Below are 144,179 nucleotides of genomic sequence, written 5' to 3' on the forward strand. Positions count from 1 at the left end.
AGGTAGTGTATATGTGTTCTGTTACCATATCAAGCCACTTAGAGGATGCTGACCTTTCTGGGCTGAGGTTTTCAAGCCTCTAGGATTGGAGATGGGGCAGTGGGGTTAGGTAGTATGATATTAAACAAGGTTAGGGTCCATGTTACTTCCATCCTAGTGCAGGACACAGACTTGGTCAGGTGCTGTGGGGGTCCCAGGTGCAGGGGGCCATGGAAACTAGTGCAAGGGTGTGGAGTGCGTGAACCACCCAGGCTGTTGAAGGAGGATGGGAGTGAAACCAGCAGATGTGCTCAAGGTTCTGTTTTCAGTTCCCCAAAAGATCTTCTCCTTGACCAAAGCACTGTGACTGTTGCTATGACAGTTGCTATCTTGGTCCTTGGGCTTCTCCCTTGTTAAGATTTCATTACTTTTTTGGTCTTAGGCCAGTCACCATGAAACTCAGTAACCAGTCTGGGGTTGGGGTGGTTTGGGTATGGTTGGGGCCTGAGTACTGTGATGGTGGAAAACACTGGGGATCCAAAGAGGGACCTCTGGTTAATGAGTTATCTTTCCAAACTAGACCAACACTCCTAGTTGTCTTGGGCTTGGATGACTCTCCATTTTTGCTGAGGGTCATGAATTCCTCCCTTGAGAAGTCTTTAATTAGTTCATTGCTGCATCTGGTAAAAACAAAACAGGTAGAAAGAATACTGACTTCAAATCTTGATTCTGTCTCTGAGTGACCATGTCATGCCATACTTTTTAGTCTCTAAATCTGTTAAAGAGAGATTCAATTTCTAGCTCCTCTCATATAAAGTTCAGTGATTCTTTGCCCCTGAAAATTGCAACCATGAATAGTAGTTATCAAGGGACTGCATTTTAGAATTTGGGCTCTTGATCAGGCTGCCTGAGTTTGAAAACTGATTTTAGTATTTCCTGACTTAGGAAATGACCCTGGATGTAGTATGTACTATAAGTCTTAGTTTGCTTGTAATACAAACTGCAAATGGGTTGTTGGTGGATTCAGTGACATGATTTCTGTCAGTGTTGAGACATTACTATGCATTACTCTATCAGTGTACAAATCTGTTACAACTTGGTATGTGTTGAGCCACCAACAGTATTGCAGAAGGTCTTCTCTGTGTAATTTTTGTATCCCACCTTGACCATCAGTATTTTGTTACTGTGTCATAGGTTGGAGGTTGTTTTGAGCCTGCAATGAAATAAAAACTTGTGTTTTTTCCAGACAAAATTACTTACCAAAAAAAAAAAAAAAAACCACCAAAAAAAACCAGACTCACCAACTTAGAGAGCGACCTTGTGGTTGCCAGGAAGGAAGAGACTGTAAGGGAATTCAGGATGGACATGTACATTCTGCTATATTTAAAATGGGTAACCAACAAGGCCCTACTGTGTAGCACATGGAACTCTGCTCAATGTTATGTGGCAGCCTGGATGGGAGGGAAATTTAGGGGAGAATGGAGACATGTTTATGTATGGCTGAGTCCCTTTGCTGTCCACCTGAAGCTATTATAAAATTGTTAATCGGCTATAGCCCAAGATAAAATAAAAAGTTTAAAAATATATATATATATATATATAAATATATTTTTCTGAGAAGGACTAATAGAGAGAAAAGATCCATATTCAACTGTTTTGTTAGTATTGAAAAGTGAAAGTAAAGTCACTCAGTCCTGTTGACTCTTTGTGACCCCATGGAATGTAGCCTACCAGACTCCTCCGTCCATGGAATTTTCCAGGCAAGAGTACTGGAGTGGGTTGCTATTTCCTTCTCCAGGGGATCTTCCCAACTCAGGGATCAAACTCTGGTCTCCTGCATTGCAAACAGATGCTTTACCATCTGAGCCACCAGGGAAGCCCTTTGTTAGTATTAGAGAAGTTAACTGAGGCTTAACTAGTACTGTTACAGACTAGTAACACTGAAAACTTACACAGAACCTGCCATGTGCAAAACTATGAGAAAAACTGATGTTTTGGGCTTAGTAATCATGGTTTAAGTCGTAGTTCTACCTCATATGAACTCTGTAATCTTAAGCACATTACATAACCTTCTTAGCAACAGTTTGCGCATCCACAAGGCAAGGTTACTGTCATCAGTGCCCGTGGACACCCCTTTCTCTTCTGTTACTGGGTGAGCTGTCTGTGTTCCTGGTAAGGGTAACATCTCCACTTGTGCTCCAACTTTCCCACCTCACATATTCGATATGCCTCGGCAATTTTTCCTTCTCTCTCTTACAGCACCGATCTTTCTCTGCTAGATGATTCTCATAAGCCTTTGTCAGGAAGGAATACATTTTCTTCTACTCTTTTAGATTCTTCTGGCTAGTCTGACAATTAAATTGACCTGAGACACATTAACAGCAGAAAACATAGTTTAATCACATGGGTAAGTGGGAGAGATCTAGAAAAACTGAGTAACTTGCCCAAATGGCTGAGACCGTCATCTTAAATATCATCTTCAGCTAAAGACAAAAGAGGATGTTGGAGGTAGTGATTTAACACTTCAAAGGAGAGGAAGGCAATTCATATGAAGATGGAAAAGTAATGTTTAGTATCACTTCATGGCAAATAGATGGGGAAAAAGTGGAAACAGTGACAGATTTTATTTTCTTGGGCTCCAAAATCAATGCAGATGGTGAACGCAGCCATGAAATTAAAAGACGCTCCTTGGAAAAAAAGCTATGACAAACCTAGACAGCTTATTAAAAAGCAGAAACGTCACTTTGCTGTCAAAAGTCTGTATAGTCAAAGCTATGGTTTTTCCAGTAGTTATGTATGGATGTGAGAGTTGGACCATAAAGAATATTGAGTGTCTGGAGAATTCCCATGGACAAGGAGCCTGGTGGGCTATAGTCCATAGGGTCACAAAGAGTCGGACACTACTGAGTGATTAACACTTTTTCTTTCACTTTTATGGTTAACTGTTTTTCAACAAATGTGCCAAAGTAATCCAACAGAAAAAATTAAAATCTTTAAAAATAAATGGTGCTGGGGCAACTGGATATCTGCATAAAAAAATAATATTTATGTTGACTCTCACACCTCATACTCTATGCAAAAGTTAATTCTGCTGCTGCTGCTAAGTTGCTTCAGTCGTGTCCAACTCTGTGCGACCCCATAGATGGCAGCCCACCAGGCTCTGCTGTCCCTGGGATTGTCCAGACAAGAACATTGGAGTGGGTTGCCATTTCCTTCTCCAATGCATGAAAGTGAAAAGGGAAAGTGAAGTCACTTAGTCATGTCTGACTCTTAGCCACCCCATGGACTGCAGCCTACCAGGCTCCTCCGTTCATGGGATTTTCCAGGCAAGAGTACTGGACTGGGGTGCCATTGCCTTCTCTGATGCAAAAGTTAATTCCAGATGGATCAAATTGAGCACCTGTCCTTTCTCCCAGACCTGCAACTTCTGTAAGCTTCCTCATTTCATTAAAGCAACTCTATCCCAATTCCTCAGGCAGAAAATCCTGGATGCAACCTTGTCTCCTCTGTCTTTTTCTGCACCCACACTGTCAGCGTGTCCTGTTAGTCCTGCTTTCAAAGCAGTATGACCTCTCGCCTTAGGTTATTTTAGTAAACTTCTAGTGAGGGGTCCTAGCCCAGCCCTGACAGTGTACTCTCATCAGAGCACTCAGGAAAGTCCTGTTATGTATAAGTCATGTGAAATTATTTTGCTCAAAATCCACCAATGTTTGTCTTACTTGGAGTATCAAAGATTTTCCTGTACCCAACGGGTGCCTGTAGGACCTGCCTCTCCCCACTGTGACTCTGTGCCAATAATCTGGTTACACACCTACTTTAGGACTTTTCATCCATTGCTCTTCCCACTGCCTAAGATGATCTTATCCACTTACTACCATTCACTTCCTCACTTCATTTAGGTCTTTAAATCTAAATGTTACCTTATTAGTGACAACATTCCTCATGACTGATCTGAGCTGTATAACCTCACTCTAACAATCACTTCCCTCTTTCTCTGCTATAAATTTCTATTTAATACATATCATTATTTAAGATATGATTTATGTATTAATCTTATTTATCATTTATCTCTACAGCTAGACTATAATCCTCACGAGGGCAGGGAATTTTACCTGTGTTGTACCTCCAGCATCTAAAACAGTGCCGGCAATAGTTTAGGCATTCAATCAATACTGAATAAAAAAATGAGAAAAGGAAGTCTCTCAAGGAAACTTGGAGGGCCCTACACTGGCGTACCCCCACCTTCAGCCAGGTTGGTAATCTTTTCCTGGGCAGAGACAGCGTTTCAACAGTGTTCAAGACTTACCAAGCATGAAATATCAATCATTTGTGAGAGAAAAGAGGTCCACATCTATGGCATGGAGCTGGGCATCACCTATTTGGGAATAAAAATAATTGGACATCTTGAAAGCAGCATGTGGATTGCATATACACTAAGACACAGTTAAAAGAACCAAAACTTCCTGGTAGTTGGGAGTGGGTTTAGAATAATAATGAATATTTAGTGTCATAAGATTGGGATAGTCCAATGGCTAACCCACTACTTCCACCCACCACTCCTAAGCCACCAGTTCCACCCACCGCACCACCCCAAGTACGCTTGGATGCATCATTTCCCCTCTGGGTTTGCATGATAAAAGACATTTGCATTATATTAAGACAAAGCTATGGATTGTGGATCCTGGAGTCTTTTTTTCCAGCTCTAATGTCTATATTAGAGTACATTAGAGTAGCTTCAAAACTGTGCTGTACCTTTCTATTAACTTTTTTTTTTTTAATAAGAAAAGACTTTTCCAGAATTAACCATGGGTCTTAGATCTGGTGCTAACACATCCCCATAGGTTCTTAAGCAAGTTGATAATTAAATGTATCATTTGGATAAAATGAAAGAGAGAAAAGAGGATGAGTCAAGAAATAGTAACAAAAAAACAATCAAGAAATGGATGGTGGAGAGAAAGAATGGGGGACCAAAAGGGAGATAGAGGAGGAGGAAGCAGCAGCAAATGCTGATCTACAGAGGATAAGAAATGAAAGAGGAAAGGGAAAGAGGAAGTGAAGATAGATGCTTGTCTGTTTGTTTTTTTACACTGTACCTGGTCCAAGCACCAACAATTCCAAGACCTAGCTCTTTCATTGTATCCCCCAACCTAGTAAGTCTCTTTGTATTTTCTTGAGACCCTGGACTTTAGTGAGCCCACATGGCTGCCAGGCATTTTCTTCCCATAGAAGGTGCCACAGATCTATAGACTTTTGGTTTTTTCAATTCCCCTAAGCCATTTCCCTTTCTGGTGCTGTCATTTCATGGGGCTGACTCAGCTTCCTTGTCCTATTAAACAGTAAAAGCAGTAATGATTTTCTGATGCTGACTCACTCATCTGTACAGGTGGAAGTTTGTTGAGAACTGAACTCTCATCCCTGTTATCACCATTATGTTAGTTTGCTTGGGCTGCCGTGACAAAGCATTTGTTGTTGTTCTTCAGTTGCTAAGTCTTGCCCAACCCCATGGACTGTAACCTGCCAGACTCCTCTGTCCATGGGCTTCCCTAGGCAAGAATACAGGAATGGGTTGCCATTTCCTCCTCCGGGGAATCCTCCCGACTCAGGGACCAGACCCATGTCTCCTGCATTGGCTGGTGGATTCTTTACCGTTGAGCCACCAGGAAGCCCAACAAAGTATTAGGTTGGCTAAATAGTTTCATAAGATGGTATGGGCAAACCAGAATGAACTTTTTGGCCAACCAGATACATGAACTTGGTGACTTGAAACGACAAAAATTTATTCAGTTCTGGAGGCCAGAAGTCTGAAATTAAAGTGGTTCCTGCTTGAAGCTCTGAGGCAGAAGCCACCAGAGGCCTCCTTGCTAGTTTTTCTTGGTGGCTCAGTGGTAAAGAAACCACCTGCAATGCAGGAGACGTGGGTTGGATCCCTGGGTTGGGAAGATCCCCTGGAGGAGGGCACAGCAACCCATTCTAGTATTCTTGCCTGGAGAATCTTATGTACTGAGGAGCCTGGTGGGCTTCAGTCCGTAGGATTGAGAAGAGTGTGGCGCAGCTGAAGCGACTGAGCACACAGGCATGCGCAGTGATCCTTGGTGTGAATTACCTTGCAGTTGCTTTATTCCAGTCTCTGCTTTCATCACCACATGACCTTCTCCCTGTGTGTTGCTGCATCTCTAATCTCTTTATAGAAGGACACTGGGCATTGGATTTAGGGACCACCCTAATTCAAAATGACCTCACTTAAAAAGAAATTATATTGAAAAAACTAGAGATTAACAGGAAGCTGCAATGAAGGAACATAGATGTCTGGTGTGCTCTTCACCCATTTCCCCCAGTGGTTACTTCTTACATAATTACAGCACAATATCAACCTCAGCAATGTGACATTGCTGCAATGTGTATGGATCATGCTATGTCATTTAATCATATGTCTGAAAATGGAACTGTTAGTCACTCAGTTGTGCCTGACTCTTTGAGACCCCATGGACTATAGCCCACCAGGCTCCTCTGTCCATGGGATTCTCCAGGCAAGAATACTGGAGTGGGTTGCCATTCCCTTTTCCAGGCCCAAGCCAGGGATCCAACCCATGTCTGCTGCATTGCAGGCAGATTCTTTACTGTCTGAGCCACCAGAGAAGCCCTATCACATTTCTAGATGTATGTAACCACTACTGCAATCCAGAAATAGGATTATTCCCTTATCACCAATTTCTCCCCATATTTAAAAAATTTTAAATTAATTAATTAACTATTGATGCACTGGGTCTTGGTTGCTGCGCTGGGGCCTTCTCTAGTTGCAGCTGTGGTGAACCTGGCTGTGCTGGAGCTACTCTTGAGTTGCGGTATGCAGGCTTCTTACAGTGGTGCTTCTCTTGCTGCAGAGCACAGGCTCTGTAGAGTGAGCTCAGGCTCTGTAGAGTGAGCTCGGGCTCTGTAGAGTGAGCTCGGGCTCTGTAGAGTGAGCTCGGGCTCTGTAGTTGTAGTGCACAGGCTTCGTTGCCTCACGGCATGTGGAAAACTCCAGAGAAAGGATTGAACCTGAGTCCCCTGCATTGGCAGGTGGATTTTTAACCCCTAGACCACCAGGGATGCCCACCAAAGTTTCCCTTTATAGTTACATTCAGTCTTCTTTTCCCCCACCATCCCTCACCCCTGGCAACCAGTAATCTGCTTTTCACCTCGATAATATAATTTCAAGAGGGCTGAGTGCAGAAGAATTGATGCTTTTGAACTGTGGTGTTGGAGAAGACTCTTGAGAGTCCCTTGGACTGCAAGGAAATCCAACCAGTCAATCCTAAAGGAAATCAACCATGAATATTCATTGGAAGGACTGATTCTGAAGCTCCAATATTTAGGCAACCTGATGCGAATAACTGACTCATTAGGGAAGACCCTGATGCTGGGAAAGATTGATGGCAGGAGAAGGGGATGACAGAGGATGAGATGGTTGAATGGCATCACTGACTCGATGGACATGAGTTTGAGCAAGCTTTGGGAGGTGGTAAAGGACAGGGAAGCCTGGCGTGCTGCAGTCCATGGGGTCACAAAGAGTCAGACATGACTGAGTGACTGAACAACAACAACAATAATATTATGTAAAAAGAATCTTGTACTATGTGACCTGTTGAGACTGGCTTTTTTTTCCCCACTCTCCACCTCATGCGAAGAGTTGACTCATTGGAAAAGACTCTGATGCTGGGAGGGATTGGGGGCAGGAGGAGAAGGGGACAACAGAGGATGAGATGGCTGGATGGCATCACTGACATGATGGACATGAGTCTGAGTGAACTCCGGGAGATGGTGATGGACAGGGAGGCCTGGTGTGCTGCAGTTCTTGGGGTCGCAAAGAGTCGGACAGAACTGAGCGACTGAACTGAACTGATAGTACACTTCAGGATCATCCTAGTTGTTGCATATATATCAGTAATTTGTTTCTTTTTATTGCTACATGGTATCCATGAAATGGATATATCACAATTTGTTCAGCTTATTGAGAGGGATGTTGAGGGATCTGCAGAGTCACCTTTCGAGTCATGTATAGGGGGCCATGTTAGTGGTTTTCAGTTATTACATACAAAACTGTCATGAATAACTACGAACAGGTTTTTGTGTATGCGTACTTTCTCATTTCTTGTGAATAAATGATATGGAATGCAATTACTGGTATATTTTGTTTAGTTTTTCAGGAAACCAGCAAGCTATTTTCTAGCATTGCCTGTATCATCTTACATTTCCACCAGCAATGGATGAAAGATCCAGTTTCACTTTACCAGCATTTTAGTATAATCTCACTTTAATTTGATTACATCTGCAAGAACCCTATTCCCAAATGAGGTCACTTTTATAGGAATGGGAGCTGGAATTTGAACATATCTTTTTGTAGGATACAATTCAACCCATAATACCTGTTTCTACTTCCTTGAGTCATAGCAGGTCTGTCATCAAAGTTTTGCTTTATGAAAAGACCCTTGCATGGGATCAGAGATGCTATTGACTGTTGAGTTTTGCCTCCAGAGATGGATGAGAAAGTTTATGTCTTTTGAAGGGACCTTGCTGAGTCTTTCTGAACTCTGTTCAGACCTCCAAAAATTCAGAGACTTGATAATAATAAATATTCTCAAGATGTACAATGTCATTGTTGTCTCCTTACCCTCTTTTCCCATGAGAGTCTTTTCCCACTTGCTCCAGTACTGACAAAGGAAAGGAAAAAAATGGAAGAAAAACTTGATTATAAAGTTCTTGAGGGAAAGGACACCATCTTAGTTACTTGTGTACCTTTCAGGGTATCAGTTGAAAAAGGTGCTCAGTAAATGTTTGTTGGATGGATAAGTAGATGAGATGGGAGAGGCTAGGATGCCTGCACAGAAGTTGGGGAAGAGAGTCAAGGTTGGCTTTACATGTGGCCTTCTCCTGACCTCCCCGCTTTCCAAACACATAACCTTTCATTCATGGGATCCTAATATCTGGATCAGGTTAACTACATTCTTTTGCCCATAGTTGAACATCTGTTCCGTTCCATTGCTACTTATGTATGTATGCCTCTGATTTCCAAATGGAGAAGTCTCTGAGGAGGTAGCATTTGACCTTCTGTTCTGTGCAGCACCCTAAGCTCCGGAAGGCAGAATTGTATAGGTGTCAAGAGAGCAGAATTAGGCAGGAGGGAATTTGATCCTTGGCCCACCATTTACCATCTGTGTGGCTTTGACCTATTACTTATTCCTCTTAGCCTCTCTTACCTGTAAATTGGGTATAAGATATTTATGTGAGCTTATCTTGAAGTAGAATGCATATACAGAATTGTGCACAGATTATAATTTCACAGCTCCATACATTTTCACAAAATGGCATGCTTCACATTACCAAGAATACAAGAAGCCCCGTCTTATATAGTCATGTCCAACACTCTGTACAGTCCATGGAATTCTCAGGCCAGAATATTGGAGTGGGTAGCCTTTCCCTTCTCCAGGGGATCTTTCCCACCCAGGGATCGAACCCAGGTCTCCCACACTGCAGGCAGATTCTTTACCAGCTGAGCCACAAGGGAAGCCCTCTTAGGCACTGTCTCAGCCCAAAGTAATTCCTATCCCAATTTCTAATTTTATTTTTCCTGGTTTTGAACTCTTCATAGATGAAAATATAGGGCATATCTTTTGTGTTTGGTTTCTTTTGCTGATTGTCATGCTTATGAGAGTTATCTATATTGTTTGGTATAGTTATTGTTTAATATACAAACATGCTATAATTTAATGACTCATTCCACTGTTGGTGGACATTTGGGTTGTTTCTAGTTTGGGGCTTTTATGAATGAAAATGCTCTGAAAAATTCTTACTTAAGTTTTTACATGGGCAGGGACATGTTCATTCAAGGGCAGGATTGGTAGGTATTAGGGTATGAATATATCTCAGCTATATAGAACCTGACTTACACTTTAATAAACATTTTGTGTTTTAACTGTGTTTTCTGGTAGCTCAGCTGGTAAAGAATCCGCCTGCAATGCAGAAGACCCCGATTGGATTTCTGGGTCAGGAAGATCCACTGGAGAAGGGATAGGCTACCCACTCCTATATTCTTGGGCTTCCCTGGTGGCTCAGTGATAAAGAAACCACCTGCAATGCGGCAGGCCTGGATTCTATGCTTGGGTTGGGAAGATCTCCTTGAGAAGGGAACGGCTATCCACTCCAGTATTCTGGCCTGGAGAATTCCATGGACTGTAATGGGGTCACAAAGAATTGGACACAACTGAGCAACTTTCACATTCTTTCATTTTAACTCTGTAGTGTAGTAAGAATTAAATTAGGTGAAGTAAGAATTTAATTAGAAACATTTAATGTGGTCTTTGGTAGATAGAAGGCCCTCAATATGTATTGTATTTAAAATGTAATGGAGGCTTCGTATTCCCTTAAGTCAAAGTGCCATAATGGACTTAAATATTTCCCTATTGCTTCTTCACCTACATTATTATCATTGTTTTGTCACAATGAATGACTCTGTTTCTAGCCATTACATTCTTTTGAAAGATTTTCTGTTGGTAAATTGGATTCAACTGGATGAAAGACTATGTGATCATAAGAACCGTCACCCTGAAAAGGGCTCTGAAGCCTGCTGAGAAGGAGAAATCAAAGAGGCAAGAGTCTCAACTCAATCCCAATGACATATATAACTAAGGAAAACTTACTGTATAGTCCAGGAAACTGTACTCTATACCCTATGACGACCTGAATGGGAAAAACATCTAAAAAAGAGTGCATAAATGTATATGGACAAGTGAATCACTTTGCTGTACACCTGAAACTAACACAACATTGTAAATCAACTATATTTCAATAGTAAAAAAAAAAAAAAAAAAAAGAGAAAAGAAGCAAGTCTCTCATACTATGGCCCAGGGGAGGGCTATGAATATAGATGGCTTATGGGTTTCATGAAAGAGTGTCTTGTAGCTAAAGTAGGGTAGGCTAGAATGGAGGCTGATGATTTTTATAAACGATGGTATGGTTTTTATCAACTCAATACTTAATTCCTTAGAAGATAAACTGGGTCATTAGAAAAACAGTGTTTAAAAACCTTTAATCAAGGAACTTCCCTGGTGCTCCAGTGGTTGAGAATCTGCCTGCCAAAGCAGGGGACTTGGGTTTCATCCTTGGTCCAGGAAGATTCCACCTGCTGTGGCTGGGCTCCTACTGAGCCCATGTGCCGCAACAACTGAGGCTCGCATGCTCTAGAACCCATGCTCCGCAACAAGAGAAATCGCCTCGGCGAGAAGCCCCTTCACTGCAACTAGAGAGTAGCCTCTGCTCTTTGCAACTAGAGAAACTCATGCAGCAACAAAGACCCAGTGCATGCATGTGTGCTAAGTCCTTTCAGTTGAGTCCAACTCTTTGTAACCCTATGGACTATTGCTTACCAGCCTCCACTGTCCATGGGATTCTCCAGGCAAGTACACTGGAGCGGGTAGACCCAGTGCAGCAGCTCCTCATCCCCCAAAAAAGTTAAAAAACAAAACAAAACCCTGAAATCAGAAAGGAGAGAGAAATCACAGGTGCAAAGATTTACTTTATTTATTCATTGTTCCCCCAACATTAGCATGATTAAAGCCAAAGAGGGGGAAGGGGATGAGGTGGGGAGATGGGTCAGAGGATTGCAATAGGGGTTGATCTGTGGAAACAGGGCCTGAGGAGGGGTGAGGGGCTGGGACCGAATCAGCACAGGTGACTGGGGAGCCTGCAGACCTCTCGCTCTAACATTCATTCTTATTGAAGCTCTTGACGAGGGTGGTGGGCAGGCTCTTGTGGCTGACCTCACACGCATAGGCGTTATGGCTCTGGTACTCTGAGCTGGACAGTGTCAGGGTGCTGCTGAGGCTGTAGGTGCTTTTCTTGCTGTCCTGGTCTGTGAAGCTGTTCTGGAAGTTGCTGTTCTGGGTAACCCCATCCACTTTCCACTTGACATTGATATCTTTGGGGTAGAAATCATTCACCAAGCACACGACAGAGACAGTTCCGGTCCTCAGCTGTTCCTCAGATGGTTTGAAGAGGAAGACGGATGGCTGAGCATCAGACCCTGAGGAAGTAAGAACAGAGAAGGGTGTTTAAGTAACAGTGAAGTTCTCTACTGGGGTGCACTGTCTGGGGGTGACCTTGGAAATGCAAGAGACAGATGTGCAGAGAGCCGCACGCTCTTTTTGTAGTATCCAGAGGCCACCCAGGGAAGTCAGGAAGCAAACTCACAATTGCCATGATTTTGAGTTTTTCTGTGGCCCCCTACTCCTTAAGAAAGCTCTGAATTTTTTGTACTCTTTGCAGCCATTCTAAGGCTGCAAAGTAATATGAATTTTAGAAAAAAATGAAGTGAAATATCCCATGAAGATACTCCTCTTTTGGTCAACCCTTGATATCTTTAAACATTCTCTCCTGCATTAAGATATTAAATAATTAGCATATTTGATATAGAAATTCTTGTAAGTTCTTATACCCTCCAGGGGATCGTCCCAACCTAGGGATCAAACCCAGGTCTCCCACATTGCAGGCAGATTCTTTACTGGCTAAGCCATCAGGGAAGCCCTATCAACTTTTTAATGGAATTTAAAAATTCATTAAAAGATTTTTTTAAAGCCCTAAACAATTTTAGAACAGTTTAAAATACTTAAATAGTTTGAGAAGTTTGAAAAGAGTTTTAAGTTTTCTGACCTTTTGCTTTCTTTCCTTCATCTGTGTTCCCTGCCTCCTACAAGGGAACCCAGTGCAAGAGGCCAAGAAACAAAACCACTTCATCAGACCCTCTTGGAGTTTAGAAGTGAGAAGAGATCTAACAAGATCACTTCCCCCTTGCCTTTTCTAGTCCTGAGCAGTGAGGTCAGGCTGTCTTTCACTTCCTGGGCTTCCTTTGGCCGTGTTGGGGTCAGACCCACCCTTCATGGGTGAGCCCTAAACTCTTTGTCTGGGTCCAAGCGTGTGCGTGTGAACCGCTTCACCCTCTGTGATCAGGCCAGCAACTCTCCCACTCCTTGCAAAAGGCCTCAAAGGGAGACCCCCAGCCCTGGCCTTATGACTGTCTCCATATGGGGCAAGTCTCAGGCAGACTCGTAGGGTCAACTGTAATTTCAGCCACCTGCCAAGGAGAAACTGACGCGCTTCACTTCTGAGCAGCTGTCAGATGGCCTGCTAGAAATCCCCTTGGTGGGCCTTTGAGTTCTTAAATGGGAGAGCGTGAATTAAATAACAAATAAAGAATTTTTTGCTGGGAGAAGTCACAGATCCGTGAACAGATTTTATAAAGCTATAAACCTCCATGTTAACCAAGCAGTTCAATATCAGATACTGAATTTTTAATGTTTTGATATTCTCCTTTCTTTTTATCCTTCATATTAATTTTTTTCAGAGAATTTTATAAAATAGCCTATGTAGTAAAATAAGATGAATTCTAGAAAAAAGGGAGATGAAATATTCTATGAAGATACTCCTATTTGGGTCAATTCTTAATGGCTTTAAACATTCTATCCTGCATTAAAATATTAAACAATTATCATATTTGACATGGAAATTCTTGTAAGACCTTGTATTAACTTTTTAATAGAGTTTAAAATTAATTGAAAGATTTTTAAAAGGCTCTAAATTATTTTAGAACAGTTTAAAATACTTACATAGTTTAAACAGTTTGAAAAGAGTTTTAAAAAGTCCCTAAAATAGTCCTGTCAGGTTGTCTGCAAACCAAAAATAATCTTTTTCAAGTATCACTTTTGAAATTAGCCAGAGTAAACAACAACGACAATAACAAATTTTAAAATAATTTTAAAGGGTAAAACACCCAGATTAAAAATTTTCTATCATGGAATGAGGGGGTTGGAAAATACTTTTCTATTTTTTATAAAAGATGCCATTGAGTTTTTATAATGGCATTTATATACATTTAGATATTTTGAACACCTGAAATATAATCTTACTGAAGCCATTACATTTCTGAAAATTAAAAACATCACAAATTTATCTAATTTTTTTCCAGCAAATACCTATAATGATATTTACTTTGAACTTTTAACTTAGTAAGTTAACTGATCAAAACCTGAATGGCTAGTCTTCAGTTAGATTTTTGCTGGTGTGAGTTTTGCCCTAAAAGAGTTATATGTATATACAGAGATTTACATATATATATATATAAATATATAATGTTAACTTTTATATATATTTCATTCTGATCGAACATTTATTACATAAATATATTTGATGAGAGGATATTGAAATAATTATCAGTTCGGTTCAGTTCAGTTCAGTCAGTCGCTCAGTGGTGTCCGACTCTTTGTGACCCCATGAATAGATCACTGAAAAAATAACTACGTTCTTTATAGCCCCCACTGGAAATTTTTATTAAGCAGATACAATAATATAAAATTTATTTTTGTAATTGCTGTAAAAATCAAGCTTCTCTCTATTTTCCCCATGTTAGCTCGCATCCATCACATTTCTGTTCTTTACTGTTAGCGACATGATTCGTATCACTGTGTCAGGAAAGCGGGCCATAACACAGCTGAATGGGCGATCACAGGGTTGGCCATGCCTTTCGCAGCCTTTAGCGGCCAGATGCGCGGCCACTGGAGCCCAGGGGCCTGGCCGCCAATGTCTTTCAATTACCAAAGAAGACCGCCCCGAAGTTTAAAGACAACCGCGAGGTCTGCAGACCACGGTAGCAGGGCCACGGCCTCCATAGCGGTACAAAGACACAACCAAGTAATAACAAAAACCATACGCATTAAAATATCTCCTATCTTTTTAACATCCGTGAGCATCTAAAAAGTGCAATTATTTTATTTTCCTTCACTTAAACAAATTTCTTCAAAGCTGAGCTTTTAGGAACAACCCTCTTTCCTTCATTTATAAGAGGAGATGTATTTATACATTTTCACTATAGTCTACTACAGAAATTTGTTTTTTTTTTAAAGAGTAATCTGTCAAGGTATAGAACCCCTATAGCATTTCTGAATATTGACAGTTTATCACTCATTTTAGACTCTAAAAATAACACAGCTGCTGATTCTTGATCAAGCAGAAACTTTAACATAGATAAGTATGTTTTTCTAATGTCTTACTGATTTTTTAGTGCATTCTGTTAATTTTTATTGGTATAAAATAATTTATCAGACAGAGAAAGAAGACAAACACATTTCTCTATTTTTCTGTTTTGTACATCTAGCAAAAATCAGTACAATATTTGGCAAATCTCAATGAAAATTAATTCACTTTGGCTCTTTAGAGCTGCAAAGATTCCTTTTTAAGGCGATATTTGAAAAATTTTTAATATCCTATCCCACGGACATTCTACAAATCTTAAGATGTAAAAAATTTAAGTCTCTGTTATGATTTTTAAAAGCTGAACATCTTTATCTTTGAAAAAGTGTCCTTTTTCATCGACACTTATTTTTTTCCCCTTTGAGTCATTTGGTTTAGATTAAATTAATCTTTTGTGTCTACAAATCCAGTTTGGAGCTGAGTTTAACTTTTCAAACTAATAATAAATCTGAAATACTCTCATTTACCCATCTCCACAAAACTCATACTTAAGCCTCTAAAAGTTCATACTGGCATTTAGACCCACATCTCAGAAGGTAATAGAGAAAAAATTATTTACGTCTAATCTCCAGATGTGTCCCTTGGCCAAAGATGATCCACAGATTTAACTTACTTTGCTCTCAACAAAAACTGCTTTTTGCTGCTAATCTCTTTCAATGGTCAAATACAGAGAAAATCTGGCCATTTAGGTGCCACATCAACTAACTAGCTCTTTGCTCTTCCTTGAGACAAACTGATTTCCAGCCCCTGACTCATCTGATTTTTCAGAAGAATCCCATTCTCTTCAAAACTGACCTCAACTCGTATCCCAAGCATTAAAACCCCCAAATTTCACAGCTCTATAAGAAAAAGGAATTGAAAAGTGCGCTTACGTTTGATTTCCACCTTGGTCCCACCGCCGAATGCATATCACAGTGACGTCCCTGACATATCCCCCTTAACGAAAACCTCCTTCTGAAGCCAATTACAGGAAAAAGCCCAATCCACAGAAAAATCCGGTCATTTCTCCCTCTTTCTGTCCACAAACCTACTCTCCTTACAAATTCAATGATTTGGCTGTCTGTTCAGCTTAAAAATTGACTATCTTCTGATTTTCTGTCTTTCGCTTTTTGGGACACCAGGCATGGCTCATGTAACCAAAATGTCACAAACTTGTGCAACTGATACAACAGGACAAAAGTCTCACAACCTATTGAACAAAAATTTACTCACGTTTGATCTCCACTCTGGTCCCTGGGCCGAAAGTGAACCATGGTGATTCCCCCTTTCTGCTTGTACAAATACCTACCCTGAAGGGGCATCAAGCCCCCTTCCCCAATCACATTAAAATTAATCTTAAATTTACCATCAGCTAGCCTCCTATGGAAGAATTTCCCTTTCCCTCCTCTGTACCTAACCTGGGAATGAAATTTGTTTTAGCCCTGACACCGAATTAATGAAAACAGGCAAAAAGGAACAAAAAGTAAACCAATTAGACAGAAACAGCAAAGGATCGGCTGAAAACAATACTTACTTTTGATCTCTAGCTTGGTTCCTTGGCCGAAACTATTAACACAACAGTTCTTCTTAACCTTGTCCCTATACAAAAACCCTTTCACTTCCTGACCATTGAGCAAAGCTCTGTTTCAGAACTGACCACTCCCCAATACATTTCTGAGACTATCACTCAGGCAAGTTATTCTCACCCAGACACTGACTGGTTCTTCATAGAAAATGTGCAATCAGTTTTCCTGTTTGATTATGGATGGATTGTAGCTTTGTCTTCTAAAATTGATTACAGTGGTGTGTTGTTGTGGAAGAAAGGGGAGCAATGTCTTTTCCTTCTACTGTACTATTGTAGATTATTTGATTTTAAAAAATTATGGGAATATATTCATTTTTTGATTTTCAGAAACACTAAGGCTGTACCAATTTTGATAGTTTGATATCATCAAGTAGAATTCTCCATTCTCCAGTCATGTGCAATTGTAAATATAATTTTTAAATGATATATACATGTTTAATTTTTCTTTGTCATTCAAATACTGTTTTAATAATCTTTAAATTAAGAGTGCAAAAAAGGTAGTTTCCCATTGTGTATAGAAGATATTGTTTTATCAATGTAGGACATGTGGGCGTGATGTGGGGGCTGAAAAATGTATATTCCTAAGTGAGTAAATAGGAGATTGAAAGTGAAGCATGTAAGTAAATGACTATTAAAAGCAGAATTTGCTACTAATAAGAGATGCTTATTATAAGAACTGTTGTGCAAAAGCTAGTTTTTTTTGACCACACACAGTAGGATCAATGGGAATGGTTATTGTGATGTTTGCTGTAACATCACATGGATCACTGAAAAGTGGCTGAGAACCTTAATGCGCACGTGGTTTATCATTTGAAGGCAAAGGATGTCTTAGAAGCATCTGTGAGGACCTACCATTCTACAGAGTGTCCAGGATGGGCCTTGATAAGATTGATTTACTAAGGAAAAATAGAGTCAATAAACCAGTCTGAGGGGCTCTTAGATTTATGCATGAGTGATGGAAACAGAAAATTTAGGCGAGCGTTCCAAAAAACTCATCACTAAAGTTGCTTCATGGGGTTGCAAAGAGTCGGAAAGGACTGAGTGACTGAACTGAACTGAACTGAAAGCTGCTTTCCATGTGGCTGACAACAAAGTCAGATTCTTAGAATAAATTCTCAACTGCTCATGGTGTGTGTGTGTGCTCAGCTGCTCAGTCGTGTTTGACTCTTTGCAGCCCTATAGACTGTAGCCCACCAGGCTCCTCTGTCCTAGGGAGATAAAGAAAAAACGAAAAAGAGAAAGATGAAATACACGTGTATAAGTCATCCTGAAAACTGTTGAGAAGCTTTCTGATCAGTGTTCTCAGTTCTAGCATTTCAAGAAACACCTTTTTTTTTGTTGTTGTTAAAATTTGACACAGTAACCAGCCTATCTCCCATCAGTACCATACAGAAAATCACCCAACATGTCAGAGACACAGTGACAAAATTTTGCAAAGTTTGAGAACTGAGGGCTTCCCTACCTGGCTCCTGAATGTTTGAGTCTGATAATCCATGCAGAAGTCTGTGGTTCACAATTTTTTCCAGCTCATCATTCACAGTAAAGTCCAAAGTAGGTGTGGTTCTTTTGGCTTCAGCTTGATTCCTTCCTCCTTAGTATCATACTGTCTGTCCTCTGTACTTGACTTAAGCTGATATTTCAAAAGGTGAGAAGGAAATTCTTGAGCCACATTCAGTGGTGATCAGAACCTGATTAACTGCTGTTCTCCGGGCTAGAGTGCCATAAATGGACATCTGACTTGAATCCCCAAGGGGCAAGGATGACCCCCTCATTTGGCCGGAAGGAGGGAGACAGAGGCGGTCACATGAGAACTCACTGCTTCTTTGCTACTTTGGGGCTGTGTCTATTTCCATCCATTTCTGAAGAAAGACATGCTGAGAAAAGCAAAGTCCTTTGCCCAACCACGTGCAAACACGTAAACTGTACTCCTGACCCGAAAGTCTGGTCCCGCTCTGGAAAATGTAGACACTCATCTTGTTTCCAGGGCTTTTCAGGTGGCGCTAGTGGTAAAGGATCTGACTGCTGGTGCAGGAGATGCAAGAGACTCAGGTTCAGTCCCTGGGGCAGGAAGATGCCCTGAAAGAGGAAATGACAACCCACTCCAGTATCCTTGCCTGGGAAATTCAATGGACGAGGAGCCAGGCAGGCCACAGCCCGTAGAGTTGCAAAGAGTCAGACACCACTGAGTGCCTGAACGTGCACACAAACACACATATCTTGTTTCCACGAAGATATGAAGGCTGCAGGTGTTTTTTTCTTTTTTACTTTCTAGAGTGAAAAAGAAAACAGTAGCAACATACCAGGGCTTATGAACCCTTGGAGAAGCTCTGACAATGAGATTTACATATTGAATGTTGTGGTTTCCAGTTGGTTTTACACTAGTGATGAACCTTTCAAGCTCTACCCTGGAGTTCCCCAGGCCCTTGTCTGTCTACTTGGCACGCAACCCTGTGTCCCCCTCAATCTACTGCACAGAAACCCATCGCGGACAACTACTGTGATTGAGCCAGCTCTGCGTGCAGCCATGGAGTCCCTGAATTCAGGTGTGGTTCCTCACATTTTTGCCTTTGTTGTCAAAATCCTCAAATCCTTCATGAACACTCTACTCTGCTTTCTGCTGACTCAGGACCACTCGTGAGAGGCCCCTCCCACCCCTCTGACCACTCTCCGCTTCTTCCTCTTCCCAGTCTTGCTCATCTTGACTAAGAACCTGGGCTCTGGATCTTTTCTACCCACCCACCCACATTACCCCCTTCCCTTGATATGTATGTCGTGCTTCCAATTCAAAGGGATTTCAATCTCACTCTACTTTCCAATTCCGCACCCCGCCCCATGCCACCCTGCCCCCCGCCCCGCCACTCTGTTCAGCTCCAGGGGTCAGTTAAGCTGACCTAATATTTTGCTGCTGTTGTCTCTGCCCTGTTCTTCCTGTACTTGTGGGTTTCTTTCTTTCTTTTTTCTGATTGTAGCACAAAACTTGTGGATTTCAGTTCCTTGATCAAGGATTGACCCCGGGGCCCTTGGCAATGAGAATGTGGAGTCCTAACCACTGGAATGCCAGGGAATTTGCTTTGGGTTTATTTCTTTAAAAAATCATTTTTGCAATTTAGGTTTAAAAAAAAAATTTGTATTTATTTATTTAAAACTTAGTTATTTATTTGGCTGCTCCGGGTCTTAGTCAAGGCACACAAAATCTTCATTACAGCCTGCCAGATCTTTAGTTGCAGCATGTGGGATCTAGTTCCTTGACCAGGGATGGAACCCAAGTCCCCTGCACTGGGAGCATGGATTCTTAGCCCCTGGGCCACCAGGGAAGTTTCATGATTTTGTTATTAAACAAGGGGGAGTATTGTGATTGAATGCGTGAGTTTAATCTCTCTTCTTAAACTAGATTTTTCTTAAATTGGCTCCTTTGGTTTCTAAGTGGGGTTAAACTAGGCTTGTTCTTGGCTCTTACTTCCATGTTGCTGTTCAGTTGCTCAGTCATGTCCAACTCTTTGCGACCCCACGCACTGCATGCCAGGCTTCCCTGTCCTTCACCATCTCCTGGAGCTTGTTCAAACTCATGTCCGTTGGATCAGTGATGGCATCCAACCATCTCATCCTCTGTCGTCTCCTTCTCCTGCCTTCAGTCTTTCCCAGCATCAGGGTCTTTTCAAATGAGTTAGTTCTTCACATCAGGTGGCCAAAGTATTGGAGCTTCAGCTTCAGCATGAGTCTTTCCAGTGAATATTCAGGGTTGATTTCCTTTAGGATTGATTGGTTTGATCTCCTTGCAGTCCAAGGGACTCTCAAGAGTCTTCTTCAAATCACAGTTCAAAAGTATCAATTCTTCAGCGCTCAGCCTTTTATATGGTCCAATCTCATATCCATACATGACTACTGGAAAAACCATAGCTTTGCTAGACGAAACTTTGTCAGCAAAGTATTGTCTCTGTTTTATAATGTGCTGTCTAGGTTTGTCATAGCTTTTCGTCCAAGGAGTATCTTTTAATTTCATGGCTTCAGCCATCATCTGCAGTGATTTTAGGGCCCAAGAAAATGAAGTCTGTCACTGTTTCCATTGTTTCCCCGTCATTTTGCCATGAAGTGATGGGACCAGATGTAGGGTTGTCCAGTGAGGGACTTCCCTAATATTTGGAAACCCAAAGAGAAGTCTTCAATATTATCCATGGGTCATATATGTGCATGCATGCTCAGTCGTGTCCGACTCTTTGCAACCCCATGGACTGTAGCTCACCAGGCTCCTCTGCCCATGGAATTTTGCAGGCAAGAATACTGGAGTGGGTTGCCATTTCCTTCTCCAGGGGATCTTCCCAATGCAGGGATCAAACCCACGTCTCTTGTGGCTCCTGCATTGGCAGGTCGGTTCCTCACCACTGAGCCTTTCTGCAGGATAATATATGGACAGAGGTGAGAACCATAGGATCACCTAGTGAGGTGCTCCAGACAGGTAGGAAGATCAACATCCTTCCCGCTAGGTTTCCTACCCAAGTCTGAGGACCACATGGTTAGGCAGTCTCTGTCTCCAACAGAAGACGTGCTCTGGCTTCGGGGAAACCATGTGGGAATTTTCCATTTCTGGCATCCACTTCCCTTATTAGCATATCCCCAAGCATGTGAATATTGTACTTTAGACTCTAATTTCTTGCTTTAAACAACTTCTGTTTGAACTGTCTACAGTGACTTCTTTTTGCTGCATGAACCCTTGTGTGCGTGCGTGCATGCCTGCTCAGCAGCTCAGTCGTGTCTGACTCTTCTGTGACCCCATGTAGCCTGCCAGGCTCCTCAGTCCATGGGATTCTCCAGGCAAGAATACTGGAGTGGGTTGCCATTTCTTCCTCCAGGGGATCTTCCCGACCCAGGGATCGAACCCACATTTCCTTCATTGGCAGGAGGATTCTTTACCGCTGAGCCACCTGGGAAGCCCAAACCAGGCTCCTCAGGGTAAATCATCTCTGTTTATGTTAAATCAGGAGTGACCCAGCCATGTCTGTGCTGCTGGTGCTGTGGAGGAACAAAGAGGGTTAGGGTGTATTGAGGAGCCTCCTGCCCCTTCTGCCAAAACCTTCCAGTGACTTTCAAAGTGGAGAGGCATCCGAGAGTATTTGTGCATTGTTTTCAACAGATGGAGGAACTAGGAGGAGTAGCTGGGGCGGCCCAACCTCACCCGTCTGCTTCCTTGGATGGTTTATGTTCGTGTGTGTGACACTGTGGGAGGTAAACCGTGATCCTGCTGACAGTAGTAAGTTGCAATATCATCAGCCTTCAGGCTGCTGATGGTGAGGATGAAATCTATCCCAAATCCACTGCCACTGAACTGGGATGGGAACCAGGAGGGCGACCTGGATACTGCATAGATGAGGAGCTTAGGAGCTTTCCTTGGTTTCTGTTGATACCAGGCTAATTTAGTGTCAATGTTCTGACTGGCCTGGCAAGTGATGGAGACTCTGTCTCCTAGAGATGCAGATAGGGAGGATGGAGACTGGGTCACCTGGATGTCACACTTGGCACCTGAGATTGGAAACATAAAAACATATATCCACGGGATTAACCAAGTTATAAGAGGACTTTCCTGAAGGGCCAGGTAGTACTGACCACACTGGGCTGCACAAATCCCCAGTGCTCTCCCTCCTTTCCTGGGAGCCAGAGCAGCAGGAGACCAAGGAGCTGCCCAGGGGCCCTCATGTTCACTGTGTGTTCTAACTGGGACAGACTCCTGCCCAGGCTGTGATCAGACTATAAGAAAGTGTCTGGGGTAGTGGGCTGAGCTCTGGGGACATGCAAATCAGCAGGGGAGGGGCAGGGCTGGTCGATGCTGCAGGGCTGGTTGAGCTCAGTAACAGCACAGATGCAATGAGTTCCCAGCATCCCATGTCAGACCAGAGCAACACAAAGTAGCCTGCAGAGGACATGTTTCTCCATGCAGGCCATAGGACACAATCAGCCTACCATGCTATGATTAAAATGTTTGATTTTGCTCCCTTCAGAGTTGAAAACATGCTTTTCATGCTATCTCTCCAACTAAGGCAGAGTCTTTTAGGTATGGCATGCACTGAAAACTTCAAACATTTTATAACTTTCTTCAAATGAGAACCTATGGACATTATGGAGGCCACTGGGGCCTTCTCTTTGATCCTCTGATGCTCTAAGTAAGATAAATTATTAGCAGTACAAGCAAGAAATGCTATGAAGTAGAAGAGCAATAAAAATGTGCACAGTAATGATTTGTAAAGAAAGCACCAGACACTGGGTATCTGTCATCACTAACCTCTCATCTCCAGCTAAGCATTTATGTATGGTCTGTCCCATTCTCTCCATCAAGACCAGCCAAGATCAGAAATTTTCTATCTGCACATTTGAGAAATATCAGCCATCTTCCTAATTTTTTGTGGTCTTACTTTGACTGTGTGGATCACAACAAACTGTGGAAAATTCTTAAAGAGATGGGAATACGAGACCACCTTTACTTGCCTCCTGAGAAATTTGTATGCAGGTCAATAAGCAACAGTTAGAACCAGACATGGATCAACAGACTGGTTCCATACTGGGAAAGGAGTATGTCAAGACAGAATATAGCTTCTATGCAGAGTACATCATGTGAAATGCTGGGCTGGGTGAAGCACAAACTGGAATCAAGGTTGCCAGGAGAAATATCAACAACCTCAGATATGCAGGTGACACCACCCTTATGGCAGAAAGTGAAGAAGAACTAAAGAACCTCTTGATGAAAGTGAAAGAGGAGAGTGAAAAATTTGGCTTAAAACTCAACATTCAGAAAACAAAGATCATGGCATCTAGATGGGGAAATAGATGGGGAAACAATGGAAACAATGATAGACTTTATTTTCTTGGGGTCCAAAATGACTGCAGATGGTGGCTGCAGTCATGAAATTAAAAGACACTTGCTCCTTGGAAGAAAAGCTATGACCAATCTAGACAGCATATTAAAAAGCAGAGATATTACTTTGCTGAAAAATGTCCATCTAGTCAAAGCTATGGTTTTTCCAGTAGTCAAGTATGGATGTGAGAGTTGGACTATAAAGAAAGCTGAGAACTGAAGAACTGATGCTTTTGAACTGTGGTGTTGGAGAAGACTCTTGAGAGTCCCTTGGACTGCAAGCAGATCAAGCCAGTCAATTCTAAAGGAAATCAGTCCTGAATATTTATTAGAAGGACTGATGCTAAAGCTGAAATGCCATTCCTTTGGCTACTTGATGTAAAGAACTGACTCATTTGAAAAGACCCTGATGCTGGGAAAGATTGAACACAGGAGGAGAAGGGGACGACAGAGGATGAGATGGTTAGATGGCATCACTGACTTGATGGACATGAGTTTGAGCAGGCTCCAGGAGTTGACCTATGGACAGGGAAGCCTGGTGTGCTGCAGTCCATGAGGTCACAAAGCAATGGACATGACTGAGCGACTGAACAGATTACACATATTTATGCTAGATATTCCCGGATTCTACATGTTACTCCTCATGCTTTCTCTCCTGTCTTTCCCCAAGGTCTTCTTATTTAGAAGCTGAGGTCTTCCCTAGACCAAATGCCCATTTATACCCTCGCACCTATTAATACTATGTTACTTAAACTGCATATTGCACCATCCTATAACAAAATCTTTTCAAGATCCTAAGAGACTCTTGGACTTAAGACATTAGAACCCAAGCGTGATGAGGAAGCATTCACACAGGAAGATGAAGGTGGAAGACCCGTGTGGAATATGGAGTCCATAATATGGACTCCTATCCATAATATGGATAGAGCATCTTAGAATCTTGCCTGGGAAACTCCATGAACAGAGGAGCCTGGTGGGCTACAGTCCATGAGGTTGCAAAGAGTTGGACACAACTGAGACTGAGCACATAAATTAATTTATGTTTTTAGGCTTCCTTCAGTTGGTTTGAAAAAGTACAGCTGATAGCAAGAAAACTTTACATTTAGGAATTTTTGCTGAATGGTATTGAGGAATCACAGTTTTAATTTGGTGAGCCTCTCATAGACCTCACATTTCCTGGAGTAGTGATACGATATTTTTGTCTCCTTCTTTCCATCATTCGTTATTTGTCTTCACAGCTCACTGCACACGTACTTTTGATGTCATGCTCTGATGCTTTGCCTAGGCTCCTGGAGCTCTAGGCAGGATGCTCAGGGCTCTATTAAAGGGGTTTCCTGAAGATGGGGCCTGAGTGTCAGATGAGTGAACAGCAGCAAGATAATGCCACAGCCATAACTAACTCCTTATCTTCCTGGCCCTATGGGTCTCAGGTGAGAGATTTAGGGAAGAAGTATCTTTATAAAATTAAAAGATGATTTTACCACGCAAAATGAGTAAATCATTTTACTTAAATGGTGTAATTAGTAATGATAAGGAGCAAACCCTACTTTTTTATATATATGCTTTAATATATGAATGATGCAATGTATAATCGCCATTCCATCATGACTGCAGATGTCTTTGGGGACATCATGATGACCCAGTCTCAAAGTTCCTTGGCTGTGTCTGCAGGAGAGGAAGATCACCATCAACTGCAGGTCCAGCCAGAATCTTCTATACTTCAACCAGAAAACCTAGTTTGCCTGGTGCCGGCAGAAACTGTGGGCTTCCCCAGTGGCACAGTGGTAAAGACTATGCCTGCCATGTAAGAGCTTCAGGAGATGTGGGTTTGATCTCTGGGTCAGGAAGATCTCCTGGAGTCAGGTTAACAGACTTTTTTTTTTTTTTCCCCATCTTCTTCCTTTACAACCACTAGTACCTTGAGTAACTTAAGCTCTGAGTACTTCTAAGTAGCTCTAAGCACTAATGATTGTTCATCATTAGGTGGGTTATTATGAGATAATTGCTATAGGTGAATAAGCCCTTGCTACAATATTCAACATTTAGTAAGTCTCTAAGACTTCATTGATCACTGAGGAAGGCTTTCTTAGCTCTCCTTGCTATTCTTTAGAACTCTGTATTCAAATGGGCATATCTTTCCTTTTCTCCTTTGTCTTTCACTTCTCTTCTTTTCACAGCTATTTGTAAGGCCTCCTCAGACAAACTCTTTACTTTTTCTTTCTTGGAGATGGTGTTAATCCTGTACAATGTCACAAACCTCCATCCATAGTTCTTCAAGCACTCTGTCTATCAGATCTAATTCCTTGAATCTATTTGTCACTTCCACTGTATAATTATAAGGGATTTGATTTAGGTCATACGTGAATGGTCTCTGGATGCTTTTGAACGGTGGTGTTGGCAAAGACTCGTGAGAATCCCTTGGACTGCAAGGAGATCCAACCAGTCCATTCTAAAGGAGATCAGTCCTGGGTGTTCATTGGAAGGACTGATGCTAAAGTTGAAACTCCAATACTTTGGCCACCTCGTGTGAAGAGTTGACTCATTGGAAAAGACCCTGATGCTGGGAGGGATTGGGGGCAGGAGGAGAAGGGGACGACCGAGGATGAGATGGCTGGATGGCATCACCGACTTGACGGACATGAGTTTAAGTGAACTTCGGGAGTTGGTGATGGACAGGGAGGACTGGCGTGCTGTGATTCATGAGGTCGCAAAGAGTCGGATATGACTGAGCGACTGAACTGGCTGAACTGAACTGACTGGTCTAGTGATTTTCCCTACTTTCTTCAATTTAAGTCTGAATTTGGCAATAAGGAGTTCATGATCTGAGCCACAGTTAGCTCCCAGTCTTGTTTTTGCTGACTGTATAGAGTTTCTCCATCTTTGGCTGCAAGGAATATAATCGATCTGATTTCAGTGTTGACCATCTGGTGATGTCCATGCATAGTTTTCTCTTGTGTTGTTGGAAGAGGGTGTTTGCTATGACCAGAGCATTCTCTTGGCAAAACTCTATTACCCTGCTTCATTCTGTACTCTAAGGCCAAATTTGCCTGTTATTCCAGGTACTTCTTGACTTCCTACTTTTGCATTCCAGTCCCCTATAATGAAAAGGACATCTTTTGTGGTTGTTAGTTTTAGAAGGTCTTGTAGGTCTTCATAGAACCATTCAACTTCAGCTTCTTCAGCATTACTGATTGAGGCATAGACTTCCATTAATGTGATACTGAATGGTTTGCCTTGGAAACAAACAGAGATCATTCTGCTGTTTTTGAGATTGCATCCAAGTACTGCATTTTGGACTCTTTTGTTGACTATGATGGCTACTCCATTTCTTCTGAGGGATTCTTACCTGCAGTAGTAGATATAATGGTCACCTGAGTTAAATTCACCCATTCCAGTCCATTTTAGTTCGCTGATTCCTAAAATACTGACGTTCACTCTTGCTATCTCCTGTCTGACCACTTCCAATTTGCCTTGATTCATAGACATAACATTGCAGGTTCTTATGCAATATTGCTCTTTACAGCATCGGACTTTACTTCCACCACCAGTCATATCCACAACTGGATATTGTTTTTGCTTTGGTTCCATCTCTTCACTCTTTCTGGAGTTATTTCTCCACTGATCTCCAGTAGCATATTGGGTGCCTACCGACCTGGGGAGTTTATCTTTCTGTGTCCTATCTTTTTGCCTTTTCATACTGTTCATGGGGTTCTCCAGGCAAGAAAACTGAAGTGGTTTGCCATTCCCTTCTACAGTGGACCATGTTTTGTCAGAACTCACCACCATGACCTGTCTGTCTTGGGTGGCCCTACACGGCATGGCTCATAGTTTCATTGAGTTCCAAGGCTGTGGTATATGTGATCAGATTAGTTTTCTGTGATTGTGGTTTTCAGTCTGTCTGCCCTCTGATGGAGAAGGATAAGAGGCTTATGGAAGCTTCCTGATGGAGAAAAAGATACACCCATTTGAATGCAGAGTTCCAAAGAATAGCAAGAAGAGATAAGAAAGCCTTTCTCAGTGATCAATGCAAAGAAATAGAGAAAAACAATAGAATAGGAAAGACTAGAGATCTCGTCAAGAAAATTAGAGATGCCAGGGAACATTTCATGCAAACGTGGGCTCAATAAAGGACAGAAATAGTATGGACCTAACAGAAGCAGAAGATATTAAGAAGAGGTGGCAAGAATACACAGAAGAACTGTACAAAAGAGATCTTCATGACCCAAATAATCACGATGGTATGATTACTCACCTAGAGCCAGACATCCTGGAATGCAAAGCCAACTGGGCCTTAGGAAGCATCACTATGAACAAAGCTAGTGATGGTGATGGAATTCCAGTTGACTGGAATTTCAAATCCTAAAAGATGGTGCTGTGAAAGTGCTGCACTAAATATGCCAACAAATTTGGAAAACTCAGCAGTGGTCACAAGACTGGAAAAGGTCAGTTTTCATTCCAGTCCCAAAGAAAGGCAATGCCAAAGAATGCTCAAACTATGGCACAACTGCACTCATCTCACATGCTAGCAAAGTAATGCTCAAAATTCTCCAAGCCAGGCTTCAGCAATACATGAACCGTGAACTCCCTGATGTTCAAGCTGGATTTAAAAAAGGCAAAGGAACCGGAGGTCAATTGCCAACATTCGTTGGATCATCAAAAAAGCAAGAGAGTTCTAGAAAAACTTCTATTTCTGCTTTATTGACTATGCCAAAGCCTTTGACTGTGTGGATCACCACAAACTGTGGAAAATTCTTCAAGATATGGGAATAACAAACCACCTGACCTTCTTGAGAAATCTGTATGCAGGTCCAGAAGCAACAGTTGGAACTAGATATGTAACAACAGACTGGTTCCAAATAGGGAAAGGAGTATGTTAAGGCTGTATATTGCTACCCTGCTTATTTAACGTATATGCAGTGTACATCATGAGAAATGCCGGGCTGGTTGAAGCACAAGCTGGAATCAAGATTGCTGGGAGAAATATCAATAACCTCAGACATGCAGATGGCACCATCCTTATGGCAGAAAGCAAAGTAGAACTAAAGAGCCTCTTGATGAAAGTAAAAGAGGAGAGTGAAAAAGTTGGCTTAAAACTCAACATTCAGAAAACAAAGATCATGGCATCTAGATGGGGAAATAGATGGGGAAACAATGGAAACAATGATAGACTTTATTTTCTTGGGGTCCAAAATGACTGCAGATGGTGGCTGCAGTCATGAAATTAAAAGACACTTGCTCCTTGGAAGAAAAGCTATGACCAATCTAGACAGCATATTAAAAAGCAGAGATATTACTTTGCTGAAAAATGTCCATCTAGTCAAAGCTATGGTTTTTCCAGTAGTCAAGTATGGATGTGAGAGTTGGACTATAAAGAAAGCTGAGAACTGAAGAACTGATGCTTTTGAACTGTGGTGTTGGAGAAGACTCTTGAGAGTCCCTTGGACTGCAAGCAGATCAAGCCAGTCAATTCTAAAGGAAATCAGTCCTGAATATTTATTAGAAGGACTGATGCTAAAGCTGAAATGCCATTCCTTTGGCTACTTGATGTAAAGAACTGACTCATTTGAAAAGACCCTGATGCTGGGAAAGATTGAACACAGGAGGAGAAGGGGACGACAGAGGATGAGATGGTTAGATGGCATCACTGACTTGATGGACATGAGTTTGAGCAGGCTCCAGGAGTTGACCTATGGACAGGGAAGCCTGGTGTGCTGCAGTCCATGAGGTCACAAAGCAATGGACATGACTGAGCGACTGAACAGATTACACATATTTATGCTAGATATTCCCGGATTCTACATGTTACTCCTCATGCTTTCTCTCCTGTCTTTCCCCAAGGTCTTCTTATTTAGAAGCTGAGGTCTTCCCTAGACCAAATGCCCATTTATACCCTCGCACCTATTAATACTATGTTACTTAAACTGCATATTGCACCATCCTATAACAAAATCTTTTCAAGATCCTAAGAGACTCTTGGACTTAAGACATTAGAACCCAAGCGTGATGAGGAAGCATTCACACAGGAAGATGAAGGTGGAAGACCCGTGTGGAATATGGAGTCCATAATATGGACTCCTATCCATAATATGGATAGAGCATCTTAGAATCTTGCCTGGGAAACTCCATGAACAGAGGAGCCTGGTGGGCTACAGTCCATGAGGTTGCAAAGAGTTGGACACAACTGAGACTGAGCACATAAATTAATTTATGTTTTTAGGCTTCCTTCAGTTGGTTTGAAAAAGTACAGCTGATAGCAAGAAAACTTTACATTTAGGAATTTTTGCTGAATGGTATTGAGGAATCACAGTTTTAATTTGGTGAGCCTCTCATAGACCTCACATTTCCTGGAGTAGTGATACGATATTTTTGTCTCCTTCTTTCCATCATTCGTTATTTGTCTTCACAGCTCACTGCACACGTACTTTTGATGTCATGCTCTGATGCTTTGCCTAGGCTCCTGGAGCTCTAGGCAGGATGCTCAGGGCTCTATTAAAGGGGTTTCCTGAAGATGGGGCCTGAGTGTCAGATGAGTGAACAGCAGCAAGATAATGCCACAGCCATAACTAACTCCTTATCTTCCTGGCCCTATGGGTCTCAGGTGAGAGATTTAGGGAAGAAGTATCTTTATAAAATTAAAAGATGATTTTACCACGCAAAATGAGTAAATCATTTTACTTAAATGGTGTAATTAGTAATGATAAGGAGCAAACCCTACTTTTTTATATATATGCTTTAATATATGAATGATGCAATGTATAATCGCCATTCCATCATGACTGCAGATGTCTTTGGGGACATCATGATGACCCAGTCTCAAAGTTCCTTGGCTGTGTCTGCAGGAGAGGAAGATCACCATCAACTGCAGGTCCAGCCAGAATCTTCTATACTTCAACCAGAAAACCTAGTTTGCCTGGTGCCGGCAGAAACTGTGGGCTTCCCCAGTGGCACAGTGGTAAAGACTATGCCTGCCATGTAAGAGCTTCAGGAGATGTGGGTTTGATCTCTGGGTCAGGAAGATCTCCTGGAGTCAGGTTAACAGACTTTTTTTTTTTTTTCCCCATCTTCTTCCTTTACAACCACTAGTACCTTGAGTAACTTAAGCTCTGAGTACTTCTAAGTAGCTCTAAGCACTAATGATTGTTCATCATTAGGTGGGTTATTATGAGATAATTGCTATAGGTGAATAAGCCCTTGCTACAATATTCAACATTTAGTAAGTCTCTAAGACTTCATTGATCACTGAGGAAGGCTTTCTTAGCTCTCCTTGCTATTCTTTAGAACTCTGTATTCAAATGGGCATATCTTTCCTTTTCTCCTTTGTCTTTCACTTCTCTTCTTTTCACAGCTATTTGTAAGGCCTCCTCAGACAAACTCTTTACTTTTTCTTTCTTGGAGATGGTGTTAATCCTGTACAATGTCACAAACCTCCATCCATAGTTCTTCAAGCACTCTGTCTATCAGATCTAATTCCTTGAATCTATTTGTCACTTCCACTGTATAATTATAAGGGATTTGATTTAGGTCATACGTGAATGGTCTCTGGATGCTTTTGAACGGTGGTGTTGGCAAAGACTCGTGAGAATCCCTTGGACTGCAAGGAGATCCAACCAGTCCATTCTAAAGGAGATCAGTCCTGGGTGTTCATTGGAAGGACTGATGCTAAAGTTGAAACTCCAATACTTTGGCCACCTCGTGTGAAGAGTTGACTCATTGGAAAAGACCCTGATGCTGGGAGGGATTGGGGGCAGGAGGAGAAGGGGACGACCGAGGATGAGATGGCTGGATGGCATCACCGACTTGACGGACATGAGTTTAAGTGAACTTCGGGAGTTGGTGATGGACAGGGAGGACTGGCGTGCTGTGATTCATGAGGTCGCAAAGAGTCGGATATGACTGAGCGACTGAACTGGCTGAACTGAACTGACTGGTCTAGTGATTTTCCCTACTTTCTTCAATTTAAGTCTGAATTTGGCAATAAGGAGTTCATGATCTGAGCCACAGTTAGCTCCCAGTCTTGTTTTTGCTGACTGTATAGAGTTTCTCCATCTTTGGCTGCAAGGAATATAATCGATCTGATTTCAGTGTTGACCATCTGGTGATGTCCATGCATAGTTTTCTCTTGTGTTGTTGGAAGAGGGTGTTTGCTATGACCAGAGCATTCTCTTGGCAAAACTCTATTACCCTGCTTCATTCTGTACTCTAAGGCCAAATTTGCCTGTTATTCCAGGTACTTCTTGACTTCCTACTTTTGCATTCCAGTCCCCTATAATGAAAAGGACATCTTTTGTGGTTGTTAGTTTTAGAAGGTCTTGTAGGTCTTCATAGAACCATTCAACTTCAGCTTCTTCAGCATTACTGATTGAGGCATAGACTTCCATTAATGTGATACTGAATGGTTTGCCTTGGAAACAAACAGAGATCATTCTGCTGTTTTTGAGATTGCATCCAAGTACTGCATTTTGGACTCTTTTGTTGACTATGATGGCTACTCCATTTCTTCTGAGGGATTCTTACCTGCAGTAGTAGATATAATGGTCACCTGAGTTAAATTCACCCATTCCAGTCCATTTTAGTTCGCTGATTCCTAAAATACTGACGTTCACTCTTGCTATCTCCTGTCTGACCACTTCCAATTTGCCTTGATTCATAGACATAACATTGCAGGTTCTTATGCAATATTGCTCTTTACAGCATCGGACTTTACTTCCACCACCAGTCATATCCACAACTGGATATTGTTTTTGCTTTGGTTCCATCTCTTCACTCTTTCTGGAGTTATTTCTCCACTGATCTCCAGTAGCATATTGGGTGCCTACCGACCTGGGGAGTTTATCTTTCTGTGTCCTATCTTTTTGCCTTTTCATACTGTTCATGGGGTTCTCCAGGCAAGAAAACTGAAGTGGTTTGCCATTCCCTTCTACAGTGGACCATGTTTTGTCAGAACTCACCACCATGACCTGTCTGTCTTGGGTGGCCCTACACGGCATGGCTCATAGTTTCATTGAGTTCCAAGGCTGTGGTATATGTGATCAGATTAGTTTTCTGTGATTGTGGTTTTCAGTCTGTCTGCCCTCTGATGGAGAAGGATAAGAGGCTTATGGAAGCTTCCTGATGGAGAAAAAGATACACCCATTTGAATGCAGAGTTCCAAAGAATAGCAAGAAGAGATAAGAAAGCCTTTCTCAGTGATCAATGCAAAGAAATAGAGAAAAACAATAGAATAGGAAAGACTAGAGATCTCGTCAAGAAAATTAGAGATGCCAGGGAACATTTCATGCAAACGTGGGCTCAATAAAGGACAGAAATAGTATGGACCTAACAGAAGCAGAAGATATTAAGAAGAGGTGGCAAGAATACACAGAAGAACTGTACAAAAGAGATCTTCATGACCCAAATAATCACGATGGTATGATTACTCACCTAGAGCCAGACATCCTGGAATGCAAAGCCAACTGGGCCTTAGGAAGCATCACTATGAACAAAGCTAGTGATGGTGATGGAATTCCAGTTGACTGGAATTTCAAATCCTAAAAGATGGTGCTGTGAAAGTGCTGCACTAAATATGCCAACAAATTTGGAAAACTCAGCAGTGGTCACAAGACTGGAAAAGGTCAGTTTTCATTCCAGTCCCAAAGAAAGGCAATGCCAAAGAATGCTCAAACTATGGCACAACTGCACTCATCTCACATGCTAGCAAAGTAATGCTCAAAATTCTCCAAGCCAGGCTTCAGCAATACATGAACCGTGAACTCCCTGATGTTCAAGCTGGATTTAAAAAAGGCAAAGGAACCGGAGGTCAATTGCCAACATTCGTTGGATCATCAAAAAAGCAAGAGAGTTCTAGAAAAACTTCTATTTCTGCTTTATTGACTATGCCAAAGCCTTTGACTGTGTGGATCACCACAAACTGTGGAAAATTCTTCAAGATATGGGAATAACAAACCACCTGACCTTCTTGAGAAATCTGTATGCAGGTCCAGAAGCAACAGTTGGAACTAGATATGTAACAACAGACTGGTTCCAAATAGGGAAAGGAGTATGTTAAGGCTGTATATTGCTACCCTGCTTATTTAACGTATATGCAGTGTACATCATGAGAAATGCCGGGCTGGTTGAAGCACAAGCTGGAATCAAGATTGCTGGGAGAAATATCAATAACCTCAGACATGCAGATGGCACCATCCTTATGGCAGAAAGCAAAGTAGAACTAAAGAGCCTCTTGATGAAAGTAAAAGAGGAGAGTGAAAAAGTTGGCTTAAAACTCAACATTCAGAAAACAAAGATCATGGCATCTAGATGGGGAAATAGATGGGGAAACAATGGAAACAATGATAGACTTTATTTTCTTGGGGTCCAAAATGACTGCAGATGGTGGCTGCAGTCATGAAATTAAAAGACACTTGCTCCTTGGAAGAAAAGCTATGACCAATCTAGACAGCATATTAAAAAGCAGAGATATTACTTTGCTGAAAAATGTCCATCTAGTCAAAGCTATGGTTTTTCCAGTAGTCAAGTATGGATGTGAGAGTTGGACTATAAAGAAAGCTGAGAACTGAAGAACTGATGCTTTTGAACTGTGGTGTTGGAGAAGACTCTTGAGAGTCCCTTGGACTGCAAGCAGATCAAGCCAGTCAATTCTAAAGGAAATCAGTCCTGAATATTTATTAGAAGGACTGATGCTAAAGCTGAAATGCCATTCCTTTGGCTACTTGATGTAAAGAACTGACTCATTTGAAAAGACCCTGATGCTGGGAAAGATTGAACACAGGAGGAGAAGGGGACGACAGAGGATGAGATGGTTAGATGGCATCACTGACTTGATGGACATGAGTTTGAGCAGGCTCCAGGAGTTGACCTATGGACAGGGAAGCCTGGTGTGCTGCAGTCCATGAGGTCACAAAGCAATGGACATGACTGAGCGACTGAACAGATTACACATATTTATGCTAGATATTCCCGGATTCTACATGTTACTCCTCATGCTTTCTCTCCTGTCTTTCCCCAAGGTCTTCTTATTTAGAAGCTGAGGTCTTCCCTAGACCAAATGCCCATTTATACCCTCGCACCTATTAATACTATGTTACTTAAACTGCATATTGCACCATCCTATAACAAAATCTTTTCAAGATCCTAAGAGACTCTTGGACTTAAGACATTAGAACCCAAGCGTGATGAGGAAGCATTCACACAGGAAGATGAAGGTGGAAGACCCGTGTGGAATATGGAGTCCATAATATGGACTCCTATCCATAATATGGATAGAGCATCTTAGAATCTTGCCTGGGAAACTCCATGAACAGAGGAGCCTGGTGGGCTACAGTCCATGAGGTTGCAAAGAGTTGGACACAACTGAGACTGAGCACATAAATTAATTTATGTTTTTAGGCTTCCTTCAGTTGGTTTGAAAAAGTACAGCTGATAGCAAGAAAACTTTACATTTAGGAATTTTTGCTGAATGGTATTGAGGAATCACAGTTTTAATTTGGTGAGCCTCTCATAGACCTCACATTTCCTGGAGTAGTGATACGATATTTTTGTCTCCTTCTTTCCATCATTCGTTATTTGTCTTCACAGCTCACTGCACACGTACTTTTGATGTCATGCTCTGATGCTTTGCCTAGGCTCCTGGAGCTCTAGGCAGGATGCTCAGGGCTCTATTAAAGGGGTTTCCTGAAGATGGGGCCTGAGTGTCAGATGAGTGAACAGCAGCAAGATAATGCCACAGCCATAACTAACTCCTTATCTTCCTGGCCCTATGGGTCTCAGGTGAGAGATTTAGGGAAGAAGTATCTTTATAAAATTAAAAGATGATTTTACCACGCAAAATGAGTAAATCATTTTACTTAAATGGTGTAATTAGTAATGATAAGGAGCAAACCCTACTTTTTTATATATATGCTTTAATATATGAATGATGCAATGTATAATCGCCATTCCATCATGACTGCAGATGTCTTTGGGGACATCATGATGACCCAGTCTCAAAGTTCCTTGGCTGTGTCTGCAGGAGAGGAAGATCACCATCAACTGCAGGTCCAGCCAGAATCTTCTATACTTCAACCAGAAAACCTAGTTTGCCTGGTGCCGGCAGAAACTGTGGGCTTCCCCAGTGGCACAGTGGTAAAGACTATGCCTGCCATGTAAGAGCTTCAGGAGATGTGGGTTTGATCTCTGGGTCAGGAAGATCTCCTGGAGTCAGGTTAACAGACTTTTTTTTTTTTTTCCCCATCTTCTTCCTTTACAACCACTAGTACCTTGAGTAACTTAAGCTCTGAGTACTTCTAAGTAGCTCTAAGCACTAATGATTGTTCATCATTAGGTGGGTTATTATGAGATAATTGCTATAGGTGAATAAGCCCTTGCTACAATATTCAACATTTAGTAAGTCTCTAAGACTTCATTGATCACTGAGGAAGGCTTTCTTAGCTCTCCTTGCTATTCTTTAGAACTCTGTATTCAAATGGGCATATCTTTCCTTTTCTCCTTTGTCTTTCACTTCTCTTCTTTTCACAGCTATTTGTAAGGCCTCCTCAGACAAACTCTTTACTTTTTCTTTCTTGGAGATGGTGTTAATCCTGTACAATGTCACAAACCTCCATCCATAGTTCTTCAAGCACTCTGTCTATCAGATCTAATTCCTTGAATCTATTTGTCACTTCCACTGTATAATTATAAGGGATTTGATTTAGGTCATACGTGAATGGTCTCTGGATGCTTTTGAACGGTGGTGTTGGCAAAGACTCGTGAGAATCCCTTGGACTGCAAGGAGATCCAACCAGTCCATTCTAAAGGAGATCAGTCCTGGGTGTTCATTGGAAGGACTGATGCTAAAGTTGAAACTCCAATACTTTGGCCACCTCGTGTGAAGAGTTGACTCATTGGAAAAGACCCTGATGCTGGGAGGGATTGGGGGCAGGAGGAGAAGGGGACGACCGAGGATGAGATGGCTGGATGGCATCACCGACTTGACGGACATGAGTTTAAGTGAACTTCGGGAGTTGGTGATGGACAGGGAGGACTGGCGTGCTGTGATTCATGAGGTCGCAAAGAGTCGGATATGACTGAGCGACTGAACTGGCTGAACTGAACTGACTGGTCTAGTGATTTTCCCTACTTTCTTCAATTTAAGTCTGAATTTGGCAATAAGGAGTTCATGATCTGAGCCACAGTTAGCTCCCAGTCTTGTTTTTGCTGACTGTATAGAGTTTCTCCATCTTTGGCTGCAAGGAATATAATCGATCTGATTTCAGTGTTGACCATCTGGTGATGTCCATGCATAGTTTTCTCTTGTGTTGTTGGAAGAGGGTGTTTGCTATGACCAGAGCATTCTCTTGGCAAAACTCTATTACCCTGCTTCATTCTGTACTCTAAGGCCAAATTTGCCTGTTATTCCAGGTACTTCTTGACTTCCTACTTTTGCATTCCAGTCCCCTATAATGAAAAGGACATCTTTTGTGGTTGTTAGTTTTAGAAGGTCTTGTAGGTCTTCATAGAACCATTCAACTTCAGCTTCTTCAGCATTACTGATTGAGGCATAGACTTCCATTAATGTGATACTGAATGGTTTGCCTTGGAAACAAACAGAGATCATTCTGCTGTTTTTGAGATTGCATCCAAGTACTGCATTTTGGACTCTTTTGTTGACTATGATGGCTACTCCATTTCTTCTGAGGGATTCTTACCTGCAGTAGTAGATATAATGGTCACCTGAGTTAAATTCACCCATTCCAGTCCATTTTAGTTCGCTGATTCCTAAAATACTGACGTTCACTCTTGCTATCTCCTGTCTGACCACTTCCAATTTGCCTTGATTCATAGACATAACATTGCAGGTTCTTATGCAATATTGCTCTTTACAGCATCGGACTTTACTTCCACCACCAGTCATATCCACAACTGGATATTGTTTTTGCTTTGGTTCCATCTCTTCACTCTTTCTGGAGTTATTTCTCCACTGATCTCCAGTAGCATATTGGGTGCCTACCGACCTGGGGAGTTTATCTTTCTGTGTCCTATCTTTTTGCCTTTTCATACTGTTCATGGGGTTCTCCAGGCAAGAAAACTGAAGTGGTTTGCCATTCCCTTCTACAGTGGACCATGTTTTGTCAGAACTCACCACCATGACCTGTCTGTCTTGGGTGGCCCTACACGGCATGGCTCATAGTTTCATTGAGTTCCAAGGCTGTGGTATATGTGATCAGATTAGTTTTCTGTGATTGTGGTTTTCAGTCTGTCTGCCCTCTGATGGAGAAGGATAAGAGGCTTATGGAAGCTTCCTGATGGAGAAAAAGATACACCCATTTGAATGCAGAGTTCCAAAGAATAGCAAGAAGAGATAAGAAAGCCTTTCTCAGTGATCAATGCAAAGAAATAGAGAAAAACAATAGAATAGGAAAGACTAGAGATCTCGTCAAGAAAATTAGAGATGCCAGGGAACATTTCATGCAAACGTGGGCTCAATAAAGGACAGAAATAGTATGGACCTAACAGAAGCAGAAGATATTAAGAAGAGGTGGCAAGAATACACAGAAGAACTGTACAAAAGAGATCTTCATGACCCAAATAATCACGATGGTATGATTACTCACCTAGAGCCAGACATCCTGGAATGCAAAGCCAACTGGGCCTTAGGAAGCATCACTATGAACAAAGCTAGTGATGGTGATGGAATTCCAGTTGACTGGAATTTCAAATCCTAAAAGATGGTGCTGTGAAAGTGCTGCACTAAATATGCCAACAAATTTGGAAAACTCAGCAGTGGTCACAAGACTGGAAAAGGTCAGTTTTCATTCCAGTCCCAAAGAAAGGCAATGCCAAAGAATGCTCAAACTATGGCACAACTGCACTCATCTCACATGCTAGCAAAGTAATGCTCAAAATTCTCCAAGCCAGGCTTCAGCAATACATGAACCGTGAACTCCCTGATGTTCAAGCTGGATTTAAAAAAGGCAAAGGAACCGGAGGTCAATTGCCAACATTCGTTGGATCATCAAAAAAGCAAGAGAGTTCTAGAAAAACTTCTATTTCTGCTTTATTGACTATGCCAAAGCCTTTGACTGTGTGGATCACCACAAACTGTGGAAAATTCTTCAAGATATGGGAATAACAAACCACCTGACCTTCTTGAGAAATCTGTATGCAGGTCCAGAAGCAACAGTTGGAACTAGATATGTAACAACAGACTGGTTCCAAATAGGGAAAGGAGTATGTTAAGGCTGTATATTGCTACCCTGCTTATTTAACGTATATGCAGTGTACATCATGAGAAATGCCGGGCTGGTTGAAGCACAAGCTGGAATCAAGATTGCTGGGAGAAATATCAATAACCTCAGACATGCAGATGGCACCATCCTTATGGCAGAAAGCAAAGTAGAACTAAAGAGCCTCTTGATGAAAGTAAAAGAGGAGAGTGAAAAAGTTGGCTTAAAACTCAACATTCAGAAAACAAAGATCATGGCATCTAGATGGGGAAATAGATGGGGAAACAATGGAAACAATGATAGACTTTATTTTCTTGGGGTCCAAAATGACTGCAGATGGTGGCTGCAGTCATGAAATTAAAAGACACTTGCTCCTTGGAAGAAAAGCTATGACCAATCTAGACAGCATATTAAAAAGCAGAGATATTACTTTGCTGAAAAATGTCCATCTAGTCAAAGCTATGGTTTTTCCAGTAGTCAAGTATGGATGTGAGAGTTGGACTATAAAGAAAGCTGAGAACTGAAGAACTGATGCTTTTGAACTGTGGTGTTGGAGAAGACTCTTGAGAGTCCCTTGGACTGCAAGCAGATCAAGCCAGTCAATTCTAAAGGAAATCAGTCCTGAATATTTATTAGAAGGACTGATGCTAAAGCTGAAATGCCATTCCTTTGGCTACTTGATGTAAAGAACTGACTCATTTGAAAAGACCCTGATGCTGGGAAAGATTGAACACAGGAGGAGAAGGGGACGACAGAGGATGAGATGGTTAGATGGCATCACTGACTTGATGGACATGAGTTTGAGCAGGCTCCAGGAGTTGACCTATGGACAGGGAAGCCTGGTGTGCTGCAGTCCATGAGGTCACAAAGCAATGGACATGACTGAGCGACTGAACAGATTACACATATTTATGCTAGATATTCCCGGATTCTACATGTTACTCCTCATGCTTTCTCTCCTGTCTTTCCCCAAGGTCTTCTTATTTAGAAGCTGAGGTCTTCCCTAGACCAAATGCCCATTTATACCCTCGCACCTATTAATACTATGTTACTTAAACTGCATATTGCACCATCCTATAACAAAATCTTTTCAAGATCCTAAGAGACTCTTGGACTTAAGACATTAGAACCCAAGCGTGATGAGGAAGCATTCACACAGGAAGATGAAGGTGGAAGACCCGTGTGGAATATGGAGTCCATAATATGGACTCCTATCCATAATATGGATAGAGCATCTTAGAATCTTGCCTGGGAAACTCCATGAACAGAGGAGCCTGGTGGGCTACAGTCCATGAGGTTGCAAAGAGTTGGACACAACTGAGACTGAGCACATAAATTAATTTATGTTTTTAGGCTTCCTTCAGTTGGTTTGAAAAAGTACAGCTGATAGCAAGAAAACTTTACATTTAGGAATTTTTGCTGAATGGTATTGAGGAATCACAGTTTTAATTTGGTGAGCCTCTCATAGACCTCACATTTCCTGGAGTAGTGATACGATATTTTTGTCTCCTTCTTTCCATCATTCGTTATTTGTCTTCACAGCTCACTGCACACGTACTTTTGATGTCATGCTCTGATGCTTTGCCTAGGCTCCTGGAGCTCTAGGCAGGATGCTCAGGGCTCTATTAAAGGGGTTTCCTGAAGATGGGGCCTGAGTGTCAGATGAGTGAACAGCAGCAAGATAATGCCACAGCCATAACTAACTCCTTATCTTCCTGGCCCTATGGGTCTCAGGTGAGAGATTTAGGGAAGAAGTATCTTTATAAAATTAAAAGATGATTTTACCACGCAAAATGAGTAAATCATTTTACTTAAATGGTGTAATTAGTAATGATAAGGAGCAAACCCTACTTTTTTATATATATGCTTTAATATATGAATGATGCAATGTATAATCGCCATTCCATCATGACTGCAGATGTCTTTGGGGACATCATGATGACCCAGTCTCAAAGTTCCTTGGCTGTGTCTGCAGGAGAGGAAGATCACCATCAACTGCAGGTCCAGCCAGAATCTTCTATACTTCAACCAGAAAACCTAGTTTGCCTGGTGCCGGCAGAAACTGTGGGCTTCCCCAGTGGCACAGTGGTAAAGACTATGCCTGCCATGTAAGAGCTTCAGGAGATGTGGGTTTGATCTCTGGGTCAGGAAGATCTCCTGGAGTCAGGTTAACAGACTTTTTTTTTTTTTTCCCCATCTTCTTCCTTTACAACCACTAGTACCTTGAGTAACTTAAGCTCTGAGTACTTCTAAGTAGCTCTAAGCACTAATGATTGTTCATCATTAGGTGGGTTATTATGAGATAATTGCTATAGGTGAATAAGCCCTTGCTACAATATTCAACATTTAGTAAGTCTCTAAGACTTCATTGATCACTGAGGAAGGCTTTCTTAGCTCTCCTTGCTATTCTTTAGAACTCTGTATTCAAATGGGCATATCTTTCCTTTTCTCCTTTGTCTTTCACTTCTCTTCTTTTCACAGCTATTTGTAAGGCCTCCTCAGACAAACTCTTTACTTTTTCTTTCTTGGAGATGGTGTTAATCCTGTACAATGTCACAAACCTCCATCCATAGTTCTTCAAGCACTCTGTCTATCAGATCTAATTCCTTGAATCTATTTGTCACTTCCACTGTATAATTATAAGGGATTTGATTTAGGTCATACGTGAATGGTCTCTGGATGCTTTTGAACGGTGGTGTTGGCAAAGACTCGTGAGAATCCCTTGGACTGCAAGGAGATCCAACCAGTCCATTCTAAAGGAGATCAGTCCTGGGTGTTCATTGGAAGGACTGATGCTAAAGTTGAAACTCCAATACTTTGGCCACCTCGTGTGAAGAGTTGACTCATTGGAAAAGACCCTGATGCTGGGAGGGATTGGGGGCAGGAGGAGAAGGGGACGACCGAGGATGAGATGGCTGGATGGCATCACCGACTTGACGGACATGAGTTTAAGTGAACTTCGGGAGTTGGTGATGGACAGGGAGGACTGGCGTGCTGTGATTCATGAGGTCGCAAAGAGTCGGATATGACTGAGCGACTGAACTGGCTGAACTGAACTGACTGGTCTAGTGATTTTCCCTACTTTCTTCAATTTAAGTCTGAATTTGGCAATAAGGAGTTCATGATCTGAGCCACAGTTAGCTCCCAGTCTTGTTTTTGCTGACTGTATAGAGTTTCTCCATCTTTGGCTGCAAGGAATATAATCGATCTGATTTCAGTGTTGACCATCTGGTGATGTCCATGCATAGTTTTCTCTTGTGTTGTTGGAAGAGGGTGTTTGCTATGACCAGAGCATTCTCTTGGCAAAACTCTATTACCCTGCTTCATTCTGTACTCTAAGGCCAAATTTGCCTGTTATTCCAGGTACTTCTTGACTTCCTACTTTTGCATTCCAGTCCCCTATAATGAAAAGGACATCTTTTGTGGTTGTTAGTTTTAGAAGGTCTTGTAGGTCTTCATAGAACCATTCAACTTCAGCTTCTTCAGCATTACTGATTGAGGCATAGACTTCCATTAATGTGATACTGAATGGTTTGCCTTGGAAACAAACAGAGATCATTCTGCTGTTTTTGAGATTGCATCCAAGTACTGCATTTTGGACTCTTTTGTTGACTATGATGGCTACTCCATTTCTTCTGAGGGATTCTTACCTGCAGTAGTAGATATAATGGTCACCTGAGTTAAATTCACCCATTCCAGTCCATTTTAGTTCGCTGATTCCTAAAATACTGACGTTCACTCTTGCTATCTCCTGTCTGACCACTTCCAATTTGCCTTGATTCATAGACATAACATTGCAGGTTCTTATGCAATATTGCTCTTTACAGCATCGGACTTTACTTCCACCACCAGTCATATCCACAACTGGATATTGTTTTTGCTTTGGTTCCATCTCTTCACTCTTTCTGGAGTTATTTCTCCACTGATCTCCAGTAGCATATTGGGTGCCTACCGACCTGGGGAGTTTATCTTTCTGTGTCCTATCTTTTTGCCTTTTCATACTGTTCATGGGGTTCTCCAGGCAAGAAAACTGAAGTGGTTTGCCATTCCCTTCTACAGTGGACCATGTTTTGTCAGAACTCACCACCATGACCTGTCTGTCTTGGGTGGCCCTACACGGCATGGCTCATAGTTTCATTGAGTTCCAAGGCTGTGGTATATGTGATCAGATTAGTTTTCTGTGATTGTGGTTTTCAGTCTGTCTGCCCTCTGATGGAGAAGGATAAGAGGCTTATGGAAGCTTCCTGATGGAGAAAAAGATACACCCATTTGAATGCAGAGTTCCAAAGAATAGCAAGAAGAGATAAGAAAGCCTTTCTCAGTGATCAATGCAAAGAAATAGAGAAAAACAATAGAATAGGAAAGACTAGAGATCTCGTCAAGAAAATTAGAGATGCCAGGGAACATTTCATGCAAACGTGGGCTCAATAAAGGACAGAAATAGTATGGACCTAACAGAAGCAGAAGATATTAAGAAGAGGTGGCAAGAATACACAGAAGAACTGTACAAAAGAGATCTTCATGACCCAAATAATCACGATGGTATGATTACTCACCTAGAGCCAGACATCCTGGAATGCAAAGCCAACTGGGCCTTAGGAAGCATCACTATGAACAAAGCTAGTGATGGTGATGGAATTCCAGTTGACTGGAATTTCAAATCCTAAAAGATGGTGCTGTGAAAGTGCTGCACTAAATATGCCAACAAATTTGGAAAACTCAGCAGTGGTCACAAGACTGGAAAAGGTCAGTTTTCATTCCAGTCCCAAAGAAAGGCAATGCCAAAGAATGCTCAAACTATGGCACAACTGCACTCATCTCACATGCTAGCAAAGTAATGCTCAAAATTCTCCAAGCCAGGCTTCAGCAATACATGAACCGTGAACTCCCTGATGTTCAAGCTGGATTTAAAAAAGGCAAAGGAACCGGAGGTCAATTGCCAACATTCGTTGGATCATCAAAAAAGCAAGAGAGTTCTAGAAAAACTTCTATTTCTGCTTTATTGACTATGCCAAAGCCTTTGACTGTGTGGATCACCACAAACTGTGGAAAATTCTTCAAGATATGGGAATAACAAACCACCTGACCTTCTTGAGAAATCTGTATGCAGGTCCAGAAGCAACAGTTGGAACTAGATATGTAACAACAGACTGGTTCCAAATAGGGAAAGGAGTATGTTAAGGCTGTATATTGCTACCCTGCTTATTTAACGTATATGCAGTGTACATCATGAGAAATGCCGGGCTGGTTGAAGCACAAGCTGGAATCAAGATTGCTGGGAGAAATATCAATAACCTCAGACATGCAGATGGCACCATCCTTATGGCAGAAAGCAAAGTAGAACTAAAGAGCCTCTTGATGAAAGTAAAAGAGGAGAGTGAAAAAGTTGGCTTAAAACTCAACATTCAAAAAACAAAGCTCATGGTATCTAGATGGGGAAATAGATGGGGAAACAGTGGAAACAGTGACAGACTTTATTTGCTTGGATCAGTACAAAATCACTGCAGATGGTGACTGCAGCCATGAAATTAAAAGACACTTGCTCCTTGGAAGAAAAGATATGACCAACCTAGATAGCATATTAAAAAGCAGAGACATTACTTTGCCAACAAAGTTGGTCTAGTCAAAGCTATGGTTTTTCCAGTAGTAATGTATAGATGTGAGAGTTGAACTATAAAGAAAGCTGAGCACCAAAGAACTGATGGTTTTGAACTGTGGTGTTGGAGAAGACTCTTGAGAGTCCCCTGGATTGCAAGGAGATCCAACTAGTCCATCCTAAAGGAAATCAGTCCTGAATATTCAATGGAGGAACTGATGCTGAAGCTGAAACTCCAATACTTTGGCTACCTGATATGAAGAGCTGACTCATTGGAAAAGACCCTGATGCTGGGAAAGACTGAGGGTGGGAGGAGAAGGGGACGACAGAGGATGAGATGGTTGGATGGCATCACCGACTTGATGGACATGAGTGTGAGTAAACTCCAGGAGTTGGTGATAAACAGGGAGGCCTGGCTTGCTGCAGTCCTTGGGGTCGCAAAGAGTCAGACACAACTGAGTGACTTAACTGACTGAAGACTTCCTTAAATGGCGATTGGCCATGTAGTTATTATTTGTGTATATTATTGTTAGTAGTAGTAGTATTAGAAAAATATCAGTAGTAGAAATAGTCATATTTCCTTGAATTTGTAATAGTAGTAGAAATAGTCATATTCCTTTTTGTTGGTCTAGATATCTGTCTGTAAAAATACTTCTCAGAGTGCTTTTCAGAGAAGAGATTCAAAGACTGTGCCATGATGGAACTCTGCATAATGTTATGTGGCAGCTTGGATGGGAGGGGTGTTTGGGGGAGAATGGATACGTGTATATGTATGGCTGAGTTTCTTCGCTGTTCACCTGAAACTATCACAGCACTGTTAATTGGTTATTCCCCAATCCAAAATAAAAACTTAAAAAAATAAGTTACAAGGATATATTGCGCAACACAGGGGAAATAGCCAATATTTTATAATAACTATAAATGAATGTAGAGCTTCCCTGGTGGTTCAGACTGTAAAGAATCTGCCTGCAAAGCAGCAGACTCAGGTTCAATCTCTGTGTCTGGAAGACCCGTGGAGAAGGGCATGGCAACCCACTCCTGTATTCTTGCCTGGAGAATTTCATGGACAGAGGAGCCTGACGGGCTACAGTTCATGGGGTCACAAAGAATCAGACACGACTGAGAGACTTTCACATAAATGAATATAACTTAAAAAAATTGTGAATCTATGTTGTACACCAGAAACACATATTACACACACGTTGTACAACTATAAAATAAAATAATAATAAACTTTTTACACACTGTGAAAAAACCGTGTTGTGGACAAACTCTTCTGCAGGCTTGAAATGGAAATCTCTTTTTAGAATAAATTAAATAGAAGTTGGAGGGTTTTGTGTTGTCCAGAAAGGAAGCTTTCAAAGGACTGAAGTCCCTTGCAAGGATTATCCTTGCACCCTGCAAACCCTTCCTCAAAGTAAACCCTGCAGCGCTGAACAGACCACATGGCACAGTGCAGCTGCTGTAACCACCAACCCTCAGCATATAGCTGGCCTGGGAGGACTGTTTATGTCTGGGGCTGTAACAGTGTGGGAGGAAGCACATAAGACTGCTGGCAGTAATACATGGCAGCATCATCAGCCTCTACCTGGCTGATTATGAAAACAAATTCTGTCCCAGATTGAGTCGCAGTGAACCTCTCTGGGACACCATTACGACGATTATCAGCATCATAGATGAGAATCATAGGAGCCTGGCCAGGTTTCTGCTTATGCCAGCTTAAGTAATCACTAATGCTTTGATTGGCTCTGCAAGTGATGGAGATGCTCTCTCCTAGGGGTACAGCAATGTAGGCTGGAGTCTGGTAGAGCACAGCCTCCCCGCTGGCATCTGAGAAAGAAGCAAAACACAAAGTCACCATGGTTAACAAATCCCATGCACTTGCCTCCCAGCAGAGCTTAGCTGCACTGGGGTCTCCAAGAAGGGATTGGGGGTCAGCGATCCACAGAGACCCTGGGCAGGATTTCCCAGTTAGCAGGGAAGAATTCCCATCATCTCTGGGGGGTATCCCCTGCATTCCCCTTCTTACCTGGGAGCCAGAAGAACAGAAGGCAGGAGAGTTGAGTCAGGACACCCATGTTTCATCCAGGTCCTGCCTGAGGTTCTTTTTTCTTGCCCAGAATCACTTAGCAGCCTATTTATGAGGATTCTGAAGAGCAGAAACGGACTCTGGAGAAAGCATGCAAATCATGAAGGGCTAAGCAGTTTTGTCCTTGCAGCTGCAGAGCCAGCGCTGCTGTGGGGCTCAGGGCCTCCTGGATGCTCACATCATGGACCCACATTCAGTCCCAGGGGCTTCTCTCTGGTATTTGTAAGATAAAATCCTCTCTGCATTTTGCGGTACTTATCTGTACTTAGGGTCTAAAATCTAATTACGAAAGGAAGGTCTTCTTGTAAAAATTTAGAAAGAAAAATAGTTATACAGATCTCTAAGACTTAAACTTTAATTTGAACCTAGTGTGTATTATATGAGCTATCAAGCTCTTGAGATGGGTGTGAAATATTGGTTCTAACTTGATAGATCCTTTTCAATCTTTTCTGCATTTCTCTAACACTTGCCTCGTGATTTACAATAAGGAGAATGTACTGCTGTGACTTTTGAGTTTGTTCCAGTAGTTTCTTCAGGCTTTTAATGCAGGGCCTTTGTAACATGTCACGCTTAGAAGCCTATTCCCTAGGGCCATATTTTAAAATGGAGGATTTTATCTGTTCACGGGCCAAGAAATTAATTAATTTAGAGCAGCAGTCCACAACCTTTTTGGCACCAGGGACTGGTTTCATGGAGGAAAATTTTTCAATGGATGGGGGCGGGGGAATAGTTTTGGGATGACTCAAGTGCAGTAGGGTTTGCGCTCTTATGAGAATCCAGTGCCGCGCTGATCTGACAGGAGATGGACCTCAGGCAGTAAGGTGAGCAATGAGGAGCAGTAAACATAGATGAGGCTTTGCTCGCTTGTCCATCCCCCCTCGCCTCCTGCTGTGTGGCCCAGTTCCTAACAGGCCTCGGACTGGTAGCATTCCATTGCCTGGGGTTTGGGGACCCTATATTTAGAGTGTCATGACCAGATAGTTTAATGACAATAACTAGAATAATGAAATAAAATAGATTAAAATGGAATAGAATGGAAAACGAATATGTGATATCATCTTATGGTAAGTCTGTTTTGTGGATTTTTAAAATACGTATTATACCTATGTCGTGTATATGTGTGCACTGTGCTGTGCTTGGTCGCTCAGTCGTGTCTGATTCTTTGCAGTCCCATGGACTGTAGCCCGCCAGGTCCTCTGTCCATGGGGATTCTCCAGGCAAGAATACTGGAGAGGGTTGTCATGCCCTATTCCAGGGGATCTTCCCAACCCAGGGATAGAACCCAGGTCTCCCGCAGTGCAGGTGGATTCTTTAGCATCTGAGCCACCAGGGAAGCCCATATATACGTGTGACTGTGATCTAAAAACTTAAGGGGCACTGGCTTAAGGATGCCTAGTTTACCCAGTGTAGATGTCTTGCCTCTCTAAGAACGCATTAGAGACCCTGACAATGTGCAGATGTATGTGCAAATCAGTCTCTGGGAGGTGAATGGGCGTCTTGCTTGGTTTTCTCCTAGCTAAGTGATAGAAGGAAACAGCTTTCATCCCCATTAGTACTGATCTTCAAGTTTTCTCCCCAAACCATCGTGGACTTTAGTTACCTCGAGTGATCTGTCATGTTCTATCACCTGGTTAACTGTTTAAGAATTTTAGAGCCAAGTATTAGAAACTATCTTTCTTCAGTACCTAGTGAATTAAAGTTTTCAAAGCATTCAAGTGACTCGGGTCAAAAGAAATTTATCTGGCTAGAAAAATCTCGTTCTTCTGACTAAAGCGCTTATAGTCCCTATTTAAGGCAAAAGACAAGAAAACACAGTTTCATGCCTCGGGCAGTGAATGTGGTAACCAGTTGTTATAGACTGGTGAGTATCACATTTTTAATAAATATACCAGATTAATCAAAGGATTTCTTAAGAGAAAAATTTCCTTGGAATAGTAGGAGAGAATGAACAAGGAATATTTTTATATTACTATATGATCTTTTTTCTGAATGGTTATAAATTCTCATATCAACTTTTTCTCATCATGTATTTGGCTGGCCATAGTCTCGAATCTACAGTTTAAAAGGAAATTCTGTGTTATAATGAGAACAAATCTACTCTTTTAATGTCTCAGTGTTTTGTACCTATGACTGACATTTTCCTGGGCTTTCATCAGAGATGATCACTGTATGTGGATGGGCCTAGAGTCTGTCATACAGTGAAGTAAGTCAGAAAGGAAAAGACAAATGTCATATATCAACGCATGTATATGGAATCTGGAAAACCAGGACTGGTGAACCTATTTGCAGGACAGAAATAGGGACACAGATGTCGAGTATGGACAGGTGGACACAGGGCCAGGGAAGGGGAGTATGGGATGAACTGAGAGCAGCTTTGGCATATGTGCACTCCCATGTGTGAAATAGCTAGTGAGGAGCTGCTCTATAGCGCAGGGAACCCAGCTCAAAGTCCTGCGATGGCCCAGAGGGTGGGATATCCGATGGAGGGGAGGGTGGTCCACGAGGGAGGGTGTATATGTATTTATATAGCTGATTCATTGGAAAAATACCCTGATGCTGGGAAAGGTCGAAGGCAGGAGGAGAAAGGGATGACAGGGGATGAGATAGTTGGATGGCATCACTGACTCTACGGACATGAATTTGAGCAAGCTCCACGAATTGGTGATGGACAAGGAAGCCCAGTGTGCTGCAGTCTATGGGGTCTCAAAGAGTCGGACCCGACTAAGCAACTGAACTTATAACTGACTCACTTCATTGTACAGCAGAAACGAACATAACATTGTAAAGCAATTGTACTCCAATTTAAAAAAAAAGTGAAAAAAAAAAAAAGGTCATTGTAGAAAATGGTGCTGGATCAGAACCCCTCAGGGGTATTTATTTTAAACTTTCTGCCTCTGGAGCTATGAGAGAATACATTTCTGTTGTTTTAGGTCTCTAAGTTTGTGATACTTGGTTATGGTAGGCCTCGGAAACTAATCACTCACTACCTAATATGGAAACTTCTATAGTGAAAAAATAAGAGTGGAAATAAGGCTGTATTTTCTTCTGTTGTAAATCAATTCTCTCTTTTTTTTTTTTAAATTAATTTTTGGTTGTGTTGGATCTTCGTTGCTGCATATGGGCTTTCTCTAGTTGCCATGGGTGGGGGATGCTCTTCGTTGCAGTGTTTGAGTTTCTCATTGTGGTGGCTTCTCTTGGAGTTTCTCATTGTGGTGGCTTCTCTTGTTGAGGAGCACAGGATCTAGGCACACAGGCTTCAGGAGTTGTGGCTCATGGGCTTAACTGTCCTGGGGCCTGTGGAATCTTCCGGGACCAGGGATCACACCCATGCCCATGTCCCTTGTTTTGGCAGGCATATTTTTATCCACTGTACCACCAGAGAAGTCCCAAATCAACTCTTTAAAAGGCTACTTTTACAAAGTATTCTTTAGCTTGAATTTCAGATAGTATTGCTATTTTCTGTGAAATTAACATAAAGTTTTTAATTCTGATTGGTGTTTTATTTTACCATCTGTTGCCTTGAAATACACAGAAAAAGTAAATGCTTATAAAAATTATTTCTTTGTCAGAAAAAGCTTTCAAATTTTCTTATAGAGCCTGTACACAGAGAACATAACATCCCTAATTCTAAAAAAGAACCTCTGCCTCCTGCATGTTATCAGATAGCGTTGTTGGTGGAATCATTTGGGTGTGTTATCGTGGAGTTAGAATTTGTGGGGTGGAGAGTGTGATATGGTTGCATATTTTGTAGTCATTGTTGCTGTTCAGTTGCTCAGTCGTGTCTGACTCTGCAACCCCACAGACTGAAGCATGCCAGGCTTCCCTGTCCTCCACTGTCTCCCGGAGTTTACTCAAACTCATGTCGGTGATGCTATCTAACCATCTCATCCTCTGCCGCCCTCTTCTCCTTTTGCCTTCAGTCTTTCCTAGTATCAGGGTCTTTTCCAATGAGTCAGTGCTTCACATCAGGTGGCCAAAATATTGGAGCTTCAGCTTCAGTCCTTCCAATGAATATTCAGGATTGATTTCCCTTAGGATTGACTGGTTTGATTTTCTTGCTGTCCAAGGGACTCTCAAGAGTCTTTTCCAGCACCACATATTTCGTAGACTTTGATCTATAGACTTTGTCAGCCCAAATAGTACAAATCCATGTTGCTTTGGCCAAGATTAAAGACAGACATAGGATTGTGTCATGACAGGTCCAAATGGAGGTTCTTTTTGATGAAAAGTGAGTTTCTCCTTGGGTAATAACTGAGATAAGCCATCCATCAGAGGGAGCTCCCCACCTGTAGGTCACTGGACTGGATTCCTGAGCCCTGAGACCTATGAATGAAGTGGGTCATCTTTCCTAAGTAACTGTACCAGTTTTGGCTATAGGAAAAATTCAATGATAAATATTCTAGTTTAAGGGGAGCTCAGGGAAGGTTTTGTAAATGTCTTTATTATCTGAGTTGGTGGGGAAAAAGTATGTTAGTCGCTCAGTCATGTCTGACTCCTGCCAGGCTCCTATGTCCATGAGATTTCCCAGGTAAGAATAGTGGAGTGGGTTGCCATTCTCTTCTCTGGGGATCTTCCCAACCCAGGGATCAAACCCATGTCTTTTATATCTCCTTCATTGGCAGGTAGATTCTTTACCACTAATGCCACATGGGAAGCCACCCTGTTTATGGAAATATTATCTTTATGTGCCTGATTTTTCTGTTTTCTCAAGGCCATATTCTCTCCTTCTGTTATTTATTTCAAGTTAAGCAACATTTTGTGATTTTGGTTACTATCCCAATACATTCAATTTCGAGAAAGAGTGTAAGATTTGTGATGTACTGAGGGGTCTCTGCAAGTCATCTACAGCATCCCCCTCTTTCTGTGCCACAGTCTTCACCAGAGGATAGGTCCTTTTTCTTTCTAGAATGTTCCTCAGACTCATAGACCTAAACATCACATACCTCTTCCCAAAGAATAAAACATATGCCTCTAACTCTTGGACAAAATAAACATGGAGGGCAGTGGTGCCCCCAGAACTCACCCCCCATCTTCCTTCTCATCCCCACTCCGTCCTCACCTGGGACCCAGAGCAGGAGGAGCCCCAGGAGCTGAGCAGAATTTCATTTTGAGAGTTTATCTGATGAGTCATGATAAGTCAAAGCAAGACTAGAGCTGATCTTTTATCTCAGACTTAAAGTTCTCACCTGCAGTGTTTTACCTGAGTCTTTTCTTAGGGACCAAAATGCAAATGCCCTGGTGGGTGCAGTCACTTGGAGAGCGCCAATGGGAGGATAAGGGCAGAGAGATATATAATGTCTGTTTGAGGGAAAACCAACAGAGAATAAAATCAACGCTTCCCAATGGGAAAGAGATGCAATTAAATGTTTCCTTCATTTCCTCGGCCAGTTTTCTAGTTCTTTAGTACTTTCCGGTTACATTTACACTTCTCTTTAATAAGCTTGCTGCTGCTGTTGCCAAGTTGCTTCAGTTGTGCCTGACTCTGTGCGACCCCACAGATGGCAGCCCACCAGGCTCTGCCGTCCCTGGGATTCTCCAGGCAGGAATACTGGAGTGGGTTGCCATTTCCTTCTCCAGTGCATGAAAGTGAAAAGGAAAAGCGAACTCGCTCAGTCATGTCCGACTCCTAGGGACCCCATGGACTGCAGCCTACCAGGCTCCTCTGTCCATGGGATTTTCCAGGCAAGAGTACTGGAGTGGGTTGCCTTTGTCTTCTCCTTAATAAGCTTAAGTTTCATAAATATTCAGTGATGCTTATTCTCTTTTCATGTTTTTTATTTAAAACACGAAATAAATGTTTGTACTTTTTTGTACTCAGTTTGTACTTTTTTAAAAACTGAGATTAAAACAAATACAGGGTAAATGGCAGAAATCTTATTTGTGCAACTGAGTCAAGTTTATGTAAGTTCACTGACCAGATCTTTTGCAAACACCTCTCTCCAGGAGCTTTTGGGCCAATAATGACTCCTCCTAATGCAACAAGGTAGTGGTTATTGTCACATCTACCACAATAGTTTGATTTTTCCTGGACTTGAACATTATGTAAATTGAAGCAAGCATTTTTTGTTTCTATCTTCTTTACTTTTGTTATTCCTTCCTGTGGATTTGAGTCAGTTGATCTGAAGGGTTTTCTTTTGTAGTTTTTATAGGCATACCAGCTAGCAATGACTTCTCTTCACTTTTATTAGGGGATATTTTTACATTTCTTTGTTTTCAAAAGATAGTTTCATTATAAAATTCTTGTTGCCTTTTTTTTCCCTTTTGACACTTTAAATCTGTCAGTTTTGTAATTTCCACTGGTCATGATAAAAATTTAGTCAATGAGAGTAGTCCCTCCTTATCTGGAGTTTCACCTTCAGCAGTTTCAGTCACCAGCAGTCAATTGCATTTTGAAATTACTGCTCTCCCCAGGGATCTGGTGGAAGTATGTTCAGGTCATGCAGAAATCTGTTATAAACAATACGAAGAAAATCTTTCCTGGAGAAGTAAGTGAGAATTGATTTAACATTGTAGAATTACTATTTTACAAATCATAGAGTACTTGATAGTTAGAGTCACAGAAGGAGCACTCATTCATTTTCAGGCTAAAAAGTGTGAGAACTTGTGGACTAGAGAATGAATGGAGAATCACATTGATTGATTTGCATATATTGAAGAATCTTTGCATCCCTGAGATAAATCCCACCGGATTGTGGTGTATGATCCTTTTAATGTGTTGTTAGATATAGTTTACTAGTATTTTGTTGAGGATTTTTCACTCTATGTTCATCAGTGATATTGGCCTGTAATTTTCTTGTTTGTGAAATCTTTGCTGCTTTTGGTATCAGGAAGATGCTGCCTCTTAGAATGAGTTTTCACTCTCTGCCATTTTTGGAAGAGTTTGAGAAGAATAAGTGCTATTTCTTCTCTAAATGTTTGGTAGAATTAATCTGTGAAGCCATCTGGACCTGGACTTTGGTTCATTGGAAGATTTTTAACACAGTTTCAATTTCATTGCTTGTGACTGGTCTGTTAATATTTTCTATCTCTTCCTAGAATGGATGGAAAGAGTGCTGGGAAAGAGGAGAAAGAGCTGTATCATAAAGGCACCTTTGCAAAACCCTAAAAGACACAGGCTTCTTTGCCTTGTGTGGAACCAGAGAGCAGAGTGAGGAGCAGAGGCACTGCTCCCAGGCTTTAGACTGTATGCATTCAATATGGTTTAAAGAAGCAATTTAAATCTTCCCATAAATAGTGACAAAACCACGATATACTTGGTTTAGAGAATACGGAAAAGTGTCTATTCCTTCTATAAGCATCTAGTGGACACCATGCCCTGTGAGATTACTAAATGGAATGAAGCTTAGATCCAATCAGAACTGAGATCTTAAGGACCAACTTTCCTGTGCAGCCATCACCCTGTCCTCACAATACCTTCCAGGGGAGCTGAGGGATGCAGTGAGACAGAAACCAAAATTTGACACATAGGTTAAACTAGCAGAGAACAACAAAAGTGTGGTATAAGCAGAGACTAACTGAATAGCTGAGGACCCCAACCTTGACCACACCCCAGTAACTCCATTGCCAAGTAGAAATCCTTCACTTTCTCTTCTTTCGTCTCTCTCAAAAAACTGCTTTATTGATGTTATTCCAAATTGTAAGACAATCTCTGTATATTCAGGAATTAGAGCTTTATTCGCAGCCACAGTGATTAACACACTGAACCTTGAAGTCAAACCATCTCAGTTGGATTGGAGCTCCATAACTTACTTGGTTGCATAATATCAATCAAATTTTTGAACTTTTTACCTCAGTTTCCATACTTGTGAAATTGTGAAATTAGTTCAGTTCAGTTCAGTCGCTCAGTCATGTCCGACTCTTTGCAACTCCATGAATCACAGCACGCCAGGCCTCCCTGTCCATCACCAACTACCAGAGTTCACTCAAACTCATGTCCATTGAGTTGGTGATGCCATCCAGCCATCTCATCCTCTGTCATCCCCTTCTCCTCCTGCCCCCAATCCTTCCCAGCATCAGAGTCTTTTCCAATGAGTCAACTCTTCGCATGAGGTAGCCAAAGTATTGGAGTTTCAGCTTTAGCATAATTCCTTCCAATGAACACCCAGGACTGATCTCCTTTAGAATGGACTGGTTGGATCTCCCTGCAGTCCAAGGGACTCTCAAGAGTCTTCTCCAACACCACAGTTCAAAAGCATCAATTCTTCGGCACTCAGCTTTCTTCACAGTCCAACTCTCACATCCATACATGACCACAGGAAAAACCATAGCCTTGACTAGACGGACCTTAGTTGGCAGTAGTAGATACTTTACAGAATATTTTTATCTATTCTAAGTATATTTCATCCACAGCCAGGGTTCAGCATCATCTTTTATCCAACAAGTTCACAAATGTCTTAATCTTAATTTATCGATCAGTTATAAAGCCCATAGATCTATAGCCATGACCCTCAGACCCTTTCAGTGTGTTTTATCCCACTGCCCATTATATTTTGTCCTGTGAAAGACTAGAATGTCACATTGCTGTTCTCTTTCTTATGTAATTCTTATTCAGTTTTTAAAATCTTTTCACTTTGTCTCCAAAACTTAGCCCATGACATAGAATAAAGAAAACTATTATTATCAGCTTGGGACCTACTCTAGGGTATTTTTTCAAGTGTTTTGGATCTCATTTTCAATAAGTCACACTAAGAAGCATACGCTTGAGAATGGTATTTTGTAAAGTGGAGTGTTTTATTCAATTACGGATCAAAAAATTAATTTAGTGGGCAGTAAGCAATTTTTTAATGATATAAACTAGAATAATAGAATAAAATAAAATGAGCTAAAATAAAAAGAAGATCCCTGTGCATGTTGTGTAAACTAATGAGAGTTACTGCTTCATGGGCTTATTTTTCATTTATGTTAGACATATATGGTCTCTATGTGTGTACTGGTGACTCAAATATTTTAGCATTGCTGGCTTAAGGAATCCCTGTGCTACCCTGGATTTTTCCAGTTTTCTTATTATGACTAAGAGGCTCAGTGTTATTCCTGTTAGTTTGAGGAAAAAAGCAGAGGAAACTTATTAAGATCAAGCAGTTGAAGCAGAAGGTTGTTGCTGCTGTTGTAATTATGGAATAAAATAGGAGAAAAAATAGCTGAAAGATTTACAAGTTGTTCTCTTCCTCATACTCACAGTTTCTTTACAGATAGACAGAGGATGGCCCAGGAATCTCTGACTCCTCCAGAGTTCATTCTATTCTAAATGTCTTTCTTGGCATGGTATTGCTTTGAGTGACATGCTAGATGGACCTGGGAGGTGGACTTGACTACTGGGAAGAAATGTTGGAACCTCAGGTACTGGTTAGAAGGATAGGAGACTAGTGGGTTTGTAGGTTTAATTAGGTGCCATTTATTTCTATGACAGAGGAGACACAATAAATCAGACTCAATCCTGGTAGAGTGACTGGATTATTTTGTATTTAAGAATTATTACTGTTATTTTTTGGCTGCACCTTGTGGCTTGCAGGATCTTAGTTCCCCGACCAGGAATTGAACCTGCACCCACAGCAGTAAAAGCAGAGTCCTAATCCCTGCACCCCCAGGGAATTTCCTTAAGAATTATGAATACTTGTTAAATAGGTTTTTTTAAATTCAAAGTAATTTCACATTAAAAAGTAATCTGCCCCCACTGAGTTTTGGAGGATACCATCATCCTGGCTTTGAAGTAGAGATTTGCATTACTTATGTGAGTTATATCTGTGAGGAGCAGGAAAATTCTGCATTGTTTGGGAAGAGTGCTTGAGTAGTGATCACATTTTTTGAAGGAGAATGTTATGTCATAGCACTTTCCACACTGTTAAATTTAAACAGGGCAAATAGTCTCATACCTAAAAGAATAAACAGTCGTATAGTCACACTGTTGAAATGGAGTAGTACCCTAGGATCCTTGGGCTCCCCTCCTGTCCTCTGCCTGCCTTTTGTCTGTGGAAAACTTTAGTCAAAGAAAGAGTTTAATCAGAGAAGTAAGAACATATGAAAACAAAGGAAAACAATCAGAGGAGACCGAATAACAGTGTAGTCGTTAGGCATAGTCAGGGACCTTTAGCTCTTTCTCAAGAGCCATGGATAATATTCTCAGCCATATCCTGTGAGCTGTCATATAGATACACCACCAGTCGTCTGATGATCAGACTGTGCCCAGGACATGAGCTGCCACAATTCAGAGACCTGGCCCAAAGAAATGGGAACAAATGGAGCCTGGAACTGAAGATTGACTGTACCTGAAACAACCAAGCTGGTCAGACCATCAGTGACCAATGTGAAGATGACTGTCAGAGCTGACCGTGCGGCTTCTGCATGTAGCCCCTTCCTTCTGTCTACAAAAGCTCTCGCCCCACTGGTTGCCAGTGGTGGAGGGGAGTCGGCCTTTGGACAGATGTCTGCCACCCTCCCCCAACCAGTTGCCAACACCTGAAATAAAGCAAACTTTCCTTTCTACCAACCTGACTGTTTATTGGCTTTTGAGCGGCAAGCAGCTGGACCCACTTTTGTGTTGCTTTTGGCAACACCGTCACCAAGAAGGAAAAAAAGTATATGGCCTTCTTACTATTTGCAGGTGAATTTAAAAAAAACACTATAGAGCTCTGGATTCTTTTTTTTTTTTTTTTGCAACTTTCCTGATTTGTCATTTACTGCTATGTACTGAGTGTTGAAATCAGAATAAAATGAGTTTTAATCATATTCCATGAAATTTTACCCTGCTTTTCTGAACTCCAGCACAGTAACTCCAAGAATAGTCGTAGGGGCGTAGAAAGCAACAGGTGCAGTCTGAACTCAAGGGTCAGTAGATAGCATAAGAGGATTATTCCTGACCTGTAGCACTATGTGAGGGTGGTCCAAGGCCCGTGACTCTGTAGTGTCGCTAACCTGCAGGCCTCTGACTGTGGGCAAGGTACTTGTCCTAAACCAATCTATTGAACCAGAAAAAAGCCCAAAATTAGAGATGGATGCACTCCTGATGAAGATCATAGGAACCTACACTGGGTTCTGCTAATACTAGGCTAAGTACCTATTGAGAATTAACTGTCCTGGCTGGTTGTGGTAACTCTTTCTGAAGTCTAGCGCCTGGGTCAGCACACTGAATTTTTCCTTGTCCATAGAGTGGAATATTCAATATTGTTAAGATTTTATTTCTGCAAATTTGACATGTAGAGTTGATGTAATCCAACTAAAATCCACAAAGGATTTTTTGAAGTTGAAAAGATGATCCTAGAATTTATGTGGAAATTCAAAGAACCAGGAAAACCTTAAAGAATAAAAATAAAGTCAGTAGACTTATAATATCATTCTTTTAGATTATTATAAAACTACAGTGATCAACAGTGTGTGTACCCTAGGTACATAGATAGACAAATAGACAAATGAGATAGAACAGAATCAAGAAGAAGAGCTGGGACTTCCCAGGTGGTCCAGTGGTTAAGACTTTGCCCTCCAATGCTGGGGGTGCGGGTTTGATCCCTTATTAGAGAGCTAAGATCCCACGTGCCTCCTGGCCAAAAAATTAAAACATAAAACACAAGCAATATTATAACAAATTCAATAAAGAGTTTGAAAATCTTAAAAATAGAAAGAAAAAAAGAGCCACATGCACAGTCACTTGATTTCTAACAGATGCACTGAAGTGGGGTTTAGTTTCCTAGTTTTTTGCTTGTTCGTTTTTGTTTCACAATAAATGGTGAGGAGCTATTAGATATGGAAATGTAAATAAAATTCTGATTCATCTAACACTAGGCAAAAATATAAATTAGAGTTATAGTTTTCATGTGAGAGGTAAAATACTGAGGCTTCTAGAAGAAAGTTTAGGAAAATATCTTTGGGCCCTAAAAGTAGCCAAAATTTATTGAACAGGACACACATGTAAACTCATGAAGCAAACACAAGAGAACAATAGAGATTAATTAGTGAAAGTGCTAACTGCTCAGTTGTGTCTACTCTTTGTGACTCCATGGATTGCAGCCTGCCAGGCTCCTCTGTCCATGGGATTCTCCAGGCAAGAATATTGGAGTGGGTAGCCATTCCCATTTCTAGGGGATCTTCCTGACGCAGGATTGAACATGGGTCTCCCGCAGTGTAGGCAGGTTCTTCAAATATATATTTTATGTGTTATATATGATTCTTACTACATAAATAGCATAACAATGTCTATGTAGACATATAAAGGGATCCCCAGGTGGCTCGGATGGTAAAGAATCTGTCTGCAATGCAGGAGACTCACTTTTGATCCTGGGTCAGGAAGAGCCCCTGGAGAACAGAATGGCTACCCAGTCTAGCATTCTTGCCTGGAGAATCGCTTGAACAGAGGAGCTTGGTGGGCTACAGTCCATGGGGTCGTAGAGTCAGACATGGCTGAGTGACCAAGCAAGCATGCAGACATATAAAGAGTCTTTGAGCATGACTGACCATCAGGGAAATATAAATTTGCAATACAATACCACTTCATCTTTATCAGTACAGATGTTATAAAAAGTCTGTCAATATTGGAAAGGACTGCAGCAACTGGAACTTGTATACATAGCTGGAGGATTTTTTAATACACTCATCTTTTTGGAAAACTATTTTGCAGGGTTTACCAAACCCATCCTAATCCTATGACTTGGCACTTCCACACTTAGGAATGTACCCAAGGAAAACGGGTGTATAATTCCACAAAAGACATTGCGAGAATATTCCAGGGACTCCCCTGGTGATCCAGTGGTTAAGAGTTCACTTTCCAATGCAAGGGATGCAGGTTCAATCCCTGGTCAGGGAGCTAAGATCCCAGAGGCCACAGAGCAACAAAGTCCCTGTTCTGCAACTAGAGGAAAACCCATTTGCTGAAACAAAGGATCCTGCCTTCCACAGCCAAATAAATAAGTAAATAAGTATTAAGAAAAGAATATTCCAAAAACAACTCGATTCATACAACCTAAAAACAACTCTTTAATTAAAGAATGAATAAATTAATTTTGATATATTCATATATAAGAGAATTATTCTACAGTGAAAAGGAACACACGATTGCCATACCACCAACATAGATGAAGTTTAAAATGTACTGGTCGAATAATTAACAGGAAGGTAAGGGGATTCCTCTTATGCCCCTGCCCCACAAAAATACAGCTTCCCCCATTAACAACATCGCTCACCAGAGTGACACCTCTGTTACATTTGATGGACCTATATTGACACATTAAGATCGCTGGAAGTCCATAGTTTACCTTAGGGATCACTGTCGGTGTTGTACACTCTATGGGTTTGGACAAATGTTCAATGAAATGCATGCATCATTTTAATATTACACAGAATACTTTCATAACCCTGGAAACTCTCTGTGCTCTATTTATCTTTCTCCTCTACTGTACGCAATCTCTGGCAACCACTGACCTTTTAATTATCTTCATAATCCTGCCCTTAAGAGTGTCATATAGTGGGAATCAGGTAATATGTAGCCATTCTAGATAGACGTCTTTCACTTAGTAATATGCATTTAAGTTTGCTCCGTGTCTTTTCGTGACTTGATAGCTATTTCTTTTTCAGAGCTGAGTAATATTCCATGAGCTTCCCTGGTGGCTCAGTGGTAAAGAACCTACCTGCCAATACAGGAGACACGGGTTCTATCCCTGGGTTGGGAAGATCCCTTGAAGAAGGAAATTGCAACTAATCCCAGTATTCTTGCCTGGGAAATCCTGTGGACAGAAGGAGCCTGGTGGGCTACAATCCATGGGGTCACAAAAGAGTCAGACATGACTTAGTGACTAAACAGCAATGATATTCCATAGTCGAATGTGCAACACTTTATTCACCCATTCACTTATTGAAGAACATCTTGATTACTTCCAAATGTGAGCAACTATGAATAAAGCTGCTAGTAAATCCATGTGTAGGTGAATATAAGTTTTAAACTAATTTTGGTAAATACCAAGAAGGGCTATTGCTGGATCAAAAGTGAGGGTATGTATGGATATCTACCTAGGTAAACACTCTCCAGGTGTTCTCAGGCTACAGCTGAGTGGGTTAGAGTAGGTTCATCGGCTCTTCAGGTCCACAGCTTATGCTGGGTAATAAGTCCGCTTATTATTACCTGGTTCTCTGTGGGGTTAGTATCCTTCTGGGTCCCTTGATGGGCGATGTTGAATATTACAATTCCCACACCAGGGGGCGCAATTCCCCCACCTGGAGCACCAGAGAATCACATTTCTTCCACTGCTTCACCTAGTATCACACTCCCCAGACTTTGAAAGGTCATATTTAAGATTCAAGCTCCATGTATTTTTCCTTTTTATTTTTTATTGGAGGATAATTACAATATTGTGTTGGTTTCTGCCATACATCAACATGAATCAGCCATAAGTATATGTATGTACCCTCCCTTTTGAACTTCCCTCCTACCTCCCAGCACATCCTACCCCTAAAGGTTGTCACAGAGCACTGGATTAGAACTCCCTGCATCACACAGCAAATTCCCACTGCCTACCTATTTTACATATGGTTGAGAGTAGCATTGGAACAAACATTTCCATGTATTTTAAAAAATCCCTGTCTGGAATATGGAGTCCCTGGTGGCTCAGAGGTTAAAGCGTCCGGCTGGAATGCGGGAATGCGGAAGACCCAGGTTTGATCCCCTGGAGAAGGAAAATGGCAACCCACTCCAGTACTCTTGCCTGGAGAAACCCAAGAAGGGAGGAGCCTGGTAGGCTACAGTCCATGGGGTCGAAAGAGTTCGACATGACTGAATGATGTAGACTGGCTTTTCTTTTTCTGAGTGAACTCTGACTGGTGTCATAAACCAGACTCTGCAGGTGTAATCATCTGTCCTTTGTTAAATCAGGTGGGGAAGAGTCATGTCTATGCTGCTGACACTGAGGAAGAGCAAGGAGTCAGTGTGCTGAGGAGGCTCCCTGCCCCTTCTACCAGACCTTCCAGTGGCATTCAAAGCATAGGTGCATCTCTGAAATGCTCTCAGCAGATGGAGGCACCCAGAGCAGCTGGGGCAGCCCAGCCTCACACATCTGCTCCCCTGGGTGGCTTATGTTTGGGTGTGTAACACTGTGGGAGGTGTACTATCATACTGTAGACAGTAATAAGTTGCAGCATCGTCAGCCTCCAGGCTGCTGATGGTGAGGGTGTAATCTGTCCCAGATCCACTGCCACTGAACCGGGATGGGACATCGGTGTGCAATCTGGTTGCATAATAGATCAGGAGCTTAGGAGCTTGCCCTGGTTTCTGTTGATACCAGTTTAAGTAGTTGCTAACGCTCTGACTGGTCCGGCAAGTGATGGAGACTCTCTCTGTTAGAGATGCAGACAGGGAGGATGGAGACTGGGTCACCTGGATGTCACACCTGGCACCTGAGATAGGAAACATAAAAACACATCTCCATGTTATTACTAATGATACAAGAGGACTATCCTGTAGGATCAGGCAGTACTGATCACACAGGCAGAGTAAATTCTAGAGCTCTCCATCCTTACCTGGGAGGAGCCAGAGCAGCAGGAGACCGAGGAGCTGAGTGGGGGCCCTCATGTTCACTCTGTGTCCTGACTGGGACTGATTTCTGCACAAGATGTGATCAGAGCATTAATAAGTCTCCAGGGCAGGGGGTTGATCTCCAGTAACATGCAAATCAGCAGAGAGTTGCGCATAGCTGCAGGGCTGGCCAATCTCTGTAACACAGCACAGGTGCAATGTCTGCCCGATACCCAAGTCTGACGAGAGCAGCTCAGATTTGCCTATGGACAGTGTGTTTCTCTCTGGAGGTCAAGGCATTGAATCTGTTTAGTGTTCTTTCAGTACAGTGCTCTTTTGCTATTTTCAATGTTCATACAATGCTTTTCTTGCTACTTTTTCATCTAAGATCTCTGTGTTTGATACCTGGTGATATCATTGGGCCCAGAGCATCTTCTTCTTTGATCTGATTCCCTGATGCATTTGAGGTGATAAATTGTCAATGCACAGAGAGAACCCAGGATAACTATAGAGTTTCCCTTCCATATTTAACAATGTACTGATGGATACAGATATGTGAGTAATTTACTGATATTATAGAAAAATTCCTCTGAAGTTATATTAAGGGAGAAACCTAAAGAGCCAAGATTAGTTGTTTACACTAGACAGAGCAGTAAAGCTCAAAATTCATTAGGCATCAGATGGCACACTCTGCAAGGCTTTCTTTTAGTAGTGGGGCAAAATTGCCCCTATACTAAATGCCATTTTGGTCTTTCCTAATAAAGCTTAAAAGTAAGACTTTAATAGAGTCCAGCAATTTCAACTGACAAGATTCGGTACCATATAAGAAAATATTAATGACTTTAGCAATAGAAAATATCCAAATTGAGCACCATGGGAAAAAGATATTGAAGAAATACAATAAAATGAGCCGAGCATGAAATGAGCTATGACAACTTGAAGTCATCTATTGTGTATATAACTGAAGTCCTGAAGAGGAAGAGGTAGTGAGAGGAAGCACAGAACATATCTGAATGCATCACTAGAGTTTTCCAGATTTTAAGAAATTATTCCCAGGGCTTTCAAAATTAAAAAGCCAAGGTCAGCTCAAAACCATGAATTCAGTGGCTAAATAGAGAAGCCCAAGAAAAATCACACACCTTTTCCATAACTCCCACTGTGGTCCTGCCTGTAGTTGTAAAGAAGTTTCTAACGTGCGTGGTCAGGGGAATATCAGGAAATTATCTTCAAAATGAAAACACCAGCCTCACAACTGAAAAGTAGAGTTAATATTGGTTAGTCCTCTTGGGATTATGAAGGCAACATGTACATTTTGGAGTCAATTGTTCTGGTTCATTTCTGAATGATTTGTAAGCTTGCCGGTTCTGAGTAATCCCCAGAACAGAAGAAGAGTCTGCACTAAGTACAACCTGTAGTAGATCTTATGACCCAGTGAACCAATGATGCTAAAGTGCTTTGGGTAGATAGGGACAGTGGATGAATGTTACAGAAAGCTCCAGCAGGAGAGCCATGGTTCAGACCTCTAGAGTATTGGGATAATGCCATAATCCCTTTTGAAAATAAGATTCAGCTTTTTGAGATATGGGTCCTAATTTGATATTAATCCCTAATAGATACTACAGGTTATCTATAGCGGCTCAGATGGTAAAGAATTAGGCTACAATGCAGAAGACCTGGGTTTGATCCCTGGGTCGGGAAGATCCCTTGGAGGACTGCATGGCAACCCACTCCAGTATTCTTGCCTGGAGAATCCCCATGGACAGAGGAGCCTGGCGGGCTACAGTTCATGGGGTCACATAGAGTCCGACATGACTGAAGCATGCACGCACTATCAACAAAACTGACAATTTAAGTTGGTGCTAGAGGAAATAATACAGGAATTCACATATTGATGGAATATGGATGCATGTTACTGACTCAACAAAGCAGCAGCGGGTCCAGCCCATATCTCAAGAGAAGGAATGATATCCTGCTTCCCTCAGAGACCACAGGGGGGCCCTTGGTTTCTTTCCTGTGTGTTGTAAGTTGGGGCATCTCACAGTCTCAGATCAGGTCATCTGTGCTGTTTTCAGCTCTTCAGGACAAGTGTGTAGCTCTGGGGTTTCCGTGGACAAGACTGAGAGGAGTGAGGTTTGTGAAGACCTCCTGGGAAGTCAGGCATCTCCTTCAGTCTTCTTGCATCTTCTTGGAGCATGCTAGACAACGTGTCTGGTTTAGTCTGGTTTCCTTCTTTCTTTCTCTGGGTCTAACTGTCCATTGGCAACTTTCCTAAGGAGGATCCTGTCAGTTACCATAAGAGGTAAACTGAACACAGCAGGGAGATGAGCTGGTAGGCAGGTCTCTAGGGATAAGACACAGTCTTGTGGTCACCCTGTTTCAGCTTTAGAACTACATGTGCCCATGGGAAATGAGACTTGAGCAAATAAGCTCACTGCTCTGCAGGAAAATGGGACGAGCTGTGTGGAGCTCGTGACAGGAGCAAAAGATGCAGGCTGGGTTTGCACAGGTGTATATGGCCTGGTGAAAACTCCTCATTCATTGATCATTCCTCTCTTATGAGTTTAACTGTTTTAGATTCCACATGTAAGGGATATCATATGGTATCTGTCTTTCTCCGTTTGACTTATTTCATTGAGCATAATGTGCTCAAGGTCCATTCATATCGCCCATATGGCAGGTTTTCCTCCTTTCACACCACTGGATAATATTCTACTATATACGAAATGGAACATATATAATGGAATATATACATATATAATGGAATATATATATATATACATACACACACAATGGAATATATATATAAAGGGATACATATAATATACAATGGAATATATATATATATATATTATACACAATGAAATTATATTCTACCCACACCTCTTTCCCCTTTGGTAACCATTAATTAGTTTTCTGTCTGTGAGTCTGTTTCTTCATAAAATAAGTTTGTTTGTACCATTTTGGGGGGCTTCCCTGGTGGCTCAGCAGTAAAAGAATCTACCTACAATGCAGGAGATGTGGGTTCAATCCCTGGGTTGGGAAGGTCCCATGGAGGAGGGCATGGGAATCTTCCCAGCTCAGGGGTTTTCTCCACCACTCAGCACAAGGCAGCTCCTCTCCAGGTGTCCCCATCTCATCTGAGCCCATTCAAGTCTTAGGGGCTTATGCTGAAAATGGGACAGTAGCAGTCAGTATCTCAGCAGTCCTAAGCACAGGCTTCTGTCTTGTGTTTCTGCGGCATTTGTCTGCCATCTAATGGCAGTTTTGTGCTACAGTTATAAAATTTTCAATGTGGAATCTCAAAGCATCTTGACTGTGAGATTTTTACTGTTATTAATACTTCTGAAACTGATAGTTTCTTCCATCACTAGTCTGTATACGCCTTAGAAAACACACAAAATTTCTATCCTCAATAATCCAGTCATCTAAACAGGAATTCAGGAAAGATATTGGTCATAAAAGAGTTAGAGCTAGGTTCTTGATCCACATGAAATGTCAAAGAGATCTCTTGGTTTTGGGAAAGAGCAGGTGGGACGGGAGGGTCCCTGCAGGTACAATAGCAAGGGCCGAGTGGGTAGGAGCAGGCTCCTAGTCTAGAACTGTCGACCCAGCCTCATCTTCTCTTCCCAGAAAGCTCTACAGAGCAGTCTTGAGAACCATAGTAGCTGTACCAGCCAAGGAAGCATCAGGACCAAGAGTGTATGAGGTCTGTGCTCTGAGCCATAACACCACTGAGTGACCAGGGGTGATCTTTTGGACCATTACTGAATAATTGAATTTTCTGTGATGATGAAAGTGCCAGCATTTGTGTTGCTCAATATGGCAACCATTGGGGATTCCCAGGTGGCTCTAGTGGTAAAGAATACACCTGCCAACACAGGAGACAAAACAGAGGAGGGTTTGATCCCTGGGTCAGGAGGATCCCCTGGAGGAGGGCATGGCAACCCACATTAGCCACAGGTGACCACTGAGCACCTAGAACGCAGGTGGTGCAGCTGAGAAGCTATGTTTTTAATTTTAAGTAATTCTACTTTAAGTTGTTGGCATCACGGACTCGATGGACGTGAGTCTGAGTGAACTCCGGGAGATGGTGATGGACAGGGAGGCCTGGCGTGCTGCGATTCATGGGGTCGCAAAGAGTCGGACATGACTGAGCAACTGAACTGAACTGAACTGAATTTAAGTTATGAAGCTACATGTGGTTCATATTTACTATGATAGTGGGTACAGTTTTAAACTTTAGTAATCGGCAATGTCAATGCGCTGCTGACACTTAAGCACAAATGAACATGAATTGTTCATGGTAATAAAAAATGCCTAGAGAAGGATATTGGTCCTGACAATCAAGAATAAAGAGAGAGAAAGATAAAGATTTTCCAACTGCAGATTGACTTGTGTATGTGGATGAAGAAGGAGATAATCAAAATCTCTGATAAGTGGTAAAGAGTATAGTATGTCCTCTTAGCATGAGGAGTGATGCCCTGTATTTCATATGACAAATGACATGTGAAACAAAAATGCCCATTTAACTTTTCCACCAATATGTGATCTCTCAAGAAAACTTCTCACTTGTTCATCGACCAGATACATATTATCGTTGGTGAATGGATTCTAAATAGGTAACTTGGGGATTCTCGATAACAACTTCCACGGACTAGGAGTGCTATGCTTTATCCAGGGCTTGTAACAGAGGACTCAGATTCCTTCCTTTATTCCAGCTAAACATTCTCTCTGGGAGAATCTACTTTTCCTAATCACTGGCTTCATATCTATTATCCTGCTGTTGATGGACCAGTTTCCAAACACATAAAGTTTACTATCTAGTGCCTTCTGCATTCTCAGTCAAAAATGTTCCACTGGCAAAATGAACCTTAATGCTAGTCTGACTTGACAAGAGTCCAGGCTTCAGGGTCCGCTCCACAGTGGGCTCAGCTGGTTTCTCCTTTGCACCCAGGGTAACCAACACCGGAATCCATGGGCTTCACTGCCACTTCAGTACTGTGCCCTATCCTGATTATTTCATGCTCAGCTCCACTTAATTCCCTTTTGGCCTGAATGAGTAACTTTAGCCTCTGCAGAGGAAATCACAAAATTTTACCAACTTAGAACGAGCAGTTTACAAAAGCAGGTAGAGAGGATAAAAGAGAACGATCTTCAAAATTTTTTCACCCAATGTGAAAAATTACCGTGGGTAAAGACCATCCCCAAATAGGAAAAGGAGTTTGTCAAGGCTGTATATTGTCACCCTGCTTATTTAACTTCTATGCAGAGTACATCATGAGAAACACTGGGCTGGAAGAAGCACAAGCTGGAATCTAGATTGCCGGGAGAAATAACAATAACTTCAGATATGCAGATGACACCACCCTTATGGCAGAAAGTGAAGAAGAACTAAAAAGCCTCTTGATGAAAGAGGAGAGTGAACAAGTTGGCTTAAAGCTCAACATTCAGAAAACGAAGATCATGGCATCTGGTCCCATCACTTCATGGCAAACAGATGGGAAACAGTGGAAACAGTGTCAGACTTTATTTTTGGGGGAGCTCCAAAATCACTGCAGATGGTGACTGCAGCCATGAAATTAAAAGACGCTTACTTCTTGAAAGAACAGTTATGACCAACCTAGATAGCATATTGAAAAGCAGAGACATTATTTGCCAACAAAGGTCCGTCTAGTCAAGGCTATGGTTTTTCCAGTGGTCATGTATGGATGTGAGAGTTGGACTGTGAAGAAAACTGAGCACTGAAGAATTGATGCTTTTGAACTGTGGTGTTAGAGAAGACTCTTGAGAGTCTCTTGGACTGCAAGGAGATCCAACCTGTCCATTCTGAATGAGATTAGCCCTGGGTGTTCTTTGGAAGGAATGATGCTAAAGCTGAAACTCCAGTACTTTGGGCACCTCATGCGAAGAGTTGACTCATTGGAAAAGACTCTGATGCTGGGAGGGATTGGGGGCAGGAGGAGAAGGGGATGACAGAGGATGAGATGGCTGGATGGCATCACCAACTCGATGGATGTGAGTTTGAATGAACTCCAGGAGTTGGTGATGGACAGGGAGGCCTGGCGTGCTGCAATTCATGGGGTCGCAAAGAGTCGGACACGACTGAGCGACTGAATTGAACTGAACTGAACTGAACTGAAGACCATTCCTAAGAAAAAGAGATGCAAAAAAGCAAAAGGGCTGTCTAGGGAGGCATTACAAATAGCTGTGAGAAGAGAAGCCAAAAGCAAAGGAGAAAAGAGACGATATACCCATTTGAATGCAGAGTTCCAAAGAATAGCAAGGAGAGATAAGAAAGCCTTCCTCAGCGATCAATGCAAAGAAATAGAGGAAAACAATAGAATGGGAAAGACCAGAGATCTCTTCATGAAAATTAGAGATACCAAGGGAACATTTCATGCAAAGATGGGCTTGATAAAGGACAGAAATGGTATGGACCTAACAGAAGCAGAAGATATTAAGAAGAGGTGGCAAGAATACACAGAAGAACTGTACAAAAAAGAGCTTCATGACCCAGATAATCACGATGGTGTGATCACTCACCTAGAGCCAGACATCCTGGAATGAGAAGTCAAGTGGACCTTAGAAAGCATCACTTGAACAAAGCTAGTGGAGGTGATGGAATTCCAGTTGAGCTGTTTCAAATGCTGAAAGATGATGCTGTGAAAGTGCTGCACTCAATATATCAGCAAATTTGGAAACCTCAGCAGTGGCCACAGGACTGGAGGAGGTCAGTTTTCATTCCAATCCCAAAGAAAGGCAATGCCATAGAATGCTCCAACTACTGCAAAATTGCACTCATCTCACACGCTAGCAAAGCAATGCTCAAAATTCTCCAAGCCAGGCTTCAACAGGATATGAACCATAAACTTCCTGATGTTCAAGCAGGTTTTAGAAAAGGCAGAGGAACCAGAGATCAAATTACCAACATCCCCTGGATTATCAAAAAAGCAAGAGAGTTCCAGAAAAACATCTATTTCTGATTATTGACTATGCCAAAGCCCTTGTGTAGATCACAATAAACTGTGGAAAATTCTGAAAGAGATGGGAATACCAGACCACCTGACCTGCCTCTTGAGAAATCTGCATGCAAGTCAGGAAGCAACAGTTAGAACTGGACATGGAACAACAGACTGGTTCCAAATAGGAAAAGGAGTACGTCAAGGCTGTATATTGTCACCCTGCTTATTTAACTTCTATGCAGAGTACATCACGAGAAACGCTGGGCTGGATGAAGCACAAGCTGGAATCTAGATTGCCGGGAGAAATATCAACAACCTCAGATATGCAGATGACACCACCCTTATGGCAGAAAGTGAAGAAGAACTAAAGAGCCTCTTGATGAAAGTGAAAGAAGAGAGTGAAAAAGTTGGCTTAAAGCTCAACATTCAGAAAACGAAGATCATGGCATCCAGTCCCATCGCTTCTTGGTAAATAGATGGGAAACAGTGGAAACAGTGTCAGACTTTATTTTCGGGGCCTCCAAAATCACTGCAGATGGTGATGGTAGCCATTAAATTAAAAGATGCTTACTCCTTGGAAGAAAAGCTATGACCAAACTAGACAGCATATTAAAAAGCAGAGACATTACCTTGCCAACAAAGGTCCTTCTAGAAAAGGCTATGGTTTTTCCAGTAATTATGTATGGATGTGAGAGTTGGACTATAAACAAAGCTGAGCACTGAAGAATTGATGCTTTTGAACTGTGGTGTTGGAGAAGACTCTTGCGAGTCCCTTGGACTGCAAGGAGATCCAACCAGTCCATCCTAAAGGAGATCAGTCCTGGGTGTTCACTGGAAGGACTGATGCTGAAGCTGAAACTCCAATACTCTGGCCACGTGATGTGAAGAGCTGACTCATTGGGAAAGATCCTGATGGTGGGAAAGATTGAAGGCAGAAAAGAAGGGGACAACAGAGGATGAGATGGTTCAATGGCATCACCGACTCAATGGACATGAGTTTGAGTAAATTCCGGGAGTTGGTGATGGACAAGGAAGCCTGGAGTGCTGCAGTCCATGGGGTTGCAAAGAGTAGGACACAACTGAGCGACCGAACTGAACTGAACTGAAAGAAGATAAAAGGATGTAAGACAGAGCCTACTGGGTTTCAGCTTCGCTGGGGTTGACTCAGACACATGGTGTTAGTTATCCTGTTGCCCCAGTAGCACCTGCAGTGATCAGAAGTGCATGGTCCTGCCTGGTTCTTCTGTTCACTCAGACTGAGCAAGTTTTTGTTCTAGGCTGTGGCACAGTGTGAGCAGTATTATAGCTCTGCTGACAGAAAGACGTTGCAGCATCTTCAGCTTTGAGACTAGTGATGGTGAGGGTGAAATCTGTCCCAGATCCACTTCTGTTGACCTGAGATGGGATCCATGAGATGGACTGGGAGGTATACTTTATAAGGAACTTGGGAGCCTGATTTGGTTTCTGCTGCTACCAGTGCAAGCTGCTGTCAGTGTCCTGGCTGGCCCAGCAGGTGATGGCGGCTTCCTCCCCTGAAGTTTTATACAGGAGGGCTGGAGACTGGGTCAGAATAATCTCCCCACTGGAGGCTGAAACCATGCATGAAACATCAGTAGATCATAACTATATGCTTATAGAATTTACCATAAATCTAGTTAGATAAGGAAAGATTATTCTTTACACATTTCAAAAATATCAGAATTATTCATAAGCCAAATTCATGTGCTAAAGATTTCCCCATGAAGAAAGTGAATCAGCCATTGACATCATACCCCTACTCCTCTTTTGTCCAGGTATTCTCACCTGGAAACCAGAGGATCCAAAGCCCCAGAAGCTGTGATGGAAACACCATGTTGCTGCTTCTGCCTTGTCTGTGTTGCTCATGCCTCATCTCAAGGTAAAGCCCTTCTTATAAGGTTCTAAGAGGCAGGTCTCTTCACATGTTAGAGGAAGAAAATGTGCAAAATGGACATTTCATATTGGTTTAAATAGTCATGTATGTTGTGGCTCAGGTGGTAAAGAATCTACCTACAATGTGGGAGACCTGCGTTCGATCCCTGGGTTGGGAAGATCCCCTGGAGAAAGCAAAGGCTACCCACTCCTGTTTTCTGGCCTGGAGAATCCCATGGACTGAATAGTCCATGGGGTCACAAAGAGCTGGACGTGACTGAGTGACTTTCACTTTCACTTTTCATGATTGTCAAGACAGCAGGTGCCCTTGTGGCTTCACTGAGTGTATTATGTCTCCTTCTGCTGCTGATTTAGAGTTGAGACATGTTGAGGATTTTTTTCCAACACCTTCACTGATGTACAACAAACTACACCTGGATTTCCCCACTGGTTCCAACAGTAAAGAACCTGCCTCCCAACACAGGAAACTCTGGAGATACAGGTTCGATCCCTGGGTTGGGGAGATCCTCTGCAGGAGGGCAAGGCAACCCAATGTAAATATTCCTAGTATTTCTAGTATTCTTGCCTGGAGAATCCCCATGGACAGAAGAGTCTGGCAGGGTACAGTCCATAGGGTCACAAAGAGTTGGATACGAATGAAGCCACTTAGCATGAATTGCATGTATTTGGTGTGCTCAATTTAATGGGTTTGGACATATGTGCATACGCCCATGAAGTATCATCAAGATCAAAGTATTGGATACATTGTTGTCTCTTAAAATATCTATCACATTCCATTATGTATTTCATTATTGTTGTTGTCATCAGGATTTTTAATTTAATCAATTTATTTTTTATGTAATAATGAAGCCTTACTTTCTGAACAAATGTTTAAGTTCACAATATGGTGCTGAGAACTTTAGGTACTATGTTGTACAGCAGGTCTCCGGAACTTCCTCATCTCCAGAGCTGAAAGTTTACTCTCATTATTTTGAAAAGGTTTGTCCATGCTTGGTCCATGCAGAATTGAGCAAGAGAATAAAAACACACAAACTGATGTAGTCCTCTGGAGTAGTTTATGATTATGTAGAATAAAAAGCAGCTCGCATTCTCAGTCTTGGTCCCAGACACTGTTAATTCTATTGCTCTCAGTCACAGTGGAGGCTGAAGAAACTTGGGTTGTCTGGACATTTCATGGTGCATCATATAAAACAATACTGGGTGGAGGACACGTATTCAATAGATTTTATGGGCAAGAAATTGCAAGGACTTCTGGTGACTGGTAAAAATATATGTGCTCCAGAAGATGTGGTGTAAATCCTACCAAAATTCATGGGTTGCCAAGCAGTGATTGTGGCAGGGGTCCAGATGCCTGAGGCATGCTTCCACATCCTATCCAAGATAAAGAACAAGTAACTGACACTTGTCCTCCTATCACTGAGGATGACACATAGTGTTTTGAGAGTCTGTGGAATGTTGACACAACATATTAAACCCTGGGTCCACAGAACCAGCCATTGTTGTTGTTCAGTTGCTAAGTCATGTCCAACTCTTGGAGACGCCACAGATTGCAGCACACCAGGCTTCCCTGTGCTTCCCCATCTCCTGGAGTTAGCTCAGACTGATGTTCATTGAGTCAGTGATGCCATCCAACCATTTCATCCTATGTCATCCCCTGCTCCTCCATGATACAGAGGAGATTGGAATTGTGGCCATGATGACATAAAGCCAAATGTCAAGAAAGTTGATGAGAGATAAGACTTTGACATATTTTAGTTTGCATCAGTTCGGTTCAGTTCAGTTGCTCAGTTGTGTCCTACTCTTTGCAACCCCATAAGCTGCAGCACACCACTGTTCAAAAGCATCAATTCTTCGGTGCTCAGCCTTCTTCACAGTCCAACTCTCACATCCATACATGACCACTAGAAAAACTATAGCCTTGACTAGACGCACCTTTGCTGGCAAAGTAATGTCCCTGCTTTTGAATATGCTATCTATGTTGGTCATAACTTTCCTTCCAAGGAGTAAGTGTCTTTTAATTTCATGGCTGCAATCACCATCTGCAGTGATTTTGGAGCCCCCCAAATAAAGTCTGACACTGTTTTCCACTGTTTCCCCATCTATTTGCCATGAAGTGATGGGACCAGATGCCATCATCTTCGTTTTCTGAATGTTGGGCTTTAAGACAGCTTTTTCACTCTCCTCTTTCACTTTCATCAAGAGGCTTTTTAGTTCCTCTTCATTTTCTGCCATAAGGGTGGTGTTATCTGCATATCTGATGCCATTGATACTTCTCCCGGCAATCTTGATTCCAGCTTGTGCTTCTTCTAGTCCAGCGTTTCTCATGATGTACTCTGCACAGAAGTTAAATAAGCAGGATGACAATATACAGCCTTGACATACTCCTTTTCCTATTTAGAACCAGTCTGTTGTTCCATGTCTAGTTCTAACTGTTGCTTCCTGACCTGCATACAGATTCTCAAGAGGCAGGTCAGGTGGTCTGGTATTCCCATCTCTTTCAGAATTTTCTACAGTTTCTTGTGATCCACACAGTCAAAGGCTTTGGCATAGTCAACAAAGCAGAAATAGATATTTTTCTGGAACTCTCTTGCTTTTTCCATGATCCAGCAAATGTTGGCAATTTGATCTCTGGTTCCTCTGCCTTTTCTAAAACTAGCTTGAACATCAGAAAGTTCACGGTTCACGTATTGCTGAAGCCTGGCTTGGAGAATTTTGAGCATTACTTTACTAGTGTGTGGATGAGTGCAATTGTGCAGTAGTTAGAGCATTCTTTGGCATTGCCTTTCTTTGGGACTGGAATGAAAACTGACCTTTTCCAGTCCTGTGGCCACTGCTGAGGTTTCCAAATTTGTTGGCATATTGAGTGCAGCACTTTCACAGCATTATCTTTCAGGATTTGAAATAGCTCAACTGGAATTCCATCACCTCAACTAGCTTTGTTTGTAGTGATGCTTTCTAAGGTCCACTTGACTTCACATTCCAGGATGTCTGGCTCTAGGTGAGTGATCACACCATTGTGATCGTCTGGGTCGTGAAGATGAAGATCTTTTTTGTCTGTTCTGTGTATTCTTGCCACCTCTTCTTAATATCTTCTGCTTCTGTTAGGTCCATACCATTTCTGTCCTTTATTGAGCCCATCTTTGCATGAAATGTTCCCTTGGTATCTCTAATTTTCATGAAGAAATCTCTAGTCTTTCTCATTCTATTGTTTTCCTCTATTTCTTTGCATTGATTGCTGAGGAAGGCTTTCTTATCTCTTCTTGCTATTCTTTGGAACTCTGCATTCAAATGGGTATGTCTTTCCTTTTCTCCTTTGCTTTTGGCTTCTCTTCTTTTCACAGCTATTTGTAAGGCCTCCTCAGACAACCACTTTGCTTTTTTGCATTTCTTTTCCATGGGGATGGTCTTGATCCCTGTCTCCTGTACAATGTCACGAACCTCATTCCATAGTTCTTCAGGCACTGTATCAGATCTAGGCCCTTAAATCTATTTCTCAATTCCACTGTATAACCATAAGGGATTTGATTTAAGTCATACCTGAATGGTCTAGTGGTTTTCCCTACTTTCTTCCATTTGAGTCTGAATTTGGCAATAAGGAGTTCATGATCTGAGCCACAGTCAGCTCCCGGTCTTGTTTTTGCTAACTGTATGGAGCTTCTCCTCTTTGGCTGCAAAGAATATAATCAATCTGATTTTGGTGTTGACCACCTGGTGATGTTGATGTGTAGTTTGCATAAATGTGAACTATTCCCATACATTTTGAAACACACTCTTTTCAAACTATATGCCACTAATTTGAAGTGGTTATAACATTTGTGTTTATATTCATTTAATTTTTAATTTTGCATTGATTAGAAATAAAAGTATATATTTTTTCAATATATGGTTTCCACTACTGGGTGTATACCCTGAGGAAAGCAGAATTGAAAAAGATACATGTACCCCAATATTCATTGCAGCAGTATTTACAATAGTTAGGACAGTGAAGCGGAGAAGGCAATGGCACCCCACTCCAGTGCTCTTGCCTGGAAAATCCCATGGGCAGAGGAGCCTGGTAGGTTGCAGTCCATGGGGTCGCTAAGAGTCGGACATGACTGAGCAGCTTCACTTTCATCTTTCACTTTCATGCATTGGAGAAGGAAATGGCAACCCACTCCAGTGTTCTTGCCTGGAGAATCCCAGGGACAGGGGAGCCTGCTGGGCTGCCGTCTATGGGGTCGCACAGCGTCGGACACGACTGAAGCGACTTAGCAGGACAGTAAAGCAACCTAGATGTCCATTGACAGGTGAATGGATAAGGAAGTTGGGGTACATACCCACAATGAAATAGTATTCTGCTATAAAAAGAGATGCATTTGAGTCAGTTCTAATGAGGTGGATGAACCTAAAGCCTATTATACAGAGTGAAGTAAATCACAAAATGACAAACATCATATATTAACTCATATGGAACCTCGAAAGATTAGACTGATGATCCTACTTGCAAAACAGCAAAGGAGAAACAGACATTTTGGACACAGAGGGGAAGGAGAGCGTGGGATGAGATGAAAGAATAGCATTGAGACATTAGCATTACCATATGCAAAATAGACAGGCAGTGGGAGTTTGATGTATGGTTCAGGGTACCTAAAGCTGGTGCTCTGTGATAACCTAGACAGGTGGGATGGGGAGGGAGGTGGGGGGTGGATTTCAAGAGGGAGGGGACATATGTATACCTAAAATCTATTCACACTGATGTATGGCAAAACCATCATAATATTGTAAAGTAATTATCCTCTAATTTTTTTAAAAAACCCTCTTAAATGGCCTCATTGGGCAGAAAAAAGAAAAAAAAAACACCTCTTCAGCTGAATGAACATACCCTAAAACATAATTTTTAAGCAGCTATACAGAGCACCTGTTATCTTATTAAAAAGTAGATCGCTCTTTTAAAATTTAAAAAGTAAATTTAAGATGGTGTTGCTGTTTAGTCTCTTAGTTGTGTCCGACTCTGTGTGATCCCATGGAGAAGCCCACCAGGCTCCTCAGTCCATGGAGTTCTTCAGGCAAGAATACTGGAGTGGGTTGCCATTTCCTTCTTCAGGGGATCTTCTGGACACAAGGATCGAACCTGAGTCTTCTGCATTGGCAGGTGGATTCTTTACTGCTGAGTCACCAGCGAGCCTGCTATATTTCACATGTTGTGATAAGCAGTTTCTCAATGATTCTGATGATGCTGTTTGATTCCAAACAAACTCTGAGTAGCAACGTGTTTTATGTATAAGCAAAAGAATTCTATATCCATGTTTTGATGTTTGGGGGTTTTTTTTGGTAAAGAAAGTTTTTTCAAGTGTTTTAGTCTAATGCTGCTATATATTTCATGCACTTTCCTCATTTTTCTGTTTACTAATTAATGATCATTAAAGGTTAATGATTCTTCTTTGTTATAAGCCCAGACTTGCTGTCGCTATTCAGAAGCACAGTCAAATATATGCTGGGGCCAGCCTAAATGGAAAGGTTCTGAAACATGGGATATAATGACCACACTGATGAACCTGCTGTCAAATTTCCACTATCATCTTCACATATTGAAGCACATTTTTAAAACCACTTTTTCTTCTATGGTTTTCTGTAGAGTTGTTTAATGATGGGCACTCCAATGAGATTGGAAGGTCAGAAAAGGAAAATTCAATATATATCAGCACCTGCAGGCAGATGCATGGACACAGGCAAGAACTGAGAATCACCTGAGGGGCTACAGACAGCTTGCGACATCTCCACTCCCATCCCTGGGTGTCATAGGCCCCTTAATTTGGCCAAAGCCTACATTTCCAGTGACGAATATGTTCTGGCTTCTGTGGAAGCACCAGGGAATCACTTATTCTATCATTGCTTCACTTAGTATCACACTCCCCAGAGTTAAAAAAGGTTATAGTTCAGATGCACATTCTGAGTATTTTCAAAAAACCCTACTTGGAAGATACAGACTGGCTTTGCTTTGCTGAAAGGACCCTGAATGATGCCGTGAACCAGACTCCTCATGTGTAATCATCTGTCCTTTATTAAATCATGCATTGTTGTATCTGTGCTGCTGGCACTGAGGAGGGGCAAAGAGAGTTAGGGAGCTGGTCTTGCCCCTTGCATCAGACCTTCCAGTCACATTCAAAGAGCGGGTGCATCTCTGAAATGCTCTCAGCAGATGGAGGCACCCAGAGCAGCTGGGGCAGTCCAGCCTCACACACGTGCGTTTCTGAGTGGATTTTGTTCAGGTGTGTAACAGAGGGGGAGGTGTGCTATCATACTGTAGACAGTAATAAGTTGCAACATCTTCAGCCTCCAGGCTGCTGATGGCAACAGTGAAGTCTGTCCCAGATCCACTGCCACCAAACCTGGATGAGACCCCGGTTTGCAAATTGGATGCTACATAGGTGAGCAGCTTAGGAGCTTGCCCTGGTTTCTGCTGATACCAAGCTAACCATTTGCTAACACTCTGACTGGCCTGGCAAGTGATGGAAACTCTGTCTCCTAGAGATGCAGACAGGACGGATGGAGACTAGGTCATCTGGATGTCACACCTGGTACCTGAGATTGGAAACATAAAAAGGAATATTCATGTTATTGTTAATTTTATAAAAATACTATCCTGTAGAACCAGAATACACAGGCAGAGTAACTTCTAAAGCTCTCCATCCTTACCTGAGAGCCAGAGTAGCAGGAGGCTGAGAAGCTGGGTGGGGGACCTCATGTTCACTCTGAGTCCTGACTGGGACTGACTCCTGCACAAGATGTGATCAGAGCATTAATAAGTTTCCAGGGCAACAGGTTTATCTCCAGTAACATGCAAATCAGCAGAGAGTTGGGCAGAATTGGGCATAGCTGCAGGGCTGGCCAATCTTCATAACACAACATGGGTAGTGTCTGGCAGATGCCCAAATCTGATCAGCTCAGCTCAAATTTGCCTACAGACAGTATGTTTCTCCCTCGAGGCCCCAGAGCTGGATTACTCTTGTCTTGCTGACAAAGGTCACTATAATCAAAGCTATGGTTTTTCTAGTAGGCATATGTGGATGTGAGAGTTCGACCATAAAGTCTGAGTGCAGAAGAACTGGTCCAGTACTTTGGCCACCTGATGTGAAGAGCTGACTCATTGGAAAGGATCCTAGTGCTGGGAAAGTTTGAAGGCTGGAGGAGAAGGAGGTGACAGAAGATGAGATGGTTGGGTGGCATCACTGACTTGATGGTCATGAGTATGAGCAAATTCCAGAAGATGGTGAAGGACAGGGGGAGCCTGGCGTGCTGCAATCCGTGAAGCTGCAAAGAATCGGACACAACTGAGTGACTGAACAACTGTCCTTTAGCAGAATGTTTTTTGTTCTTTTCAATGTTCATAACATGCTTTTCTTCCCACCTTTCTAGGAATGGTTCTATGGTGGATAATATGTTTCAATAAATTGCAAGAAATTTGACAAAATCTCTATATTGGGTCCCTGGGGATATCACTGAGGCTGGGATGTCTTCCTGTTTAACCTGATTCCCTGATGCCCTTGAAGTGATGAACACAGAGACAGAATTAAGCATTACTGCAAAGTTTTCCCTCCATATTTAACAATGTGCCAATGGATATAGACATGCCCAAAATCTACTGATGCTGTAGAAATATTTCTCTGGGTTTACTAGAATACCATACCTGTAGAACTCACACAGAGCCAGGATTCAGTTTCTATACCAACCAGAGAAGAAAATCTCATCATTCCCGTGGAATCAGGTTGCATATTCCAAAAGGTTTTGTTTCAGTGGTAGGGCAAAATTATCTTTATAAAGATGCCATTCATGTCTCTCCTAACAAAGTGTAAAAGCAAAATCCAATAGACTCAAACAGTATCAGCTGATAAGATTAGCTATCACTGAAGTGAAGATTAGTGGCTGTCATAATGGAAAGTATCCACAATTGAGTAAAATGAGAAAAACATTTTGGAGAAATACAATAAAATGAACAAAGCATTGCTAAGCTACAAGACAAGTTCAAGCAATGTCTAGGGTGTATAGCTGAAGTCCTGAAAGGAAAAGTTAGGAATAGCAGTAGCAAAACTTTTGAAAAAAGTATTACGTCTATGATTTTCCAGGTTTTACAAAATCATTTCCAGGACTTCAATAGTTAAAAACCAAGATCAGGTCAAAACCATGAATTCAGTGGCTGAATTTAGAGAAGCCTGAGAAAAATCACACACCTTACCCACAGCTCCTTCTGTGTCCTAGCTGTAGTTGCAAATATGTTTCTAGCATTTGAGTGACCAGGAGACTATCAAGAAATGAAATGAAAATAATTTGAAATGAAGTTGTATTTTCAAATGAAAATACAACCCTAATAACTAAAAAATGAAGTCAACACAACTTAGTTTTCTTTGGATTCTGCAAGCTACATATGCATTGTGGAGTCAGTTGTTGTGACTCATTTCTCAATAACCTGCATGTTTGTCAGTTCTGAGTGGTCCCAGAAGACAAGAAGACTCTGCACTAAGTACAACCTCCAGTAGACCTTATGACCTACTGGACCAATGATGCTAGAGTGCCTGGGGTAGATAGGGACAGTGGATGGATATTACAGAAAGCTCCAGCAGGAGAACCACATTTCAGACCTCTAGAGTGTCATGTTCATTAGACTTGATGGGCAAGAAGTTGCTGGAATGAGAATGACTGGTAAGATATATGTGTGCCAAAGGATGGGATATAAATCCTACAAAAATTCATGGGCTAAAAATAATACCCAGTTGTGGATGTGACTGGTGATAGAAGCAAGATCTGATGCTGTCAAGAGCAATATTGCATAGGAACCTGGAATGGCAGATCCATGAATCAAGGCAAATTGGAAGTGGTCAAACAAGAGATGGCAAGGGTGAACGTCGACATTCTAGGAATCAGCGTACCAAAATGGACTGGAGTGGGTGAATTTAACTCAGATGACCATTATATCTACTACTGTGGGCAGGAATCCCTCAGAAGAAATGGAGTAGCCATCATGGTCAACAAAAGAGTCCAAAATGCAGTACTTGGATGCAATCTAAAAAATGACAGAATGATCTCTGTTCGTCTCCAAGGCAAACCATTCAGTATCACAGTTATCCAAGTCTATGCCCCAACCAGTAACGCCGAAGAAGCTGAAGTTGAACGGTTTTATGAAGACCTACAAGACCTTTTAGAACTAACACCCAAAAAAGATGTCCTTTTCATTATAGGGGACTGGAATGCAAAAGTAGAAAGTCAAGAAACACCTGGAGTAACAGGCAAATTTGGCCTTGGAATGCGGAATGAAGCAGGGCAAAGATTAATAGAGTTTTGCCAAGAAAACGCACTGGTCATAGCAAACACCCTCTTCCAACAACACAAGAGAAGACTCTACACATGGACATCACCAGATGGTCAACACCAAAATCAGATTGATAATATTCTTTGCAGACAAAGATGGAGAAGCTCTATACAGTCAACAAAAACAAGACCAGGAGCTGACTGTGGCTCAGATCATGAACTCCTTATTACCAAATTCAGACTCAAATGGAAGAAAGTAGGGAAAACCGCTAGACCATTCAGGTATGACCTAAATCAAATCCCTTATGATTATACAGTGGAAGTGAGAAATAGATTTAAGGGCCTAGATCTGATAGATAGAGTGCCTGATGAACTATGGAATGAGGTTCGTGACATTGTACATGAGACAGGGATCAAGACCATCCCCGTGGAAAAGAAATGCAAAAAAGCAAAATGGCTGTCTGGGGAGGCCTTACAAATAGCTGTGAAAAGAAGAGAGGCGAAAAGTAAAGGAGAAAAGGAAAGATAGAAGCATCTGAATGCAGAGTTCCAAAGAACAGCAAGAAGAGATAAGAAAGCCTTTTTCAGCGATCAATGCAAAGAAATAGAGGAAAAGAACAGAATGGGAAAGACTAGAGATCTCTTTAAGAAAATTAGAGATACCAAGGGAACATTTCATGCAAAGATGAGCTCGATAAAGGACAGAAATGGTATGGACCTAACAGAAGCAGAAGATATTAAGAAGAGGTGGCAAGAATACACAGAAGAACTGTACAAAAAAGATCTTCACGACCAAGATAATCATGATGATGTGATCACTAATCTAAAGCCAGACATCTTGGAATGTGAAGTCAAGTGGGCCTTAGAAAGCATCACTATGAACAAAGCTAGTGGAGGTGATGGCACTCCAGTTGAGCTATTTCAAATCCCAAAAGATGATGCTGTGAAAGTGCTGCACTCAATATACCAACAAATTTGGAAACCTCAGCAGTGGCCACAGGACTGGAAAATGTCAGTTTTCATTCCAATTCCAAAGAAAGGCAATGCTAAAGAATGCTCAAACTACCACACAGTTGCACTCATCTCACATGCTAGTAAAGTAATGCTCAAAACTCTCCAAGCCAGGCTTCAGCAATACATGAACCGTGAACTCCCTGATGTTCAAGCTGGTTTTAAAAGAGGCAAAGGAACCAGAAATCAAATTGCCAACATTTGCTGGATCATGGAAAAAGCAAGAGAGTTCCAGAAAAACATCTATTTCTGCTTTATTGACTATGCCAAAGCCTTTGACTGTGTGGATCACAATAAACTGTGGACAATTCTGAAAGAGATGGGAATACCAGACCACTTGACCTGCCTCTTGAGAAATCTGTATACAGGTCAGGAAGCAACAGTTAGAACTGGACATGGAACAACAGACTGGTTCCAAATAGGAAAAGGAGTACGTCAAGGCTGTATATTGTCACCCTGCTTATTTAACTTCTATGCAGAGTACATCATGAGAAACGCTGGACTAGAAGAAGCACAAGCTGGAATCAAGATTGCCGGGAGAAATATCAATAACCTCAGATATGCAGATGACACCACCCTTATGGCAGAAAGTGAAGAGGAGCTAAAAAACCTCTTGATGAAAGTGAAAGAAGAGAGTGAAAAAGTTGGCTTAAAGCTCAACATTCAGAAAACGAAGATCATGGCATCTGGTCGCATCACTTCAGGGGAAATAGATGGGGAAATAGTGGAAACACTGTCAGGGTTTAATTTTGGGGGCTCCAAAATCACTGCAGATGGTGACTGCAGCCATGAAATTAAAAGATGCTTACTCCTTGGAAGAAAAGTTATGACCAACCTAGAGAGTATATTCAAAAGCAGAGACATTACTTTGCCAACTAAGGTCTGTCTAGTCAAGGCTATGGTTTTTCCTGTGATCATGTATGGATGTGAGAGTTGGACTGTGAAGAAGGCTGAGCGCCAAACAATTGATGCTTTTGAACTGTGATGTTGGAGAAGACTCTTGAGAGTCCCTCGGACTGCAAGGAGATCCAACCAGTCCATTCTAAAGGAGATCAACCCTGGGACTTCTTTGAAAGGAATGATGCTAAAGCTGAAACTCCAATACTTTGGCCACCTCATTCGAAGAGTTGACTCATTGGAAAAGACTCTGATGCTGGGAGGGATTGGGGGCAGGAGGAGAAGGGGACGACTGAGGATGAGATGGCTGGATGGCATGATGGACTCGATGGACGTGAGTCTGAGTGAACTCCGGGAGATGGTGATGGACAGGGCGGCCTGGCGTGCTGTGATTCATGGGGTCGCAAAGAGTCAGACACGACTGAGCGACTGAACTGAACTGAGTGATTAGTGAATATTGCAGGGGTTCAGATCAATGTGATCTACTCTTCAGTGGTCAATACAATGCCTCTCTCGGATAGAGGTCATTTGGGCAATGGTTGGTTTAGAATTCATTCTTGCTGCATATCTTGGTCACGGCTGGACATAAGATGACCTCTTCAGTTGGCCCCTTTTCTTCAAGTTGTCCAATATCAATAATCTATGCAAAGTTAGGGGACTTGCCTGGTGACACAGTGGGTGAGAATCACCTGCCGATGCAGGGGACACAGGCACAGAGCAGCTAAAGCCCATGCACCACGCTACTGAGTCTGCACTCTAAAGCCTATGAGCTGCAACTTCAGAAGCCTGAGCACTCCATAGCCTGTGGTCAATGGTAAGAGAAGCCACCACAATGAAAAGTCAGTGAGTGCAATGAAGAGGAGCCCATTCTCACTAATAAAGACAAAGCCTGCATGCAGCAAGAAGATCCAGAACAAAAAAGGTAAAATAAACAAATAATTAAATTATTTATAGGGCTTCCCGGTAGCTCAGTGGTAAAGAATCTGCCTGCAATGCAGGAGACCCCGGTTCAATTCCTGGGTTGGGAAGATCCCCTGGAGAGGGGATAGGCTACCCATTCCAGTATTCTTGGGCTTCCCTGGTGGCTCAGCTGATAAAATTTTTATACAGCATTAGGAAGGATGGCTAAAGAATGACCTAAAGAAAAAAAACCTTAAAAATCACTGTGCATTTTAAAGTGTAGTTTGTCCTCTAATCTACCCAAGAGATCTGTCAACCAATATTTGTTACACAGTCTAAGAGCTGGTCAAGGAAACAAATTACATGCTGGTACAATATTTGTAGCATAAATATGAGACTTTAACATCTACTGGTAAATAAATCAATTCTTGATAATTGTCTCTCCTGAAATTCTGATATGCTTCCCATTTTCAGGCTGATAATTGTTGCTTATACTGTACTTGGAAATATCTGATTTGATCCACGGCAGATGGTGACTGCATCCATGAAATTAAAACATGCTTGCTCCTTGGAAGAAAAGTGATGACAAACTTAGTGTATTAAAAGGCAGAGACATTACTTTGCTGACAAAGGTCCATCTAGTCAAATCTATGGTTTTTCCAGTAGTCATGTATGGATGTGAGAAAGTAAAAGTGTTAGTTGCTCAGTTGTGTCCTACTCTTTGTGACCCCATGGACTGTAGCCTCCCAGGCTCTTCTGTCCTTGGGATTTGCCAGCCAAGAATACTGTGGGTTGCCACTTCCTTCTCCAGGGGATCTTACTGACCCAGGGATTGAACCCAGTCTCCCGCACTGGAGGCAGACTCTTTAAGGTCTAATGCACCAGGGAAGCCTATGGATATGAGAGTTGGACCATAAAGAAGGCTGAGTGCCAAATAATTGATGCCTTTGAACTGTGTGGTGTTGGAGACGACTCTTGAGAGTCCCTTAGACTGCAAGGATATTCAACCAGTCAATCCTAAAGGAAATCAGTCCTAACTATTCATTGAAATGACTGTTGCTAAAGCTGAAACTCCAATATTTTGGCCACCTGATGAGAAGAGCCAACACATTAGAAAAGACCCTAATGCTGGGAAAGCTTGAAGGCAGGAGGAGAAGGGGATGACAGAGGATGAGATGGTTGGATGGCATCACTGACTCAATGGACATGAGTTTGAGCAAATTCCAGGAGATGGTGATGGACAGGAATGCCTACAGTCCATGGGGTCGCAAAGATTCAGACATGACTGAGGGGCTGAACAACAGCAATTAATTTTTCAGTGATTCAGTCTTCTGTTTGTTAATTGGTCAGTTTAATCACTATTATCTTTATAAATCACAAGTAATATATTGGTGAGAAAATTATTAACCACATTTCAACTTATAAGGAAAAAAAAGACTGAATAATGAATATCTCAGACCCAGAACATATAGCATTATTGTGAACATAACTATGATGAGGATTTTCATAGCCTGCAATGATTTACATTTTAACTTTAGACAATATTATCTCCATTCATGCCCTTTGAACTAGGACTGGGTTGGAATAGTATTTCAATGTGAGCATAACCATTTGTGGGAGTTTTAGAAATAGTGTTTAAATAGGACAATGCTATAGCTGAAGCTGATACATGAGTTTGAGCAAACTCTGGGAGATAGTGGAGGACAGGGAAGCCTGGTGCACTGCAGTCCATGGGGTCCCAGAGATGGACACAACTTAGCGACTGAACAGCAACAGTAAAAGCTAGTACTATACCTCATTTGTTTCATTTTTGTGATCACTTTGCTCAAATGCATGTGTTGTGGGTATAAGCATATATAAAAATGGTATATATTTAGTTACATAAGCTTCTATATGCATTAAACATGTATAAATAAGTATCTGCAGCAGCAATACATCAAATAAGTATATGTGCACAGACTGCGTATTATATACACAGCACAAATTTTCCACAAATGAGGTATTTGTCACAAATTATCATCAGCTTTGATAAAAAGTTTTCAGTATCATGCACTTTATCCCAAACAAAGTGAAAATATACACTAAAAGAAGTGATATTTCTACAGAGTATTCAGACACACAATCACCAATTTTCTCCACGCAATAGTATAATGCGATAGAATATTATATGAAAGTAATCTGAATTGTAGGCCTTGATAACATAAACCCAAGTGTAAAGAAAGCTGAGGAAGAGATAAGATTTTGAGACAGTTCAGTTTTCATAAATGTGACCTAATCCCATGTTTTGAAACACACTGTTTTCAACCTATTTCCCACTGTTTCCATGAGGTTATAAGGTTTGTGCCTATATTCATTTCATTTTTAATTTTGCATTGATTGGAAAGTGAAGCTGGTTTTTTTGATATATGGCCTTAAAAGGAAACCCTCTTAAATGGCTTCATTGGGCAAAAACAACCGAAAAAACAAAAACTCTTTAGCTGAATGAACATACCCTAAAACATAGTTTTTAAGAAGTTGTATAGATCACCTGTTATCTTGTTAAAAAGTAGACCCCTCTTTCTTTTTAGACACCAAAAAGCTATGACCAACCTAGAAAGCATATTAAAAAGCAGAGACATTACTTTGCCAGCAAAGGTTTGTATAGTCAAAGCTATGGGTTTTTTCAGTAGTCATATATGGATGTGAGAGTTGGACCACAGAGAAAGTTGAACACCGAAGAATTGATGCTTTTGAACTATGGTGTTGGATAAGACTCTTGAGAGTCCTTTGGACAGCAAGGAGATCAAACCAGTCACTCCTAAAGGAAATCAGTCCTGAATATTCATTGGAAGGACTGATGTTGAAGCTGAAGCTCCAATACTTTGGTCACCTGATGTGTGGAACTGACTCATTGGAAAAGACCCTGATGCTGGGAAAGATTGAAGTTGGGAGGAGAAGGGGACCACAGAGGATGAGATAGTTGGATGGCATCACCGACTCAATGGACATAAGTTTGAGCAATCTCTGGGAGTTGGTGATGGACCAGAAAGCCTGGAGTGCTGCAGTCCATGGGGTTACAAAGAGTCAGACACAACTGAGCAACTGAACTCAACTGAACTCTTAAACCTGAAAACTAAATTTAAGGTGAGTCTGGTCTATTTTTCATTTTGTAATAAGCAACTTCTCAGTGATTCTGATGATGCTGTTTAATCCAAACAATTTTTGAGTAACAAGGTATTTTAAATAAATAGGTAAAAGAATGCTATATTCACATTTTGGTGTTTGGGGTGTTTTGGAAAAGAAAGCTTATTCAAATGCCTTTGTCAAATGATTGTCTTATATTTCATGCAGTTTCTTCATTTTTCTATTTACTGTATTGTTTAATGAGTTTTACTTGTTATGAGCCCAGTCTTGCTGTACATATTCAGAAGCACAATCAAATGTATTCTGGGGCCATTATAGGTGGCAATCTTCTGAGATATGATATATATGACCATATGGATTAACCTGCTTTCAAAATCTCCACTATCATCTTCAATTCTGGAGGCACATTTTAAAAACTGCTTTTTTGGTGTGGTTTCCTGTAGAGTTGTTTAACGATGGACACTCCAATGAGATTTTGAGGTCAGAAGAGAAATATTCAGTATTTATCAGCACCTGCAGGCAGATACATGGACACAGGCAAGACTTGAGAATCACCCGAGGGGCTGCAGGCATCTTGCAACATCAGCACCCCCAAGCCTGGGCATCAGAGACAGGCTACATGTGGGTGATCATAGCCTACACTTCCAGTGGCAAACGTGCTCTGGCCTTTGGGGAAGCACCAGGGAATCACTTACTCTACTACTGCCTCACATTGCCCACACATTACAGGTTATAGTTTAGAGTCACATCCTGTGTTTAAAAAAAACCCTACTTGGAAGACGTAGATTTGTTTTTCTCTTGCTGAAAATCCTGGTTAGAACCATAACTTAGACTCATGTGTAATCATCCATCCTTTACTTAATCATAAGAGGCGTCAGCATGTCTGTTCTGCTGGCACTCAGGAGAAGGAAAGAGAGTTAGGGTGCTGGTCCTGCCTCTTCCACCAAAACTTCTAGTCACATCCAAAGCCAGGGAGCATCTCAGAAATGCTCTCAGCAGATGGAGGCACCAAGAGTTTCTGGGCAGTCTAGCCTCACACATCTGCTCCCCAGGGTGGTTTATGTTTGGGTGTGTAACACTGTAGGAGGTGTGCTATCAGTTTGTAGCCAGTAATAAGTTGCAGCATCTTCAGCCTCCAGGCTGCTCGTGGTGAGAGTGAAATCTGCCCCAGATCCACTGTCACTGAACAGGGAGGGGGCCCCAGTTCCCAAACTGGATGCTGCATAGACCAGGAGCTTAGGAACTCACCCTGATTTCTGCTGATACCTGTCTAACCATTTGCTAATGCTTTGACTGGCCCAGCAAATGATGGATACTCTGTTTCCTAGAGAGGCAGACAGGGATGGAGACTGAGTCATCTGGAGGTCACACCTGGCATCTGAGATTGGAAACACAAAAACCCATATCCATGTTATTATTAATGATATGAGAGGACTATTCTGTAGAACCAGAATACATGGGCAGAATAAATTCCTAAAGCTCTCCATCCTTACCTGGGAGGAGCCAGAGCAGCAGGAGACCGAGGAGCTGAGTGGGGGCCCTCATGTTCACTCTGTGTCCTGACTGGGACTGATTTCTGCACAAGATGTGATCAGAGAATTAATAAGTCTCCAGGGCAGTGGGTTGATCTCCAGTAACATGCAAATCAGCAGAGGATGGGGCAGAGCTGGGCACAGCTGCAGGGTTGGTAGTGTCCATAACACAGCACAGGTGCAGTGTCTGAAAGTGAATGTCACTCAGTCGTGTCCAACTCTTTGCAACCCCTTTGTAGCCCTCCAGTCTCCTCCGTCCGTGGGATTTTCCAAGCAAGAATCTTGGAGTGGGTTGTCATTTCCTTCTCCAGGGAATCTTCCTGACCCAGGGATTGAACCTGGTTCTCCTGCATTGGAGGCAGATTCCTTACCATCTGAGCCACCAGGAAAGCCCAGTGTCTACCAGATGCCCAAGTCTGATGAGAGCAGCTCAAATTTGCCCACGGACAGTACGTTTCTCCCAGGAGGTCACAGAATTAAATTACTTTTCTGTTATTTTAGCAGAGTGTTCCATTATTATTTTCAATATTGATACATTTTTTCCCTGCTACTTTCCCCTCTAAGACAGGTTCTATCATGGATGACATATTTCAGGAAACTGCAAGAAAATTTTACAAGATCTCTGCATTGGGTATCCAGGGATATTGCTGAGTCTGGAATGTCTTACTGTTTGACCTGATTCCATGATGCACTTGGAGTGATTAATTATTAGCAGAGAAACAGAACTCAGGATAACTCAGAGTTTCTCCTCCATATTTAACAATGCACTGCTGGATACAGACATGTGCAGAATCTACTGATGTTGTAGGAAAATTTTCTGAACTTGTGTGTTAGTTGCTTAGCCTTGTCTGACTCTTTGCAACCCCATGGACTGTAGCCTACCTCTGGTTCCTCTGTCCATGGGATCCTCCAGGTAAGAATACTGGAGTGGCTTGCCATTTTCTTCTGCAGGGGATCTTCCTGACCCAGCGATTGAACCCATGTCTCCTGCATTACAGGAGGATTCTTTACCATCTGAGCTTCTAGGGAAGCCTGTGTTTAATGATGTGCTGATGGATACAGACATGTGCAGAATCTACTGATGTTGTAGAAAAATTTCTCTGAATTTGGTAGAGGAAAATCCCTGCTGCATTCTCACAGAGCCGGGATTAGGTTTTTCCACCAGCCAGCACACAGTCTCATCATTCATGGGGCATGAGGGTGCATGCTCCAAAAGGCTTTGTTTCAGTAGATGGTGAAATTATCCCTGTAGTAGATGCCACTCATGCCTTTCCTAATTAAACAACAACAACAACAACAACAACAATAGACCCAAACAGTATCAGTTGACAAGTTTAGATTAGGTTGTGGAAAAGGTTAGTGACTTTCATGACTGAAAGCACCCACAACTGAGCACAATAAGAAAAAATATTTTTAAAAATACAATAAAATGAGCAAAGCATTAGCAAGCTGCAAGAGAACTTGTAGCAATCTATTGCATATATAACTGAAGTCCTAAAAGGAAGACGTAGGGAGAGCAGTGCAAAAATTTTTGAAAAATATGTCTATGATTTGCCAGGATTAAACAAAATCACTTCAAGGACTTTCCTCGGTAAAAATCAAGATCAGGTCAAAACCATGAATCAAGTGGTTGAATTTAGAGAATGCCGAGAAAAATGACACACCTTACCCGCAGCTCCCTCTGGTGTACTGGCTGTAGTTGCAAGTAAGATTCTAGCATTTGAATGATCAGGGGGAATATCACGAAATTATCTTCAAAATAAAAATATAACCCTCATAACTAAAAAGTGGAGTTGCAACTTAGTATTCTTTGGATTCCATAAGTTACATATTGACTCATTTCTTAGCAACTCGTAAGACTGCTAGCTCTAAGCGATCCCCAGAAGCGAAGAATCTGCACTAAGTACGACCTGCAGTGGGCCTTATAACCTAGTGGACCAGTGATGCTGCAGTGCCTGGGGTAGATAGGGACAGCAGCTGGATGTTACAGAAAGCACCTGCAGGAGAACCACAGTTCAGACCTCTAGAGTGTCATCATGTTCATTAGACTCGATGGGCAAGAGATTGCTGGGATGTGGATGACTGGTAAAAGTGATTTCACCCAAAGGTCCATATAGTCAAAGCTATGGTTTTTCCTGTAGTCATGTACAAATGTGAGATTTGGACCATAAAGAAGGCTGAGTGCTGAAGAATTGATGCTTTCAGAAGATGGTGCTGAAGATCCCCTTGAACAGCAAGGAAATCAAACCAGTCAATCCTAAAGGAAATCAACCTGAATATCCATTGGAAGGACTGATGCTAAAGCTGAAGCTCCAACTCCTTGGCCACCTGATGCAAAGAATCGATTCATTGGAAAAGACCCTAATGCTGGGAAGAATTGAGGGCAGGAGGAGAAGGTGACAACAGAGGATGAGATGGTTGGATGGCATCACCAACTTGGTGGACATGAGTTTGAGCAAACTCCGGGAAATAGTGAAGGACAGGGAAGCCTGGTGTGCTGCAGTCTGTGGGATCACAAAGATTCCTACAAGACTGAGTAACTGAACAACAACAACAACAACAGGATGGGATTGAAATTTTAGATAAATTAATGGGATACTAATCAGTGACTATGGTAGTGGTTCAGATGCCTGAGGCATGCTGCCACATCCTATTCAAGGTAAAGAACAAGCAACTGATCCTTGACCTCCTATCACTGAGGATGAACCCCAGTGTTTTTTAGGCTCTGTGTAATGTGGACACAACACATAATACCCCAGGCTACACTGGACCACGTATTTATTGGTTAATGTCAAAATCTGTCCCTTGGAGTATGAGATAGCAACCCATTCTAGTACTCTTGTCTGAAAAATCACATAGCCAGAGGAGCCTGGCAGGCTACAGTCAACAGGGCTGTACAAAGTCAGACACGACTGAAGCAACTCAGCATGCCTAATTAAATATGCGATTTTAATTGCAATGGCTATGGAACCCATTGTGTTGAAATAGAAAATCATGTCTAATATGTTTATTTCTTTTACCAGAAAGTATTATATTGTCCTAGCAATCTGGAATTATTTTACTTCGATCATAGCGTGTCATGACGTAACTAGCTGGTGCATTATTAATTCAGAAATATTTTTAGAACATTAAAGTATTCACTTTCTATAAAACAACAGTGGAAAAAATAGACATTAGATGACATAAAATTGCAAACTTTGAAGATCCTTTTCCAGTTAGACATTAGTCTGTATTATTAACTTTATTCTGTATTATTGACTTAATAATTAAGTTAACTTTATTCTGTATTATTTTCCAAAATTGTCTATGGTTATTAGACTGGATGCATCTAATTGACAAATGTAGACAACTCAGGGTGGAGGAGGCTGATCTTTCAGTCAGTTCCCCTTTCACAGAACTGGCTGCTACAGGACACAGAACCCCTTACAGTCCCTGCTGCTTCTGCCAGGACCAGGCTATGCCGCTGATGGAGACTTAACGCATGGTACCTGAGGGGCAGACAAGACACTCATGGTCCAGAGCCCTCGCTGCAAACTCTTCCCCTGAGATCTCCACCATCTTCCTCTAACACAGACTCAGAGCATCTGCTGTCAGTTCCCCAGAGAAGCTGCACTTTGAACAGCTGAGCCACCCAGGCAGGGAGGTTTATGTTCAGGGCTGTATCACTGTGGGAGGAGCTTCTGTACCTTGGTAACAGTAGTAGACTCCAGCATCCTCAGCCTGCACACTGCTGATTGTAAATGTGAAATCTGTCCCTGACCCACTGCCAGTGAGCCTGTCTGAGACTCCAGAGTAACGGTTGGAAACCTGATAGATCAGACCCTGTGGTGATTGGCCTGGTTTATGTTGAATCCAATTCAAATAGGTATTTCCATCACTATGTACCAGGCTCTGACTAGACTTGCAGGAGATGGAGGCCGTCTCCCCAGGGATGACAGACAGGGAGAGTGGAGTTTGGGTCAGCACAACATCCCCACTGGATCCTAAAGGAATGACAGAGAATTAGGAAGCTACAAATATTAGCAATCATTTTTATTGTTTCCATTTTCTGATTTATTTTAGCTAAAATATTAATACTACTTTGTATTACTCTCATTATCTGTGATCATACAGCATAATTGTACAATCACAATAATGAACTTGATATCTGTGAAGTGTAAAGAGACCTTTAAACATACTCTACATCATCCCCACTTCCTCCGTCACAGACCTGACCAGAGCACAGGACCTTCTTCCTTCTGGAACTTTCCTCACTCTCATAGATCTAAGGTTCCCATGCCCATCTGCAGGACAAGTCATACACATCTAACAGAGAACACATGTGGAGAGCAGTGCTGCCCCAGAGCTCACCCCCACCCCCCAGCCTCCTTCTCATCCCCCTCCGTCCTTACCTGGGATCCAGAGCAGGAGGACCCCCAGGAGCTGAGCAGAGAACCTCATGTTCAGAAGTATGGACAGAGGAGTCCTGATAAGTCAGAGCAAGACCAGAGTTGAGCTTTTATCTCAGACTTGCAAGGGAAGGTCCTCCCTGGGAAACCACATGCAAATCCCCTGGTCGGGGCAGAGGTGTGGACAGAGCCAGAGGGAGGGTGGGAGGGGTCAGCTTTCAGCAAAGTGAAATAAAGGTCTTCTGTGTTGAGATGTAAACCAATGGCTACAGTCTACACTGCTTGGAGCAGTGGGACAAAGAATCTCGCTGTGAAAGTGCAGATTGTTTGCAAGAATCCAGTGCACACGGGCCAGGACTCTAAGAAAGCAACGGGGACCCTTCTTGTGGACACGTATGTTCAGGGTTAGCATCTGGGAGGGAATGTCCATCTCACTCTGATTCTTCCCAGCTGATCTAGATAAGAGAACAACTTCTTCCCCACTAGTATTGACCCTCAGGATTTCCTCCAAAGAATATCATGAAGTTGAGCTGCTTCAAGAACTGTCAGATAATTGCAGTTCCCAAGTTACCTGTTTAAGAATATTAGAATCAATTGTTAGAATTGATCCTAGCAGCAAGTGAATTAACTCGCAAAGAATACTTAAGTCAAAAGAAATTGCCAAGGAAAAAAATAATATATATGTTGTTCAGAGAGCTAATAGTTCAGTTTAAGACAATAAAAATTGATCAGACTTTTATGCCTAAATCAGTGATATGAAATTCCTGAAACTCAGTTTTTTCAACCTGGTGCATGTGCTACCATAATTCTATCTGTGTCTGTCTCTGTGTCTCTGTGTCTCTGTCTGTCTGTCTCTCTTTCTCTCTCTCTCTAAATATATATATTTATATAAAGCAGGTTAGTCAAAGGAGTTTTTGAGGAAAATATTCGCTTGAGATGGTGGACAGTATGAAAAAAGTGTGACTTTGTGTTTTTTGTCTGCGTGGTGCTTAGAAACACTTTTCCTCTGTGGACTCAGGTAGAATCAGGTGCTGTAGGAGTTCCTGGTTCCCTCAGCTCTGTGTGAGGACCTAAGGCTCCGAACACCTGTGTGTTGGAATCTACAGCCAGGAGTCTACATTTCCAAAGGAGATGCTGTTTGTGAGAATTTGTGAGAAATGGCAGTGGCCAGATCCTTTATTTGAATGTCTCAGGGTGGCCTGTGTCTGTCGCTGACGCATTCCTTGGCTTTTACCTACAAATGGTCCGCGTGGAACAGGATTCTGGGCCGCTCGTGCTCAGAGGCCCATTCTGTCACAGCAGCTTCCTTAGGGAGACAAACAAGACCATTGTCCTGTGTCAGCCTGATGCAGGTCATGTTGAATTGAATAGGACCAGAAAAATAGTGCCAATATTTTGTCCTGAAAACAGAATCTTAAAAATTGTTAAAAGTAGACTTTGCTGTCTTTTTAAAATTGGATAATTTAAACCAAAGGCATGCATGCTAAGTCACTTCAGTCTTGTCCAACTCTTTACAACGCTATGGACTCTAGCCCACCAGGTTCCTCTGTCCATGGGATTTCCCAGGCAAGAAAACTGGAATGGGTTGCCATGCCCCTTCTCCAGGGGAATTAAACCCAAAGACAGGCTTAACTGGCCTTGAAGACAAATTAACTAATACGATACTCTAAGATTCCACTATAATGCTTGGTCTGCATATTTTCTTGGAAATATTCAAGAATAAACTTTTAAAATGTTGAAATGATAGCTGACCAAAAATGATGTTCACCTTTAAACTCTGAACTTTCTGGACTAATCGTATCTGCTGAGAAAGTCGTGGTGTTGAGTTACTTGCAGAATGACATATGCTCCGTATTTCACTAGTCACTCTACTAGTTATGCTTTAATTTTATTCTATTTCCTTAAGTTCTCACTTTCTTTGACCTGGTCTTTTTCAGAATGATTCTGGGTCTTATATCCGGCTCTGAAGATATCAAGACAAGGGGGATTTCTAGTATTGGCTAAACACAGGATGCTGCTGGGCTGAGAATTCCAGCACTTTATTTAACCATGTAGTAAAGAAGTTAAAAGAAATTCTTATAGTTTTGAAAAAGGGATATTTAAGACCCTGTGGAGAAAACATCAAAGCAAATGGTGTAAACTGATACCTGAAAGCAGTTATTCTGTGATCACCTCTTTTCCTCTCCTGTCAACACAAATGGAAAGATTAGAGTCGGAAAGACACAGGGATGAATGAAGCATTTAGTGGCCGTTCCTCATATTATAATGAAAATACACTGCCTGCATCATAAGTGAGAATGGTGATTTTCTGCCTTTAGGAAGCATTGGGCTCACAGGAGTGAATTTCACATTACTTAGTCACTTTTGACCAGAAGCCACGGATCACTCAAAGTCCAAATGCTTTTTGGAGCATCAACTGCCCCCATCTTTCTGTGCTTCCAGAAATTTTCATATTGACTCTTTTAAAGCAGTAACCTGATCAATCAAAGAATAATGGTCAGATATGAAAAATAAGTACATGGATGAAAAAGAAAATAAAATGCTCCCATTACAAACACACATCCTGGTCAATTAGAAACATTTTCAATCCCACAGATCGATTCTTCTCCTGGAATTCTCATAGCCTTATGTTAAATGTGAAGCTGATTGTTAGGATGTTGAAAAGCCATTATTCAAGGGAATCACACCAAAATAGTTTAATATTTTAGAAATATAAAGAGGAACTGGGTCTCACCCTTTTGGTTGCAATTCAGTGCATAAATACAAAGATAAGAAACCTTTGATTCTATTAGAGAAAATAAAGCAAATAATTGGTGGTCACAACCCTATTTATATCCCTAAACAGGCAGCAACTTTTTGTTTGGAACTGAATAATAATGTTTCAAGAGTGAGTAAAATCATGTCTTCGTATAATTGAAACTTCTAGTGTTGGTCATAACCAGAGTTTACTACACTCAGACCATGTAGGAAAAGAAAAAGACCGAATGAAACACCTGTTGCAAAATGTGTCTCAGTTAATATTTGCAGAGAAAAAAGAGAACACAGTGAGATTAGAGAGAGAGAGAAGGAGAGAAGAGGCATAATATGAACTAGCATCCCCCTCACATCAAGATCTTCAAGCGGTGAGGCAAATAAAACCTTAAGACCAAAACTTGCAACAGGATAGACATGTATGTGTATTAGGACTTTGACCTGAGTGTCCCTAGCCTGGAAAACCCCATGGCCGGAGGAGCCTGGTAGGCTGCAGTCCATGGGGTCGCTAAGAGTCAGACACAACTGAGCGACTTCACTTTCATTTTCACTTTGAGGCATTGGAGAAGGAAATGGCAACCCACTCCAGTGTTCCTGCCTGGAGAATCCCAGGGCCGGGGAACCCGGTGGGCTGCCATCTATGGGGTTGCACAGAGTTGGACACGACTGAAGCGACTTAGCAGCAGCAGCAGCAGCATGTTTTGACATAAGAACCAGGTGAAAGTAGGTACAAATACAGATAGAATTTTCCCACTCAAGTGCTAGTGCCGAAGTTGTGTCAAAACAAAGTCAAGAGAAATGACTTGGGAACGCTTTCTGGGCTGCCTGGTGGCATTCTGGTTGTTGTCTGGTGGCTGATTTCCCTCAGTTGAGGTGCTGTCCAACACTTCAGGGCCCAAAACTACTGGTACCAACTGCAGGGAAAAACTTCCCGCAGTGGTTAGAGAGTTCTCACCTTGCTCCCTAAGCAGGTGTAGATGTACATTCTCTTTCAGGGTGTTGGATGCTTGTCTTTCTCTTAATGAAAATAATTGCCAGACAACTTCTCTGGTTCTAGACACAGCATAATCCACACGGAGGAGGGCTGGTCTGGCTCCTGGGCCAGGTGACACAGAATCTTCCAGATCTGAGTGGGGTCAGAAAAGCAAACGGCTCTCTGCAGCCTGCGGTGCCAGCAGCCCTCCACGTGGTCCTGGAAAACATAGAAGACTTGATTGAAGACATCAATCATCTGGATCTGTTGACACTTAGAATACTGAGGAACAACAGTAAAATGATTCGAAACCCGCCTGACATCAAAATACAACAGGGAGCTTGGTGGGTGCTCCAGGGGGAACATGGCAGCCATTCCCTGGAGGCACGGTGGGCATGAGCTCCCTTAGTGGGGAGAAGGATGGAGGTTCTGCGAGGCTGTCCTGGGGGAGCCCTGAACCCTGTTTACACAGAAGAGGACCCAGTGACTGTGACTGAGGCCTCCATGTGGCCTCCTCCTCAAGGCCCTACACTCATATCTGCCTCAGCCCAGGCTGGTGTCAGCCTGTCCTCTGCTACCACAGCTACTCCTGCCACCCTGGGGCTGAGCCTCATTGGGAAGATTCTGTTTGGAGCCTTACATTCTGTGGAGCTGAGGGAGTGTCCTGTTCACAGACATGCGTGCAGTGTGTCCAGGCTCCTCACTGCTGACTCTAATGAGAAATCAATAGACTGTTGAATAGAAATGTGTCCCTTCCTTGAACATGTGGTGAAACACTTGTCCTGAATACTTGTGTTTCTTCATATATGTTACAAATCCATGAATATAAAAACACTTATTTTCAAGATAATAATACAATTTTAATAGCATTTGCTGTGTAATCTCAAGCTGGAAAGGAAATCATCTTTAATAAGTTTTAATCCTTTAACCAGCAACAGGATTATATTGTTCAGGGGGATCTGGAATTAGTTTATGTAAATCATACACTGTCAGAATATGTAACTAGCATGTCCTATGTAACTAGTATTAGTTGGGAAGTATTTTAGAGCATTTAAAAATGGTATCTATCGGAAGTATTCAGTTTCTATACAAGAATTGCTAGAAAATGTGAGAACTTCCCTGGTAGCTAAGCTGTTAAAGAATCTGCCTGCAATGCAGGCAGACCCTGGTTTGATTCCTGGGTTGGGAAGACCCTCTGGAGAAGGAATAGGGTATCCACTCCAGAATTCATGGGCTTCCTTGGTGGTCAGACAGTAAAGAATCTGCCTGCAATCCAGGAGCCTGGTTTTGATCTCTCGGTTGCGAAGATCCCCTGGAGAAGGACATGGCAACCCACTCCAGTATTCTTGCCTGGAGAATCCGCATGGACAGAGGAGTCTTGCATGCTGTAGTCCATGGAGTGAAAAGAGTTGGGCATGACAGAGCAAGTAAGCACAGCACAGCACAGAAAACATGAATCAGATTTATTTTCAGGATATGAAGATTCATGTGAAAACTTTGCATTTATTTACTGTTTGAATTCATTTGTTTTCATAATAATACTATACCAGGCTTATAATCTCCAAACTGTATTTTGGTTAAAAATGTGAAATGTGAAATAATACAAAAGGTGAATCACCATTGCTAGGGAGAACATTGGATGGTTTGGTAAGCCACCCACTGCAGAAGGTACAACATAATAAAGGGTTAAAGTGAAGATTCATATTTCAGAACATCAGAAACGAGTGGAAAATATGGGAACTAGATGACATGAAAAATCAAAGCTTTCAGGTTTGAGGTGATATTTACCAAGCAATTTGTTCTTCTATATTATTTTCCAAAATGGCATGTGGACAGAGGTTCCAATTTGGCTGTAACAGAGGAATGCAGCTGGAAAGAGAGAATCCATCTGAGGCCTATGAACCCAAAAGGCTACCTCTAGCATAAGGGCAGTTTCCTAAAGGGGACATTCTGAGATGTGAGTCAGTAGTCAGGGGAGGGGAGCGGATGCTGGGCCTCAAACCAGGAATCCTCCCCATTGGTCTCCGTCTCCTCTGCATCTGCTGTTCTGCACCTTCAGGCCTTTCTGTTCAGGCCTGCAGATGCCTGTAGCATCTCCCAACCCAAGCACATGGCCTCTGCTGGACTGTCTCCAGGAGAAAATAGGTTTTCGAGACTCTCCTCATCTGAAGGAGGTTGACATGATCTCAGGTTTCTGCACAGGGGCATCCCTGAGCCCTTGATGGTGACAGACCTCAAGCCTGCTCCACACGCTCATTTCCTCTGACACTGACAGTGGCCTAGACATCACGAAGAAACCCAGGCCCACCTCTCTTCCTCTCTGTGATTCCATAAGGAACACTCTGGATCTTCTTTCTGGGTTCCCATTTTCAGTTCTCAACCCCACCACCTTTTTGAATTCCACCAAACAGAAGCCAAAGGGCAGTATATGTCCAATGGTGTTTCCTTTCTGTTTCCACTCCTGCAGTCTTCCCACACTATAAAATTCTTCCTTTTCTTCCTTTTCAACAAACAAACAAAACAACCTCTCACATCATTCTGTATTCTTCCAGGGTTCTACAGAATAAATTCTACACCTATATAGTCCAGCTGCCGTCTATGAGGTCACACAGAGTCGGACATAACTCAGCAGCATAGTCCAGTTTATTTATTTATTTTTTAGTTTTTAAATACCAACTTTTGAAGACACCATATTCCTTTTTGTGATAGGTAATTGAGAAAACAAAACAAAGGTCTGCTTAGTCAAGGCTATGGTTTTTCCAATAGTTGTGTATGGATGTGAGAGTTGGACTATAAAGAAAGCTGAAAGCCGAAGAATTGATGCTTTCGAACTGTGGTGTTGGAGAGTCCCTTGGACTGCAAGAGATCCAACCAGTCCATCCTAAAGGAAATCAGTTCTGATTATTCATTGAAAGGACTGATGCTGAAGCTGAAACTCCAATACTTTGGCCACCTGATATGAAGAGCTGACTCATTGGAAAAGACCCTGATGCTGGGAAAGATTGAAGGTGGGAGGAGAAGAGGATGACAGAGGATGAGATGATTGAATGGCCTCACCGACTCAATGGACATGAGTTTAGGTAAACTCCAGGAATTGGTGATGGACAGGGAGGACTGGTGTGCTACAGTCCTCAGCGTCACAAAGAATTGGACATGACTGTGCGACTGAACTGAACTGAATTGAGAAAAATTAAAGAATTTTAACATTAGAATATTGTGTCTGCCATAAATTTACAGAACATATTTGAACATGTATAACCCAAAAGTTTTACTAATTTCCCCACCAACTCTCCCTGAAGCCAGGTTGCATAGACTGTGATCAGACACATGGTGAAGTAGTTGAAAGACATGGAGTAAAAAGGAGATTTAGAAAGTGAGGAAAGTGGGGAAAATCTATTTTTGATCCTTAAGGAATTTTATCTTAATAATATACTAATATGTAATATGATAATGATAGTATAAGCCAGCAAAGGTCTGTCTAGTCAAAGCTATGGTTTTTCCCATGGTCATGTATGGATGTGAGAGGTGGACTATAAAGAAAGCTGAGGGCCGAAGAATTGATGCTTTTGAACTGTGGTGTTGGAGAAGACTCTTGAGAGTCCCTTGGACAGCAAGGAGATCCAACCAGTCCATCCTAAAGGAAATCAGTCCTGAATATTCATTGGAAGGACTGATGCTGAAGCTGAAACTCCAGCCCTTCGGCCACCTGATGTGAAGAACTGACTCCTTGTAGAACACCCTGATGCTGGGAAAGACTGAAGGCAGGAAGAGAAGGCGACAAAAAGGATGAGATGGTTAGGTGGCATCAACAACTCGATGTACATGAGTTTCAGCAAACTCCAGGAGTTGGTGATGGACAAGAAGCCTGGCGTGCTGCAGTTCATGAGGTTGCAAAGAACTGGACATGACTGAGCAACTGAACTGAACTGAATAATATAATAAGAAGTGTGAACTGCTAACACGTATTGAACTTGTTTTGCTATCAATTCACCTCACTTGTCCCCTGATATACTGACTGTATTGATTCTACACATCACTGTACTCAACGGGAGAGAAGTAAGATGACCTCTCACTCACCTCCCCTTGCTCAGGTCTGTTTGCTCAGAGGACACTTAGACAGTCCAGTCTCCTGCTGGTGCTGTCACTCAAGAACCCACATGGGGCCTTAACCTATGTTGTCTGAATTTGAGCAGAGAGACTTCATTACCTTCCTGACCCCACAGATGCATTCTGTTCCCTGGTTCTCCAGCATCTTCCTCCTACACAGACTCAGAGTCTCATGCCCTCCATGAACACATGTGAGCAACTGGGCCACCAGAAGAGAGAGGTTTCTGTTTGAGGGTGTACCACTGTGGGATGTGCTCGTAAACTCTGCTGGCAGTAGTAAATTTCACCATCCTCAGCCTCCACCCTGCTGATTTTGAGGATGAAATCTGTCTCTGACCCACTGCTTGTAAACCTGTCTGGGACCTAAGACTCCCAGTTAGAAGCCCTATAAATCATGAGCTGTGGAGCGTGGCTGGACTTCTGCACATACCAGTGCAAAAAATTGTCTCCATATCTATTTTGAATGCTCTGATTGGCTTTGCAGGAGATGGAGGCCGTCTCTCCAGGGATGACAGACAGGGAGCATAGAGTCTGTGTCTGCGTAATAGCCCCAAAGGATCCTAAAATAAATAGAGAAAAGTACAATATTTCAGACAAATTTGAAGAGGCATTTTCTGAATTTTTCTCTTGCTTATTTCAGGTTAAGTTGTTTTTAAAATCCTGATTAATACTCAAAATTTCCAGTTTCAAAATAATCCAAGATTCACAATGTAAAAAGAGGCCTCTAGGAGTCATGCACACTTGCCCACACATTGTATCTCACAATATTTAACAGAGAACACCCACTTACTTTCTCTGTATTTATAATCATTCTCATATTGCTAAATACCACATGCCCTTTACAGAGGGCAATGTGTGCATCTACCATGGGGACAAAGACAGGAAAAGCAGTGCTGCCCCAGAGCTCACCACTTTCTGCATCCTCCTTCTCATTCCCCTCCATCCTCACCTGGGACCCAGAGCAGGAGGAGCCCCCGGAGCTGAGCAGGGAACCTCATGTTCAGAAGTGTGAACTGAGAAGTCCTGGTAAGTCAGAGCAAGACCAGAGCTGAGCTTTTATCTCAAATTTGCAAGGCAAGATCCTCCCTGGGGAACAACATGCAAATTCCCTGGTGGGGGCAGCGATGTGCCCAGAGCCCAAGGAGGGGAGGAGACTCCTGTGAGCAAAGGAAGAGAAAGTGTTTCTGTGTGGAAGAAAGACCTTCAACTTCATTACAGATGGAATTCATGCTTTTCAAGGGTAAAACGCACACAGTTAAATGTGTCCTTCCATTTTCCCTCCCAGCTCTCTAGTTTCTTAGAACTTTTGAATTCATGTTGTTGTAGTTCGGTTACTAAATGGTATCTAACTCTACAACCCCATGAACTGCAGCAAGCTGGGCTTCCCTGTCCTTCACAATCTCCTGGAGCTTGCTTAGACTCATGTACTTTGAGTCAATAATGCCATCCAACCATCTGTCAGCTCCTTGTCCTCCTGCCCTCAATCTTTCCCAGCATCAGGTTCTTTCCCAATGAGCTGGCTCTTTGCATCAGGTGGCCAAGGTACTAGAGCTTAAACTTCAGCACCAATCCTTCCAAGGAATACTCAGGGCTGATTTCCCTGAAGATTGACTGGTTTGATCTCCTTGCTGTCCAAGGGCCTCTCAAGAGTCTTCTCCAGCACCACACTTCAAAAGCATGAATTCTTCGGTGCTCAGCCTTCTTTATGATCCAACTCTCATATTCGTGCATCATATTACACTTCTATTTAAGAATGCTGAGTTTCCCTCTCTATGTGCTGATTTTTGTTCTTGTTTAAATATTTGTTTAAAGATTCTGGATTTGTTCTTTTTCATTTTAATTATGATATTTAAAAACATTCAGGAAGAATGGGCAAATATGTTAAGTATACAACACATGAAGGTTTACATATATCACTATCTGGATAAAAATATAAAATACGTCATACCCTACAGATGCCTGACTCTTGCACTTTGAAAATCACTAACTACTCCAACCAAGAACACGGGCATTCTGAGAGTTAGGGGAGAAGATGTCTACCTTCAGGGAAACCTGGGGTCATGGTAGTCTAGGACAGAAGCAGGAGCTGAGATGCATGGAGCAGAGGAAAGGCATGAGTATGATTCAAAGGCAGGACATTCTCGAACAGAGTTAGTGAACAAACTTAGAAGCTGTGGCTACATGATCCTCACATGAAGTTCAAATTTCATCATAGTATTCTGTCTCTAATATGAGGATAATTTCCAGATTTTTAAGAGAATATACATCAGGATGATTAAGATTCTCTAGACCAGGATTTTCTGCCAGAGAGACCGAGGGAAAGAGAGTTTTCTCAGAATCACTGACCAGTCCCTCCCTGGGGCCCCAGTCCTGTCTGTGAGCAAGTTACCTGTCTGAGTCTGGCAGGTAAATCAGTGCGGGGAAGGTCTGTGCTCCACGGGACTGGAGAGCAGGTGGTTGGTCCTTCACAGTCAGGGATGCTGAGAGCTGAGGGAGAGTCAGCATGGAGCCATCTGTGAGTATCTCAGCCAGCGGTCCAGACCCTGGGGAACTCATGACAGGGACTCCTGGGCTCTGGACCTGAGGGTGTTCCCACCTCCTTCCAGGGCTCCCCACCATTTCCTCCTCCCCCAGTTTGTTCTCCACTGAGAGGAGCAGCTGCTCTGACCTTGGTTCCCTGGGGGAAGCAGCTGCTCAGCTGAGCACAAGGGCTGAGCCCACGAGGGAGGGGTATGTTTTGGGCCGTGACATTTGCAGGTCCCAGTGAGGGTTCTGTGCACAGATGTCACATGCAGGGACCCCACCCTGGTGGGTGTGAGTGTGAAATCTGCCCCAGACCCACAGTCACTGAGCCAGGCTGGGACCCCAGGAACCCCTATGATCAGTGATTGAGGAGAGTGTGTGGTTTGTGCCGGAAGCATGGCAGGCAGGTGTGTCCATTACTGTGGATGAGATGAGATGGCTTTCAGGAGATGGAGACTCTCCCTCCATGGCCCCAGGCCAGAGGCAGGAGATGGAGTCAGCACAGCAGCCCCACGGGAACCTGGGAAAGGAAGGAACTTAGTGTGAGTGCCGACATGGAACAGGAGTTATGATGGAAAAAAATCATGTTGCTTATTCAGGTGTTTTTTCTCTTTTACATGAATGTAGTTCTGTGTATAAATTTTCTCTAGTTTTAAGTACCTATAACCTAAGCAATGATTAGAATATCCCTAGGATGTAGATAAACCTAAGGACATGGGCATGATGTAATTATAACCTGGTATGATGTGAACATTTTGCAGAGTGTATACTGCTGAGTAGACCCCAACAACAAAGCACTGGAAGACGCTCAGTCAAGTCTCTTGTTAATGTAGGTACTTAATTCTTCCTGGTCATTTTTAAAAGTTTCTGGTTTCATGAAAATATTCTACATCCTGTCACATATATGAGAAGCATATAACAGGTAACTCCCCTCATAGCTACGAATCCTCTGGCTCTGTCTTGATGTCCCTTATATTCCACCTGTGTTCATTGCCTTCTCTGAAACTGTTTTTCCTTCTTGATAATGTATGCCTCCATGTTTCAATAAAAGTGAGACTGTAATGGATACACTTAATGTTTATGTAGATTAACGTGCATATTTACCCTAAAAATGTTAGAGATGATTTTAGACCCTGGAATGATTTATGTCAATCAGAAATAATTTAGTTTTGAATCTGGTAAAATGCTAGCTGTTGATCACTTTCATCCAATCAGGGAGACATGAATTTGAGGCTGGTCCTCAACCTGGTGATTCCTTGCTCTTCCTGGTTCATCTCCTCCCCCAGGTGTGGCCCTTCCCCCATTCTACCTGAAGGCTTTGTTCTAATCAGGATCCAACCTTCTCTGGTGCTCTTGGAGCCTTATTTTTATCTCTGACCAAGGATATTACTGAAAGCTGTGCGTGACTTTGAGGGCTCCACCAACTCTTTTTATTTCCTTAAAAAATTTTTTTTTAATTTAAATTTATTTATTTTAATTGGAGGCTAATTACAATATTGTATTGGTTCTGCCACATATCAACGTGAATCCGCCATGGGCATACACATTTTCCCCATCCTGAACCCCCCTCCCACCTCCCTCCCTTTACCATCCCTCAGAGTAATCCCAGTGCACCAACCCCAAGGATCCTGTATTGAACCTGGACTGGTGATTCGTTTCTTATATGATATTATCCATGTTTCCATGCCATTCCCCCAAATCATCCCACCCTCTCCCTCTCTCACAGAATCCAAAAGACTGTTCTATACATCTGTGTCTCTTGCTGTCTCACATACAGGGTTATCATTACCATCTTAGCTTTGAGGATCCCTTAGTGAGATAGCAAATGTGTTTAAGTGTCGTTAAAGAGGAATAGGGCTCACTACCCTAGGCTTCACTACTTCTCAACAATTCAAGTACATCCTCTTTTTGCACTCCTTGTACATGAGATAGAATTAATTATTAAGAATTTTCTTGAGTCTCTAGACAGTCCCCATACCTATATAATTTGAGAGAAAGATGATCACTTACATAAGCAAATTCCAGGTGGAGTAAGGTGGGCACTAGCTGGAGCAGGCTGGGTTGAAAGAGGCAGAAGTTTGGGCTTTTAATAGGGTGGCAGAGGGACTTGGTAAAGTCACCTTGTGTGGACTTGGGTTTGTGAGTTTTGAGTGTGTTGGACAGATACAGGGCAAAGTGGATGTTGGAGAACAGGCTGAGAGGTGTCACTGATCCCATATTAATTAACAATGGAGTCAGACTCCTTGTTACCTGGAGCCCCTCTGATGTCTATATAAAGAGTCCGCTTGTCATTGCCAGTGCAGGAGATCAGGTTCAATCCCTTGGTCAGGAAGATCCTCTCAAGAAGGGAATGGCAACCTGCTCCAGTATTCTTGCCTTGGAAATCCCATGGACAGAGCCTGGTGGGCTGTAGCCCATGGTGTCACAGAGTTGAACACAACTGACCAACTAAACACAACAAATATATATATATTCCTTTTTTCCGAAATTGATACACTTCTTGGTAGGTTATAGAAAATACGATACTCCACCACGTAACAAAGTTGGAGTCACCAAAGATAAAGAGAATCTAAGGAATGATTTGAAATTAAGATACTGCGCAATAGACCGTATCTCTCTAAGTACAAGATGAAGCAAACTGACAATGGCAACAGTACTTACTGAGTGAAAACCTGGAGAACTCCATGGACAGAGGACCCGGGCAAGCTACAGTCCATGGGATTGCAAAGCCACGGCTGAGTGACTCACACTGCCGCTCACTTTTCATTTTCACTTACAAACTTTACCAGTCATATGATAACTATTTTGTATGTATTAATCTATTTAATTCTTATAACAAGTTTTAGCATTTTTATTGCTAAAGAGAATAAAATCTTTTATTTTCCTTCTTTACAGATCAATAAACCCAGGGAAAAGGGCTTTACTGATCATGTGAGTGGTAAAGAACCCTCCTGCCCCTGGGGAGATATAAGAGATGTGGGTTTGATCCCTGGGTCGAGAAGATCCCCTGGAGAAGGAAATGGCAACCTACTCCAGTATTCTTGCCTGGGAAGTCACATGGACAGAGGAGCATGGCAGTCTACAGTTCATGGTGTCACAAAGAGTCAGATACTACCGAAGTAACCTATCATGCATGCAAACCTAGGGGAAAAGGTCAAATGAATCTCCAAATATATACAACTATTAAATACAAGCCCAATTCTGAACAAGAATGCATGGTCCCATCCTTTTTGTCTCAGATCGGAGCAAATACCATTGTTATGTTTCTTTCCCTGAGCTTTCCTCCATATCACCCCAATGAAACAATGGTAACCTGAGTGAGAAGAAATACCTGACCTTTCACTCAGCCCCCCTTTCACAGAACTGGCTGGTATAGGACACAGGACCCCTACAGTCCCTGCTGCTTCTGCCAGGACCAGGCTGTGCAGCTCATGGGACCTTAACATGTGGTGCCTGAAGAACAGCTAAGACACTCATGATCCAGGGCCCTCACTGCAAACTCTTCCCCTGAGACTGCCACCTCTTATGCAGACTCAGAGCATCTGCTGTCAGTTCCCCAGAGAAGCTGCACTTTGAGCAGCTGAGCCACACAGGCAGGGAGGTTTGTGTTCAGGGCTGCATCACTGTGCGAGGATAATTTATAGCTTGAAGACAGTAATAGACTCCAGCATCCTCAGCCTGCACACTGCTGATTGTAAGTGTGAAATCTGTCTCTGCCCCACTGCCGGTGAACCTGTCTGGGACCCCAGTGTCATGATTGGAAACTAGATAGATCAATCGCTGTGGAGACTGGCCTGGTTTATGTTGAAACCAGTACAAATAGGTGTTTCCATCACTATATTTCAGACTCTGTGAAGACTTGCAGGAGATAGAGGCCGTCCCTCCAGGGATGACAGACAGGGAGAGCGGAGTCTGGGTCAGCACAACATCCCCACTGGATCCTAAAAGAAATGACAGAAAATGTTCAAGTTACATACAAATATATGAGCTCTAATTATAATTTCCAATTTCTTATTAATGTTACCTAAAATACTACTTCGTTTTACTCTCATTATCGGTACTTTTCATCCATACAACAAAATAGTGCAATCACGATAATGAACCTGACATCCGTGAAGTGTAAAGAAGCTGATAAACATCTCCTACATCATCCCCACTTCCTCTGTCACAGTCCTGACCAGAGTACAGGTCCTTCTTCCTTCTGGAACTTTCCTCACTCTCTCAGATCTAAACATCCCATTTTCATTTGCACAACAAGCTATATGCATGGAACATGCAGACGGAACACGCATGGAGAGCTGAGCTGCACCCAAAACTCAGGCCCCCAGCCTCCTCTCATGCCCCTCTGTACTTACCTGGGACCCAGAGCAGGAGGAGCCCCAGCAGCTGAGCAGGGAACCTCATGTTCAGAAGTGTGAACTGAGGAGTCCTGATAAGTCAGAGCAAGACCAGAGCTGAGCTTTTATCTCAGACTTGCAAGGGAAGGTCCTCCCTGGGGAACCACATGCAAATCCCCTGCTGAGGGCAGTGGTGTGGACAGAGCCAGAGGCAGGGTGGGAGGGGTCAAGCTCAAGCAAAGTGAAGTAAAGCTCTTGTGTGTTTAGATGAATACCACTAGCTAAAGTTTATACTCCTTGCAACAGTGAGAAGAAGAATCTCACTGAGAAAGTGCAGATTGACTGTCAGGACACAGGGTACAAGGCCCGGGGCTCTAAGGAAGCACTGAAGACCCTGACATGTAGACAGGTGTGTCCAGGGTCAGTATTCGGAAGGGGACCACCATCTCGCTTTTCTTCCCAGGTGATCTAGATAACACAACAGCTAGTACTGACCTTCAGAAATTTCTCCAGACAACAGTGTGGAGGTGAGCTGGTTCAAGATCTGTCCAATAACTGCAGGTCTCAGGTTACCTGTTTAAGAATGTTGACATCAGGTGTTAGAATTGGTCTTTTCCTGGCACCTAGTGAATTAAATTTCAAAGACACTTAAGTCAAAAGAAATTGACAGGGGAAAAATCATATAGCTTGTGCAGAAAGTTGATAGTTCAGTTCAAGATAAGGAAAAATGTGTAAGAATTTTATGTAAAATGAAATGTCAAACCAAAGATCAAAAACCCAGTTGCTTCAACCTAGTGCATATGCTATCATAATCCTGTCTGAGTCTGTCTTTGTCTGTTTCTGTCTCTCTGTCTTTCTGTCTGTCTCTCGGCATCTCTATATGGATATATGTTGCTGTTTTTCTTTAGTTGCTGAGATGTATCAAACTCTTTGTGACACCGAGGACTGCAGCCCACCCACCGGGCTCCTCTGTCCACAGAATTTCGCATGCAAGAATACTGGAGCGGGATGCCACTTCCTTCTTCAGGGGATCTTCCGGACCAGGAAGCCACATGTATACATATATATATGTAGATACATATACAAGTATGTGTATACATATACACAATATCCCCACTGGATCCTAAAGAAATGACAGAAAAATTTTCAAGTGACATACAAATATTATGAGCTCTAATTATCATTTCCAATTTCTAAATATCATTTCCTATATATATATATATATATATATATATATATATATATAATCAAAGAAGTTCTTGAGGAAAAGTTCATTTGAGATGATGGGACAACATGAAATATGGATGACTGTGTTTTCTTTTTTTCCCAGTGGTGCTTAAACAGAACTCTTTCTCTGTTAACTCTCATTAAGTAGAACCAGTTTCTGCAGGATTTCCTGATTCTTGTCAGTTCTGTGTGAAAAACTAAGGCTCTCACTGCATGTATGTGGAAGCCACAGTCATGAGCCTGCATTTGAAAAGGAGATGGTGTTTGTGAGAAGAGCAATGACTGGATTCTTTATTGGAATGTCTCAGGGTGGCCTGTGTCTATCACTGTCACCTTTCTGGGCTTTTATTTAAGTCCAGGTCTTATGGAATCAGGCTCCAGGCCACCAGTGCTCTGGGGGTCAGTCTGTCACACCAGCTTTTATTAAATAGGAAAACTACAGGGTTAGTCTCATGGGTCAGCCTGATGCAGGTCATGGTGAACTGAACAGTTCCTGAAAAATAACGACAATGTCAAATTCCTTTTGTCCCGAAAACAGAATCTTGGCAATGATAAAAGTAGACTTTGCTTTCTTAGACTTTGGACAATTAAATCCAAAATCAGAATAAATTAATCAAGACAAATGAACTAATACAGTATCCTGCAAGATTCCATAATAATATTTGGTCTTTATATTCTCTGAGAATACTCAAGAACAAAATTTTGATAACTGAGCAAAAATAATGTTTGCCTTTCAACTCTGAACTTTATGGTAATAATCTCATTCACACAAAAGAACCATGGTGTAGAGGTAGATAAAGAATTTTCTATGTTCCATAGTTCACCAAAGTGTAACTCACCCTTTTATTTATTTATACTTCTTTAAGTTTTTGCTTTCTTTGATCTTGTCTTTTTGAAAAAAAAAAAAAAATCCTGGGTTTTCTTCCTGCTTTCTGACGCTACCAAGACGAATAGGGGTTTCTAGGAGGTGGTAGGCTGCTGTTCTGAAAATTCCAGCCCTCTAATTAACGATGCAGTGAATGAAGTCAAAAGATAAGCATCTTAAAGAAAAGCAAACAAATGCGAAACAAAGCGAAGAAGCTATTAGAAATTTTAATGCTAGTTTTATACGAATCCTTTAGCATCTATTAAAGTAAGAATTGCTTTTATGTAATATTACTGGTTGAATTCTGTTCCCCTAAAAATTATAGTGACATGTAGAGTCTTCTGAATGTGACATTATTTAGAAAATAGCCAGTATTGATATCATTTGGTGATCATGATGTGGTCATACTGTGCTATGGTGGGCCTTTAATATAAGGGGCCTTCTAAGGAGAGGAGAAAGGACACAAAGACAGAGATTCAGAGAAGATACCATGTGAAGACAGACACAGTGACTGGACGTATGGTGCCAATGGTTAAGGAAAACCTGGGGCTCAAGGAAGGGAAAAAAGGTGAGGAGTACCTTCCCCTCAGAGGGTAGCCGACCCAGCCTGGACAACACCTGGTTTCATTCCTCAGGTCTTCAGTCCTGACAGAATACCTTTCTGTTGTTTTAGCCCATCAATCTCTAATACTTTCTTATAGAAGTCTTAAGAAACAAATTCAGTCCTGAGAATGGAAACATAAATTGTGGGAAAAAGCATTACAGTAAGAATTCTGTGGTGTTTTCTTTTATGACAAATCAAGTTTTCAGAAACTCCTTTAAAAAAAAATTCTTTAATATGGATGAATTTCAGAGAGAATTTGTCTCTTTTGTGAAATTACTAGAAAACTTTTAAAGGTCTCTACTCATGCTTGTCTTATCTCATAGTCAACTATCCTAAGATCTACAGAAAATGTAAAAATCTCTTAAAAACTGATTCTCTGTTAGGAAAAAAGTCTTTAAAATATTACTCTCCTACTTTAGACAGAAAGTGTAAGATTTCTCATTCTAGAAAACACTCTCTGCCTCATGTATGTTAGCAAACCAGGCTGAGGCCTGTAAGCAAAACTAAGTAGCAGCCCACACTAGCCACGTCACACCACCCAGCAACAAGGAGAGTTTTTCAGGGTTGAATGTATAGCCTCCATGAGTTCCAGGTAAGGGGCAGGCCTCTGTGAGCCTCCAATCTTGACCTTAGTCCACTGAATGAGGAAGGCCTTAGGCAGGCAGGTTCCTTGCACTTTTGACTCTGTTGCCAGATACTATTAGTTTCAGTTCCTTAAAAGTAGAAGCCAGTGTGTGGTATGCTCGACCTTGGAGACTGTCGGGTTGGTGTTTGAGCTTGTTTTCCTGCTGTCACTTTCTGTGGAATGGAGACTGTAACACTGTGACACCCTCTGTGCAGGGTTTTCTGCAGACCTGGCCACCCTCTCAGACAAGCCCATGCTGCCACGGGCAAGGTTAGAGACACACAGAGGCCTCTTCACCTCCTGGATCCAAACTCGGATCCCTTATGTGAACAGGTGAGATTGTCAATGAGGAAGGGTTGAGAGCAGTCCACCCAGCAGAGGGCGCTCCCTGCTGCAGATGGGCTGGGCTAGATCCTGCACCCAAAGGCATCTGTGATGTCCAGGGAGCTGACTGCCTTTCAAACTTGAAAGCAAATTGTCACCCACAGTCTTTGGAAAAGCATTTTAGTTTCTAGGAAGCAAAGAAAAATCTATGTGAATGTATTTATCCTCTGACTGTTGCAGGAAGGGGGACCCCTTCCAGGGCCCGAAACTGGGCTCTTGTCTAACACTCGGAAATGAATTGTCCGAGGAGACACATGTGCTGACAAAGCGAGAGATTTTATTGGGAAAGGGCACCTGGGTGGAGAGTAGTAGGGTAAGGGAACCCAGGAGAACTGCTCTGCTGCGTGGCTCACAGTCTCAGGTTTTATGGTGATGGGATTAGTTTCTGGGTGGTCTTTGGCCAATCATTCTAATTCAGAGTCTTTCCTGGTGGTGCACACATCGCTCAGCCAAGATGAATGCTGGCGAGAGGGATTCTGGGAAGTGGACGGACACATGGTGTCTCCTTTCGACCTGTCCCGAAGTCTTTCGGTTGGTGGTGGCTTATTGGTTCTAATTCCTTATCAGGATCTCCTGTCATAAAACAACTCATGCAAATGGTTACTATGGTGCCTGGCCAGGGTGGGCGGTTTCAGTCAGTGTGCTTCCCCTAACATGACTATATAAGCTTTCTCAAAACACAGGGGAAACAGGTTTGATGCCATGCCCATCTATTTTTGCATCATTAAGACCTTACTTTTCATGATCATGATAGAACTGGTATCTAAATGTTTGACTCATTTTTGTTTCTTTTCTCTTAAAATAAGTAAAAAATTCTGTAGGACTACACAACTGATCAATAGGATGAGAGAGGAAATCGTGTGCTGGAGATGGAGCCTTTGTCTGTAAAAGTTACACTATGCGCTGTATCCCACTCACCCATAGAAGAACTGGACAAAGTAAGACAATAATTCCATTGCATTGCGTGCCCAAAATTTCTCTGCCATATAAGCTCTTCATGTCCTCTGGGATCTTCACTCAAAACTCACCCTTGTACTCAAAATATATTCTCCTAAAAAGGCACAGATTCTCTGAATGTTTACTATTTTTCCACTGTTTGCATGTGTTTTTTTCCTTTGACCTCTAAGAATGTCTAGTTCACTTGAGAAAAGGGGAGTGGAGAACACTGGAAGATTTTAGGCAACAAATCACAGATTCTATTCCCTTAAGTTTTAGTTGAAGCTGCCTTTGAATGAGAATTTGTATGGTATACCAAGATTGCAAAGGAAATAATTTTCTCCAATTTTTCATCCAGATAAGCAGGTGTACCTGAAAAAAAGGAAAACATAAGCTGAGAATTCTCAAATTTAATGCTTTTCTTAAACCTATTCGTGATTTCAGGAGTTTACAAATCCTAATACCGAAGGGATATTCAAGATATTGTAGGGGAAAAAAATCACGTTAAATCACTTAAACTGATGTCTAAAATCAACTGAATTCTCTGCAAGCATTTCTTTTCATCTCCCATTAACTCAGATGAAAGGTTCTGAATCTGAAAGACACAAGGAATGAATAAAGTATTTTGAGCCCATTCCTCATCTTAAAATAAAAAATACATTGCCTTCATGAGTAAGTGAGAGTGGTTTTTCTCTGCCATGAAGTTCATGTCTACCTAGTCACTTTGACCAAGACCAGGACTGAAGTCCAAACGCTCTCTGAAGCATTAGCTGACCCCATCTTTTGGTGCTTCCAGAACTTTGCATGTTGGCTTCTTTAAAACAGTTACTAGACCAAGGAGAGAATAAGAATCAGATATTAAAAATAAGTATATATGTTGAATATTAAATAGGATAACATTTGCCCTCCCTGGAGGAGATAAGAAGGTATAAGATTAAGGAAGAACTATAGTCTATGATAAATTGCTGGAAACTTCCTCGTGCAGATGTTACTCATATTTCATACCCTTATCCTGGTCAATCAGAAACATCATGATCCCACAGGTTGTCTGTCTGTGCTTGTATCCCCACAGCCTGTGTGAATTATAAAACCAGTTATTAGAATGTATAGAAAACTATTATTTCAGGTAATTCCTCCAAAATAATTTTTTATTTTATAAGGAGAACAATTTGTTTGCTGCTGCTGCTGCTGCTGCTGCTGCTGCTGCTGCTGCTGCTGCTGTTGCTGCTGCGTCTCTTCAGTCGTGTCCGACTCTGTGCGATCCCATAGATGGCAGCCCACCAGGCTCCCCCGTCCCTGGGATTCTCCAGGCAAGAACACTGGAGTGGGTTGCCATTTCCTTCTCCAATGCATGAGAGTGAAAAGTGAAAGGGAAGTCGCTCAGTCGTGTCCGACTCTTAGCGACCCCATGGACTGCAGCCCACCAGGCTCCTCCATCCATGGGATTTTCCAGGCAAGAGTACTGGAGTGGGGTGCCATTGTTTATTCTATTATAAAAATATACCAAATAATTGCTGGTCACAATCAACCTAAACATACAAAGCCTCTTTGTTTGAAATGGACAATAATGTTTCAAGATTCACTCAAATCACTTGTCTTGGTATAAATTAAACTTCCTGGCTTCCCTGGTGGCTCAGTCAGTAAAGAAACCAGCTTCAAGGCAGGAGATTCAGAATCAACCTCTGGGCCAGGAAGATTGTGGAGGAAGGCATGGTAACCCACTCCAGCATTCTTGCCTGATGAATCCCACGGACAGAGGAGTCCGGTGGGCTACAGCCCATAGGATCACAAGAGCCGGACACTCACGCACAAGCTAAACTACTAGTGTTTGTGGCTACACGTCCAGTGTTGGGAGTTAACAACACTTAGAACATACAGAAAAAAGAGAGAATGAGAAGCAGGTGAGAAAATATGTGTATTAAAGAATTGCAGAACTAAAAGAAAACAGAGATTTAGAGAGAGCACAAGAGAAAGAGAGAGGAGGCATAAAGTGAATTTCCAGCCTCGCAGCATCAAAATACTCAAGGTGATAGGCAAATAAAGAGAAACTTAGGAACAAAACATGCAATGTGTATTAGAAACTGGACTTGACTGCCACCTGGTGTGCTTTAGACACAAGGGCCAGGTAACAGTAGATACACACAAAGATAATTCCAATTTAAACCCTCCTAACTGAGTCGCTTGGACTGCAAGGTGATCCAACCAGTCCATTCTGAAGGAGATCAGCCCTGGGTGTTCTTAGGAAGGAATGATGGTAAAGCTGAAACTCCAGTATTTTGGCCACCTAATGCGAAGAGTTGACTGATTGGAAAAGACTCTGATGCTGGGAGGGATTGGGGGCAGGAGGAAAAGGGGACGACAGAGGATGAGATGGCTGGATGGCATCACCGACTCGATGGATGTGAGTCTGAGTGAACTCCAAGAGATGGTGGTGGACAGGGAGGCCTGGCATGCTGTGGTTCATGGGGTCGCAAAGAGTAGGACATGACTGAGCGACTGAACTGAACTGAACTGAACTGGAGCACCAGTTCAGAAATTGTGTCAAAACAAAGTCACCTGTAGTGAGTTGAGAATCTTTTCGGGCTGCTTGGTGATTTTCTGGTCCTTGTGTAGTTGATAATCTCCCTTGGTGGGAAATACTGCCCAGATTATACTTCTGGACAAGAACACTTGATACCAAATTGCACCGAAAGTTTTCCCCCAATGGTAAGAGAGTTTTCAAGGGTCCCATAAACAAGACTGGGATGTGCATCACTTTCCAGGGTTCTGAATGTGTGTCTTTTTCTTAAAGGAATTGTCTGACAGCCTCTATGACTTCTGGACACTACATAGTCCACACATAGGAGGGCTGATCTGGCTCATGGACCAGGTGACATTGAATCTGCCAGATTTCAGAGGGCTGTGCAGTAGGTTCAGCCTGCGGTGTGAGCAGCCCTGCCTCCAGGCCAGTGCGGACACAGACAGCTGATCAAAGACATCAGTCATCTGGACATAACCAACACTCAGAGGTCAGCCTGCTGAGCAACAGGAAACACACCAGGGAACCTAGTGGATGCTCCAGCAGGGACATGGCAGCCCTTCCCTGGAGGGACTGTGGGGCATGAGCTGCCTTAGTCAGAAGGAAGGAAGAGGCTGTGGGAGGTTGTCCTAGTGATGCCGTGATCTCTGTTTACAAAACGAGGACTCAGTGCCTGTGACCGAGATGCTCATGGTCTCTTTCTTGAGGCTCCAAGGCCATTTCCACTAGAGCCCATCCTGGTGTCAGCCCATCCTGGTGTCAGCTCATCCTCTGGGCACTGCAGCTGCTCCTGCCACCGTGAGAAGCTGAGTCTCTATGGTGAGTTTGTGTTTGGATCTTTATACACTATTAAGGGTCCAGTGAGTTTCCTGCTCAGAGAAAAATGTGTAGCATCTCCAGGCTCCTCACTGATGATGGTAGCAAGAAGTCAACTGAATTGGTATAAAACTGTTCCTACTGTGAATATGCGTAGAAATACCTCATGAAGTCCAGTGGTTCTCTGCATGTGTTACAAATTCTCTATGTATACCATTTCTTAAAATTTCTATTATAATCAAGAATCCAGCTTTAATTGCACCTACTATGAAATCCATTATCTGGGAAAAAAATGACCTCTAATAAGTTTTATCCCCTTAACCAGAAACAGTATTATGTAGTCCAGGTGGATTTGAAATTATTTAATGCAAACCACGCCATGTCAGAGAATGTGACTAGCATGCCTGTGATAAACTCAGAAGTATTTTTAGAGGATTTCTAAAAATGGGATCTATTTGAAGTATTCATTCTATATATCTATCACTAGAAACAGGAGTCAGATGCACTTTTAGGAAATGAACATTCATGTGAACCCAAAGTATTTATTTATTGTTTGAACCTTTTGTTTTTATGACAATATGCTACCAAGTTTCTAAGCTCCTGATAAAGGGATCCTGATAAAAATGTGACATAACTCTCCATGCTGCTGCTGCTGCTAAGCCGCTTCAGTCGTGTCCGACTCTGTGTGACCCCATAGACGTCAGCCCACCAGGCTCCTCTGTCCCTGGGATTCTCTAGGCAAGAATACTGGAGTGGGTTGCCATTTTCTTCTCCAATGCATGAAACTGAAAAGTGAAAGTGAAGTTGCTCAGTTGTGTCCGACTCTTCGCGACCCCATGGACTGCAGGCTACCAGGCTCCTCCGTCCATGGGATTTTCCAGGCAAGAGTACTAGAGTGGGGTGCCATTTCCTTCTCCAAAATCTCCATGAATGTTGGACAGTTTGGAAATCTAGCCACTGAAAAAGTTACCGATAAAGAAAATGTAAAGTGGAAAATTCATATTTGTATAATATCAGGGGAAAATGGAAAGTGTAAGAATTAGATGACTTGAAATAACAAAGTAAAAAACATTCCTTTCTTGTTGAGCCAATGTTTACCCAACATTTTGCTCTTATATTGTTTTCCAAAATTTCATGTGGACAGAAGCTCTGACTTGGGTCAAGTGCACCAACCCAGCTGGAACCCATAAATCCACCTGAGATTTGAGGCCTCATAAGGTAACTTCCATGAGAGAGGAGAGTCCTGAAATCTGAGTCAGCAGGCAGGCTAGGGGTGCTGGGTCAGAAAATAGAAAACTCCTACTTATTCAGACATTTTCTTTTTCTTTACTCAAGGCTGCTATGTGCATCTTTAATACTTGTCTGAATGCTGGAAGTTGGTCTCCATCTCCTCGGCATCTGCCAGGTTTTGCACCCTTTGGACATTCCCTGTCACTGATGGTAGCACCTCCCCAACGCAACCACATGGCCTCTGCTGGACCACCTTCAGGAGCAAGTATGTCTGGAGACTGCTCGGCTGAGTTAAGGCGACAGTGACTAGGTGACATGACCTTGGGTCTCTGCACAGGAATGTCACTGAGCCCTTGATGATGGAAGATCTCAGTCCCTGGCCACACACTCATTTCCTGTGACATGTGCAGTGGCCAAGACATGACAGGGGCTTCCCAGGTAGCACTAGTGGTAAAGAACCCGCCTGCCAATGCAGGAGGCATAAGAGACATGGTTTCAATCCCTGGGTTGGGAAGATCTCCTGGAGGAGGGCATGGCAAACCTCTCCAGTATTCTTGCCTGGAGAATCCCACGGACAGAGGAGCCTGAAAGGCTACAGTCCACAGGGTCGCACAGAGTTGGACAGGACTGAAGTGACTTAGCAGCAGCATACACAACCCAGGAAACCAGGCAGATGGCCCTTCCTCCTTGTGATTCCATAAGGAACATACTGGGTTTTCTCTCTAGGTTCTTCTTATCAGTCCTCAACAGCACCACCACTTTTAATCCCACTGAATAGAAGCCAAAGAGCAGTATGCTCAGCTGTGTGTGTCAACTCGATTCCATTCACGTTTCTATTCCTGCAGTCTCCCCACAGCTTAAAATTCGTAACTTTTGAGAAAAAGAACTTGGCATATTATTCTGTATCCTTCCAATGTTCTTTGGTATAAATTCTATACCCTACCCCTTCCAGTTTATGTTACTAAAAAAATTTTTTTGAAACCCAGGTTAAGAAATTCTAATACTCATATTTTTTTCTCTGAAAGTTAATTGAGACAATTAATGTTAGCATTAGGATATTGTGCTCGCTATCATTTCAAAAAAAATTTGAACATTCATAACTCGAAATTTTCACCAAAATTTTCCCACTAATTCTGTCTGGGGACTGCTTGTAGAGACTGTGACCTGACGCATGATGAAGAAATAGGAAGATACACAGGAAAAAGGAGATTCAGAAAGTGCAGAAAGTGGAAAAAACTATTTTTTAATATTATGACATTTTATCTCCCTGAAAATCCCACCACCTATTCTGCTGCAAATCTGCCTCATTGTCTCCCTGATATTCTAACTGTATTGATTCTATACGTCACTGTACACGAGGGGGAAAGTAGGATGACCTCTCACTCACCTCTCCCTCCTCAGGTCTGTTGGCTCAGAGGGCACTTAGACCCTCCATTGTCCTGCTGGTGCTGTCACTCAAGAACCCACATGGCCTTAACCTGTGTTGTCTGAAGTTGAGCAAAGACACTTCATCACCTTCCTGAGCCCTCAGACACATTCTGTTCCCCTGGTTCTCCAGCATCTTCCTCCTACACAGACTCAGAGGCTCTGCCTGCCTGCTCACCACACAGACAACTCATGTGAGCAGCTGGGCCACCAGGAGAGGCGGGTTTATGTGCGGGGCTGAATCACTGTGGGAGGAGTTTCTTTACTTTGCTGGCAATAATAAACTCCAGCATCCTCAGCCTCCACCCTGCTGATTTTGAGGGTAAAATCTGTCCCTGACCCACTGCCAGTGAACCTGTCTGAGACTCCAGAGGCACGGTTAGAAGCTGCATAGATCAGGAGCTGTGGAGACTGGCTGGGCTTCTGCACATACCAGGGCAAAAAATTGTCTCCATATCTATTTTGAACGCTCTGACTTGCTCTGCAGGAGATGGAGGCCGTCTCTCCAGGGATGACAGACAGGGAGTGTGGAATCTGGGTCAGAACAATAGCCCCGTTGGATCCTAAAAGAATTAGAGAAAAGTACAAGATTTCAGACAAAATTGAAAAGTTATTTTCAGAATTTCCCAGTTTACTTCAGGCTAAATTATTCTTTCTTTTTAATTCTGATTAATATCCGAAATTTCTAGTTTCAAAATAATCCAAGATTCACAATGTAAAAAGAGGTCTCTAGGAGTCATGCACACTTGCCCACAGTTTGTATCTCACAGGGTTTGCCAGAGCACACTTACTTGTTTCCTCTCTATTTATCCTCATTCTCCTATTGCTGAATATCACATGTCCTTAACAGAGGGTGAGGTGTGCATCTAATTTGGGGGCAAAGACACATGGAGAGCAGTGCTGCCCCCAGAGCTCACCCCCCATCTTCCTTCTCATGCCCCTCTGTCCTTACCTGGGACCCAGAGCAGGAGGAGCCCCAGGAGCTGAGCAGGGAACCTCATGTTCAGAAGTGTGAACTGAGGAGACCTGATAAGTCAGAGCAAGACCAGAGCTGAGCTTTTATCTCAGACTTGCAAGGGAAGGTCCTCCCTGGGGAACCACATGCAAATCCCCTGGTAGGGGCAGTAGGATGGACAGAGACCAAAAGGGATGGGAGACTCATGAGAGCAAAGGGAGAAAAACTGTCTCTGTGTGGAAGAAAGACGTTCAACCTCAATATGGATGCAATTCACAATTTTTAAGAGTAAATGGCACAGTTAAATGTGTCTTTGCATTTACCCTCCCTCTTCTCTAGTTTCTTAGAACTTTTGAATTCATGTTCTTGTAGTTCAGTTGCTAAATGGTGTCTGACTATTTGCAGTCATATGAACTGCAGCAAGCTGGGCTTCCCTGTCCTTCACTATCTCCCAGAGTTTGCTCAAACTCATGTCATTGAGCCAATGATACCATCCAACCATCTGTTGCCACCTTTTCCTCTTGCCCGCAATCTTTCCCAGCATCAAGATCTTTTCCAGTGAGTCAGCTCTTCCAGTCAGGTGGCCAACGTATTGTAGCTTCATCATCAGTCCTTCCAATGAATATTCAGGTTGATTTCCTTTAGCATTGATCTGGTTACATCTTCTTGCTGTCTAAGGGACTCTCAAGAGTCTCTTCCAGAACCACAGTTCAAAAGCATCAGTTCTTTGGTGCTAAGCCTTCTTTACGATCCAGCTCTCACATCTGTACATCATATTACACTTCTACTTAAGAATGCTGAGCTTCCCTGAATATGTGCTGATTTTTGTTCTTTTCAAAATATTTGCTTTAAACTCTGGATTTGTTCTTTTTCAATTTAACTGTGATATTAAAAAACATACAGGAAGAAAGGGCAGATATATTAAGTATACAGCACATGAAGGTTGACATACATCACTATCTGGATAAAAATATAAACTATGTCACACTCTACAGATGCCTCTCTTACACTTTGAAAACCACTAACTACTCCAACCAAGGACACGGGCATTCTGAGAGTTAGGAGAAAAGATGTCTACTTTCAGGGAAACCTGAGGTCATGGTAGTCTAGGACAGAAGCAGGTGCTGAGATGGGTGGAGCACATAGAAGGCATGAGCATGATTCAAAGCCAGGAAATTCAGAAGCAGATTTAGTTAACAAACTTAGAAGCTGTGACTCCATGATACCCACATGAAGTTTAAATTTCATCATGGTATTTGTTTCTAATATGAGGATAATTTCCAGATTTTAAGAGAATATACATCAGGATGATTAAGATGCTCCAGACTTGGAATTTCCACCAGAGAGACTGAGGGAAAGAGTTTTCTCAGAACCACACCAGTCCCTCCCTGGGGCCCCGACCCTGTCTATGAACAAATGTCTTTGAGTCTAGTGTGAAGTCACGGTGGGACAGGCCTGTGCTCCTGGGGCTGGAGGGCAGCTGGCCGGTCCTGCAGGGTCAGTGATGCTGAGAGCCAAGGAAGAGTCAGCATGGAGCTGCCTGTGAGCATCTCAACCAGCGGTCCAGACCCTGGGGAGCTCATGACAGAGACTCCAGGGCTCAGGACCTGAGGCCATTCCCACCTCCTTTCAGGCTCCCCATCATTTCCTCCTCCTCCAGCTTGTCCTGAGAGGAGCAGCTGCTCTGACCCTGATTCCCTGGAGGAAGCAGCTGCTCAGCTGAGCCCACAGGGGAGGGGTGTGTTTAGGAACGTGCAAGTACAGTTCCCATTGAAGGCTCTGTGCACAGAAGTCACGTTCAGGGTCCCCAGTCTCCACACTGGTGAATCTGAGTGTGAAATCCCTCCCAGACCCATGGCCACTGAGCCAGGATGGGACCCCAGGAGCCTGGGGGACCCCTTATGTCAGTGGGTGAGGAGAGTGTGTGGTTTGTTCTGGAAGGAGGGAGGGCAGGTGTGTCCATTACTATGGATGGGATGAGATGGCCTTGCAGGAGATGGAGATGCCTCCTTCCACGACCCCAGACCAGAGAGAGGGGATGGAGTCAGCACAGCAGCCCCAGGAGGAACTGGGGAAGAAGGGAACTTAGCGTGAATGCAAATACGGGTGAGTAGTTATGAAGGAAAAAAAATGAACGTGCCTTATTCAGGTAGGTTTTTTTTTTTAACCTATGTGTAGTTCCATGTAAAATTTTATATAGTTTTAAGTATATGTAACCTGAACAGTGACTGAAATATCCTTAGGATGTAGCTAAACCTAAGGATGTGGGCATGATGCAATTATAACCTGGTGTGATGCCAACATTTTGCAGAGTATCTACCACCGACTGGACCCAAAGCAACCAAGCACTGGAAGACGTCAGTCAAGTCTCTTGTTGATGCAGGTCCCTAATTCTTCTTGGTCATTTTTAAAAGTCTGTGGCTCCATGAAACTATTCCACATCTTATCACTTTATATGATAAGCATACAAAAGTAATGTCCCTCATAGCTACAGATCCTTTGGCTCTGTCTTGATGTCCATTTTATTCCACCTGTGTTGATTACCTTCTCTCAAACTGAGTATTTTTCCCCTTGATAATATATGCAAGTGAGGCTGTAGCGTATACACTTAACGTGAACATAGATTAACGGACATAATTTCCCTAAAAATGTTAGAGATTATTTTAGACTCTGGAATAATTTTTGTCACTCAGAAATAATTTACTTTTGATTCTGGCAAAATGCTAGCTGTTGATCACTTTCATCCAATCAGGGAGACATGACTTTGAGGCCCTCAGTCTGGTGATTCCTTACTCTTCCTGGTTCATCTCCTCTCCCAGGTGTGGCCCTTCCCCCATTCTACCTGAAGGCTTTGTGCTAATCCGGATCCAACCTTCTCTGTGGTTCTCGGAGACTAATTTTATCACTGAGAAAAATGTGCCCAGTGTGGAGACTGGGGACCCTGAATGTGACTTCTGTGCACAGAACCTTCAATGGAAACAGTACATATATGTTCCTAAACACACCCCTCCCCTGTGGGTTCAGCTGAGCAGCTACTTCCTCCAGGGAATCAGGGTCAGAGATAACTGTTGAAAGCTGTGTTTGACTTTGAGGCCTCCACCTTCTCCTTTCTTTGAGGTGTTTAGCTTGTGAATAGCTGTTACTGAGATAGCAATGTGTTTAAGGGACATTAAAGAGAGTTAAAATAGGCTCAGGTCCCTACGCGTCACTATTTCTTAGCTTTTCAGTACATTCTCTCTTTACTAGCATGCTGTCAATCTCTGGAAATGAGATAGAATCAATCATTAAGAATTATCTTGAGCTTCCGGACAGTCTCCACATCTAGATTTTTTGAGAGAAAGATTATCACTGACATAAGGAAATTCCAGGTGGAGTAAGGTGGGCACAAGCGGGACCAGGATGGATGGAGAGAGGCAGAAGTTTGGGCTTGTATAGGGCTGTGGAGGGACCTTGTATGGACCTGGGTTTGTGAGTTTTGAGTTTCCCTGTGGCAGTTGCACACATATGGGGCGAAATGGAAAATAGGAGAATAGACTGAGAGGTGTTGATGAACAAATATTAAAAATGGGATCAAACTCCTTCTTACCCGGAACCCCTTTGATGTCTATGTGAAGACTCCACCTGCCAATGTCTGTGCAGGAGGCATGGGTTTGATCTCTGCTAAGGGGAAGATCCTCTGGGGAAGGGAATGACAACCCACTCCAGTATTCTCATCTGGGAAATCCCTTGGACAGACGAGCCTAGCAGGCTGTAGTCCATGATGTCACAAAGAGTCAGAAAGGACTCACCAACTAAACCTCACAACAAATATATACATTTCTTTTTCCAAATGTGTACACTTTTTTTTAGGTTGTAGGAAATAAGCTATTCCACCACTTGACAAAGTGGGAGTTTCAGAAGATAATGACAATCTATGGAATGATCTGAAATAAAAATATGATGGGAAAGATTGTATCTACATAATTACAAGATGAAGCAAATTGACAATACTAACAAGTATTTACTGAGTGAGAGCCTGGAGGATTCCACGGACAGAGGGGCCGGGCAGGTTACAGTTCAAGGGGTTGCAAAGAATCAGACATGAATGAGCGACTAACACTTTCACTCATGTTTCACTTTCACTTATAAACTTAATTAGTCATACGGTATTTTGTATGTATTCATTTATTTAATTCTTATAACGGGCTTTAGCATAGTTACTCTTATTTTCCTTCAGTAAGGATCAATAAACCAAGGAAAAGAGGCTTCCCAGGTGGCACTAGTAGTAAAGAAACCGCTCGCCAGTGTGGAGATGTAGGAGATGTGGGTTTGATCCCTGTGCCTACGTGTTCTGCTGGAGAAGGAAGTGGAACCCACTCCAGTATTCTTGCCTGGTGAATTCCATGGACAGAGGAACCTGGTGGGCTTTCAGTCCACGGGGTAGCACAGAGTCAGACACGACTGAGCAACTAACACTTCACACTTAAAGTCAAAAGAAATTCCTATAATTTTGAAACAGATATTCAAGACACTCTGGAAAATAAAAACATCAAATTAAATCACATGTACTGATATCTGAACCAACTAAATTCTCAGTAACTACTTCTTTTCCTCTCTGGTTAACACAAATGGAAAGTTCAGAATAGAAAAGACACAAGGGATGAATGAAGTATTTAGTGGCCCTTCCTATCTTACGATAAAAATACACGGCCTGCATAAGCAAGTGAGAACAGTGATTTTCTGCCTTAAGGAAGCATTGGCCTCACAGGAGTGAACTTCTCATCTACTTCGTCACTTTTGGCCAGAAGCCAGGGATCCCCAAAGTCCAAGTGCACTTTGAAGTACTAGCAGTCCCATCTTTCAGCGCTTCCAGAAATTTGCATATTTATCCTTCTAGAGCAAGGCCTGATCAATCAGAGAATAAGAGTCAGATATTAAAAATAAATACATGAATAAAAAATTAATGCTCTCACTAGGAATACTTATCCTAGTCAATTAGGAATACTTTCCCCCCAAAGATTCGCTGTCTATTCTGGAATCCTTACAGTCTTATGTGAAGTCTGAAGCTGTTTATTAGAATGTTTAGAAATCTATTATTCCAGGTAATAGCACCAAATATTTTATTATATTATAAATATAAAGAGGAATCACCTCTTGGCCTTTTGGCTAAGATCAAGTATATAAATAAAAGAGGAAACATCTTTGATTCTGTTGTGTTTCTTTATGGGTAGGTTTATTACTTGTTGTTATCTCTGTAAATCACAAATTCTATGACCTGTTTGATGAAGTTAACAAGATTGCGCCTCATACGAAACAAAAACCTACTTGGAATTCAAGGGATCATTGTCAACATACCATGAATATGAATTTCACAGGATGCAAATATTTAACTTTTAACATTAGAAAACTTGTTTCCACTCATGCCCTCTGGATTCCTACAGACTTAGAAATATTTTAAAGACAACATATCAATTTGATGGGAGTTTTAGATACAAGGAAAAAAAAGAAAATTCTGCTAGATGGAGCAAGTACTATATTTAGTCATATACACTAATGTTAGGATCGAATATAATCAGATTCCTCTCAGTTTAAGTTACATGACTATTTTGTGTAAACACTGATAATGCCTGTATGTGTGTCTGAGGGAGTCACAGACCCCTGTTGAACTTGAATTCATGGTATATAATATGTGCCAAACATCACTATAGCAAATACGTACATATGCATCTGCATATAGATTCTATAGGACTATTTTTCATAAATCAGCAACTTGCACATGTGGCTGCATTTGAGAAATGCTCTGAGCAGATGAAGCTACCTAGAGGAGCTAGGGCAGCCCAGCCTCACCCATCTGCTCTCCTGGTTGGTTTATGTTCGGGTGTGTAATACTGTGGGAGGTCTACTGTTATCCTGTTTACACTAATAAGCTGCAAAATCGTCAGCCTCCAGGCTGCTGGTGGTGAAGGTGTAATCTGTCCCAGATCCACTGCCACTGAACCGGGATGGGACCCCTGTGTGCACACTGGTTGTGTCACAGATGAGGAACTCAGGAGCTTTCCCTGGTTTCTCTTGATACCACTGTAAATTATTTCTAACACTCTGACTGGCCTGACAAGTGATGGAGACTCTGTCTCCTAGAGATGCAGACAGGGAGGATAGAGACTGAATCATCTGGAGGTCACACCTGGCAGCTGAGACTGGAAACACAAAAACATATCTCTACAAGATTAACCAAGTTATAAGAGGACTTCCCTGAAGGCCAGGCGGTACTGACCACACTGGGCTGCACAGTCCCCCAGTGCTCTCCCTCCTCTCCTGGGAGCCAGAGCAGCAGGAGACCAAGGAGCTGCCTGGGGGCCCTCATGTTCACCGTGCGTCCTGACCTGGACGCGGACTCCCGCCCAGGCTGTGACCAGACTATGAGGAAGCGTCCAGGGCAGTGGGCTGTGCTCTGGAAACATGTAAATCAGCAGGGCGTGGCAGGGCTGGATGAGGCTGCAGGGCTGGCTGAGCTCAGTAACAGCTCAAGGGCTGGGAGTGCCCGGGTCTGGGTCCCACAGGCAGCACACGCTTGCCTCAGAGAGTTACTTCCCCCTGGGGATCACAGGACACACTCAGTCCACTCTCCTGTGAGTACAGGGTTCTTTTGATTTCTTCAGGATCCATGTCATGCTTTCTTGGTCTCTCTCCTTTAAGACAGGGTCTGGATCAGGTACGATACTCAAAGGAATTAAACAGGCTCCTTTTATTCGATGCCAGTGGATATTATTGGAGCCACAGAGGCTTCCTCTTGCTGGATTCCTTGATATTCTTGGTGGGAGAAATTGTCATCACCACCGGTCAGAGAGGCAATGAGGGAGAAGAACAGTAAAATGTGTGTGTCACGATTGGTCAGTGAGCGCCCAGATTCCAAGCATCTCCATTGCTCCCTGTTATCCCTGCTGAGCACTGTGACTTCCATACTAACTGCTCTGTCGCAGCATGTCCTCCAAGGCCACCAAGGCAGGGACTTAGTCCCTCCATACATGACAATTTTCAGCTATATTCTAACTCCGAATGCCTTCATACACATCCATGCTATGTGTGTCCTAACCTCCTTGAATGATGGTTCATGTCTTTCTTTCCCTTTAACCCAAGCTACTGCCTTCAGAGGGGCTTCCCTGGTGGCTCAGCGGTTAAAGCTTCTGCCTGCAATGTGGGAGACCTGGGTTCAATCCCTGGGTCAGGAAGATCCACTGGAGAAGGAAATGGCAGCCCACTCCAGTATTCTTGCCTGGAGAATCCCATGGGTGGAGGAGCTATGGTCCTCTCCCGGCCAATGACTGATTTTATGTCCCCAAATCCATTTGTTTCCAGCTCTGCATGTTTCCCCCACCCCCACGTCCTAAGAGCTGGCAGTTCTCAGGGCAGGTGCAGGGTGATGGGGCTCAAGAAGTGGGAGGAAGACAACCTCGGAGGAAGGAAGATGGAAGCCTTGCACACGAGACTGGAGCCATGCAGTGTGGACAGGGCATGGACACAGGCCTGCGGGAGCCCAGGATGGGAGGTTGCAGCAAAAGTGGTGGGTATCCATCCTGGGGGTGGAGCCACTGCTGGACCAGAGCAGGAAGCCGTTCATATACCCAGTGACGCCAGTCCTGGTTATCTCACCCACAGTCACTGATTCTTTCTCCAGTTAGAAAGAACGTCACTGGGGTTGGAGTCTGACCAGGATGAACTCAAAAGCCAGGATCAGCCCAAATCCAGGAAGATCAGTGCTCTCCAAAGTAGGATGAAGACCGAGGCCACATCCCCTGGAGTCGCTGTGAGCTGCAGAGAGGACAGGCAGGAGGAAATGGTGGATGAAGATGAAACCACCTCTGCCATCAGTGTCACGAGACCAGGGAGTCCCCAAACCCTCCTGTTGTGGCTGCAAAGACAGAGGAGCTGTGTCTACAACACACAGTGGGAAGCCAGTCTGCTCACGGTGGTTTTTGTGGTTTTTGTGGTTTTTGTGTCCTTGAGGACTCGGGGATCAGTTGGTACATAGACCACTGTTAGATCAGAAAAGTTTGATAGAGTTTGATAGAGAAAAGTACTTGATAGAGTTTAGTACCTTTTATTCCCTAAAATTCCCATGAAAGCAGTACACGGTCTCTACGGATGGTGAAAATCTTATAATGTAGAATATGGAAGGGATTTTGAAATGTATGTTAATACAACATGTAGACCATTTCTGTTACCAAATTCGCCAGTATTCTATTTGTTAGATAATGCTTGAGAGACTGTGTTTGAGTGTGTGTGTGTGTTCTTTCATCCTTTTTTTCTTCTGCTCCCATTCCTGAACAAAATAATATTCAAAGTTTCATCGCAAAGATTATTTACAGGTCTAATTTATGCTTCAGGTTAAGGGGTTTTAATGATTTCAGTTTAAACCTGTGGAAACTTTTATGAAATTATGAACTTTCATGTCAGAACTGTGCTGAGTTAGACAATCTGAGGCCTACAATTGTTATGTTTACCCAGTTTTAAAACCTGATTTAAACAGCGATTCTTTAATATTTCCTGTGATTTGATGGTTTTGGGGTGAAATATGTTATTTTCAACTTTCTACCCATTTATATTGATTCAAGTTCAAAGAATCAAAACTTGAAAATTTTAAGTTCAAATGATCAGAAAAGTCCAGAGCTTAGGCCTTAGGAAGGCTTCACACATTTACTCATGTACCAAGCACATGCAGGCTCCATGCAGAGCAGGGCAGAAGTGGGGACTGAACAGAAGGGGGAGGGGGCTATGGCTGTGGCCAGAGTTTCTGCCACATTTTTAGCTTCACTGTGGATTGAAATTAGATGGGAAGGACAGATTCCAAAGTTACCTTCACAAGCGGGTTGTGATTAAACGGTACCTGAGGATGTCCATGAAGTCCAGTTTCAAATCTTTAGCCAACAAGGTCAGCTTCAGCAGCTCTGGAAATATGGTCTCCTGAGATTGATCCTGCTTAGAGGAAGGTAGAGATGGGCTCTGAGGACACAACCATCTCAACAGGGCAGGGCCAACGTCACCCTTATAGCCACAGTGCACAGGACACACGGAGGGTTTCTGCACCACTCAGCATAGCTGCAGCTCTTCCCCAGGTCACACCTGAACCCATTCAAGCATTGAGGGCTTCATGTTGAAAATGGGACAGTATCATTGTTAACTTTCTCAGTATTTCCTACTGCAATCCATGGGGTCGCTAAGAGTCGGACACGACTGAGCGACTTCACTTTCACTTTTCACTTTCATGCATTGGAGAAGGCAATGGCAACCCACTCCAGTGTTCTTGCCTGGAGAATCCCAGGGACCGGGGAGCCTGGCGGGCTGCCGTCTCTGGGGTAGCACAGAACTGGACACAACTGAAGCGACTTAGCAGCAGCAGCAGCAGCAGCAGCAGCCGCAGCAGCAGCCGCCGCCAAGGACACTTGTTTACTGTGGTGTTTGTCTGCCATCTAGTGGCAGTTTGTGACATAATACCTTGAAAGTTTTGTCCTTGATAGCATAAATGGCAAAGCAACCGAGTGAAGACATAGGATCTAACACACTTCTGGTATAGTTTGTATTCATCTACGATGCACCTGAAATTGATCACATCTCCAGTACTGGCCCATCATGGTGTTAACTGTCTTTGTCTCTGTCACAGCGTAGGCTGAGGAAACCTTGATGACCTGGACATTCTACACTGAATTCCGCCACACAAGCCTTACTGAACAATACATTAAGTAGACCTGACCAGCAAGAAATTGCTCAGACTCAGGTTGACTTGCAAAAATATATGTCTTCCATAAGGTGAATTGCAAGTCTCTCCAACATTCATGAGCCTGCTGCATTACTATGTTGGGGATCCACATGTCTAAGGCATGCTGGCTTATCCTTTTAGAGACCAACAAGCTGTATCTTGTTCCTAGGGCCACTAACAGTGAAATACAGTATTTTTGATGCTTCTGTGGAGTGTTGAGACAACACATGACCTCAATGGGTACATCACTCCATCCCACCCATCTGCTGCTGTGAGTGCTGCTCCATCGTGTGGGTGCAGGGAAGGAAAGGACTCTGCATCAGGCTCAGGCAGCTCTGTGACTGGCTCCACCATTTGGACCACATCACATGGTGAGGCTGCATCTGTGTTAGACAACGATGCTGTGTGCACAGTCTGAAAATTGCTGATATATAGTCACATCATAGATTTCTAGGGTTCTAGTGAAAAACCATGCTGTGATCAAAAACAAAAACAGAAAAACTAGCACTGATAAAAAATCAGCTCCCAGAATGTCAGGGACCTCTATATACTAGTCTATAAAACAATAAGCAGCGATGTGATTGAGCTGCCTCTTAAAACCTTTGAATTTCAGATCCAACAGAGTCTCAGTATGGATGGGTCTCAGTGGCAATCTATCTTAGGCTGGAGGTGGTTCTTACAGGATTGGATCTAAGCGGACTCAGCAGGCGCACTTCATCTCAATGGACAGATCTCGCAGGTTCCCATATCACCTTATATTTGGGCTTTATGGGAGTGGTGAATCAGCTAATTCCACACGGGAAAACGAAGTGAAGAGTATCCGGGCTTTCTCCAAGGCTAAGTTGACGTCATGTGTTGGTTTGAATAAAGACGTATAATTCCCACACTACAGCCCAGTTAATGGCAGGTGTGAAACAAGATGTTAAGCTAGCAGATATTTCAACAGTGCACATAGATATCATCTTAAACTGGACGGAGAAGTGGCCCAAAATAAGAGTTATAGCAATTTCAGGGTAGCTGGTTAATCAAAGAGAAGATTGGCAGATCAGAGATCAGCAGTCTGGGGAAAAGGAATGTAGATAAAGCCAAGGACGTGGGCATGATGTAGTTGCAACTCATGTTAACTCAACGTTCTACAGAGCAGCGACCACAGACCAGACACCCAATAACCAAGCCCTGAAAGGTTTTTACATCTCTGAGCAGATGAGTTCTTACATCTCAGGCAACTCAGTCCCTGGCCCCAGAACGTGACATAATTACCACAGTATTTTCTCTCCATGTCCATGAATACAGAGGTCCAGGTGACATGGACAGAGGCTGTGCAAACACCCAACAACATGAGCCCACATCCACTATGTACACCACCTCCCCCCGCCCACCATATCCATCTTGTCTGCCATCCCTATCAGTAGCGGAGAAGGCAATGGCACCCCACTCCAGTACTCTTGCCTGGAAAATCCGGTGGACGGAGGAGCTTGGTAGGCTGCAGTCCATGGGGTCGCTAAGAGTCGGACACGACTGAGCGACTTCACTTTCCCTTTTCACTTTCATGCACTGGAGAAGGAAATGGCAACCCACTCCAGTGTTCTTGCCTGGAGAATCCCAGGGACGGGGGAGCCTGGTGAGCTGCCGTCTATGGGGTCGCACAGAGTCGGACACGACTGAAGCGACTTAGCAGCAGCAGCAGCAGTAATTTATTAACAGTCTTAAAACCCTGAGGGCATCAGTCTGCTTATTTCTATACATATTTTTTCATACACTTTCAAACCTAATGCAATTGTCATACTGGAATTGTAGCCACACTTGCCATGGAGTCCATTATTTTAGAATACACAAGCATGTCAATAATACACTTACTTTTTTAACCAGAAGTAGGATCCTGTTGCTTTGTTCATGCATTCACCCTTGTAGTTCTTTCTTGCTGTGTTCTGACACTTCAGTGGCATGACCTCTCATTAGGTCTGATATCATTGGGGATACTACTATTAATGAAATCTATTCAACAAATAAATTTTATATACATTTCCCACTAAAACACATTATTCAGGCTTATTTTCAGTTAATGACTATGACTTTTGAAAACAGTAAACATTCATTTCTTAAAAATTTATGACAATACCAAATTAGTCTTATCTAAAACACCATTTAGGGTAAACACTCTTAACATTTTTATTCAATTAGGGAAAAAAAAGAAAAATAACATATCATATATGTTTTCTTGTTACTTATTAAGGTTTTTGTCCCCTATCATTCATTTATCTGCTGTTTGTTTTCAAATTATGTCTTTGAAATTATAAATCTAGACAAATTATAAGTCTTTTCAGTCAGAAACATGGAAAAGAGGCAAAATAAAACAAAAAGAAAACAAAAAAATTTGGACTTGAGATCTTTTATTTGTTGTGAATTTCATAAAGTCTATTTAAATATTCATAAACAGTTTCACTAATTATGTTCATTCGTATTCTCCCTGAAGACAGCTTGTGTAAGAAGCTTTCTCAAACATGTTGAAAGAGAAGCTTGTATAAGGAGTGAAGAAGTAGAAAATTGAAAGAGGGAAAATACAATTTTACCAATATTACCAAATATTATCCAGAAAAAAATATACTCCACAGTGCTCATTTGCAACACATGTTCAGCTTTTGTTGCCACATAGTATCGTCGTTAGTCTACTTATTAGACTGGAGGCATTTAGCTGACAAACATAGACAAGGCAGGGAGGACTAGGCTGACCTTTCACTCAGCCCCCCTCAGAACCGGCTGCTACAGGTCACAGGACCCCTACAGTCCCTGTTGCTTCTGCCAGGACCATGCTGTGCAGCTCATGGGACCTTAACATGTGGTACCTGAGATGCAGACAAGACACTCATGGTCCAGAGACCTCCTGGAAACTATTCTTCTGAGATCTCCACTATCTTCCTCTTACTCAGAGCATCTGTTGTCAGTTCCCTAGAGAAGCTGCACTCTGAGCAGCTGAGCCACCCAGGCAGGGAGATTTGTATTCAGGGCTGCATCACTGCGGGAGGGTCATGTGTATCTGGAACAGTAACAGACTCCAGCATCCTCAGCCTGTACTCTGCAGGCTGTAAGTGTGAAGTCTGTCCCTGACCCACTGCCAGTGAACCTGTCTGAGACCCCAGTGTCACGGCTGGAAACCTGATAGATCAGTCGCTGTGGGGACTGGCCTGGTTTATGTTGAAACCAGTACAAATAGGTGTTTCCATCACTATATAGAAGGCTCCGTCTAGACTTGCAGGAGATGGAGGCCATTCTCCAGGGATGACAGACAGGGAGAGTGGAGTCTGGGTCAGCACAGTGTCCCCACTGGACCCTAAGGAATGACAGAGAAGTACCAAGTTTTACACAAATATTACTAATAACTACTCATCATTTCCAATTTCTTATTTATTTTAGCTAAAATACTATTGTGTTTTCCTCTCATTATCCTTGTTTTTTGGCTCATACAACAAAATTGTACCATCACAATAATCCATGAAGTATAAAGAGGCCTCTATACACTTCTTACATCATCCCCACTTCCCCTGTCACAGTCCTGACCAGAGCACAGAAACTTCTTCCCTTTAGAACCTTCCTCACTCAAATCTAAACCCATCTGCAGGACAAGTCATACACATCTAACATGCAGAGAACACACATGGAGAGCAGTGCTGCCCCAGAGCTCACCACCTGCCCCCATCCTCCTCCTCATCCTCTCTGGGATGGTTACCCATTACCCATCCTTACCTGGGACCCAGAGCAGGAGGAGCCCCAGGAGCTGAGCAGGGAACCTCATGTTCAGAAGTGTGGACAGAGGAGTCCTGATAAGTCAGAGCAAGACCAGAGATGAGCTTTTATCTCAGACTTGCAAGGGAAGGTCCTCCCTGGGGAACCACGTGCAAATCCTCTGGTGGGGGCAGCGGTGTGGACAGAGCCAGGGGGAGAGGAGACTCATGCGCGCAAAGGAAGAGAAAGTGTTTCTGTTTGGAAGGAAAACCTTCAGCTTCAATAGAAATGAAATCCATGCTGCCTAAGCAGTAAAGTTAGTGTTGTTGTTAAGTGCTAAGTCTGAATTTTTTGTGACCCCCTGGACTGTAGCCCACCAGGTTCCTCTGACCATGGGATTTCCCAGGCAAGAATAGCAGAGTGGGTTGCTATTTCCTTCTCCAGGGGATCTTCCCGACACAGGGATCAAACCCACGTCTCCTGCATTGGCAGGTAGAATGTTTACCAGTGAGCCACCTGGGAAGCAAAGAAACACAGTTAAATATTACTTTCTATTTTCTCTACTAGTTTCCTAATATCTTAGAAATTTCTCCCTCGTATTACACTTCTCTTTTAACATGGCTTAGTTTCCAAGATTATGCGGTGGGTATATATATATAAATATGGTTTAAAACACTGTCTCTTTCTCCTCTTTCAATTTCATTGGGGTAAAATAGCATACAGGAAAAAGGGCAGATATTTGGAGTGCCCGAATGATGAAGGTTTAATTGTATCACTATCTGGATTAAAATAGAGACTGATCACTTTCTCCAGATGCCTCAGTCTTACAATTTTAAGTCAATAACTACTCCCAACCCATCTGAGAGTTAGAGGAAAAGCAAGTCTAACTTCAGGGAAATTGGGGATAGGGTAGCTCGAGACAGACATAGCTGAGATGAATGCAGAACACAGATAGCATGGGGATGATTAAATGTCAGCAAATTCAGAAACAAATTTAATTGAATACATTTGGCCACTCTGCATGACACTCAAATTAATTTTAATTTTCATCATAGATTTATACTTTTACTATACAAATATTTTTCAAATTCTGAGTTAAATATCAGAATGATTAAGCTTCTGAAACTAGAATTTTCCACCAGAGAGACTGAGGGAAAGAATTTTCTCAGACCCACTGACCAGTCGTTCCCTGGGATCCTGACCCTGTCTTTGAACAAGTGTCTCTGAGTCTGGTAGTGAAGTCAGGGCTGTGATCCTGGGGCCTGGAGAGCAGGTGGTGGGTCCTTCAGGGTCAGTGATGCTGAGAGCTGAGGGAGAGTCAGCATGGAGCCGTCTGTGAGCATCTCCACCAGTGGTCCAGACCCTGGGGAACTCATGGCAGGGACTCCAGGTCTCTGGACCTGAGGGTGTTCCCACCTCCTTCCAGGGCTCCCCACCATTTCCTCCTCCCACAGCTTGTTCTCTAAGAGGAGCAGCTGCTCTGACCCTGATTCCCTGAGGGAAGCAGCTGCTCAGCTGAGCTCAAGGGCTGGACCATTACACGTGCAGGTCCCAGTGAGGGTTCTGTGCACAGAAGTCATGTGCAGAGTCCGCAGTCTCCACACTGATGAGTGTGAGTGTGAAATCCATCCCAGTCCCACGGCCACTGGGCCGGGCTGGGACCCCAGGAGGTGGGGGGACCCCCTGTGATCAGCGGGGGAGGAGAGTGTGTGGTTTGTGCTGGAAGCAGGGTGGGGGTGTGTGTCCATTACTGAGGATGAGATGAGATGGCCTTGTAGGAGATGGAGATGCTCCCTCCACGGCCACAGACTAGAGGCAGGGGACAGAATCAGCACAACAGCCCCACAGGAAACTAGAAAATGATGGAAACGATGTTAATGCAAGTGTGTAAGACAAGTTATTTAAAAAAATGTTCCATATTTGGGCATTTTTTAATAAATGTAAGTCAGTGTTTGCTTTTTATTAGTCTTTAAGCATCTGTCACAGAATCAGTGACTAATATACCATCCTTTGCCCTGTTCTCAACTATCTCACACAGTAGATGAGAATAACCACCATAGACCTCATACTGAAAATTACAAATCTGTAAAGAAAATAACATGAATGTGGAGCACCAAAGCCAGAGGATCCGTCCCAGCAAAACTACCCTGGACAGAGGAACCTTGTGGAAGCGTCTTCTGGCTGGATGAGCATGATGAGCGCAAAATTTATTTGTATACATTAAACAAAGATTGTCCAGAACTCATGTGTGTCTTTGTGCAAAAGACCCCACATTGCAAGGGGCCAGTCCATGAACTTCATTCAAAAGCTCTATGAGAAAGCCCTCCGTGCGACTAATCGGCAGGTTGTACACAGACCCCTGGGGAGAGAGATAGCAGAGTCCGGCCTTGGGGATGGATAACATGGTTCTCACTTGCTACTCCAGGGTTTCAAGGTGATCCTAGGGGATCAATACAGAAAGAGAAAAGAGTCTCAGGGTTGTAATTTTTAATTTGGTGTTGAGAGATGTCCCTTCTGCTTGTTTTTCCTCTCCTGAATATGTAACTACAGGTATATGCTAAGTTGCTTTAGTCATGGCTAACTCTTTGGGAACCTATGGACTATCGCCCGCCAGGCTCCTCTGTCCATGGGATTCTCCAGGCATGGATACTGGAGTGGGTTGCCATGCCCTCCTCCAGGGATCAAGCCTGCCTCTCTTAGGTCTTCAGCATTGGCAGGCAAGTTCTTTGCCACTAGTGCCACCTGGGAAGCCTAACTACAGGAATACATATAAGCAAAACTGGTCTTCTTTCTTATTTCAGTCACAAATTCGCTTTGTTGCTCTGTAGCACATGGAGTACTGACTGCTGGGTGCCTTCTGTGTCCCTGGGGGTATCTATAGCAGTGTCCCCAGGGGGCCTGTAGTCTTTCCCTGTCTCACTATTGATCACACGTCTTGAGGAACAGTTGGAAGGAACACTCTTCAGAGACTATGGGCAGAGAGATTCATCCCCACAGGACCAGACTTCAGTGATGACATTTTCGATTTGACCTGCTGCCATCGTGGAAAAATACTTGCGGGTGTTGGGGGTGAGAATTCATGCACTGGGCATGTGGAAGTAATATGGGTTGTTTTGGCAAGAGAGTAAGTTGTTGTGGACTGTACCCCAAGATGTTATAATAAAATCTCCCATGCTACAACTTATTCTAATAGTGTGCCATCAACACCGCCTATTGAACCTATTGGCATAGGTTTTCTCCTTCGGAATCTGGATGGACCAGGGGTTTGTGGTGGAAGTAACATGATCCATTCTCTGAGGTTGTAAGAGATCATAGAGGGGGTATAACTTCTGCCAGTACTCTTGGCGATGATATAACAGAGTGAAGCATTCACATACATAGGCTAACTGCCTTAGATGACCAGTCAGCCAGCATCCACCATGCTGCCTTGGAGATGACGCCAGGCCCAGCCACCATCTGACTGCATCCATGTAAGAAACATCAAACAGAAACCTTGGCAAGCTAAGGAAACACCTACCACCTTAGCGGTAACAGTGAAATGATTGCCGTTTTCATCTGCGTGTAAGGCTTTGGGTGACATCTTTAAAAAACTCAATAGCTAGAATGTAAACTAATAAATAAGGCAGGAATGTGGAAATAGAAAGTGGTTTATTACTGCTCAATAAATCTGAATAAAATTATTAAAATGTTCCTATAATATTTTGATGATTTTTCTTTCAGTTTGACATTATGTAAAAATAACAGGTATTGAAAAATAAGTTCAAGGAAACTAGAGGGATACATATAAGGCAACTGAAAGAAAATAAGAAAAATTCAATAAATGTAAAGTGATACCATGTGCATGAATTGGGAGATCTAACATTGCAAATATGATAACTCTTTCTAAATTACTTGAATGCAGTCACCATTGTGAAATGAAAATGTCTCCTGCCATAGTAGCCATCAGGTCAATTTCTGGCCTCCAAATGTGAAGGCAAGCTCCCCAAACTATGGCCCAGTTGTGCTGTCATCCCCCACAGTGATAGCTGAGGAGCTGGGGGAATGCATGAAGCAAGGTGAACAGGGAAACAGCGTTGGCCCCAGACAGCCCCAGGTGCATGTGAAAGGAATGAATTCAGCGAACCCAAAGGCTTACATCTTCCCATACATAGAATGCTAGATTCCTTAACTTGATACCTTATCTTTGATTTTCAGATCTTCTGCTCCCTTTATTGTAAACATATATAGCCAGACTTCCCCCTCTGTCTCCTTGGAGCAGTTTTCTCAGAGCTTCTGGGATGCTGTCTCCCAGGCTCAGTGTCCTAAACATTCCCATCAAATGAAGTAACTCTCTACTTCAAGGTTGTGACTATATTTTTTAGTCGACACCATCCAACTATCTTTTAACATCATTGATTAGTTTGGCTAATCTTTGGTGTTTGTGATATGATACTCCTAGATAATGATCTATTTTAACTTGCTGCTTCTTATTATACTTGTGAGATTTATCCAGGCTCTTTGATGTTGTGGCTGTTTATATATTTCCTTCAAGCACATAATTTAATCGTATGAATATATAACATTTTACTTAATCATTTTACATCCATTTGTATTTAAACTGGTCCATGTTTCAGTTCAGTTCAGTGGCTCAGTTGTGTCTGACTCTTTGTGACCCCATGGACAGTAGCACGCCAGGCTGCCCTATCCCTCACCATCTTAATCCAGATACTTGAGCTGATGGACTCAAACTCATGTCCATCGAGTCGATGCTGCCATCCAACCATCTCATCCTCTGTCGTCCCCTTCTCTTCCAGCCTTCAATCTTTCCCAGAATCAGGGTCTTTTCAAATGAGTCAGTTCTTCACATCAGGTGGCCAAAGTATTGTAGTTTCAGCTTCAGCATCAGTCCTTCCAATGAATATTCAGTCCTGATTTCCTTTAGGACTGACTGGCTGGATCTCCTTGCAGTCCAATGGACTCTCAAGAGTCTTCTCCAACAGTTCAAAAGCATCAGTTCTTCGGTACTCAGTTTTCTTTATTGTCCAACACTCACATCCATACATGACTACTGGGAAAACCATAGCTTTGACTAGACAGACCTTTGTTGGTAAAGTGAAAGTGAAGTCGCTTAGTTGTGTCCAACTCTTTGCAACTCCATGGACTGTAGCCTACCATGCTTCTCTGTCCATGGGATTTTCCAGGCAAGAGTACTGGAGTGGGTTGCCATTTCCCTCTCCGAGGGATCTTCCTGACCCAGGGATTGAACCTGGCTCTCCCACATTGCAGACAGATGCTTTACCTTCTGAACCACCAGGGATAGCTCTGGTAAAGTAATGTCTCTGCTTTGTAATATGCTGTCTAGGTTGGTCATAGCTTTTCTTTCAAAGGGCAAGAGTCTTTTAATTTCATGGCTGCAGTCACCATTTGCAGTGATTTTGGAACCCCCCAAAATAAAGTCTCTCACTGTTTCCATTGTTTCTCCATCTATTTGCCATGAAGTGATGGGACTAAATGCCATGATCTTAGTTTTCTGAATGCTAAATTTTAAGCCAACTTTTTCACTCTCCTCTTTCACTTTCATCAAAGGCTCTTTAGTTCTTCTTCACTTTTTGCCATAAAGGTGGTATTGCATATCTGAGGTTATTGATATTTCTCCTGGCTATCTTGATTCCAGCTCATGCGTCATCCAGCCTGGCATTTAATGATGTACTCTGCATATAAATTAAATAAACAGGGTGACAGTATACAGCCTTGACATACTCCTTTACCTCTTTGGAACCAGTCTGTTTTTCCATGTCCAATTCTAACTGTTGCTTCTTGACCTACATACAGATTTCTCAGGAGGCAGGTCAGGTGGGCTGATATTCCCATCTCTTTCAGAATTTTCCACAGTTTGTTGTGATCCACACAGTCAAAGTTTGGACTATCACAAATAATGCCATGGGTATCATTGTGCATTTCTTTCAGGGCACACCTGTAAATGCTTCTAAGTGGAAAGGTTGACCCACAGGGGATGTCTGTGTTCAGAGTCAGTTCTCCAAATTGTTTTATCACCCTGCATTCCCAAACACAATGAGCAAGCATCCTAGCTGCCTCATTCTCTTCACTCTTAGTGTTGTTCATCTTTTCAGTTTTAGTCATCCTGCTGAATATTTGGTGGTGATATTTGTTATTCTCATTTGTAGTTCTCTGATGATTACTGATGTTCAGCACTTTTTTGTATCCATTTTGGCCACTTGCATATGATTTACTAGGTTCTGCCTCTTGAAAAGAGACTCATTCTGCTCCACGTTGAAAGTTCACCTTTCTCACTAGAAACTTTCAACATATGCACTGGTCTCTCTCCAAATACTCTCTTCTGTTCCACTGGACAATTGGCACGAACTCTCACCTCTACTACAACCCCAGTATCCAGAAATGAAAGTCTTTAATTGAATTCTTAGTTAACTTTACAGAGTTGTTCTAAGCCCTTGATATTTCCACATAAAATTTAGACTCAGCTTAAAACTGTGTGTTTAAAAAATAGTTGGAATTTTGTTTTGGATTATATTTAACAAATATATCAATTTGCAAATAATTGACATCCTGAATTGACATCTTTGAATATATTCTGGTATTCCATTTACTTACATTTTCTTTGAATAATATTCTGGAACTTTCAGTATATTTCCTTAAATATTCAGTGAATATCCACCACTGTAAGTGAAGTGTTTTGTCATAATTCTTCAGAATTTGTACCAGTTATATAGAGATTAAATTTATTTTTGTGGACTGACTTTGAATATGGGGCTTCTCCAGCTCGGTAGTAGAGAAACTGTCTGGTGGACTATATTCCATAGGGTTGCAAGAATAGGACACAACTTAGCAACTAAACCACCAGCACAGACTTTGAATACTTTTGATCTTCTAATTCTTTTATTAATTGTAATAGTCTCTCCGTGGCTTCCTTTGAATTTCTCTGCACAGTCTCACCTGTGAGTTATGCTAGTTCTACTTCTCCCTGTCCATCCTTTGCTCTCACTTGTGGTTGCTGCCCTCTGCACATGGCAGGGACTTGAGAAGCATCCGCTCGTGAGGGTCTGATATGCTGCTCTTGATGACGTTGTACCTGACTCAGGTTGTGCATCTTGTCTAAAGAAAAATCAAGGAATCTGAGTCCAAACCTTGTCAATAAGTAACTATTCAGAACTTAAGGATTTCCAAATAGAAGCAGAGATGTGGAAACTGAGCAGTCACCACACAGCTGCCTATAAGGGAAGCAGCTGGTATGTCACATAAACACTGGAAGGTCTCACAGAGGTTTTTGTATCATGTTGAATCACTGGATTTCCACTATTAGGCTGGCACTAGGAATGAACTGCAACATCTTCAGGCTCCAGGCTGCTGATGGGGAGAGTAAGGTATGTCCCTGACCCAACTGTCACTGAACCGGGCTGGGATGCCAGAGGCCCTGCTGGAGGCAGCATAGATGAAGAGTCTGTGGGCCTGCCCAGGCTTCTGCTGGTACCAGTCCAAGTAGCTACTAATACTCTGACTGGCCCTGCAGGTGAGCGTGGCTATTTCCCCTGGAGTCAAAGACAGGGAGGCTGGAGACTGCTTCGACATAAGTTCTCCCATGGCATCTGAAACTGGGAAAACAAAGCAGAGGATCGCCTTAGAATCTAGATCGTATCTAATGTCCCTCCAGCAGATTCAGGATCACTGGTCTACATGCGTGTGTGCTCAGTTGTGTCAGTTGTGTCCAGCTCTGTGACACTATGGACTGTAACCCATCAGGCTCCCCTATATATGGGATTCTCCAGGTAAGAATACTGGAGTGGGTTGCCATTTCCTCCTCCAGGGGATCTTCCCAATCCAGGGATCGAACCTCAGTCTCCTGCACTGCAGGTGGATTCTTTACTACCGAGCCACCGGGGAAGCCCCTCATTGATCTACATCAAGCTTTAACTCTTGTACTTGTGCAGGAAAACTCCCAGGAGGATTAAACAACATGGACAAAGTTTTCAGGGACCTGCAGAATTGTCTTTAGGTCCTCTCACCTGAGAGCCACAGTAACAGGAGGAAGAGAAGCTGAGCTGGGGCTTCCATGATCTAATCAGATGCAGATCATCTCAGAGCACTGACTCAGGCATAGATATGGGGGTCTGGGCAATAGGGTGGGAGGAAAATGCAAGGCAGCTGGGATGGGGCAGCTGGGCTTCCAGATGCAGAAACCATGCGCCTCCTCTTCTCTACACTTGAGCAGTCCACCCCGAAGTGGTCATGTCAGAGGAGGCTATCAGCCTGAAGAAAGAATTTTTCTCCTGTGGTCACATAGCAATTTCTGTTTGTGGTCACATACAGAATTTCATTCCTGTATTCTCCTGTCTCACCTATTCCCTAGACTCAGCCCGATGGTATTTGGCATAATCCTACTGGAAATAGAATAGAAGCCGGGGCCCCATTTCTATCTTTCTCCCCCAGTGTGCCTAGAAGTCTCCTTCGGTCCACAGTCAGACCATGTTGAAATGAAACTTGATCATAGTTTTTTATTTCAGATTTATCTTTTATCTGATGCTTAGCAATCATCCTCAAGGGCTCAGAAGCCACCTTAGCATGGTTAGAATCAGTGAAAAGTGACATCCACTTGGGCCCAGCACACGGGGTTCAGGGATGCTGAGCAGGTCTTTCACGTTCTCATCAATACAAATAGCCAGTAATTATAGGATGTGATGGATGCATTTACTAAATTCATTGTCATCATCGCTTCAAATGCATATGTGTTTAAAATCACCACATTGCAGAACCTAAACTTATCCACAACATTATATGTCATGCTATCTCAACAAACCCAGAAAAAAATAATCTGAAGAAAGGTCAGTAGTCATTCATGATACAACCAACAAACAAGAAACAATGAAAAATTCCATTAATCTGATAAAGTTTCTACAATGATCCTATAGCAAATATTATACTCAGTGATAAAATATTGAAAACTTAATCCTCCAGATTGGACAAAAGAGAGGGCTATTTACTCTCACCTGTGGTATGTGCTCTGTTATGTCTGACTCTTTGTGACCCCATGGACTGTAGCCCACCAGGCTCCTCTGTCCATGGCATTTCCCTTCGCAACCCAGGGATTAAACCCACGTCTCCTGCATTGGCAGGCAAATTCTTTACCACTGAGCCACCTGGGAGGCCCTTACTCTCACCACTTATGTTCAAAATTATCCTTGAATTTTCCTAGCAGATAAAATAAGGTAGACAGCAAAATAAAAGGCACAAGTTTGGAAAGAAAGAAGACAACAATCTTATGATAACAAAATATGGACATAAATTGTTAGTGAATCTAAAATAGATCACTATAAATGACAATGTAGCCAAGTCTCTGGATCAGCGTCAATATATAAATATCTATTCTGGATTAAAGAAGATTTCAGTAAATGGAAATGTTTCCATATTCATAGAGTAGAATACTCAATATCATTTTTTCCCAAAAAATTGGTGTATAGAAACAGAGCAATTCAATCAAAATAACCAAGGATTAGTTTAAAAGTTAACTCTAGAATTGTATGTGGAAAGTCAAGTGACTTACAATACTCAAAAGAATCTAAAAGAAGAAAATAAAGTAAAAAATTAATACTACTAGATTTACAGACTTATAATATCTACAGTAAGTGACACAATGTTTACAATGGCCTATTCATAAATGGGAAGCTGCTCACTCGTGTCTGACTCTTTATGATCCCATGGAATCTAGCTTAACAGGCTTCTCCATCCATGGAATTTTCCAGACAAGCATACCGGGGTGGATTGCCATTTCCTTCTCCAGGGGATCTTCCAGACCCAGGGATCGAATCCAGGTCTCCCACATTGCAGGCAAATGCTTTACCATCTGAGCCACCAGGGAAGCATAATTGTCAAATTTCGAAAACAACAAATATATCCTTTAGTAGGTTTACAAATAAAATGTGGTACATAAAGACTGTGAAATATTATTTGGCACAAAACAGTAATGGTTTAACAGCCATGAAAAGACATGGAGAAAACTTAAATTCATATTACTATGTGAAGGAAGCCATCTGAAAAGACTATGTATTGGATGATTTCATGTACATGACATTCTGGAAAAGGCAAAACTATGGAGACAGTGAAAAGATCTGTGATTATCAGAAGCTGTGGAGAAATATAACAGGTGGAGAATAGAGGAACTTGAGGGCAGTGAAACTAGTCTGATGATACCATGATTGTAGACACATGTCATTACACATTTGTCCAAAATCATAGAATATATGACCCCAACAGTGAACCATAAACTATGAAGTTTGGGTGACAATGATATGCTAATGTACATTCATCAATATTATGAAATGTACCACTGCGGGTGGGTGGGGGAGGATTGAATGGATAAAATCGGAGATGTTGTGCATGTGTGGAACAGGGTATTTATGGGAAATGTTTGTACATTTGCTAATTTTTATAGGTACCATCAAGGCTGTATATTGTCACCCTGCTTATTTAACTTATATGCAGAGTACATCATGAGAAACGCTGGGCTGGATGAAACACAAGCTGGAATCACGATTGCTGGGAGAAATATCAATAACCTCAGATATGCAGATGATAACACCCTTATGGCAGAAAGTGAAGAAGAACTAAAGAGCCTCTTGATGAAAGTGAAAGAGGAGAGCAAAAAAGCTGGCTTAAAGCTCCACACTCAGAAAACTAAGATTATGGCATCTGGTCCCATCACTTCATGGCAAATAGATGGGGAAATAGTGGAAACAGTGGCTGACTTTATTTTTGGAGGCTCCAAAAATCACTGCAAATGGTGACTGAAGCCATGAAATTAAAAGACACTTACTCTTTGGAAGGAAAGTTATGACCAACCTAGACAGCATATTAAAAAGCAGAGACATTACTTTGCCAATAAAGGTCCATCTAGTCAAGGCTATGGTTTTTCCAGTGGTCATGTATAGATGTGAGAGTTGGACTATAAAGAAAGCTGAGTGCTGAAGAATTGATGCATTTGAACTGTGGTGTTGGAGAAGACTCTTGAGAGTCCCTTGGACTGCAAGGAGATCTAACCAGTCCATCCTAAAGGAAATATTCTTGGAAGGACTGATGTTGAAGCTGAAACTCCAATCCTTTGGCCACTTGATGCGAAGAACTGACTCATTTGAAAAGACCTTGATGCTGGGAAAGATTGAAGGGGGGAGGAGAAGGGGACGACAGAGGATGAGATGGTTGGGTGGCATCACCGTCTCAGTGGACATGAGTCTGAGTGAACTCCGGGAGTTAGTGATGGGCAGGGAGGCCTGGAGTGCTGCAGTCCATGGGGTTGCAAAGAGTTGGACACGACTGAGTGACTGAACTGAACTGAACTGATTAGAACCTAAAATATCTCTTAAGAATAATGTTTACCAAAAAAATTCTTTCTTGGACTATCTAGTGTAAGTTCACCCCATAGGTATGAACCCTGATGTCACATCTCACAAAAAGCAGGTGTAACCATCTCTGACTTTAAGTGTCTACTGCTGGGGCTGAGAGAGAGAGAGAGATTTAGGGTGCTGAGGAGGCTTCCCAGCCCTGCTACAAACTCTTCCATTGATCTTCAAAGCTGGGTGCATTTGAGAAGCGTTTTCAGCAGATGGAGGTACCCAGAGCAACTGGGGCAGCCAAGCTTTACACGTCTGCTCCCCTGGGTGATTTATGTTCTGGTCTGTAACACTGTGAAAGTGAAAGTGAAGTCGCTTAGTCGTGTCTGACTCTTTGTGACCCCATGGACTATAGCCCACCAGGCTCCTCTGTCCATGGGATTCTCCAGGCAAGACTACTGGAGTGGGTTGCCATTTCCTTCTCCGCAACACTGTGGGAGGTGTACTATTATACTGCTGTCAGTAATAAGTTGCAACATCGTCAGCCTCCAGCTTGCTGATGGTGAGGGTGTAATCTGTCCCAGATCCACTGCCACTGAACCAGGATGGGACCCCTGTGTGCAGTCTGGATGCATGATAGATCAGGAGCTTAGGAGCTTTCCCTGGTTTCTGTTGATACCAAGCTAAGTACTTGCTAATGCTCTGACTGGCCTGCCAAGTGATGGCATCTCCTAGAGATGCAAACGGGGAAGATGGAGACTGGGTCATCTGGAGGTAACACCGTGCACCTGAGATTGGAAACATAAAAATATTAATATTAATCCACAGGATTAATCAGGTCACAAGAGGACTTCCCTGAATGGCCAGGCAGTACTGACTACACTGGATTGAACAAACCCCTAGTGTTCTTCCTCCTTACCTGGGAGCCAGAGCAGCAGGAGACCAAGGAGCTCCCCAGGAGTCTCACGTTCACTCTGTGTCCTGCCCGGGACTGACCTGCTCTGACCAGACTATGAGGAAGTGTCCAGAGCAGTGGGCTGAGCTCTGGGAACATGTAATCAGCAGGGGTGGGGCGGGGCTGGGCGAGGCTGCAGTGCCGGCTGGGCGAGGCTGCAGTGGCGGCTGAGCTCAGTAACGGCTCAGGGGCAGGAAGTGCCCGGGTCCGCCACCAGCAGAGCAGCACACACTTGCCTCAGAGAATTACTTCTCCCTGGGGATCACGCGACACAGTTGGTCCACTCTCCTGTGAGTGCAGGGTTCTTTTGACTTCTTCAAGATCCGTGACATGCTTTTCT

General features: G+C 42.5%; 2 gene segments (V, D, J or C); both read right to left on the reverse strand.

Annotated features, from left to right (window-relative positions):
* Positions 1-11,510: 11,510 nt before the first annotated feature.
* Positions 11,511-91,954, reverse strand: LOC138436896 (immunoglobulin kappa variable 2-29-like). The segment is given in 4 exon segments: positions 11,511-12,037; positions 16,550-16,586; positions 91,104-91,414; positions 91,823-91,954. Coding segments are annotated over 4 exon segments (720 nt in total).
* Positions 76,706-88,706, reverse strand: LOC138436897 (immunoglobulin kappa variable 1-5-like). The segment is given in 4 exon segments: positions 76,706-77,247; positions 77,362-77,441; positions 87,148-87,277; positions 87,393-88,706. Coding segments are annotated over 4 exon segments (291 nt in total).
* Positions 91,955-144,179: the final 52,225 nt, after the last annotated feature.

This window comes from Ovis canadensis, chromosome 3, assembly GCF_042477335.2.
Source record: "Ovis canadensis isolate MfBH-ARS-UI-01 breed Bighorn chromosome 3, ARS-UI_OviCan_v2, whole genome shotgun sequence".
NCBI lineage: Eukaryota > Metazoa > Chordata > Mammalia > Artiodactyla > Bovidae > Ovis > Ovis canadensis.